General features: G+C 36.2%; 4 protein-coding genes across 11 annotated transcripts; 1 reads left to right on the forward strand and 3 right to left on the reverse strand.

Annotated features, from left to right (window-relative positions):
* Nucleotides 1-7821: 7821 nt before the first annotated feature.
* Nucleotides 7822-32983, reverse strand: LOC139700071 (transmembrane protein 209). Of its 5 annotated transcripts, none has more exons than XM_071598557.1 (10): nucleotides 32847-32983; nucleotides 32390-32530; nucleotides 29151-29326; nucleotides 24528-24704; nucleotides 22115-22396; nucleotides 18667-18849; nucleotides 18082-18299; nucleotides 15816-16080; nucleotides 13559-14037; nucleotides 7822-9322 (listed from the first exon to the last, which is right to left on the reverse strand). In XM_071598557.1, the coding sequence occupies exons 1-10, from the start codon at nucleotides 32849-32851 to the stop codon at nucleotides 9191-9193; spliced, it is 2058 nt and encodes a 685-aa protein (XP_071454658.1). In that variant the 5' UTR covers nucleotides 32852-32983; the 3' UTR covers nucleotides 7822-9190. The 5 variants fall into 5 exon arrangements, with proteins under 5 accessions (XP_071454658.1, XP_071454657.1, XP_071454656.1 ...); XM_071598556.1 differs by having other exon boundaries at nucleotides 7823-9322; nucleotides 24528-24719; nucleotides 32390-32527; nucleotides 32847-32982; XM_071598555.1 differs by having other exon boundaries at nucleotides 7823-9322; nucleotides 24528-24719; nucleotides 32847-32982.
* A 1076-nt stretch (nucleotides 32984-34059) lies between these two features.
* LOC139700313 (uncharacterized) lies at nucleotides 34060-50665 on the forward strand. Its single transcript, XM_071598953.1, has 10 exons — nucleotides 34060-34082; nucleotides 34185-34428; nucleotides 34530-34757; nucleotides 34839-35002; nucleotides 36904-37229; nucleotides 43355-43491; nucleotides 47442-47548; nucleotides 47673-47871; nucleotides 48110-48232; nucleotides 49578-50665. The coding sequence occupies exons 1-10, from the start codon at nucleotides 34060-34062 to the stop codon at nucleotides 50520-50522; spliced, it is 2496 nt and encodes an 831-aa protein (XP_071455054.1). The 3' UTR covers nucleotides 50523-50665.
* A 3651-nt stretch (nucleotides 50666-54316) lies between these two features.
* Nucleotides 54317-63152, reverse strand: grp (serine/threonine-protein kinase grp). 2 transcript variants are annotated; one of them, XM_071598560.1, is made up of 10 exons: nucleotides 63044-63152; nucleotides 62417-62537; nucleotides 62116-62339; nucleotides 61957-62021; nucleotides 61694-61819; nucleotides 61439-61568; nucleotides 61145-61351; nucleotides 56833-57098; nucleotides 54736-54867; nucleotides 54317-54658 (listed from the first exon to the last, which is right to left on the reverse strand). In XM_071598560.1, exons 2-10 carry the CDS (start codon nucleotides 62479-62481, stop codon nucleotides 54440-54442), a joined length of 1434 nt encoding a protein of 477 aa, XP_071454661.1. In that variant the 5' UTR covers nucleotides 62482-62537; nucleotides 63044-63152; the 3' UTR covers nucleotides 54317-54439. The 2 variants fall into 2 exon arrangements, with proteins under 2 accessions (XP_071454661.1, XP_071454662.1); XM_071598561.1 differs by lacking the exon at nucleotides 63044-63152 and adding an exon at nucleotides 62617-62733.
* Nucleotides 63153-73297: 10145 nt separating this feature from the next.
* Nucleotides 73298-97953, reverse strand: LOC139700074 (splicing regulator RBM11). Of its 3 annotated transcripts, XM_071598562.1 has the most exons (5): nucleotides 97848-97953; nucleotides 97629-97727; nucleotides 97007-97172; nucleotides 75078-75183; nucleotides 73298-73414 (listed from the first exon to the last, which is right to left on the reverse strand). In XM_071598562.1, exons 2-4 carry the CDS (start codon nucleotides 97710-97712, stop codon nucleotides 75080-75082), a joined length of 354 nt encoding a protein of 117 aa, XP_071454663.1. In that variant the 5' UTR covers nucleotides 97713-97727; nucleotides 97848-97953; the 3' UTR covers nucleotides 73298-73414; nucleotides 75078-75079. The 3 variants fall into 3 exon arrangements, with proteins under 3 accessions (XP_071454663.1, XP_071454664.1, XP_071454665.1); XM_071598563.1 differs by lacking the exon at nucleotides 73298-73414 and having other exon boundaries at nucleotides 75013-75183; XM_071598564.1 differs by lacking the exons at nucleotides 73298-73414; nucleotides 75078-75183 and adding an exon at nucleotides 86958-89302.
* Nucleotides 97954-144179: the final 46226 nt, after the last annotated feature.

Raw genomic sequence — 144179 nt, forward strand, 5'->3', positions numbered from 1 at the left:
CCAACGTGAGCCACGACCCTCAGCCTCGAGTTATCCGTGCCCACCTGACCTACGGGACGCAGCTTCAATTCCTTGGAAAGGAACTGCAAGGCTCCATTTCGACGCTTCATTTCATTAATAGTCCAACAGCCCGTGTACTAAGAAACGCTCGCCCAATGGTTGCAGTATAATCGTCTCAAATCTGAGGTTGAACCTGACCACTCAGCATATGATGATTGCTCCATCCCTCGGACACATTCATCATCTTCAACGATCAACATTTCCAACGAACGTTAGTACTCATGCAGCAGTCAGGGGGTCTCTCGCAACCAGTCAAGAGGAAAACATTGGTCACGAACACCCACGTCCTGCTCACAACCGTGTCACCTAAGAATTTTCTACAGCAGCCCATTTCATGACGACTGGGAGACATCGAAACTAACCGAAGGCCAGATGACGTCTGATATCGGGTTAGATAAAAGCAGACCTGGAGGCAGTCAGATGTACACGCATCAAGCTAGTAGAAATACTACAAGTACACACTCCGATTGGACTACTATTTTAATTCATTAGCCTATCCGGGCTTGAGTCAACATCATTGTCAAATGAGCGGTGAGGATACGACCATTGAATTTCAACTGTTAAAATCGGCCAATAAAATCTTGAATGGGAAATCCTAGTGCGAGCGTCAAAGTGCTACTGCTTCACGGGCTTGAAAGGACTTCGACTGATTATATACCCGCAGGTCCTGAGCATTGATAAGAATACCACAGCAAGTCCGTGCTGCCTGTCATTACGTACACTGCGACGTTTTGATTGGGAGTGCTGAGGTCTATCTTTGCCCATTCATGTGGCACAGAATGTTGCCTTGATGTGCATCCTTGGAAGTTGCCGTAACCACCGTGTTTCCGAGATGCACTGCGCCGGGAAAATGAAACCGCCAGACGGGCTCCCAGGCGTCGCAGTGTTGCAGGGGTTGGTCACTCGCCCTCTGTAGCATCTAATGCTACATGTAACTTAAGTGAACAAAGGGAGCCAAACATCACTTGAACGGGTTGAACACTTGGCCCTATATGTTACAAGTGAGGAGGAGAAGAAATAGCAGCTGCAGAATTTGGTGGAATTGCATGACGGCTTGCTGCAGGAATTGAGCGATTTTATTAGAGTAAAGACTTATGTCAATAAGGCCATCCACAGTAAGGTGGCGAGTCTGACATCCAGTTGACATCGGATGGCGGAGCTCGGCGGAACAACAAAGGCTGTCGGACAGAAGGCTATAAGGTTGGTAGCAGGAGCACGTACCACTTCTACGCAGACGAAGGCTGTGGAACAGAAGGCTACAAGGTTGGTCACAGTTACATGTACCACATCTACGCCGACCCGGCGCGAAGAACAAGGTGCGCAGGAGAACAGCACAGGGACTATGGAGACAAAGGGATCTGAAAAAAGTCGGCGCGTAGTTACGGCAAAGAGCAGGAAAACTCAGCAGATGCCGCAGTCGGCGGATCAAGTGGAAAAATCAGCTACAGGAGTATCCGCAGCTTGTAGCACCGAAGGAAAGAGAAGGTGAATGGCAGGTACAGAGGAAGAAGGGGAGGCCTCAAAAGAAGGCCGAGCTAAAAAATGCAGCGGCCTACCAAAAAGCGTAGAAGTCATGCCGAATGCCCTCATTGTTGAGGCGAAAGCCGACATGAGCTACGCGGTTATGCTGTCACATTAAGAAATACCAGGCGCTGAATGATGTGAGCACCTCAGTGCATAGGATTCGCAGGACGAAGGGCGGCGGTTTGCTCTTTGTTCTTACGAAGGTGAGCACCAAAAAGGCGCCCGAACTGTATTCTGTCATGGAGAAGGCTCTAGGTGAGAATGCCACCAAGTGCAAGGTGCAAGAGCTTGAAGTTGAAATTAAAGACATGGACGAAGTCACGACTAAGAAAGAAGTTGTGGAGGCCATCCAGCGTGGCCTTGGCGAAGACAGCGGCATAACGCTGTCATCGATTAAGTTCCAGAGGTTCACGTATGACAGAACCCACACGTCGTAAGACTGACAGCACTGGTGGCCAAGAAGCTCTTGGGGCGTGAGCACATCCGCATTGGATGGACCTTTTGACGTATAAGAGAGATCGTGAGGCCCCTGAAGTGCTTAAAATTCTGGGGCTTTGGCCACCTGTCAAGGAACTGTAAAAGTGAAGTAGACAGGTTAAGGTGTTGCATCAAATGCGGCGAAGGTCACAAAATCGCGCAGTGCAAGGCGGATGCGCACTGTGCACTATGTGATGGCAAATGTGACAAGGAGCTTGCTAGCCATATAGCAGGCAGTAGTCGATGCCCGGTGTATTTGCGGGCACTCCAGGTGGCCGTTAAGCTCAGAAAATTAGGTTACTACACCTCAACCTCCAACATTATAGGGCAGCACAGGATCTGCAATGCAGACGGTGCGGGAGCTTAAGCCGGACCTGACCATCCTCTCGGAACCCTAAAGACATCTCGATACGCAACCTTGGGTGTTCGATGGAAGTTGGAAGGGGATGATCTGGTCCTGCGGGAGGTCTCCATTTCACGATACTGCCTGCCATACGGATCAGATTTTGTGAGAATAAAGGTCCAGCGTGTACATTTTTACAGCTGCTATGCACCACCCAGTTTGACTCTGGACAAGTTACCGTATTTCCTCACCATGCTTGTTTCAGATGCGAAGGAACGTTTCCAAGTAGCCATTGCCGGCGATTTCAACGCATGGGCGGTGGACTGCGGTAGCAGGACGAATGCGAGGGGGCAAGCCCTGCTTGAGGCTGATTCCGCACTAGATTTGGTCCTGCTCAGCACAGATAGCGAGCCTACCTTCGTCAAGGGAGAGTCCTCATTCATTTTGGACTTCACCTTTGTGAGTAGCAGTCTAGTGAGGGGAGACCGTTCCTCGTGGAACTGGATGCAGGACATTTACACCCAGTGATCATCAGGCCATACCGTGGGAGATAAATGAGGACACGCAGCGAGGGGCCAAACCACCTAATTGAGCTCGAGGTGCTTGAGGGCCAAGCTGTTCGCAGCTGATTTCTTTTGCGAGGCATTGGACACTCGTCCTGTTGACTATAGAGATGCGACGGAAAAAGTGGAGGTCATTCGAAAGGTAACTGAAGCATGTGATGTCACTATGCCGCAGAAGAAGAATAATGACCGTCGACCTCCGGTACACTGGTGGAGCGAAGGGATTACAAGTCTTTGAAGTAAGTGTCAGCGGGCCCGTAGACTAGCTCAACGGGCCCGAGGAGAGCCCACATTCTCCCTAATGGAGGACAAGTTCAAGGATGCTAGAAGGGAACTTATAAAAGTCCACCAAGGAAGCTAAAACCGAAAGTTGGAAACAGCTTCTCAGTAAGGTCGACAGTAACCAGTGGGGCAGGTCGTATAAGGTTGTCATGATTCGGCTGAAGAGCCAGCCCATGCCATCGCCTACCTGTCCAGAGCTGCTCCAGAGAACTCTATCAACTCTCTTCCCTGAACAGAAAGAGGAGAGTTATGGTATCGAGAAGGCAGACGAGGATATTCCAGCTATCACGGAAGAGATGCTCACTTCAACAAGGGTGAGAAACAACAAAGCTCCCGGCGTTGATGGAATCCCGAACGTGGCCTTGAAGACAGCTATCAAGGCTGCACTGGCAATGTTCCAAGAAATGTATAACACATGTCTCGAGGAAGGGACATTCCCGGATAAATGGAAATAGCAGAGATGTTCTGCAACCTAAAGGGAAAAAGCCTCCGAAAAACCATCCTATCGTCCACTCTGTGTTGGACACAGCTGGAAGTCTTCGAACAGATCATCTATAACAGGATCAAGGAGGTTGTGGATCCTTTGCTGGCAGAAACTATGGTTTCAGAAAATTGCGCTCTATGTTGGGTGCGATAAGCAAGTTGGTCAATATAGCAAAAAGAAGCAATGTCAGGAAAAAGATATACAAGAGGCTCCAAGCAGTACTGCTTGATCGCCACTCTCGATATCAAAAATGCCTTCAATTCGACAAAAGGGAAGTGTATCCTGGAGGCTCTAAAGGTGTTTAATGTCCCATGCTGTCTTAGGAGGATGGTGGCGAGTTACCTCCGTGACAGGTTTTTCGTGTACAACACGGAAGACGGACCGAACACGTATGGAGTGACTGGAGGGGTTCCTCAGGGCTCAGTACTGGGGCCACTCCTGTGGAACATCCTCCACAATTTGTTACTGCTGCAATAGGTGCACCTCGTGGCATTTGCAGATGACTTCATGGTGGTTACCTCTATTGCCTCTAAACTTGTGGAGCAAGTCATCACCATATTCGGGGAGGTTTTATTTGAGATCAAGAAATGGATGTCCTTTGTCGGACTGCAATTGGCAGAACATAAAAAGTGCTTTTTGTTTCCAACAGAAAACGGACTGAGAAAGTACACTCTATGCAGGTGATACCAAGATCACATCACAGCCGTTCATTTGGTATCTTGGTGTGACCCTGGACGCCAGGCTAAATTTCAAGGAGCAGGTGGGGCAAGTCACCGGCACAGCCTCTGTAGTGGCGACCACACTGCAACAGCTTATGCCGAATGTTGGCGGCCCCAAGCAGTAAAGAAGACAACTGCTGGCATCAGTTACTACCACAGTGCTCACCTATGGTATGCCCATATGGACTGATTCACAGCTGAGGAAGTGGTATCACAGGAAGGAAGCAGCGCCCTACGGGATTAGTGCCTTGTGGGTGGCAAGCGCTTTCCAGACAGTTCCCAAGGACACCATTAATGGTATGGTACCAGTGGAGCTCCTGGCAAAGGGGCAAGAAGTGGTATCAGGAGAATTCGGGTGAGGCCAGGAAAGAAGTGAGAGAAGACAGTGTTAAGGAGTGGCAGAGATTGTGGGACACGTCAACAAAGGGAAGATGGACTAATCTCAAACGTGGTGAAATGGGTAAACCCGTCCCACGGGGAGCTCAGCCATTATATCATGCAAGTGCTATCGGGTCATGGGTGTTTTCGGGCGTATATGCATAAATACAAACATGAGGATTCCCTGTACTGCCCAACATGCCCAGGAGTTGAGAAGAATGCTGAACACGTGATTTTTGAGTGCCCACAATTCAGTGCTTCACGTGACGCCCTTGTATTAACGGTATACACTCAACTGACACCAGAGAACCAGGCAGAGAACATGCTGTCATTGGAGGCAACCTGGAGCGTGATTTGAGGCTTCATTACTGCCATCATGAAGGAGCTGCGCCGAGCAGAGCACGCAAGGAGCACAACAATGGAAGCGGAAGTATAGGCATAGAGGAAAAGATACGGCTAACGGTCTTTCCCGCGAAGTAATAAGCCACCAGCAGTACCACGGGAGAAAATCAAGACCATAGGGGAAGAGATGAGGGGATTTAGTCAATGGGAGTCCAACACGAGGGACAGGAAACCTGAGGGTTTCCTGTCTGTCAGTACATAATGCATTTCCCCTGAACTCTTCTAAAAAAAACCACTCCCCAAACACTAAGGTTAGGTCTACTTAACCTTCACCACTTTCACGAATAAAATGCTTCGACCCTAGCTTGGTATTTGTTAGCTGCTGGAATAAGCAGTGTACCATTTTCGAGCTTGCTAACCTACAAGGAATCCTGAGGTTCTACTGCTGGGAGTACTTAACAAATGAAGACAAGATCCAACAGAATACGCCTATTTTCTGATGGCACTTCATTATTAAATACCGCTTTCCTTCAGCAGTTTCTCCACCAGACATTCTGGATGTCATTAGGCTGACAGTGCTTTCCTCCTCACAATTAGTGAACTCATGCCAATGCACACCTCTAATGTTCTCACCAAGATTAAGAAAACAATAGCAGCCAATTGACTAAGATTGGTCCCCACTCGCATGAAAATCAAAGCCAAAAATACCGTTCCCTGATGCACATCAGGTATTGAACACCCAACTGGGAGCCAGAGCACCCCATCTAGCATCACCCTTTAATCCTAACAGTTACCTAGGTAAACCAAACACCTGGCTAGGATGCAAGCCAGATGGTGTATTTACAGCTGATCACCAAGCCTCCAGAAACTACTCAGGTTGAAACTTGGAATGTTAGCAGGTCTCCACACTTTTCATTGCCTCCAACAAGCAGGGACAATGCAAAGTATTCTGCATGTCCCTATCCAGAGGGGTTACAAGTCAAAATTCTGTTATTTTTCATTGTATTTATGATTAGCATCTGCCAATTACTTTTGTTAGAATAAACTAAGAAAAAAACAGGATGACAAAGACTTTAGGAACAATAATTGGCCCTCTAATTGTCACACTAAACCACTCATCAGAGAACAAAGAGGTAGTGAATGTTCCCATACCCAGACATATTTTAAGGCATGGATCTGAACAGAACCAATGGTTTGTTTTCAGGGTTTTCTACCAGCCCTTTTAGTCGCCTCTTACGACAAGCAGGGTTACTGTGGGAGTATTCAACATCCCCCTACCCACAGGGGTTAGCAGAGCTCAACCAGGGTAAGTTCAAATTATTGGTTTGATAAAGGTAGCATGCAACCAAACACTTCCTTATTCGTCATGTCAGAAGGGTATGAGAATGTTCCGTTATTTTAGCCTTTTGACTCATCAAACCACTTTTTTTATCTCGTGTTATCTAAAATTTCAATTTTCTAAGAACATTTTAACACAAACAAATTTCTAGATTAAGTTTCACAAGACAAACATATCTTATTGTACATTTGAACCTGTATTACTGATTGCACTCATTTCAAAATCTCTACTCTAAGAAAGATAGTTGATAAATTTTTCACTAAATATTCCCATTCCATGCCATATTATACCACTATACCATCAACCATATTATCACCACCAGATAAGACTGGGTTTCCAGGTGCAATGCATCTACCAGTGAACTATTGCCATGGATTCTGATGCTGAGATTGATAAGTGTAAACTATAGAGAATAGGTCCCAGGAAATCATGACAAGCTAGTACTGGCTCTTTAGGTCTCAAGATACAAAAGACCACCTGATTTTAAAAAGGACAATGCGATTTCCAGTTAGCCAACACACCGGTTGATTACAAATACTCGGAAAATCAAGCGTTAAGTCATTACAATGGATAAAAACTTAACAAAACAATCATGTTTCAACTGAGATCCAGCACTTTTCCCTATTGCTTGTCAAATCCATCAGTCATTCTGGTCCACCCCTCAACCCATTTGGCATACTATCCTTCTTGCCACCTATAGTGATAGGTGGTGAGAAGTTCCCCAGGTCCACTCTGCATCCCTTCTGGAACCACCTACTTCCACTAGACTAACCCCATAATCGCATCAGTATTACTTGTCCCCTAAGTTGATTGATGAAATCAGCAACTGAGTTTCAGGTGAAACACACAAGGGATGCATCCCCTGTTAAGGGCTATCATACAGAAAATGTTTTTCCTGTTTTTCCCAGTGCTTGGGTTAATACCCATTGTTTTGACAAGGCTGAAAAGCACTACCAGAGGGTTAATAGCAATAACGTATTCATGTACTCTACTATGAGCATTCAAACAATGCTTCAAAAAGTCACCACAAAATAGGTTGTGGGTGGCATGAATATGCTATAGCATCGGGCAAGATTGATTTGATGATACATTCCTCAATTGGTATTCACCAGCATTGCTCCAGAAAATATCCAAACCAGCAGTATTAGATTTTACTCAAGGGTCCCATAAGCAAGTAGAAATGTCTTCAATTTAAGAAGTAGTATTTGAATCACATTTAAGATACATCAACAGCCATGATCATTGAGCACCTTCACTTCATAAAGGAAAAACAACAACCAACAGCAGCATACTAAGTAGAAATAAAAAAGTTAAATTTTATGATACATTTCAAGCACAAATTGCCTTTGAATTAGGAAGTAAAACCATTGGTATTCATAACTCAACATAATATCGCTCAAAGAGAATGTCATAGCTACAAAAATATTAACCTCACCAAATTTACTTAAATAAAATACATAAAACAATCAACTAGAGTATTACTTTATTTAAGATTTAATTTCTTGTTTCTACCCAATTTTTTGTTTATTCTTTTGAAATATTCAAGAGAATACGCAAAACTGGGCAGAGAAGAAATATTAGCAGGATTTCGAATAAAGAGCAGGGTATGTGAAGCAGGCATGAAGAATATAGCAGAAATATAAATTTTTTCCATTGAAAGCATAATAGTCTACTATCCACTGTTTTTTGCAACAAAAAGTGACAACACAAAAAAAGTAAATTAAAAGGTAATTTACATAGATAACTTGGACCAGAATCGATAATGCTTAAGTGTCAATTCATAGCCATAATACAACAGGGACAATTGATTGTAAATCAGTTTAAAGCACTTAAAATGGGAACTATTATTTGTTAATTTCAACACAAATTTTGGAGAGGTGTAATTAGCCCATGTTTTCTTAATACATCAATAAATGCCATTATAACATGTAGAGCTTGAAATGAATACAGCCAACATACTGATCCCATCTAATAGTAATACAGAATTAAAGTTTGGCTGTGTTGACATCTTACATCATGCTGCAATATCCACCCCTTACTAGGGAGTCAACTTAACTGGGTCTTTTTTGACGGAATCAGGTCCTCAAATGGAACCATCATCATTGAAGTCGTCATCTAACAAGTCAGTTGGACCTGGTTAATTAAAGGTCAATTAACCAAGGATTGTAGTTTTAAATTACAGACTTTCACATGAAACATTCACATTGACTTCAAAATTATATGTTAAACAATCTTAAAATGAACTTGACTTTTTCACTCTGAAGAGATTTGAAATTTCAATTCTATTCACGTCATTTTATAGAAGCCTCATTTTCAAACAATAAGAGTATCAATAAAGATATGTTTCCAATTAAAAATATTATTCATTTGAAAAATTTAGTTTTGAGATACCTTTAATAAGATCAGTAATAAAAACTCCTGTGCCAAATGAATAGATGATTGTGCTGATTAGTTCATTTTTTAATCAAATTTTTCTTTAAATTATAGTATCAAATGTAGCATAGCCCTAAAACGTTTTAAAATAAAGGATTTCTTTGTCACTCTACTAGAAATCAATTTCCTCAAAGTACTTTGCACACTAATTTCTTTGAGTAAAACCGATTTCACACAATGTCGGTCACTGAAAAAACCACAAAAATGAATCACAGTCAGTATACAAGCAATTGTATCAAAATGTCTTCATTCGCCATCAATAATCCACAGCATGCTGATTCCGGATTTCCCAAGACTGACTCCTCCAAGCATACCATGCTCTCTTGTTTTTATTAGATGAAGGAAGAGTAAAATGGTGTGAAATAAATTATTTCGCCCCTACAATGAAAGTAATCACAATATAAGTTAAAGAATTTAGAAGAATAGAAATGTATCATGACTCTATTAGAGTACTTTTTCCAGTTTTGTTTTTCAGCTCCACAACATACTATAGTTAACAGAACAGTTCTCTCCTGCTATAAAGAACCTAATAACAAAAATACAATCAACAACCAATTCAATTTCTAATCCAGCAGTTTTCCTCAGAGGTGAAATAATCAAAGTCACCATTAACTTGTTTTAGCATTAATCAATATGCCATTCTTCTATTTTTTTTTTTATGAATACTATTGATTACTTAATGATTAACAGTTGGGATGACTAGGCTCAACCTCTTAATCAAATAATTTACAGCCTACAGCAATCATCATAATCATTGATTTCATGGCCTTGACAGAATATTTGGAATGTGGTTTTGGCTGTAAGTCATTTTTCCATTACGGATGTGTTGGTCTTACGGAATCAGTGGCGAATTCCATAGCCAACAACTCGCAATTACTCTATCGATGTGAAAAGTGTTTGTTTGGTCCATGTGACGCAATTAAAAAAATTGAGTGTAAACAAGACGAAGTCCTACATATTGTGACAGATCTACAGGTCAAGCTCAAGGACTGTTTGAAATTAATAAATGACCAGTCAAAGGAAATCGCCATTCTAAAAACGAGTCCACTGAAAACGCATGAGAAACCGAGGGAAATACCGGGTGACGTCAAGATATCGATCACCAACTCATTGGAAAGTGAGCGATCGCAACTTCCCGTGAAAACTGTGAAAGAGAAGAAAAGTAACATGGAACGGTTTAATTATTCTCAAGTCGGAGCTACTGATAATAATACTAATAATAAAGAGCGTGCTCCTAAGGTGACGCTGCCGTACTCTTCCGTTGCTCGCAAAGGAAATGTACAGCCACCACCTGTGGAACCGCATACCACTGCATGCAACATGAGGAAAGAAGACGACGAGGGCTACACCATGGTCTCATATAAACGGAAACCTCGGCCAAAGCCAATTGTGGGGACGTCAAACTTGGACAGTGATTTAGTCGGGCTGCCGAAAATGGTCCACATACACGCTTGGCGATTCAAAGAAGACACGTCAATCGAAGCAGTTAAAAAGTATGTATCAAGTAAAATACCTGGCAAGTGCTTTGAGATCGAGCAGTTAAAGGTATCTAGAGGCACCTATACCTCTTTTCGTGTATCGGTCGGTGAAGACTTAAAAGATGTCGTGGAAAGTCCCGACTTTTGGCCGAAACATGTTTGTGTCAGTAGGTTTTTTTTTCTGAAGGCCCGCCTGACCTCCGCAAAGGGTTAGTCAAAGTTAGACAGCCATTAACAATCGCGCAAGTAAATATTCAGTGCCTTAGGAACAAAGTAAACCTGCTTGAAGTGGCTATGAACAAGTGTGAACCAGACTTTTTGTGTATTACAGAGCATTGGTTAAAATACGAAGAACTTAAGGTTATTTCACTCTCAAATTACTCCCTAGTGTCGTCATTCTGCCGGGCCACGTATAAAAATGGAGGTGTGGCCATTTTCGTGCATAGCAGAATAAAGGGGACTATTAACTCAGTTCACGTGCCTGTGAAGGAAGAAAAAACCTTTGAATGTGCAGTGTGTTTCCATGAAACTCCAGTGGGATTGCTTGTGCTCATCTCCATCTATAGATCACCAACTGGTGATTTTCATTCATTCATTAAAAAACTGGACCAACTCATTTGCTCCTTATATGCAAGCAACAGAATACTCGTGCTGAACGGCGATCTCAACTGTAATCTCTTAGTTGACTCCCCTCACAGATCAGAATTGTTGAATCTGTTCAAAACTTATGGCATGGAATGTTTTGACAATAATCCTATGAAATCCTTTGAAATGTGTTTCCCAGTAACACATCATAAAATATTTCATAGAACTAAATGTAAGCCATGGCTAACTGATGAGATCCGTTATTACTCAACTATCCTTAAAAAACTTGCTATCTCCAGTAAAAGTTCAAACAATCATGAACAAAGGTTACTCTATAAGGAATTTCAAAAGTATTACCGTAAACTGATTTCTACCACGAAAAGAACCTATAATGATAATAAGTTACTTAATTCCAATAACAAGTCCAAAACTGCATGGGAAATAATTAATGACTGTAGAGGTAAGAAAAATCCACAACTCACTCTCCCAAAACTTTGTAACCCTGAAAATAACACTGCCATTAGCTATTCATCTCTAGCTAATAAATTTAACAAATACTACGTATCAGCTCCTTGCCTAACTACTTCTCCAGCCAATGTGCTTTTAGCAAATGCACCATCGTCAATGTTTGCCAAGCCCTGTTCTGAAACCAATCTAAAAACTATTGTCTCCTCACTCAGAAACAAATCCAGTACTGGCCCAGATGAAATTCCTGGTAAAGTTGTTCATCATTGTTTTGAAGCCATAAAAGCACCCCTTTTATTTTTAATTAATGAATCTTTGATACAAGGGATTTTCCCATCCCAATTAAAAGAATCAAAAGTAGTGCCCATTTATAAAAACCATGGCTGTGTAAATGATTTGAATAACTACAGACCAATAGCCGTCCAAAATACATTTGCTAAAATATTCGAAAAAGCCATGTATATGCAAATAGCATCTTATCTCGAAAAAAACTTCCTACTTTCTAATTCTCAGCATGGATTTAGATCGGAAAGGTCTACCACAACTGCCATATGTCAGGCAATCGACAGCATACTTAATTCATTAGATGCTAAACGCAAAACTCTTGGAATGTTTTTTGACTTGTCAAAGGCTTTTGATAATGTAAACCACAATAGACTACTAATTAAACTCAATAGAATAGGAATTAGAGGAAGTCCTTTAAACTGGTTGAAGTCCTTTATTCATAATCGCACTCAAAAAGTAGTGTTATCAGTTGATGGGTCAAAATATTCATCCGAAGCATACCAAGTTAACAAAGGTGTTCCACAAGGCTCAACCCTTGGGCCACTCCTCTTTCTGATTTACATCAATGACCTACCTAACTGCTTACCAAATAATGATGGAATAATACCAGTGTTGTACGCTGACGACACTAATATAATAATATCAACACAAACATATCCCAGCCTTGTGGAAAAAGCTAAGTCTGTCACACTTGCTATAAACAAGTGGTGTACAGACAACCTTCTAGACTTAAATGTAAATAAAAGTAAAATAGTAAACTTTACACACAATAAGAACATATCAGATGATCTGCTGGTAAAAATCAATGACCTATCAATTGAGCGTGTGACAGAATGCAAATTTCTAGGTATTTCTCTATGTGCAAATATTTCTTGGGATACTCATGTAAAAGCCCTCCAACACAAGCTCAGTTCAACTTGCTACTTATTAAGACACCTGTATGAAACTACAAGTAAAACTGTACTACTCAATTTGTACTATGGGGAAATTTACTCAAATATAACCTACAGTATAATATTATGGGGATCAGCTGCTATTTCTCAAACCATCTTTAAAATGCAAAAGAAAGCTATTAGAATCATCGCCAGGAAACCTTACAATGCTCCATCAAGGCCTATTTTCCATGAATTAAATTTGCTACCTCTCCCATGCATCTACATTATGTTTTTAATTCTATATATAAAAAATAACATCGGCAACTATTCTCTTAACTCTGCCTATCATCATCATTACACCAGAGGCAGGAATGACTTCCATTATGGGAATATAAGAACTAAAGCATTGAAATTAGGACCCAATGAAATGGGCATCAGATTATTTAACAAACTACCCAAAAGTATCAAGGATACACAGGGAACTGCCGTATTCAGGCATAAACTAAAAAGATATCTACAACGCAATATGTTTTACTCGGTTGATGAATATCTCAACAATATTCCCGACCAGTAAGTTCATACTTTTAGTTTCTAGCAATGGTAATGGTCTGATTCATGTTTGTGATCAATGATTTTTCTGAATTTGATATTGTATGTGCATGTTACAGCCGATGTTCATGGGTTTGTACCAAACACTTATGTAACTATGAGCATCTATTCTTTTATGTATCTTAACTGAGCCTGTGTCTTTGCTCCTCATTGACGTGCCTTATATCATGTACATACTTCACCCACCTGGTATTTTTGTATTGTGATCTCTGGGCAAATAAAAAGTAATAATAATAATAATAATAATAATAATTCTACATTATCTTAATGATTAAGTGTTTATCATCAAACAATTTTTCAATTGAACAATTGCTTACCTTCCCTATATCCAAAACTTCTTCTGGAGTGACCAGCTGGAAGTGAGGAGGACACTGCCTGGCTTGATAGATGATCATATGCCCTCCACCCTCCTCTGCTCCCTTCCTCTTCCTTGCCAGCTCTTCGGGGATGCGAGCAAAGTGACGAATGGAGAATGGCCTTGACTCGGGACTTTCAAGAGGCAGAGGGATATATGTCGCCTGGGGACCGGGGGAGATGGCACCAGGGGAGGACGACTGTGAAGGTATTGAAGAAAGTACAGATGCAGGTGTCTTTAACGTCTCTTGGCTAAGGAAAACAGCAGAAGGGGGGAGTGAGGGCATCTGTGTGTCCAGGTAAGTGGCAAATAAATGGGCCAATATGAAGGCATCAGTCGGACACTGTGACACATCTGATGCTTGACGACCTCCAGACACTCCTTCACCAGCATTCTCTCCACTCCAATTGAATGAGCTCATGCAACCACCTTCGGCCAGCTCTGAGAGAAAAAAATGACAATAGAGATCATGTACCACCTTTACTCACACAATACTCAAAATATTTATCAAAATCTAAATTACTCATCAATTTGATGTATATTCAAAGCATTAGCTTTATTAAGCTGAAAATTATGAAAATATAAAGCTTCAAATGTTCACTCAAAAGCAGCACATTGTGTAGCAGTGAAAAAAACCATACCAAACCACTTTAAGCCTTCAGTAAAATACGGGAGACACAACATGAACATACAACTGATAAACTCGTACAACCCTTTTTAAATGGGTATGAAGAATCGAGAAGACTAGACTGCATCAGGGAGGATCCAACAGCAAAGACCAAAAAGGTCATTACAAACACCTACAAATGATGAACCAACCAAATCACAGTAATCAAATTATGGAATTCTTGAACCATTCTATATTAATGTTACATCAAAAAAGCAACATTCAAGCACAAAGATGCACCAAAACTTAAAATTCAGAAGTGTCACTGCTTCAAAAATAAAAACTGCTTATTGCTAAACAAGAAAAGCTGGAAAAGTTGGAAAGTGAATTACACACATCATCATTGTGATCTTGGGTTGTTCTGCAGTACGGCAAGTTCTCTTATAGTTGAACTCCAAGTAAAAATGTCCTCAGCCATTCTTTTCATTTCTTCATATTCCCACCTATCTTAATAATGTCAACGCCATACACTTCTTCCTCCCATGTCCTCACTTCCCTGCTATCATTCCCTCTAACACAGTCTCCAACAAGTATTCCTTCCTCATACAAAGCCCATTTTAACTAACCTTTCTTTTCTTGATTACCTTTACCAATTTTCTTTCCTCTCCAATCCTTTGTAGCACCTCTTCATTTTTTACTCTATCCTCCCATTCTCCTCCAGATCCATATTACGAAGACCTTTATTCTTTTCACTTCATCCTTCCACAAAATCCATGACTAAGCTCTGTAGAACATTACACACCAGGTGTAACATTTTACCAATCTTTTTCTCAGTTCCTTTTTCTAAGATCCACAGTGGTTTCTTCTTACATTTAATCCCCTTTGACCAAACCTATTCCTGATTTTTATTACACACATTATGTTGATACACATCAAACAGGAGCCAAATATATAATTTATGAAATGTTTCCTCATATCCTACATGGAATGCTGGAGATGTAATATTGCCATTTTGGTCTGGATGACCAGTGATAATATGGAATAATCTTGTTTTTTTGCAACATGTTATTGTTCTTTGTTGCACCGTTTGGAAGCATGTTGAATAAAATAAAGATAAACTTGAGAGATAACAATACAATGTCACTCTTTTCGTGGACACTGCCCCTCTCTCCCACACTTCCTTTATTACATATCCTAAACCCTTTCACACACCTGCAAGTCAATATTGTCCATTTCAAATGACTTATTTGACTCAAATTTGACTTTTAATTCATTCAAAATTTAGGTTCTTCACATACAATGCCAAACATTTATAATTGAATAGGTCCTCACTAGAGGAGAAATAATTCAGTCCTTCACCCACTTTTCTACTATAAACAAGGCGTGTTGAGGATAATATCAATTCCAAAATACACAGAAATAATTACATGTAATACTAAAGAAAAGCAAGTGAAATCATTAAGGGAAAATGATATTAAAAACGTCAATAATGTGTATTTCTGTATTTCTGCATTCATTTTTACTACTTTTAATCCTTCTATTTCATGCTCAATGATCCTGAAGAAGAGGCAAATAAAAAATACATACGATTCATGAAAACTGGTAAACTCACTTCGTATACGTGCCACCAGGTACTTCTGATTTGGGGTCACCTCCAAAAACGGGATAAGAAGAGATAAGTTAGGAGCAGCTGTGATTACATGAGGCACAAGAGCAGCACTCCGTAGCCTATCCAACCCAACATTGCCAATGCCTTGCTCTTCTGTTCCTCCTTCCTTGCTTCCAGCAACACCTCCAATGGAATTATTCCAGCCAAGGGCCTCATTTATGGAGTCAATTTCTTGCACAACACGCTCAACCACTGTTTGGGATAGCCACTGCAAAAAAAATATGCAAGGTAAATGGATCCCTTACTGGATATTTTTCAAGAATTATCTGGTATCAGAAAGCTACAGTTTGGGTTAAGTTATTGATACCCTGAGGCATCACCTGGAATTGAACAGATCCTTTCAGTCAGAGTGCCGACCAGGATTGATCTACCCACTCTACTACCATTTCCCCATTTATATTTTACACTTTCAGGCTTTACTTAGTAGAATTTTTTGATGTCCACATTAAAAGAGTTCGTAATTTTCCACAGACTTTATTCCACAGTACATTGTCTTGAAAGAGCAGAATGTTTTTGCCAAATGATATTAGTTCTTAATTTCTTCGCTCAAATAAGGCAAAATTGATGCATAATACTCTACATTTATTGTTTGTCCTTATTGCAAGCAATCAATGAGAATGATTCAGAGTGCTGTAAAAGCACCTAACCAGCCTTAGAACTAACCACACAATTGTTTATTCTCTACTCAAAGCAAATAAAGCACCCATCGGGCCGAGATTTTTTTCGCATCCAATTTTTTGTGCCACAATTAAAATACTACGCACCTTGAGATATGCCTGTACCAACAGCTATTTCACGAATTTTAATTTGTTAATCACTCAAAAACTCACTTTCACTGGACGTCTTAAACAATGGTCATCATTTGTGGATGTTTTGAAACATTTTAACTCATTTACTCCATTTTACACGGTCACAAACACTCAAACAGATGTGCCATGAACTTCATCCAACTCGGCTTTGATCTCTTATGGTGTTAAACTTTTTAAATAAAAGTGTTTAAACATGAATAATGTTAAAATAAAACTATAAATCCACATATATAAAAAGTCAGACCTGATGATGCTTCACCGCAGTGAAACATGGGTCGCATTAAAGTTTATTTTATGCTTGTGGATTTACAAAGTTTTATTTTGACATTATTCAACATGGAACAATTCCAAAAAACTATGCCTGAAACATTGAACTATGTGTTTAACATGTTTTAAAGTTATCTTAAATTTTGATAAAAGAAGTGTGCAGAAGTATTTTGCTTCAATCGATTATGAAAATGAAACTACATGATGAATATAGTGGAAACTTCAATGGCAGCAGGAAGAGTAAGACTTACTAAAAGCAAACTTTTGCCAATGCCATAAGCTTCAACTCTTGGATTTTCTAAGAAATTATTGAAGGACTAATGTACAGGGTTCGTCCGGAAAATAAGTGTACTGACTCCTGGGTTGGGCGCTCCAGGCGCACCCAGCACCGCTCTGACGGGCTGCGATTGGAGGGGGGTATGTTGGCAAGCGACGCTGAAAAAGGCAGTCGGCTCTGAGCTGTGGTGTAGTGAGGAGCTCTGTTAACGCGAACCTCCACGCTCGACCCACGTCACGGAACGCGATGCCGAAGTTTTTGGAGCAGCATTATTCCATCAAATTTGCGATAAAGCTTGGGAAATCATCTACCGAAACTGTTGGTATGATTAACCAGGTTTACGGGGAGTCAGCCATGACCAGAAACATGATCTTTCGGTGGCACAAGATGTTCGTGGAGGGCAGAGAAGAGGTCGACGACGAGTCTTCGAGAGGTTCCAGATGATGCCTTCGCGGGAGCGTTCCAGGAATGGGAACGCCGCTGGAACAAGTGTATCGACTCACAAGGGTCCTATTTTGAGGAATATTAGCTTAAGATATGTAAAAGTGTAATAAATTTTTTTTCCTGAGCTCAGTACACTTATTTTCCGGACAAACCCTGTATAATTAGATACTATAGGTAACTCATTCATGAAAAATTAGTCACATACTTTGGTTTCTTCATTCAATTAACAATAAAAAAATAATAAAACGGCAGTCTTCTTCGGAGTAAGTTGACTTTAAAAATAAGATTAGCATGGGCCCAAGATGCATTAATCTGAAACATGGTAAATTAACAAAACACCCAAAAAGTGACTGCATAGCCATTGGAACATTGATATCATTTCCCCAAAAAATAAATCATATCCTTGCCGTACCACTCTCAAATTCATGGTCCAACGTTCAAGATTAGCAACATTAACTCCAGCACATTGCCACGTATCGCTCCCATGAGAGAGGGATGATCCAGTGCCAGGTGAAGACGTTGATGGTGATGAAGATGACCCGGAGGAAAGGGGAGATGAGTGGGCCAGCCCTGTCCAGCTATCACTATCTCTTTTTTTGCTATCACCCCTACCTCTCCCTGGCATAATAGCTGAAATTGGAACAAAAAAATAAATCTTTATACAATTGGGATATATACAAAAGGAAATAATTTAATAATAATACTGGCATGGCCAAGATAGAACAAATTATTTAAATGCAGTTAACTCTCGACTATCCTTTTAGTGATGTAACCAGGCTACAGCTCTTCCCAGCCATATATTAATAAAATTAACATCATAAAGATAATTAAATGCTTAGAAACTCAATTAAATTTGTAAAAAATATAAGTTCTGAATGAAAAAGATCCACTATAATATTTATTTTAAGGCATTTTATGTTCATCTTTCCCATTCAATACAGGGAAATCAGCCAAACCTTCGGTGTTTTAAAATTTATCAATATAAAGTACAACAAACCAGAAACAAGAGGAGCCAGCTGATATGTGCATCTGTATAGGAATGATGATTGAGTTTGATTTCCATTCTGTGATAAAGTCATAGGTGAAATAGCAGGTGATGCTGGACTGAACGGTGATACACTGCTTGTATTAACTGGTGTCACTGAAACTCCAGGTGACTGCTGAATATCACTCATGAAACCTGAAAGTAAAATTACAAAGTATAAGTGGTTTGTATTGTGTTCTCACACTTTATGAGTATGCCTCGTTTCATAGAAACTTCCAAAAATATACATATGACTGTAAATTCAACCAGTTTCCATTAACCCTATCCAGCAGCACCCAGAGTGAACTGGTGCGACTGCATCTCTCAGTAAATATGGTGGTCAAGATTTATGAATGGTAATAAAAGGCAATGACTAGAAGATAAACAGAAAAAAGCTGGGTGAAGGGGACCACAACTTAAAAATCAATACTGCATTGTAAAAATCATATTCTTTTTACACTAAAAGTACTTCCTCAAAGAAAAATGACACCCCTTCTAGCCACTAGATAAATCTACCCCTTTTGCAATTCTATGAATCCATAATAGAGGTATCACAGTCTATCAGCATTTAGCAATAATTTTTTATATACTTCAATATAAGAAAAATGACACCAATTCTAGCCACTAGATAAATCTACCCCTTTTGCAATTCTATGAATCCATAATAGAGGGTTCACAGCCTATCAGCATTTAGCAATAATTTTTTCCATACTTTAATATTGCCAGGTAAATTAATAATAATATATGTAAATCAAATTTATGGGCCCTGAATTTACATAATCCTGGAATAAATGTAATATTTAAGAGACCAATGAGCAGCTCTCCATACAAATTAATGCAATCAAAAACTCAACCAATGTTCATGAAACTTGAATTTATGTAAAATCTCACCACCCCACAGATTTTGCAAAACAATTACGTCTCATTTTTCCCAGATGTCATTCATAACTGTAAATGTTTAGGCTGATGCTATGTATATTGGTTCTCTGAAATTAGTTTTTTCTAATTAACTGGTATTGAGAAGAGCATGTTAATCAATTTTTAAATGATCTTCATAATGTTGCAACTGGCATGGTAACCTGAACAGTGCAAAATGTTATGCTTTTGTTTTTCTGGTGGAGTCGGTTTTTTATTACTAAATAAAATCATCACTGTGAACTGATCTTAGTTGATAACTAATTTACTCTAACTTAGATTAACATTGCTCTAAAAATATTGAAAGAAATACAGATGATGAAAATAGAGTAAAAGATGGACATTTTGAATGAATTACAGTGAACTCTCGATTATCCATCAGTGGATTACCCAATTTGCAAATTTTCAATGCTATTCTCCTCCCAGAAACTAAAAATTTTAATAAAATTACAATCGAAAAGATAACTAAACTCTCTGAAAGTTCAGCATACTTTTTTAAAAAATAATAGTTTGAAAAACCTGGGATTTATTAATATTTTTTAATTTTACAAAATCATAAGTTGACAATAGTCTTGAAATCTAGTTTAATTCAAACATTTCTTTAATATCCATACTGTGCCATTATCGATTACCTCACATTCTTAGCCCCGACAATTACATATTCTCCTTTTAGGCAAGCAAATAGATAAGGTCTACTAGGCAAAAAATAAGTCATTAACTAACTACACTGCATTATTTTAATTGGCATCATACAACTAATAAGAATCCATAACAGCGATCCTTTCTCAAAACTCGCCCTTTGACATTCACTTTTTTTTCCATGGCTACGAGATTGGGTTATCTTTCAGATGAAAATACATTCTCCTTTTCACTTCATGATAGCTCTGCTTTTTTCAAAAACTATAACTCCATCTTTTTAAAAATTGCTGAAAAATGGAAAAATATTTACCTCCTATTGCTGAATAAATGCAAATTAATAACAGGGACTGAAAAAGGAGTCTCTCCATATATGTATCAGTTTTTTCTCGACAAAACTGAACATTGAATGGAACAGTCAACCTGCAGAACTATTCAAGTCCTTCCCAACCAATGTAAATAGATTTTTTTTAAATTATAACTGCATGCATGTGAAATTTTATGAATAAATATAATATATGTAAATTTCAAGTAAAATTTTAAGCATAACTGTACATTGATGTACGAGGGTCATCCGGAAAGTAGTACCCGTTCGTGCCGCATGAAGTGCTGACGACGCGAGTAGCCGCTGGACGAGGTCAGATAGCTTCAGTGGCTTGTCTGCCTTCTCTGAGCCAAGTTGCGTGACGCTAGCATTGCCTGTGTTGTTTCTGTGATTGTTTACAATGTTTAAAAAAATTGAGAACGCCGCCAGTTGTGAAGTGAGGGCAGTGATTAAATTCCTCAATGCAAGAAACGTTCGCCCATGTGATATTCATCGCCAATTAAAGGAGGTGTATGGAGACAATGTAATGGACGAGTCGTCTGTTCGGCGGTGGTGTCGCAACTTCAACATGGGGAGGGGGAACACACACGACGATGAGCGTTCGGAGAGACCGTCTGTCATTACAGACCAACTGGTGAGCTCAGTTGACGAATTCGTGAGGAACGATCGGCGCGTCACAATTGATGACATCTGTGAGCATTTTCCCAATGTTTCTCGAACAATTGTTCATGAAATTGTTAAACACCATCTGCATTATGCAAAAATTTGTGCAAGATGGGTCCCTCGCCTATCTCAATGAGCTGGCGGCGAAGGACTATGCAGCAGGAATACAGAAACTTGTCACACGTTATGACAAATGCCTTAATTTGCTTGGAGATTATGTTGAGAAGTAGTTTAAAGTATCCTCTTTCAAATAAAATTTTTTATGTTTGTTAATATTTACTTTTGTGTCTTTATTTCACGAACGGGTACTACTTTCCGGATGACCCTCGTATGTTACCACCTGGAAAACCACCAAATTTTAACACTTTCTTAAAAATATATAAATTAATATCACAACCATTTTTCCTGTTTGTTTCATTTATCTGTGTTTTACAATTATCCATGTTTCATTGAGCATCCATTAGCACAGAAAACCCAGATTTTGCCATACATGTGAATACATGAATCTTATGATGCATAGGAAATCCTCCTAAATGAGGAACCTCACTTCAAAACGTTTTCAGCATTAGGTCTTTTTACTTCATTGAATCACATTGAATAAATAAATAACTGTTAATTATACTAAAATATATTAAATGTCTGTATGATATTTCAATTATAAAGCTTGAAAATACACTTTTTAAGTACTTATCCCTCCAAAACTCTTTTTCAAACAAAATTTATCACTCATTCCTTCAAAAACATTTGAGATTTCACAGGAATTATTGATAATTTGTTGGCATAATAACTCCATAATTTGCATACATTAATCTCGTAATGTAAAAATAATACAATACAAAAACATGCATGCACTCACATAAGTTTCATAAAATAATGACTAACTTGGTTCAAAGGATGTCTTTGGATTTGAATTCATTCTTCCCATCTCACTCGAAGTGAACAGTGATGACGAGTAAGCATGGCTTGGGCTATGACTAGTCAGAGGACTGGCCATAAAAGATGATGATAGAGGATATGGAGACAGGGATGGCAGCGTACTACTTGGTGAATATGGAGATGATCCCACAGCTGAACTGAGTTTAGGCATTGCAGGACTTGACTGATGAAATACCCATGAAGGACTGGACATGGAATAATTTGGACTAGAGAGGATGCTAGCACTACCTAAAACAAAAGTCATGAAGAAAATCATTAGATAATCTAATGGCATGTATAACTACACTTTTATGAATAAGGCAAACTCTTAGGCTACTCACAATATGCATTGTGAATGAGCATAACAAGATCATTCTGCCCTTCAAAAAAAATTGCAGCTATTCAATCATGGAAACATTTATTATTCACCTCTAACTTCAATGATGCTACTGGAATCAAATGTACTAGAAATCACGAATCAAATTTTGAATCGCATAAAATTCACAAAACAGTAAAGAAAGTCATGAAATGAGCAACTTTAACCAGGCTCATTTTGTTTCACATATGCCCAATGGAGGGCCACTGAAGAGCTCTTACATCGGAAATCAAGCATCCATCCTGTAAAAACATTTCTCAAAATGCTTATTGTCCATAGCAAGGGTTGCATTTCCTCTGGCATTAATTCACATATTGGTAGCGACTAATGTACAAAAATGACAAGGAAAAGCAACAATAATTACCCTTTGATGCTGGCAGTCATGACAAAAAACAAGATGTTTCTACGGCACAGATAATTGGCATAATAAGGAGAAAAAGGTCAAAGAGTGCAAAATTCCAGAAATTGACAATTAGATAACATTAATTGAAAATGATGTCGCTAAAAGTGACATGTTTTGAGCCCTAAATATGGAGTATGACTTTGATACATTCAGGGTAAAGGAAACAATTCCTGTCCCTATGCCATGCTAGCATCTGTACAAGTTCTAATAAGCTCCTAAATATTACATGAGTAGCTTGTATTCAGCAAGGAGTACCCTATGGTATTACAAAACTACGAACCCTGGTGACTTCAATTAGTAACTAAATACTCTCTTCAGAAGGCTATAACAACACCAAACATAATTTAAGTATTTATGCCAACTTGCTTGCCATGCATCCTGCAAAAAATATTTTTACAACATTAAATCAAAACACATGTAATCTCATGAAAAAATACGAAGAATCTTCCTAGATAAAACACCAAGATCAATACCTAAACAATGTAGTTTTATACAGCACCTTACTAAATTAGCATCTGGAATTTCAGTAAACTATTAAAATAATTTCAACTTATTGTTAAGTGAACAACAACATTCACCTTAATTTTTTTTATTTTCTACGCCAATGTTTAATCTCCAGGAAGACTTGATATTCCTGGACTTTTCCAAGATTTTTTCAAGCCAAAAAATACTCTTCACTAGATAGGTGATCCAACCATTCATTAAATTTAGGTATGCACAAACATACCCAGAGACAATTAAATCAAGAGGAGACTTTTAAAATCTGGATTGGCAAGATTTTGCATGGTTTACAGAACTGGCAAGTGTTTGTAGTGTGACCATTTACCCATTTACTATTATACAATTAAATTTCATTAGTTACCAATTAAAAATGCCTGAAGTAGAGTAGCGATGCTAATCCCTGTATTCAATGATGAGGGATGCAAGGTGCCCCAATGAATCTGAATTTTGTCCAAAGTTATTAAGTTCAATTTTTTGCATTTTTCCAAGGCAATGTTTTGCACTAATGTAGTTGATTTTGTATTGAATTACCCAAAGTAAATGCAAATTTCACTGTCACTGTCAGCTGCTAGTCACATTATGACATGTTCATTAAGGAGAAACTAATGAAACCCAGTAATATTTCTTCTGCCCGAGGGTGATGATTGAAATCGGCCTCAATAATTGGAGGAAGTTTGACTAATGTGACAAGCTTTGTGCAAGCCTCCACTCCCACACCCCGGCTTGACTTATCTGCCAGAGTAGTTGTTCTGTGTATTACACACAACACTGTAGTGAGTAATGGAGTTGAGTTCAATCATCCACTGAGCGACTGAATATTATCCAAAAATGTGCAGGAGTGGAAAGGAAACTCACCTTAACCTCATCAGCCTAAATATCATTTATCCAGGTTTTTACCCAATAATACTAAAATTCCCCAATATTTTGAAGAGTATTTTGTTTTTCAGCAAAGCAAAATACTCTTTCCAAGTTTTCCACTGGACGCCCTGTAATAATGAGATATGGCTAATAATCAGAGCCTAGTCTCCACACTTATGGCTTCAATGCTTTTGACAATAAATATGTTCTGATTTTAATTTTTTTAAAACAAAAAATCTTACTGTTGCCTATTGCTGATGAGTTAAGAGAAGATGGACTGCAGAGAGAAGTATTTGTAGATACATTAGATGATGCAGAGGGAGATGAAAACAGCTTCTTTGGTGTGTGACGAACAGGCGAAGGAGATCTCTGTTTTTCTGGAGAGCATCCACTTTTAGGTGTCATTGATTCAGGTGACCCTTTGAAATGAGGATCTGTTAAAATGAATGTGAAATGTGAATATACAAACTACACATTTAAACTACCAGCACACTTAATTGAGAGAAAATATTCAATTTTTATGAATTAAAAAACATTTAGCATTAACATAAATACAACACTGACATGACTTAATTACAATTTATTGTTAAAAAGCTAATAGGTGTTAATTACAAATTTTACTGCTACTAGAAGAAGGCTGACATAGAAAAACCATTAACCTTTCATTACTCTGTCAAATTCAATGAAAAAAAAACAAATTTTTCGCTTAATCAAATTTTAAGTGGTTTAAAGGTGCTTCAAACTGTAGTATAGCTGAACTTTTTAAGGGTGGTTTATTTGAAAACTAGTGTTAACCATGCAGATAGACACATAGGAAATGGCATCAGGCCATGGCTTGAATAATGATCCAAAAAGGCTAGATTACCAGTAAATGTCTTTGGCACACTAGTTTTCGGTATTCATTATTTTTAATAACTATTATTTTACTAAGAAATAATGGTATATATTGGATAATTAAAAAATAGGAAAGAGCTGGCAAAACATTAATACAATTTGATAATGAACATTTGCAACGCCACCTCAATGAAAAGAATTGCTTTTGGAATTGGCATGAAGATTGCATTACATTGTAATCAACTTTTAAAATAAAAGTTCATGGGCAAGTGTTGCACTAGTATAATTTGTTGCACAGGAAGCTATTAGTGGTAATTCACTAGTATTTTATGGAGTACTTATATTAAAATAGATCTTCCACTGACCCCCCTCCTTCCCTACTTTCTGCCTACTTATGAATTTATTACAGCCCATTACATAATTAAGTAACCTTCAAGAAATATAATTCATTCGAATCAAGAAGTCAGACACATTCAAGAAATACACACACACCAATAAGAAAATTTTTTAGAAATTATTTATAGAGCTATCATTAATATATGTTAAGACTCTTTATGAGAGAAACTAACACAGCTGTAACAACAGAAGAAATCATGATCAACATGAAAAGCTACTAAATTAAAAGTCAACATTTCAGTACAAATTTAGTTTGTAAAGTCTACGCAAAATCAGGGAGATGGCATCAATGGTGCATATCGAAGTTATTTCCAGTTAGTATGAACACACACCCTGTTTTAGTTAGATCCATCTATTGTTCTTTTATTTAGCATTCAGTTGAATTGAGCAAATTGAGTGATTTCCAAAAAATGGAAAGAGGTAATGTGCTGATCAAACATTATTATTTTATGAAAGGCAGATCACCTCAGAAGAGTTTTAGAGAAACTTGATAAGTTCAACCTACACCTTCAATTAGAATGTTTTAGGAATGGTTTCAACATTTTCAATGTGGCCACATGAGCAAAATTAGCACTGCACATTTTGGATACTCTGATGAGGTCACTACTTCAGGAATCATTTATAAAATTCATGATGTGGAGACGAATGATAGAAGCGCAGGTGAATGGGATTGCTAATGCAGCAGGTATTTCAAGTGAATAAGTCCATGATATTTTGATCATCATTCAAAATTGAGAACGCTATCTACAAGCTTGGTTCCAAGATCGGTCAAAGTTTAACAAAAATGAAATCATGCGACATGTTCCAAGGAGAGTTCGTAGCTGTTTCAGAAAAATCTACCAGACTTTAGGCATCATTTCTACATCTACAGCAATACCCTGCAAGCCACCAAAATGGTGTGTGGCAGGGGGTAATTTAGTCACAGTGGGCAAAACATGGACCCACAACAGCTGACCTGAAACCAAGGAACAGTCCAAGCAATAGGCTGACAGTATAGAGTCTGCACCAAAGAAGGCAAAGATGACATTGTAACCTTCAGTAGTCAAGGTTCAAACTGTTTTTTTGGATTCTTAAGGAATAAAGGAATAATCTTCAGTAGGTATTTGTAAAAGATTCAACCTATTACAGGTGCATACTATGCATCATAATTAAAACATCTGAAAACAAAGATGCAAGAAATACATCCATACTTGACTCACAAAAAAATTCCTTTACATCATGGCAATGGATCAGCGAACTCATCAGCTATTTTGACTCCACAATTGACGGAGTTATGATTCCAACTCATTCCACATTCCCTCTACTCTCCAGATTTGGCTACTTAGGACAATTGCCATTTCTTCAATGAATATAATTGGCAAGTTGTAAATTCTAAACAACATTTGTTCAATACTTTGATGCTAATTTCTAATGAGTTTTAAGTATACAACATTCAAAGTGACTGACTTTCTTGGGATTAATATTGATAACTTTGCACCACAATGTAATAAAATCAGCAAACAAGGAAGGTTGTTAAATTACAGATCACATAGAAGTACACACTCATTACTAAATATTGAGACTTTTTCAAGGATGTTCATCTGTTATCACAAATATACATTAGTTCCCCCAAAGTTAATACATAGGTAGTTGAATCTATTGTCTTTTGCTCGGAATTCTGAAAAATGTACTTCCAGTTCTTAGTACATGAATTTTACCCACACTGAAAGACCCACATATTTGCAACCCACTAGCTTTTTTTGATTGCAGTCTCCCTCATGGGTTTTATTAATCAATTTACACCTTTCTCAATTAAGTACAGACTTCTTTTCATAAAAACTAATGCAAGATGGAAAAAAGATCTTATTCAAATATCTTCCATACAAGAAAATATTTAAAAAGATTATTTTAATTGGATGCAATTCCTTATGGGGAAATTGCTGGGACTAGCATTGCATTCATTTACATGCCTTACAAATTGATTATTGAATCTATGCTGATACAATAAACAAAAAAGATGGGAGCATTTTCAGTTAAATACGATGGCTGTCAAAAAAGTAACACGTTTCAGCCTAGTGTGGCAGTGAGTAGGGCTAGAGCCACCATTTTGGAGTCTAAATGTCCCTACACTCAGTAAGCATCCTACTTTGATAACTTGAAGACTGTGGTTCCTTTACTTTGCTCACTGCAAACTGTTAAAATGTGCGGGGCAATAGAAAATCCTGTGAGATGTGAAGAGCTATCTTGGGTTTCTACTGGCAAAAGAAACCATAAGCCAGTTGAAATCCATAGGCAACTTTGTGTAATAAACGGAGACAGATTAATGAGTGAAGGTGGAGTGAGACAGTGGTGCATTCAGTTTAAAAATGGCTGCACCAATGTTCACGATGCGAACCGCAGCAGTCAGCCTGCCTTGTGACAGATGAATCGACAAATGGCCAGTTCATAGACATCACGGACATTTGGCCATTCACTCTTGAACTAACAATGCCACTGCCGCACAACACTGCCACTCATTACTTTGTTGGTGCACGGCACAAAATTCCTGATGAATGTCAGCAGATTTGGAGTTTATTGCCAGTAAAAACCTTATCACTAATAGATTTTTACATTTTGCAGGATTTCCAATTTTATTGCTCATTTTGACTCACTACTGTAAACAAATAACAAGGGAGTGGTCTTCCAAACACTGAAGCCTGAGATATACCGTCCTAGTGTGTGTGTCAATACAGCAAACATTTGGCTCCCACATTACTTCACTTGCTACACTCAAACATAAGTTACTTAGTGGACAGCCCTCGTATCTTTCACTTGAAGTGGAATGAAGGAATATTCTTAAAACTGCATCATTATAAATTGAATAAGATAGAATTTTTATAACTCAGGAAGTGACAGACAAACTTCCTTAAATTACATATGTTAAACCAACAACATTACTATTATGCTTCACCATACCAACAAAAAATATTTGTTTTAGATTTCTAAAAATGATTCAATGATATTCTCATTCTTACCTGCATATGTACTACCCAAATCCTCTGCTCCCATCATTGTGATATGACCAACTCCACACCGCACTATCACAGTGCAGGTCCAAATTAACCCTTATCTAAAAAAGTGGTTTGTGCACCACACTATGGTATGGTTTATGGTACATGTATTTGAATGAGTGTTGGATGAAGGGATTTTTGCATGAGTGTGTGCGCTACTGTGGGTGTAGTTTTCCACGTTGTTGATTTTGCAAGTGGTATTGTTCCTATTAATGGGTGGTGACCTAACATCCTCCACCACACACCCTTGCAGGGCATTATGTTGATGCAGATGTATTTAGAGTAATCCCAAACCCAAAACAATTTCAAGAATGACACAGCATTGGAAAAACTAACCAAATAACATGCAGAAAAAATAATGGGAATGCACTGATGGTTCAGAAATTACGGCAAAAGATATTGAGCCAGAACTATCAAACTAGCAAAAAATAAAGCTATTTACAAGGCCCTATACCCTATGAACCATAAAAAAATGGAATAAAATAAAATTCAATAATATTAAAACTGGAAAAAGACAACATCAAAGCCCAGAATGTCTTGCAGTTACTAGATATATAAGATTCTTACAAGTCATAATGAGGAACCTCAAAATATTAAAACACTCACCTAGTTTGCTCACCCCCATTAGTCGCCTCTGTTGAGGGGTTAGAATGACAGGTTTAAGGCACCAGTTGACATACACATAACGAGTTATGTGAAAGGCTGTGCTCAATGCTAAAATTACAGCAAGAGCTACTTCTCCATAATAAACAGCTAGACTGTATGCTGGACATTTGTACAATCTGTCAAAATAAACAATTAAATCTTGTTCATTTTTTATGAATTGATGTGTCTAGTTAAATCATTTTATTGAAACCAACAGCAGCATGAGAGATGAGTACTTTGAAGGGGACAAAATAGATGCAGACTAAATTATGCAAAATAAAGTTTTTATGGCCTCAGTTCACATATTTATTGGTCAGAGTAGTATATAATCACCCAAAGTAGGTAATAGTGGGTAATCTTGAAAGGAAACACTCAATAATGATGAGGGATGGGAACGTAAATAGAGGAAAATAGATTTTGGCTTAGAACTTTTTCTTTAGTTCCTGAGAAAATGAGAGGATGCAAACTAAATCACTTTAAGTACTAAGATAATTTCTAGGGTTCCTAAAAATCTAAGGGGTACCTATTTGCCTGTTCAAATGAAATCAAAGAAACTAGTTGTAGCCCAAGATGTCAGGTTAAGAGAACAATGCTTCACTGCATGCACTAGGGACAGGCAAATTTGAACTGAACACCCATCATAACACACCGTCTGGTAGAAGCTAGCATTTTACCTATCGATACTGACATTGCTATGACAGGAGAATTGCATACTGACAACTCAGGCACATGCAGTTGTTGGGTTATGTCAATGTTTGTGCACGGACTGGTTGTTGTTGCAGGTGCTCGGTTTCCTTTGGACCGCCCCGCATAAAATTGGTGGAGCAAAGAAATATGAATTGGATGACATTACTTATGTGCCTATAAATTTAAACGATTTTTCACGGTGATAACTGTCTATCAATGATTGCAGCGTGCATCAATTTTATATCAACTATGTAAAATATATAATAACTAATTGTACATATATCTATACAAATGGCATGGAAATGGGAGACCCATTGAACCAAGGGAGGAGGTATCATATTGGACCAAGAAAATTATATGAAAGAATTGCTAAAGACTTAGGCATGCTAGAGACTAAGGGGGTAAAGTACATTGCCAGGAATGAACATAGATCAGATTGGTGATTAATGTGAGGGAAATCTCTTATGATGAAAGGGTAAACAGAAAGGTAGTTGGAATGTCTTTTGCATTTGGCAAGGACTCATCCGATGCCTTTCGTTCTGGGCATACCTGGTTAGTATAAGTTGAAGGCAATCACTGGCAGAATTTGGAATATGAAATGCTAATGCAAACTTTCAACAAGTCACTAATAATATATGAGGGAGAGAGGAGAAACATTCAAGTGATAGCAGATACTGGTGGGGATTGGGATGGTGCAGTGGCTAATGCCCAGGCTTACCACCAAGAGGGCCCAGGTTCAAATCATGGAAACTACAAACATTTTTCAGCGATATCCTGATCCCTACTTGAGGTGTTCTGTGGAAAGCACTTTGAGTGAGTACGACATCCATCGGATGGGACGTTGAACTGCGGACCCCTTGGTGCCTTTCGACATGAGTTAGCTAATGCCGATGGTAGGTTTCTTCCCGCCCTACCTTTCCCAACCATCCCTAATGGCACAAATGACCTCAGCGGTCACCTCCTGTAAAATAACTTTAAGGTGCTGGTGGGGCAAATGAGAGCAACTCTTTGGGGAATATTGTAGCCAGGCATTCATTAAATTGAAGTTTATAAACAAAGCTTCAAAAGAATGGTAAACAACAAACTTAATGGCCAAAATAACTTTCATACGAACTTCAATGCAACAATCATACGAACTTGTTTAGATATTGATTACAATCATCTCATGCCCAAATCGGTAAAATGTTTTCATTTCCTCATTTTCATTTTGTATTTATACATGAAAGAGATGCTTTCCTAATGACATCTGTAAATATTGGAAATTTAACTTCAACATTAGAGTCCAGTGATTCTTTGAGTTGGTGTTGAGGGTCAAATATTCTTCAGGGTAGCAGTTTTTTTAAAACTATCCCAATATTTCACAATGCGAGAGATATGCTTGATGGCAGCATTGTACCTACTACAATTAGTTAAAATAAAAATCCTCAAACTGGAGTAACACTTTTAGGTTTATATCCCTGAAATATTTTAAGTCTTTAATAGTGCCAGAATTTAATGACAATTTTTATGGTTTACAAAGTGATCTCTGTGACCAACAGTCTGAATAGAAGTTAGCGATTTAGAAGTGTGCAATTATATTTACTTAAAGGAAAAATTGGCAGAGAGAGCAGTTTTCAGCACCTTATGATTATATTGAGCGTAATTCAGCAAACCAGACATTGAGTGGCAAAGCTTGTTTCCCACAGAGCAGCAGTGGAATATGAGACAAGCCCTACTTAACAAAACAATGCCTGGGATCTGGTAAGAAAACCTGATCGAAACAAACGCGTTTGAACTAAATATAATGTTGAAGGAATTGTAAATTAGTTGAAAACAAACCTTAGAATAAACGTATGGTGTTACGGCATCGACTGTTTTGATAGTGTTCACCAGGGACAAGACTTGATAACCCTGAGAATATTTGTTAAAAATTCGTAATTGAAGACTTGCATGCCCATCTGCTGGAATTACTTTAATTATGTTGAAATACTAATTTTCACCTATGTCATTCCATCTCACGTCTTCTTTATTCCTTAATTTTCACCCAAAAATCAAATCGGTACTACATTTATAACACCACACACAACTTCGTAATTATCATTAGAATAGTTCCTAAGTATTTACATATCACTTTCAGTAATCGAATATATACACACTTACTACTAGCATCTTTAATAAACCAACCATCACCGTCATATTTTTCCGGCAGTTAAGTCATAGTAGTTATCAGAACTCTAAACCTTCGATTGCAGACAGCTTAAGAGGGGACTTTAAGAAGGGACCATTTGGTCTCAATTTCGCCCAAATAAAGACCACTATCTATCTAAGAGGGGGAGGTTCGGTGCAATTAATTCGGGGCGTCAGAAGGCCCGAGCCACCAAGACCCGACAATATAACTACTAATTCCACAACTCTACATTAAGTTACATTGAAAGTTAAAAGAACATTTTTTAGTAAAAAATCATAATGAATTTAATTACTGTGATTTTGTGCTTCGAAATAATTTTGTTTGAAAAAATAAAGAAAGTACTTACATGTCATACAACACCACCGAAAGAAAGGAGATGTTTACTGCTCCCCATACAAGGCTTTGGTTAGCTTTTTTCACAGCTGAGATCATATCCAAGGTTTCTTCCACAACAGCAGACCTCGAAACACATCTTGGTGATCGGCTGCTGAAAATAATTCAAAACTTAAGATATTTTTAATATATTTTGTTTAATTTAAATTTTACGTTTATTTCTACCCAATTAAACATGCAGAAACCCGGTTTCCCATTGACTGACCCATTCCCGCTTGAATCATGCGGAGTATCACTGTTATCAGAATAATCGCGCAAGCACAATAGTTACTCCATCGGAAACAAAATGTTTCGGCGTATTTCCACTAGCATGACTTTGCCGAGTAAAATTTTAACGAATAAGAACAAGAATATATATGAGTTCTGTCAAATCACAATCAACTACTGTCTTCATGCCACTATTTCATTACCTCATGGTCCTCACGAAATTTGGGTTAGCACTAAACTTTCAACCACTGGATTTAAAATACGATGAAGATACGAGAATACAATTCGTCGTTTACATACTTAATAAACCATAATTTAACCAAAATCTACTCCATACTGTCATGAACATTTTAACGACCAAATTGACGACGCCGTTTCCGCGCTTTTCCCTATAAAACAAATGAAGCTACATAATGTGTCAAATCGAATCCGAAAAGTTGAGTGTTGAATTTCGTGTACTGCTTTGTAGACTGCCCATATGCCGCATGATTCAATGTACTGAATCCAGTCAATTGGATCGCCTCACCTGAACGACTCGTTCACTTGAGTGATTCCTTTGAGTCCCTCAATTCTCCGAGTCATTTCGGAACCATGGGAAGACATCTCTATAGTCAGCAATCCCAATCGCCAAACGTTATCTAAAGACTCGTTGATCTAATTCCTAATGACTGCGGTCGTCACATTCACTTGAGTGACTCATTCAATTGAACGATTCATGACTGATCGTCTCAAGTCTGTCGGTGGTTATTAAATTCGCGTTTTGTATGCTCAGTTTCTAATTGGAGTGATCAGAATAGTTTATGCCAATCATGAGTGACATCTTTCCCTCCCGTGATTTTTCACGGAAACCAAACATTTATCTTCAGTTAATCTCATGGTATAAATTGTCCATGGGTTTGCATTTGTGTTAGCGATGCGACACAATATCGTCTCTATGATTACATTTTGGATATTCGTTAATGGTCAAAACTACTAAGTCTTTCCCACCATCCTTTGTTCTTATATTGAATTTCTCTACTAGTACTTGCCGTAATTAAACTCTAGTACCGAAACAAAACTACACATATATTTACGTTTACCGGACTCGAAATCAAGTTGTAAATTGAGAATAAAGAAAGCTGCAAATCAAGCCCGGTTCGTGTTCGAGCTATAATTACCAAGTATTCTTTGCAAATGTGTAATCCTTCAGGAGGTAGTAAGACCAAGGCACTCCATTCTACGTATGTTTTTACCTCAAAAAAGGTTATTTCAATTGCATTGAAAGTATCCCCCTAAACAACTTTCCTACCAGCCACATAGAACTGCATGCTGTCGATCGGGTTTGTATTGAAGACATGGCATCATAGTTACCGGTCTCGTTTCCATGGTACCAGTAATGCCTAACAATAAGATTGTCAGTCTGTGAATTTGCGAGATATGTCAGGATCTAGGATTCAAAGGTCTGATTGTTGAAATAGAAAGTTATTTAAACTTCTTTATTTCATTAGTAGTTGCTTATATTTATTCATAATTAAATCAACATTTTCCCCTTAATTTTTTAGCCCTACTTTGCATAAACCAGATAAACAATTGATTGCCACTCTCAAAATTAAAGACAGGAAATATAAAAAATGGAGCAAATATCGTGCCATCGGGATTTCAATAAGGAGATCAAAAACGCAGACGACACTAAATGACTTAGGCGATGTTAAAGATGAGGAATCAGACCTTTCTGACGACTCTGAAGGAGCCATAGGCAAAGGTTATCAAATTATACCGAGTACTACCTTGGAGGCTCGAAGAAATGTAAGTAAGGAGGAGTAAGGTCAGTTTTCCTAGGTCCTAAATTATGCATTGGTATCGCTTGTTAAGCACATACGATGTGTGCAAATCTTCTTCCATAATAGGCTCGAGTCAGAGATCAGCAGCACCCGTTGCATAAAAGACTCACTCATCGCACACGGATTAGTTGTAGACTTTCAGAAAGAATCAAGGTTCAAGTTCCTGGTATCATAGTTCCAGCCAAAACTGATATTGATCCAGGATTTTTCAGCACGATTCAAGGCAGGCCCATCGTAAGACAGTATAAACGCAGGGAATTTCTCAAAAGAGAAATAGAACTATTCTTTACAAGGGTGAGTTTCTGCTTTTTATGTTAGAGCTTGATCACTGTCAATGAGTCAACCAGTCAGAAAACCAAATCCATGAACTTATAGGCTAACATACTTGAAGTACATGAGAATATAAATGACCTACGAAGACAGTTACTTGGGAAACAAAAAAGGCTCAGCCAGGCAGAAAAAAGCTTTCCATTTCATGAGAAGCAATCTTGGAACTCCATATACAAAGACTTTAAAATAACAGCTGAAGTGCATGAGAGGTGAGTAGTGATATTTCAAGCACGTTGAATGGTTAAGTCAAAAGCATAATTGTGGTCAACTATATTGCCAACAATAAGTATATAGCCATATATAAACTCAGCTTCAACCCTGCTAAAAATCTCTCTTGAGGTTTCATTGTAAGATATTAACATATAAAATAATGAAGAGAAACATTTCATTTTGAAAGGGATGGTAACTTCAGTTTTTATGCCTCTTACTCTTGAATGGGAAGTAAGAGCATACGAATTGCTTTCGTATAGCTCCAAACCCAAATAATTAGTGCATGGCGGTACCTGTCTAACATATTGGCTGAAGCTAAATATTTGATATCGCATTTAGATATATATTATAAATGTTACTGACGCATCATTTACTTTGGTATTTTTTGGTAACAGCTTGAAGTAAGTTGACTTATCGTCCAAAGACTGACAGGTTGATAATTAATTTCTTTCCTCCCTTGTTGCCAAAAATTATTTAATTTCACATTGAACTGCAGTCTCAGTCAGCATTTCATCATTGATGCCTGTTGAAAATATGATTGTCTCACAGGCAACCAATTCTTCTGACTCTTGAGAGCTAATCATTTCCAATGACTATTTCCCCTGTAATCAGACAAACATCAAAAACATTCCTCTATAACATTGAAATGAAATAAGTAACTTTGTAATTCCATGCACTCTTTCTTTAGAACACGTCCTAGGTTTTAACATTGGACATCATCATCGTCGGGACCTGATCTTGATAGGACCTGATGATGACATCCAACGTCAAAACCTAGGTCATATTCTAAATAAAGTGTGTGGAATTACAAAGTCAACAATTTCATTTCAATAATTAAAGAATATGTTTGGATACCTTCACTCGTATTCACCCTATTTCTTAATTCCTAGAACCACTCTCACAACCATTAGAAAGGATTTTCCCCAAACCTCCTTTCTTTTGTCTAATATCTATAAGCCATATCAATATTACACACTCTAATGCAACAATTTCAGAGTTTAAAAATCATTTGCCTTGACTGGGATTTGAACCCAGATCCCTCAATATCCAGTCAAGTGCTTTAGCCAGTTAAGCTACCGAGGCGTCCTCTTGAACTCTGAAATTTTGGGGCTTTTAAAGGAACAAGATGTGACGAAATACCGTACATACAATGTCACAGGCATTCATAGTCATGCGCGACGCGCCACAGTCCACGAGGTTAAAGCCAACTTTAAACACTTATGGTGTTTATACTTTGACAAATTTTGAAGGAAACTGCGGGAGACGCCGCAACAGTAACTTTTAACGGAGTCATCCGCTAATGTGCATTTCAATGCAACAATTTCAGAGTGTAAAAATCATTCGCCTTCCATCCCAGTCAAGGCGAATGATTTTTAAACTCTGAAATTGTTGCATTGAAATGCACATTAGCGGATGACTCCGTTAAAAGTTACTGTTGCGGCATCTCCCGCAGTTTCTTTGGAATTACACAATCTCTTGACCCCTCTACTTCATTTAAATCCCACCCTTGCTACATTCTGTTGCTAAGAAGAATGAACTCCAATGTGTTGGTAAGGTAAAAATGGCTCAAACTCATTCTCCTTCCCTTCTCTCTCTTGTCTCTTCCCCCCTCCTACCTTTCATTTGCAATCCATCCCTTGCCCTTCACTAACTATATAAACCGTATCCATTTTCGTAACCTAGCAAATCAATACAAAGAAGAATTGTTTATGGTAAACATTCAGGTGAGTCAAGATTTTGCAAATATTAAAAGAGTTTGCCATTTTTTAGGCTAATAAGTATGTAGGTACTTTTTGGCATGGGCCAATGTCATTCACTTTCTTAAATTTTCTACTCGCATAAATAGGTACAGAATAAATAAAAGATTAATCAATTTTAAAATCTTCTCCTTCATTATTAGGCAAAAGGAAACGAGAAAAAAATTATTAACTGCTCACCAGAGAAGGAAAAAGTTACAAGATAAGGTCCAAATTGTTTGCTGTAATTTATATAATTTAGAAGATCAATGGAGATCATTAAAAACCTATCAAGGATTCTTATATCGAATAAGTCCATTGCCATGGAGAAAAAAATATGACCGAATTCATGTTGATGAAAACATATTAATATTAGCTCAGCTGCCAACTGTTTGTGATCGCTATCACATCAGCTCCATTGACCCAGCTCAGCCTCTGGATGAATTGGTGCAATTTTTTTATGATGTCACAGCAGAAGAAGAGCCTCCTGGTATATACCCTTTCTAAGTTAACCTTTATGTATATATAATGATATTTCCCATGTAGTCAATAACCAACCTGAAAAAAAATTTGTTGAAAAACAACAGGTTTTTTGATATCAGGATAATTATCCTTTTTTACTCAAGCAATACAACTCTTTGTACTTTTACATGCTACTATTATTTTATTGCATGTTTCAAATGGCAACATGGTAGCCTATTGGTAGAGCACAGAATCTGGAACCCAGGTTCAAATCCCAGGTAATGCTTTTTGACAACCCACTCCAATATTTATTTTTAATAAAAATTATAAGTTATTCTAGTCACTAGAACTTTGTAAAAACCAAATAGTGGCATTGGAAAAGGAATTGACCCAAATGTATGATTTTTGCCAGCCCAAGGCTTAGTTTTGGGTGACCTCTACCCTCACCTGTCAAAACCAATCTTTAGGTTGATTACTTTCAAGCCTCCCATTAATGTATGATATAGAACCCTTCCTCCTCTCCCATCTAAATTGATCGATCCATCAAACTGCCCCAATCTACTCCCAACTCCATCCCCAATAAGCATGTAGGTTTCCTTTCAAATATTTCTGGGAATCTAGCTAATACCTTCCTTCATTAATTTATTCATATAGTCATTTATTTATTTATGGACATTTGTCTACTAGGACACAGTTTGTCATGAAGCGCATTTCAATGTACCACTAATAAATAAAAATATCAATGAAAAGATATATTGAAACAATACCATACATATGAATTTAGTTGAACATTCGGAATTTAGAGATCATCATTATTAGAAAAATTGCTTTGAAATATTGAGAAATCAATATTCTCCAAAGACTTAGCCGTACTATAATTTCTACGTACATATTGGGTATGGTAAGTACAGGTCTGGCCTAGGAAAGGAATGCCAAAAAATGTTATCTTTTCACAGACTGAAATTTGGTACATGGGCATTTATTCTGTCCAAGAAATCAGGAGAATTGATTTTGTCAATAATATTGATGAAAGTAGAAATGTTAGAACTAATAAGGTTTAAATAGAATTTCTATGGAAGAATTATAAGATTGAAGAGGCAAAATGTAAACGTCATGCCTTACTTTAATAATTCTGAGAATGGGAGAGAGTATTTTTATTTTTTCCTTGATGGTAAGATTTAAAAAACCTTTGCAACTGGATTGGCAAGTTGAGATGGAGAGCTGACTGCATGTGGAAAACTTAAGCAGTTATTTCATGATGTGACTAAACTGGAGAGATAGTTAAGGAGTGAGTCAGTACTTTTCAGTCCTCTTTGTTTGCATTATTTGGTTGAAGAAAATCAAACTACCACATTGCAATCTGAAGGTATTTGTTCACCTTAAATTTTCAGAACAGACCCTTTCCCATTCATTGAAGTTGAAATTTCTAGTACTGACACTATTCCACCTATATTTTATTTTTAAAATTCCGATTCAAGACATAAACATCAACTGCCTGGTTGGGGCCTCAAACAGAACTCTCAGAGGTGGTTACTTCAATATGTATTTTACTATTTTGCATTAGCAATATCTTGCAAGTAATAATAATAATAATAATAATTATTGGACATTAAACAAAATAGTTTTGCAATAGTCTTCGTCATAGAGATACATAGTTTAGAGATTATGGTTACATAAACACATATTACAAATCAAATATTACATATTACAGTCAAAATACATTTGGTGAGACAAATGATTGTATGTCTATCATGGACCACACAATTTTTGAATCAAAAAACTCATTTACTGAGTAGAATGCTTTTTTAGTCAGCCAGTTCCGGATAACTTTCTTAAACTTGGGCACACTCACAACTTTAGCCTCAGAGGGCAATCTATTAAACAAACGAATTTTTAGAATATTGAAAGAATTGCTGTTCTTGGCTAATCTGCAATAGGGAATGTCTAGTGTATCGCTGTTCCTTGTATTATGAGAATGGAAGTTAGACCTTTTCTCGAAAGAGCTAAGGTTTTCCTTGACATTACATAGGCATTTATAGATATACAGACTATGCAGAGTCATGATGCCCAAATTACAGAACAGAGGTTTACAATGTTCTCTTGGGGGTGAAAAGGAAATAATTCTGACTGCCTTTTTTTGCATCTTAAATAACATATTTGTGGAAGGTGAGTGGCCCCAAAGTACAATACCATAGTCAATGTGGCAATGAAATAAAGCATAGTATACCTGAATAAGGAACTCTTTTGGAATAATATATTTGAGTTTACGTAACATATACACAGCCTTTGACAATTTTCCAAGTGTGCCCAGTATGTGAGGCTCCCAAGTCAATTTTTGGTCGAGTTCGAAACCAAGTAATTTAATGGTACTCGGGGGATTAGATATGGTACTTAGTGAGAAGACCAGGGACTGAGTTTTATCATTATTTAGAACCAGACCGTTTGCAGAAAACCAGTTTGATGCTTCTGATAAACACCAATTGGTTATAGTACTAGAATTAACATTCTTAGACTCGTGAACAAAAGTGGTATCATCAGCATAGAGTATGGACTTGCAGGAGACATTTGACGGTAGGTCATTAATTAAAATAAGGAATAAAAGAGGGCCAAGGACTGATCCTTGAGGAACTCCATAGACTAATTTCAGGGGTGAGGAAAGATTGTTATTAGTGCAAACACATTGGGATCGATCAGTGAGATAGGACTCAAAAAATTGTAATTCAAGATCATTGAAACCATAATAATGAAGTTTTTCCAGAAGAATTGGATGAGCAACACAGTCAAATGCTTTAGAAAGGTCACATGCAGTTATAACAATGGAGGATTTACTTAGAAAAGCATTTAGAATTTGATTAATTGCGGACTCGACAGCTGAAGTAGTGGAGTAGCCTTTACGAAAGCCAAATTGCGAAGGAGAGAATAAATTGTTAACTTGAAAGTGCTCATAAACCTGAACCTTAATAGCCTTTTCAAAAATTTTTCCAAATACCGGTATTAAAGAAATAGGCCTATAGTTGGACGGTAACGTTTTGTCTCCTTTTTTATGAATAGGTATCGTTTTTGATATTTTCAAAGCATCAGGAAAGATGCCCGATTGAAAGCAAGAATTTAGAATTAGCGCCAGGGGTACCTCTATGAAACCCACAAGATCTTTAATTAAGTTGACCGATAGCCCATAGACATCAGTACATCTAGAGTATTTTAAGGTTTTGATAATTTGACGGATTTCGTCTTCCGTAATCCATTTCCATTTGAAGGGAGATAATGTTGCTGGTGAATTATTAAGAAGAGGCAAGGCAGTGCTTGGAGTTGAATCAAAATTTGACACAAGGTCAGCAATTGATTCTATGAAAAACTTATTCAGGTCATCAGGCTTAAATGGAAGGTCCAGGTCGCCCCTCGAATGACCAATCTCCTTATTTATGACCTGCCAGGCTGCTTTTAAATGGTTAGTAGCATTACCTATATGACCGGAGTTAAAGCTACGTTTAGAATGTATTATTTGATTGTTATAAAAGGATTTAAGTTGTCTCCATGTCCTTTTATCCTCATCATTGCCAGTGCGAGTGTACTTTTGACGCAGCTGGATTACATGCAATCGTAATTCAGAAAGCTCGGGAGTGAACCATTTCAGGGACTTTTTGAAACTATATGAATGATTCACAAGTCTCTTGGGGAAGCACTGTTGGAAGAAGGACAAAAAAATTTCAAAAAAGCAAGCAAAGTTGTCATTGCCATTTGCAAAGGTGAGCAGAGAATACCAGGTTATGTTTGATAGGAGTGATTTCAATTCACCAATCCCATGAAAGGTAATTGGATGGCAGAAGGTATGGGTAGTCCTACCTGTTGTGTTACTTTGGCACTTTTTGTTTGAGAATTGGAAATTAAGAGCTAGATGGTCGGATAAACCAGGGTCGATGACCCTGATACAGTACTGTTCAGTGTTTAGGCAAGTAATAACATTGTCCAGACAGGAGTCAAGTCTTGTTGGTTCCCTATTTGCACAATGTAAGTTAAATGATTGTATCAGAGAAGTGAGAGCAATAGAAGCACTGGATGAATGACGTATATCTACGTTGAAATCACCACATAAAATGATTTCGAGACCCAGCCTAGAGAACCACATAAGACTCTGCTCCAATTTATCACAGAAAATATTAATATCACCTGATGGGGATCGATATACGCACACAATAATAACATTATACTCCTTTATGGTAACAGCACATAATTCACAATTAACTTCACTAGAAAACTGATTTACTTCAAGCTTCTTGCACAGTAAGTTTTTCTTCACATAAATGACAGTTCCACCATTTTTAGCCACAGTTCTAGAATAGGATGTTACCAGATTAAAGTTTTCAATGTTGAACAGAGGAATTTCCTCACTGCAAGTATGTACTCAAAAACCTCATATTTAATTTTAATGTGTTATCTTACACTTCTGGGCACTTCATAATCTGAATTCACCATAGTACTACTAAGATCAGCACATTTTTAATTCAGTAATGATTGTATAAATAGTAGCATTGAGTAAATGAAAAACTCCAATAGCCTTCAACAGTTCATTTTTAAAAGCAAAGCACAAATGAGATTAGCTGGCTAACACCACAAGTCAAAGGATGGAGTAAAAGGTAAAAAAGGAAAGGGAACCCTTTTTCTTCCCTTGGGGCAGGGGGTTACCATAGATGCTTTCCAGGAATCATGTCACGACTGACTGAGGCCCTGGTATTGATTCACAAGGGTTCTATGTATTCTAAAGAATTTTTTTAAGCTTTACATAAATCTACAATGAATTTTTTCTCGGAATATTTCTTCTTATTTTTGGTGCAGACCATGTACAATCAATTAGAGGAAATAATTATGGGAGTTCCTGGAAGGAAATATTTGCTACTGATGGGGGTTTTATATGTGACAGTGGGCAAATAGAAAGATGGTGGGGGGCTATGATTCAGGCAAAAGAAATGACCATAGGGTTAAACTAATAGTTTTGCAGGAGAAATAGTTTGACTATAGCAAACTCTTGGTTTAAATACCAAAATACATGATGTAGGTATATATGGAAAATTGAGAATAAAAAATTATAACATTGAGCAATCAGAGATATTAAAAGCAGCTGGCTGCTAGTAAGTATAATGAGAGATATTTATTGAACCAAAATATGTAATTGTTGGACTAAAACGCAGAAAATTCTTTGCATCATTTTGACAGGTTGTCAAGATACATTTTTTTCCAATTCCCATCCTAATTGAAAACAAAGTTTAATGTTTTGTCAAAATGGGAATCATTGAGAATGGCAAGACTACCATGCAATAAATGGTAAGAGATTTAGGACATGGGGTTTTTACTTCAAGGATCTCTAAACAAAATGATAGGTTGCCCTTCTGGTATTAAAGTTATCATATATTGTGCTCTTAATTTCCATCTAGACATAAAGCGAGTCCCCCAGAGCATATATTGAGCCCCCCACTAAACACCTCAAATAAGATAGATGAGATTGGGAGCATAGCAAAACACAATATTCTGTTAAACCTCCTCTTACCACTGTCAACATTTTTTAATATAGTCTTCCCTGCTAATCAGTGTATAAACAATTGAATATAGGGGATGAAATAGAGATATAAATATAGTTCATGTGCTTAAAGAAATATTGATGCTTTTCACTTTTTCCTGGGCTTCTTTTATCTTTCCCATCTTACGCAAACCAGCATCGTAATGGAATATCCATTTACCCCAACAATTTGGAGAGGGATTTACTAGGATCTTGGGGAATTTATTAGTTTTTTTCACAACTGCCCAGGAGAGTATCTGAGAGCAGAAATGACAGCCCATGGGCATGGGAAATCACAATAATTATTCCTTGGAGAGGAAATGCATATTGATTTGTAAAAAAGTATGGAAATGGCTGGGAGCACAGCTTTCTTTTGGTGGCCTCACACAAGGACAAGATTGGTTTTAATCATCTATATCTTCTGTTTTAATCATTAAGAGTGATGTATCTTGCTTCTAATTTTGGATGTTCATGGTTAGTTTCACTCAGTGTGATGTAATTGGCACAATAACTTTACCCTGCTTGTTGAAATACTGTACATATTTTATGGATAAAAGGATTCTGTCCTATCTTAAGTTGAATCATTTTCTTTTCATTTGCAGAATTGTTCTTTTCTGACCCAAAACAGTTGAAAGACTACTTTAACTATTTGGTGGAATTAAATTCAAATATTCTTTCTAATGCCATGATGTTACAAGAGGAGAACAAAGTACTTAATAAGTTCTTTAAAGATTTAAAGGTATGTGATCCTTTTCTTGCATTAAATTGTATGTTTTAGGCTTGAATAAACCTTTTTTTTTGATTAAAATGTTTATACATTATCCTATAGGGCTGTCTAAATTTTCAAAATATTCATGAATCATAATGCAGCTTGGATAATTCATTAATTGAGAAATCACTTCAATGGTATCAATCCCTAGCTTATAAAAATGCATCTTGATGAAGAAGAAAAACAACTAGATTTCACCAAACTTTATTATGGTATGACTGGTTTATATGTATGTGTGTATATATGTGTATATACGAGGGTCATCCGGAAAGTAGTACCCGTTCGTGAAATAAAGACACAAAAGTAAATATTAACAAACATAAAAAATTTTATTTGAAAGAGGATACTTTAAACTACTTCTCAACATAATCTCCAAGCAAATTAAGGCATTTGTCATAACGTGTGACAAGTTTCTGTATTCCTGCTGCATAGTCCTTCGCCGCCAGCTCATTGAGATACGCGAGGGACCCATCTTGCACAAATTTTTGCATAATGCAGATGGTGTTTAACAATTTCATGAACAATTGTTCGAGAAACATTGGGAAAATGCTCAAAGATGTCATCAATTGTGACGCGCCGATCGTTCCTCACGAATTCGTCAACTGAGCTCACCAGTTGGTCTGTAATGACAGACGGTCTCTCCGAACGCTCATCGTCGTGTGTGTTCCCCCTCCCCATGTTGAAGTTGCGACACCACCGCCGAACAGACGACTCGTCCATTACATTGTCTCCATACACCTCCTTTAATTGGCGATGAATATCACATGGGCGAACGTTTCTTGCATTGAGGAATTTAATCACTGCCCTCACTTCACAACTGGCGGCGTTCTCAATTTTTTTAAACATTGTAAACAATCACAGAAACAACACAGGCAATGCTAGCGTCACGCAACTTGGCTCAGAGAAGGCAGACAAGCCACTGAAGCTATCTGACCTCGTCCAGCGGCTACTCGCGTCGTCAGCACTTCATGCGGCACGAACGGGTACTACTTTCCGGATGACCCTCGTATATATATATATCTGTGTTTGTGTATATATAAATACATGGACACACACATAACCCACAAAAATTCATTCGCGGGTTACGTGATTCTTCTGATAATGGTATGTTTAGCATCCACTTTTAAAGGAAATGGAGAGCTGATAGTTTCTGTGAAATGTGATGGTATGAGTTGAGTGAATTGCATGACGTGTAGTGGAGATTTTTCTGAAATCACAAACTCAAATCTATTTCTGTCTGGGGAAACAATGACATCCAGAAAATGCATACAATTGTTTGTTCCCTTTTGTAGATGAAATTTATGCCTTTGTACAAATGATGAAAGAATTCAGGATGGTATCTAAGATGTTTTCAATTGATACTGAAAATCTATCATCAACATGAAACACATAATAGACATTATTGTGTGTGGTGTTCACTGAACTTGAATTGAATTGAATATCTTTTCCACCAAATTGCCCATTGCCCCAAGGTTTGTGAAGAATAGTAACAAAGGGGACCCCATTGCTAAGCATCCCATATCCTAGAAACAGTCTCTGTTAAAAATGAATTGGTTCTCCATGCACACTTTCAGGAGAGCCATCAACTCATTCAGGAGTGTATTTTAGCAAATACACTTATCACCATTTAAGCCAGATTGGAATACTGGTGAATAAATTGGTGAAGTCGAAGGACTTTAGGGTGTGTTTTCAAGTGGCAGGTACCTTTACAGAGTCTGTTGCAAAATTCTCATGGATTGTGGACTCTGTGTTTGGGTTTGAAACTAGTGAATTCTCTGAAAATGGTATGGCTGTGAGCCTCCTTGTTGATCCCTACACACTTTACACCACAGGTGATGTAGAGACACTTTCTGAATTTTTGGTAGTTTGTAAAACCTAGGGGCTTGTTAATTCATAGCTACTTTGTACACCTCCTTGTAGTTTACTATGCTGGAAAACAAGTTTAGAGAATTTATCGCTTATTTTTGGAGCCTTTTGGTGGGATCACTTAAGAGTTTCATCATTTGGTTATCTCCAATGAAGTGAAAGGCAGGGGAGTAAAACAGGTTACCTGTTGACACTGGCATTTTTCAATTTATATGCTGAAAAAAATTTTAAGGGTAGAATCGAATGGCCTGAAATGGTAAAAATATGGGTAACAAGATGATTAAATCAGTTAGATTTGCAGATGACCAAGCAGAGTTAGTTGGAATGGCTAGAGATAGCAGTTACTATGGAGTTCTTGACAGGAACAATGCAAGAGATATGGGATGAGGACTAATCACGAAAAAACAAAAATAATGAGATTCTCGAGAAGTAGGAAAAATAGGTTAAGTTCTATAGTTGGAGGGAATATTCTAGAACAGGCAGAGCAGTCAATCTATTTGGGCATTATTTTAGATGAAAATGACCATATTAATGGGGATATTAGGAGAAGTGCGGTAGTGTAAAGCATTTACCAGAAGAGAATTGATGATAATTCTGCTAAGTAAAGATGTAATGGATAGATTAGTGAGGACTAATGGAGATTAGTGCTTTTTGGATATGAAACCTGGATATGGAGGGAAGAGGATGAGCCGAGACTGGAAGCTTTTGAAATGTGGGCATGTTGAAGAAAGGAGGAAATTAAGTTGGATGGAAGCTAAGGAAAATGCAGAGGTTAGGGTGGGCGAGGAGAGAAAACTGGAGCGGTAAAGGCTGTGATAGAAGGTAGAATGTTGGCCGTGTGGGGTAGATGAGGGAAGAGAATATACTTTTTTGACAGCATTAAAGGAAGCTAAAGTTATGGAGAAATGAAGAAAGAAATAATTGAGGGAAAACAAAAGTAAACTCTTGTGATAAGGAGAAATAATTTGTCACTTAGGTTAGCCAAAACTTGTAGGCAATATCTTTGGTAGGTAAAAAAATCTATAGTAGGTAGAATAACTTTGATGTTTGTATAATAGTGGTTTTGAGTCTTTAATTCATTCGTGCATTAGCCAGTTGAAATGAATTCATGGAAGATGATATAAAATGAAACTGAGTTTGTAATAGCAGTCAGAATTTTGAAGTATGGCCAAGTATCAGGCATAGATTTTATATTTACCGAAGCATTGAAGTGCCGGGGAAAAAGTTAATTATAACTCATTTCAAAATGTATAAACTATTTTGGAAAACTTAAGTTATGGCGAATGATTGGAAGAATTCGAAATGTGTGCCGTTACATTAAGGGAGGGAGAGTTGGATGGAATGTTGAAATTACAGAGTGTTTAGTCTTTTGGGCATACCAGGAAAGTGTTCACTAAGTTATTGATTGAAAGAGGAGGAAAGACAGTATCAATGATCAAAATCAGGGAAGGGCAATTTGGTTTCATACCAGGTGTGAATTGCAAGGACCATCAGTTTGCAATTCAGTGAGAACTAGAGAAATTTGTGGGCATGAGAAAAAGTGAATTGTGTGTGTGCCCATTTCAAAAAGGCTGGGTCAATCATGTAAATGCAAGGAAGATTTCATGAGAATATGGAGTGAATGAAGTTATAAAATGCTACAAAAGTAATGTAATAAAGTAGTATGGCAAGTATTAGACTAAACAAGACCTTGACTTGTGAAATACAGCATGTTGCAAAACAAGGTGTATTGCCATGTTTGCTGTTCACTGTCTCTGTATCTTTATTGATAAATGTGTGATGGTTGCCTGATATAATAATTGAAGATGTAAGTGCATCCATACTTTGATAAGTCTTTTATAACATAAATTATGAAAACACTAATCCTTTGATAACGTTCTGTTTCTATTACCCTTATCACTACTGGACACATTTTGGAGCCAGTATGAAAGTAGACAGACCGTGGTTTGGTAATTTATTGTCTTATAACAGATTAATTGACATCAATGATTACCAGCATAAATGTGACATGAATAAAAAATGAAAATATGAAAACTAATTTCACAATTTTTCAGCAAATATGCCAACAGGAAATGCAGAAACTGAAGAGTGAATACAACAGTTTTGTGGAGGATTTTTCTTGGCTTGAAAAGAGAAAAAATGAACTGCATGATTTAGCAATGTAGGTAATATATAGTGCCAATGAGACATGACTTATAATTTTGGAGTAGCCAAATGAATAAGAGTAAGTACCTAGTTTATTAAGATTAAATCATCATAAAATGTATGCTCTTATTTTGGAGTAGGAAAGAAAAGAATAACGTGACTGACATTATACTGAGTGATCCTCACATTGAAGCAAGAGCTCTTATTGAAGGGGCTTACAACATGTTATTAAATCCAACCAAACTTAATGTTGGATTGTCATCCATTCTAAACCACCTTTCAAATGATGTTTCCTCAGTATTATGGGAAATAAGCAACTTACCTCCACCACTGATAAAGGTAGTTTCATGGAAGTAATATTATGGTTGTCAATTGGCACCAAAGATCAGTACACTTGAAATCTTGAATTTGAGCTATTGAAAGGAGATGTTATACATTAGTTTTTTCCTTAATAGTTGAATTACATGCACAATATAAAGAAACTGAGTGTTTATGAAAGTCACAGAATCTTTTTGGCATACATCATAACTGAAATACCTTAGTGCAGTATTAACTAACATGAATTAATTTATTTCAGAGATTAATTTTGAAGAAAGAAGAAGAATTATATAAATCTGAGGTGGCTGATAATTATTATAGAAAGATAAAAAGATATGAGAAACAAGTAAAAGATATTTTCTTCCGAAGAATAATCCCCAAGGTAGGCAATGCATTTTGTCACCTAGTTCATGAAGAAACGTACTAGACCAATCTGAAGTTTTGTCTTACCTCTTAGCATAATAAAACCGAAAATGAAATTAAATTCATCCTTATAAAATCACTAATTCTGTAGATTATGGAAAATAATCTGAGCTTTCAATAAAACAGAGACAGTATGAATAAAAAGAAAATATGAGAGTAGGTACCTATATTGAGGGAAGGGTAATACAGTTTCTTCCTATGGCCCCCTTCCTATTTAATCATGTGTGCAAATACATTCATTAGAAAGAGAAATTCATATTTTTCATTCAGAGATGCAATAATTGAATTGACTCAAATGGAAACAGAGTAAAGGTGAACATGTGGCTTTAGAGGGATTTACAATATTTATACCCTTCAAGTTATTCTCTTTCAAGGCAGATACATTCAAGAAAATCCTCATTTTAGGTTGCTGAAGGAAATTTACTCCATTACCTATTTATTGCATACAGCCCAATCCTCACACAATCTATTTCCTCCATCACATTCACAAACTATTTCATATATACTCATCTGCTCCTGAGACTTCAAATAATCCTTCCGTAGATAGTCTCTTCAACCAAATGCAATTCTGACATTCTTCCGAGGCCCCTTTCTCTGAAACCATTACTATATTCTCATTTATCCATTTGATGGTTCAATTCCAATTCATATTTTCAAAGGCTAAAGTACCATAGTACTTCTTACATGCTTGTCCATAAGTACCTGATCATTGATGATCTACATTCTTTGCACCCTATCTCTCTTATTTTCATTGCAAACACTCCCAAGTACTACCACATTTAGTTGATTTTTCCTTACATGGGTGTCCTGGGTTACCTATGTATCATTTCTATGTGATAATTAATGGCGAGGACCTAATTTTTATACATTGCCCTTTTTGCTTACCGACACTAATTTTTTATTTTGCAAATCATTGGTACCAAATGATGAATTTGAGTCTCTCTAATATACATCACAGTCAAGTAAACCCTAAAAATACTCTCTCTTGCAGTTTAAACTCCAAATTCACACCAAACAATAACAATTTTCTCATTCTTTAATGAAATTATATCTTACTTTGCCCTTTTTGCATGGATATGGGGGTTTAATTTTATGTCTATGATCCTTCTTGACTACATAGCTTGGAATTTTAATGCCTTAGGCATTATAATAACTTACTCCCTTTTGATGACAAATGCAGTTATGTATGTCATGAGAATTTTATCACATCAAAAAACTCACACTCATATTCACTTTTGAAAATAAATTTCACCATGTCACTAACAATACTTTTTTTAATTTAAAGTTCAAATTTTCCTCTGTAGCATCGCAAGGGATTAAGACCACGATCGCAACCACCAACTGAACTTGCAAAAGAAGAGGAAAAATTGGAGGTAAAATTAGAAACAAATTTATACACAGAAGACATATTTACTTTGCCTTTAGTAAAAAAAGATATAGGCGAGGACATAACTGAAGAGCATGAAATTCAGCTTTTGGAATCTGAGCCTAGTTTAAGAGAAACTGTGGAGGAATTAGAAGAAAGTGATGAAATGTCAAAAATGTCAGAGACTACTTATTTGAAGCAACCTAGTACACCCAAGTCACAGGAAAGCATACAATCTTCCATGGGTTTGGACGATGAAATGAAGTATAGCAAAGATGGTTTAGGCAGCTTAATACCAAATAAAACTGTAGATTTGCCTCCAATCGAGCCCAAGTTTCATCCCGCTAAATATCATTCATGGCCAATTAAAAAACCTAGTCTTGTGGTAACTGACATGACTAAACGAAAAATCTCTCTCCTAACCAACTACGACAAATCTTTTAGTGCAGCTGAGACTGACATTGATGCAAAAGAAATGACTTTTGTTGATGTGGTGAAAACAACTAAAATTAGAGATAATTTAATGAGATGGAAGAGTATTTTTCCAACAGAAAAGGAAAAAATTTCTAAATCCAGCTTATTTCATGTGGGAAAAACTACTTCACCAGATCCATATCTATGTTCAGTGCAACAGAAAATAAAGCATACATCCCGGACACGATTTGATTTGAAGTCAGATGTCATTGGAGTGTCCCCTTTGATTCACTCCTCGTATATACCATCTCTCCCAACAATAACAGAATCTGAGACTTCTGATAAACCTATACCCAACCCAATTGATTCCATTATTCCGATGCTTGATTCCAAACTTCGTGAATGCAAAATGAGGTACTATTACCATAAGGTATCTAGAGAAGATAAGCAAATGAAAAAATTTCAATGATTATCTCCATCAGTACTTTTCAAAAGAAATGTTAAAATTCTTCAAGATTAGCTTTATTATTGAAATAACCATTTCAATTAGAAGTCTTTAAATGACCAAATCACCAATAGATATATTACACTTTGAATCATGCCACCCTTCAAAATAACAAACTCTTAAGTGCTTAAGAATAAGGAGACTAGAGGAATGAGCAATATTCTCATTAAGACTTAACTAATGCACAAAACTAGGTTTTAGTAGAAAAGTAAAATTCTGATTTTTTTAAATCCAGAAGTTTACTTAACTTGCAACTCTGCAAGATATATGCAGTCAAAATGTGGGAGTGGAGATGTGCAGTTTGCCGGTCTCTGTAATGATGCCCTCACCTACTATTCCAGAGGTTACATTTTTGATTATCACATATGTAGATTTTCCTTCACCTAGAGCTTGTGTTTGTCCTTGTTATGAGATAAGCTTATCTTTATGGATTTGGCACAAATGTCAACTTGACTTACTGAAGGGTTAGCTTCTAAAATAAAATATAAAACTTACACCAAATCTTGTAGCATTTTGTGGCTGATTGAAGAGGTAATTACAGAGATTAGTAAATAACCAATCTCTTTTTCAGAGGTTTAAGTTTGAATTATACCTGAAGATACCTTGAAAATACATACATATGATTTGTGTGATAATAGTATTTGGAAAGTTCGTGACTAGATAAAGGAAGTCCAGTGTAAGGGATTTTTTTAGCAGGTTCTGCAGTCACAATTATTATCCATATGAAGAGGCATACTTAAATAGATTACAATAGTTGATTGCTTATTCTGGATATTCAATTTTTTGTATTGTATTATACATGTGAACTTCATTTAACTTCTATGAGAATATTCATGTGAAAATTCTCATTCAAAAGAAAATTGTTTTTCTTACTATTTGGATGATAACGTTCATCATAAGCTTTTGGAGTTGCTAAGTGCTTTTGAACTGGAACAAATTCATTGTTAAGTTTATGATTGGTATTGGAACTATCACAATCTAATGGAAACCCACTCATATCTTTACAACTGAATACTTGTCACACTCTAATTTTTGCTCAGGATGGTCTCCAAATTTGCTATGTATTGCTTGAGCATCTGCAAAACTGATATTTAAACAAATGTTTGTTTATTGTATTTACAGTACATTATGACCAATAAATACATGATATACTTGTACCTCACCATGTTGACTTCCTTTGTGTTCACAATATACCAATACAGATAGTAAAAATTGCAGCTCACAAAATACTGTCTTTGGATTATCATGTACGATTGAAATCAATTTTGTGGTAAGTTTTTACGCATTTGAAATATCATTTTGAACCTTCTGAAACAATTACAAGAAAATGGATGCGAGTACTCATTTGGTCTGGATTACCGACTACAAGCACATGTTTTAATTAAAGCTGGTTTGCCAAATAATAATACTGTACATCATTATTCAATTAAGGCATACTCTCAACTGTAGTAGGTGTTATCAATCAATACAAACAGCAAAAAAAATCATTATGAATGATCATATTGAAAGGGGGTTCATAGCAAGGATACACAGAAAGGTAGACATTAAAAATATCTGGCTCAGATTCATCTTTAGTATTTTCCTACTCCAGTCACTTGGTACAGAATCAATTCACTCATTGTCATCATGTCCTACCAACCTTTCCGACTTAAAATCCAGTAAGCATGTTTAAATCCCTAACAACAAAATCCACATCTTCATGCCATTGAGCAAAATTCCAAACCTACTCCCTCCCACCCACTTATCAACTCTTTACCATTCCACCCCTCCTCCAGTTGTGCTTCCAAAAATGCTGTCTGCTAGGATTACTAGGCGGGAATCAGACGCCTAGCATTATGGTCTCCTACAGCCCCATCAAATGCTCTTTCTTACGAGACAAATCGACATGCATACATATGGTTCAACCTTTTTTCTTCCCTTCTGGCCACAGGTCTGTTCTTTACTTTTACTCAAGAAAGTCTGCCAAAATATAATTAATCAGCTACAAGAATGTCACAGCTATGCACATTATCTGTTGTAATTTCTAGCATCTGTATTAAAAAAGGATACAGAAATGCTTAACTTGTCCCATATTAAATTGCTTAAGAATAATTTGAATCAATAGCAGACTTCATCAAGTGTAGTTGAACCACACTATACATTTCCCACTCGCAACACAATAGAGGGGTAATTTGTAGTGATCAAGGCACTTAGCAAGGGAATTTCACACATGCAAGTTCAATTCCAGTATTTTCTCAGCTGCTTGTTATAAAAACTATAAGTTAATTCATCAAATTGTTCCCAGATTGGAATTCTAAAGGGTATTTACTGTTTCAGGCAAACTATAATTTGAAGTTACTCCCATGATTAGCCATCACATTGCTTACGATGAGCAATTTGCAAGCCATTGAAATGATTTGCAACTGTGTTAGGTGGGCACGTAAAAAATTGAATATTACACGGATACCAAAGACCTGAGTGACATGGTGTCATGATTTTGTATGGACTTGAAAATTTTTCCAACTTAAGTGGTGCCTGCTCCCTCAACTTTTTTGCTTGAAACATTTTTTCAAACGATCATACTTCAACCTGTGTGCCTCCAGTGTCAAGTCTCTATGAAGTAACACAGGGCTTCCCCAGATTAGTTCATCTAATTTCAGAAACAAACCAGCATAGCACCTTGCCCCCAACTTTGTGATTGCCCCTTAATTCCAAATTATTAGAGTGGCAGCAGTTATGCACTCGCATCATTTCATACTGAAGCGTACTTCCACATAATTACATGAAATTAATTATGAGCAGCAAGTTTGCGACCAAAACAGATCACAAGGATATTTGCGATCAAGACAATGCCAATCAAGCTTCAAATGAATAATTTCTGCATCCAGAAATTAGAAAAGCTTAAGAGATAAATTACAAATATGTAAGAGCTCACATTTTCTCATATTGTAAGGGTAAAACATATTGAGAAAGTATTATACCCACACCAATCATGAATATTAAGAACAAATGAAGTAAAAATAGTTTTAACAATTATTCTTCAGATAAAAGTTCACCACAAACCAAAGTCATCCTTGAGATCCGTTAATATTTACAGCACATTTAAGAACTCCATAAATCAAATTTTGAAAAATGTCACACCAACAGAAAATTTGAAAGCAAAATGGCATTATTGCCCATTCCAATGTAAATCAAAAGAGAACTTATTACTAAGACCGATGTAAAATTAACTTCAGTACGATTTACAGTTTACAACATTGCCTGTTCTTACTAGAGCAAGTAAAAATTACAAATGCATTATACTGTGACAACTAGGACCAAAATGACAATTCAAACCAATAATGAACCAAGATGGGACAAATAATTTCATCAAGTCCATCAGTGACAACATACCAATAATTACCATGAGATTAAAAGGGTGAGAATAAAATACCGTAACACAGCTTTAAGACAATAATTACATGCAATTTAAGTTTTATCCCCCGTAACATTAATTCATCTGACATTCCTTTTTAAAATATTCTTAAGTATAGCGATAATGAAATACAAACAGTAAACTGAACAATTTTCAGATCCCCTCCAAGATTTATTTACCTGCCGACAGAAACAACTCTGCCTTCTTCATTCTATGGACACAAACTACAAAATGTTCTCATAGATAAAGCAGCAGGAAATGAAGTCTAAATTGCTTACTTCTACGACCATAATAATAAAGGAACATATCTACTCCAAAATCATACTCAGTACAACAAAGGTAACAGCAATTCAAAATTCTCCAAAAATATATTTATTTTCACTAATAGTTTTCAATTCTAAAATCACTGTACAAAAAAGGCAACTTGCAACATAAAATTTATAATAATCACAATGGAGCACAGACAGTTCACTTTTCTGTCATCACACTAAGGAACAGAGTTTGTAGCAATAGCTATAGGCCACATAATTGGACCCTTGACTATTATTGAATCAAGGGATCCTTTGAGCTTCACAAACAGTTTCTTGAATTCCAGACCACATCCTTTGGATAGCCTAAAATCAAGGAGAAAATGTTCTCCCATTTCCAGCAAGTTAGCTTTGAACACCAACTTCATTTTTCTCTTGTCAACTGTACCAATAGTCAACTGAAATAAATAAGAAATATTTCTAGTAACCAAATAACTTGAAGCAAACAGCATGTAACACTCAGTTTGACACTTACCACTCCAGCAACATTCATTTTCCATGAAAATCCAAACTTTTCCAGAACGCCACAAAGTTCTTTTAGTGTTTCCTCATGGTTTGTTTTCACAAAAAATCTGGTCATTCGTCTTACAAGCTTCTGATAAGTACTCTGAAATCATAGGAATGGCATTATAAATAGCAGCTTCACATTAAAATACAGAATGACATCATTTGCAAGACTAAATGCAATTATCTTAGTGAACCACTAATTTCTTCCAAGTCTGATTTTACAATTCTAGGTCGCAAATGTTAGTTTTGGTTATTTCTAGGTCTTACACCACGAATATTTTACTTTGGTAGAATATAATAATTGATGTCATTACATTTTTTTAGTATAAGGGCTATGCTAATTTGTCCTTACCATAATTAATATATACAATCCAAGAATTGAAGACACTACCACTTATGCCAAGTACAAACTGACATTAAGGTCAATTAACAAGCTTTAAATTGATTTACAGGTGAAATAAAAGGGTGAAAAGTTGGGCTGATCAGTGTTATGAGGGTAGGTGAAACCAATTACAATAATTAAATCACGGGACCATTAAGAGTCCACAATCACCACTACCTTTCTGCATTTAAGAGGACAAAATGATTGTAGAAGCTTGGGAAGAATAGAAAATAAAAATGGGAGTTGATCGCGAGTTCAAAAAATAAGGCTGGCAGCTGATCTAACTTGAGTAAGCCACTGGCATAAGCCAGTGCCATGGGTATGGGAGACAATGATAACACAACAAAAGTTACCCAATATCCAAGCAAGACGCAAGCTAAAATAAATATTAAAATAGGAGTTCATAAACTGGAGCAGTTGGAAGTTCACTATCTTGGCAGTATTTTAAGATGAAATTCATCAGGCTAAGGTACATTCACTAAGAGAGAGGAATTGATGACATGGGTGACAAATAAGGGTGCTAAGGTGAGGCTTATTACAACTTATGGGATAGTGTGAGAAGACTGTTGGGAGAAATACAAAGGAAGCAGGAAAGATTGATAACTTTTTAATTGGTAATGAAATATTGAGGATCAATGGAAGACAGCTAGGCAAGCCAGGTTATAGAGTGAAAAGAAATAGGATGTACAATACTTTGAAGGGAGAGAGAGAATGTATACTGGAGATCATGAATACATCTTACCTTGACCTAACTTATGAGGTTCACTTTTCATCTAAATGATCAGCTGGCACACTACACTTAGCATTAAAATTATACTTAGGGCATAAAAACCTAAATTGAAAATGTTGTTACCCTCAACAGAGGGCCATATCATGTAATACACACTGTTAGGGGAGATCCTAGCATTTTTTTTATAAAAATTAAATCAGTCACTAAAATTGGTCAACTATGTGTAATATTCAATCTCTACTTTAAATGAAGAAATAAAAAATTCCTCCAGGCTAACATCACTTGACTGATGGGACCCTGGACTTGACTTAACAAGACAATGAATTTTTCTCAAGCTTCTCTTTCTTTTCAACCATTGAAGGTTTTACTGGTTAACATTTTCCTATGTAGACTAATAAACATTTCTTAACTCCCACATTGAACACTAATTCACTATCCACCAAGTGATGGTGATTACAATTCTAACATACTAGATGAACCATAGAATACCAGCAAAAATCTGTGCTAACTTTCAAAAAATAATGCAAATCAGCCTTAAATGTTAACATTATTTCATGAAAGAGGAAAAAACTGCTACAAGATCCAGTATGCTGCCACCCTGGTGAATTCATATAGGGTGACCTTAGCCAGTCTAAAAAGTGAATGTAACTCTACAATGCTATTCCCTCAAATTAGGCACTTACTAAATAAATCAAATTTTTAAAGGGAACATTTGAGTAGCACCATAGATTTTTTTTAAGTCATTGAATATCCTACTTCTCACATTTAATAGTTTGATAAAAATTAAGCGAGAGGGAACATTAACACAGATTATACACACTATCATTTGATGCTAGAATAATGCCCATGAAAATTAACCTCCCACTGAGACAGTAAGCCAAAAAATACCATTACAAGAAAGGTAGTAAATCAGAACATTGACCAAGGCATACCAAACCTTCAAATGCACAAACCTGAGAGCTTGATGTCTGTTGCTGAGTACAATGAAACTGTGAGTTCAAAATCAAGTCTTCTATATGGGCTGGTTGAGAAAATGAAAAGGATGGCACTTGCTCTTGCTTTTCCATCACAATTGCTGTGCGTGGACATGGCTCGGGTTGTGATGAACATAACCTAGCAGCCATTGACATATCTTCTGGGTTACTCACTCCTTCAAGAGGAGACAAATCAAGACCTGAGCACTGTCTTTTTTTCACTGGTGTCAGCTCAGATGGTTTAGCTGAAAAGGAAAAACCAGATCAAATACTAGGGAAGGAAATATAAGAAAAACAGTATACATGTCTGTCTCTATATTTTAACAAAGTCACATTTACTTCCTCAAAGGCCACTTAAACAACTACGTACACGATAGCTACATAGAAAACATCACAGTAGTTATCAGTCATTCAATCAGTTTCCTATTTGTCTGTCAAACATATCTACACATCACTCATTAAGGTTGTTAGAATGATGAATGAGTATTTGGGACAAGCATTCTCTTAGTTACTTTGGACATTGCCTCTTACTCCTATGATGCACAATAAAGTACTATAAATTGTGAACAATGAACAAAAAGTGAAAATATAATATTTGTAGCCATGAACACACAACTTCTAAAATATATTTTAGCAGAAAATTCTTCAAATGCAAGATAGTGTGCACTAAGTGAGCAACAAGAGCAATTATACATGCAATTTGGAACTTTTGTCAAGGATTCCATTGGATGAGATGATAAAAAATTATTCCAATAAGTTACATGTCAGGAATAATTGTGAATTTCATATTAGGTGGCGTCTATATGATAACAAAATTCAGTTTATTTAATTGTTATTAAAAATCAATGAACTCATTGTGATATATACCAATGTAATATGCATTAAAAACTTGACAACATCCAAGGCAAATTAATTGAAAATGATGTTTCCTATCTAACACAAGATCCATCTTCTTTGGCATTTTGTAAAAACAATTAATTAACATGAACTCAATTATGTATATTTTGACTTTGAAGATTAATCTAAATAGCATTCCATGTATCAATTTGCAAAAACAGACATGGAATGCATCACTATCGCCTATATGTTAAAATTCTAAGATTTATGTCAAATTGCTTAGTGCGAAGTCAAACATCATTAACAATAGTTGACCTCTACCATCTTAACAGCAGAAAAGAAGAAACTGCAGGAGATGCTGCAACAATAACTTTTAATTGAGGCTCCTGCTAATTTGCATTACATTGCAAATTCATGGGTAAAAATCATTCACCTAGCCCAGGATTTGAACCCAGATCCCTTCATGTCTGGCCGAGTTCTTAATTCCGTTAAGAAACCAAGGCATCCTCTAACACAAAATTTTTGAAGCTTTGCGGAACAAGATGTTATAACGAAATTCTTTCTATACAATTCCTAGGTATTCAATCTTAAGTGCAGCACTACAGTTCACTAAGTAAACACCTAAATTTAAACACTAGGTCGTGTTCCACCTTTGACAAATTCAAAAATAAGCCTAAAAATAAAGAAATATAAGAAGGAATCATATATTAGGAGAATATAGTGAGAAGCCACACACTAGAGTAGACCAAAAGATAAACGAGGAAATGATAAAGTTTTACTACAAGAGAATGAAGATGATCAAATGAAATGATGACTTCCCCTGCATAGTGTGAAAGAAATAGCAAATGAGATTTAAAAAAAAAACTAACTTTTTGAATTGTAAAGGCATGATATTCAAATGAGAAGTGAAGGAAATAAACTACAGACTGATAGAATGGAACAAGTAAAAAAGGCTAGCAATCAATTATTTTCTGTGACACTATCTCAGTTGCAACAAAAACCGTGGTATCAAATGCAAGTATCTGCATTTTCACTACTGTATATAAGAATTTTAAAAAACCTTGAAATAGACATTCAAATAGCTTCTACTTCTACCATAGTCAGGCTGTGAAATCAATAATTAAGCTATGAAGGACTCTTCTGAATGATGTCCTACTGCCATTGCACTAACTTCGGTAATATAGCTTTATGAAATCAAATTCAATCATACAGCTAGATCACCAAAGATGGCACAACAACGCAATGTTACTCCAATGATGATGATCACCACGATGACTGATGCTCAAGCCAATGTTCTTTGCTTTGGTAATCAAGCTTTATAATCCTTTAACAGCAATCATACAGCTACATCACCAAAGAAAAGACAAAGGCACTACGCCTGCAGCGATGTGGTTAGCATGGTCTCAAGTCTTGTACAGCAAATGGTCCACCCTAAAAACTTATCATTAGTGGGGAGTACCACTTCATACAACCAACCATGTGAAAAAGTATTAGGTTTATAATTAATATACAGCACTACAAAAAACTTACCCATTGTATGAATATTAATTTTACAGCCAACAGCATTTTGTTATGAAACCCTTGCGAGTTATTTCTCAACTTTATGTTCGGGGCAAATTTTCTTTTTTGTGCTATCCGAGGAAAATACTTGAATATATTGACTTTTCCTTTCAATGAAATCTACAGGGACATTTCATAATTCTTCAATGATAACACATGACGGAGGACTTCAGCGAGCTACACTTGCCTATGTACTCCCAAAGCATTATATTTGGCCAATAAATCATGTTTTCTGCTCTCAATTATTCAAATACAGAAATTTCATGATCAAAACTCAGTGATTAAATCATTTACCACCAGTCATTTAAGAGATGGGGTCTGTGAGAATAACTTAAGGTTGAATGACAAATTAGTACACAGGTGAAGATGAAAAGGCAATTAAAACTGATCAAGGCATAGGAGAGCATGGAAGGCAGCTTTTCTAAATTGGCCTGAATTTAGAATCGAAAAATTCTTGGAGTGGGGAACCATATGAAGCTCATTTCAAGAATGGGTATTATCATACAGCCTGGGAAGACCTATTTGCCTACTGAATATTAACCACAAATCAAATTGTTTGGACTTAAAAGACATGATCTACTCAAAAAACACTAGTCTTGCGCCACCTTACTCATAATTGGCATCAAGTAATCTTTCAATGAAGATATTTTACTATTGTGATGGAGCCAGATGACAATATTCAGACTTCCACTAAATAAATAATATTTTCTATACCAATAGTGAAGACAAATCAATAGCTAGTCAAGAAGGAACAACACCCAAGAATGAATGTTATGCTATATCTAGAAACCTGTTTACTTCTACAATTTCATTTCACCTACTTAAATTAAGACAGAAATTGAGTAGAGCGTGAGATCCTTAAATTCATCAAAGATTGAACTGAGATAAATACTTCTTAACAGGCTGGGGGCCTGCTGATATGATCAACAATTAAGGCTTAATTACAGGCGAAACTATTATAAATTAATCAGACAAATTATTTCAATATTTGTGCTATAAATTATGACAGGTAGGAGTCAGCATATTTTGGTCTAATGTTTCTGTTCCATCAATTTCTTTGAAAAGAGGTTTCTTCATTTATGCGAGTCTATTATGTACACAAATCTTGGGTAGAGGACAATATGACTCAAAGTGAGAATGACTGCAAAGAATTTTTTACAGTTATGATTAACGCAGCACACATATATGAATTTCACAACTGATAAAATCAAATATTTCTAAATATCTGTTCTATTCTATTTTTTAATAGTATATTTCCAATTCAGTACAACACAAATCTTCTGTATGATGTTTAATACTTGGAAAAATATAGTTTCAGATATTGCACAGAGGCAATGGACAGGTGACTTCACACTTGCATCAGAAAAACTAACCCCTTTCATTGATTGGACATAAGGGAATAATAGGAATATACTAAATATGCACAATATTTAGTTATCCTAATTTAAATTTTGAAAGCAATCTGCACAAAAATTCCCATCGCTAACTCAAGCCAATGCCAGGTATCCTACTTTAGAAGACATTAGTAGATAACTGAATTGGAACTTACATTGCAATAACGCTATTAAAACCATTTCACTCTAAAGCTAACAATTGTTTAAGTCCAATGCTCTCTTACAAATGTAAGTATATCAAGCATATAAGAATCCTATTATTAAGGCAGGTAGCATTTCACATCACCTGTACAGATACCAAGTACACCTGAGATTCTAATGCAACTCAGAGTCACTCAGTACCTGAACTAGTTTTGCAATCAATTTCCAAGACTCGAACGCTCGGTAGAACACCCCCTAATATCAAAGCAGTCCTGAACCGTTAAACGAACTATACATGCGTACTCAAATGAAAACAATTTTAAAATTTTTAAAGCAATAACAAAATTTAGAAATCTTACCCAAAGATTTCACGAATCTCTTCTGATACCAACGATGGTTCTTGAGTTGTTGCAAAGTGGCACGACTAGAAGGAAGTGGCACAAGCATTTTCCTGATCAGTGTAAGGGCCATATTATCCAACTTACTCCACGGAGTTTGTATGTATTTACCTGCTTTCCAATCTCTGTACTCAGGGCAGTCGGGGGTGGGTTTATCCCAGGGTAATTCTACAAGTAATATAATAAAAACGCAGTCATTCTAAATTGCGAGGCAAAATGATCGTTATTTCCAAAACAATGGGCATCAACACTCACCACCAGCTAACATTGCTACTAATATAACTCCACAAGACCAAATATCGGCTGGCTCGGCATGGTACGGCCTGAGTAGAACTTCGGGAGCGACGTAAGGTAAAGTTCCACACCGTTTCTCCAAGGGTCGTTCCTGCGAAAAAAAGTCATATATAAAACGAAAAAAAGACGCGTATTCGCGAATGTGCGGCCGACTTGGCAAAACACAAAAAAGAGGTATTGCGTTTGACTATACTCTTCCACGTTAAGTTTTTTCACCTTTCCCTGCATTCGATATAACGTAGCCATTCCGAAATCGGTGATTTTCAAATTGTCATTTTCGTCCAACAGCAAATTCTCGGGTTTCAAATCTCTATGCGCGATTCCTCTTCCGTGCAAATATTCCTGTTGAATTAAATAACGACCATTGACATTACTTTTCAATTTTATTCATAACCTTGATGATTACATGCTTTTAAGCCAACTATAAAATTTATAACTATCATCATTGTAAAATTGGAAGTGTAGAAATATGTTCTTACCACTCCAGCCACGAGCTGCTTGAAGTATTTTTGAGCTTCCCATGCGGACATTCCCACATCGGGCTCTGTAAAGACGAAAATAAAGAAATTGTAATCAAATTGGGAATCGAGTAAATTCGTGGACTAATCATATACCGAACTCGGTTCAAAGTTATTCACCAATCCTGTCAAATAATTCTCCACCGGCAGCGTACTCCAAAAATATATATTCAAGATTTCCGTCCCGCCGCTGGCCATAAAATTTAATTATGTGCGGATCCGTTAGCATTCTAAGGATACAAGTTTCTTTGCGTATACTATTTTTTGCATCAGGGTGTTTCTCAAGATCTACAATCTTGACAGCCACTGCTTCGCCCGTGTGCCGATTTATAAGAAGTTTCACCCTGCCATGAAATTAATATAATAACATTAAGCAGTCTGTAAAAGAGATTCATTTGTCCTTATATATAGAAATACATACTCTCCAAATGCTCCTTCGCCCAATGTTTGGGCGATAGTCCATCCTTCAACGAACTCTGAAACCATATTGAGAACCCCACTTCATTTGGTGGATTCATAATTTAGTAAAAAACCTACGGCACCTGTAATAGATAATCATCGAATTGACCTCATACAGACAGTAACAATAAAAATAGGATCGCAATAATCAACCCTACTTACTTCACTGAGACTGCATTAGCACATATAACCAGCCACATTAAAAAGTACACGTTAACTTTCACATTACGCTCAGAGTAACGGTCCCTCAAGTTATCTCGTTTGGCCTTTTTCAGTGCAACGTCTTAAGGTCAATGCTTCCGTAATACCAAATGCCGCCGTAAAACTGAGTCATACCCCCGATCAATACCCGCCCCGGCGACATATAATACGAATTGCTATTAACTAAGATCGGTAATGGTCGAAAAGATAATGGCATCCAACACGTGGTTGACAAGCATATCTCTATATACAATTTTTATCCGACATACCTCGTACACCAGAGAAACTAACTTATTACTGACATGTACAAGACCCCTAATTTCAACTTTTCTAAACACATGATTCTCTTAGCAAAACATTGTGACAGTTTTCTTAAATTTCCACCTACCTTTTAGCCATCGGATTTCGACGAATGTGTGGCACCTCCTCATGGCGGTTCTCGGCTTGCCACCGTTTTCGCGCCGATGTATGGCAAATGGCGCCACCTATTGTGAAAGATTTTGTGTAAATGTTAGATTGGAAACACAAAATTTTGCGCTTTTAAATAAAACAATAAGCACACCTTCTATTAAATTTTTTATGTGAAGAAATGGTGTTTATCTTGAAATTAAATTTCACATAGGAAAAAAAGTTCACTTTAAATTCCAATCCAGCCTTTGAATTCCATTGTTGTCTGCTTTTGAAATGTGATGATGTGATTGCCTCGTCACTTATTAGTTGGAAGAGAAGCCAGATACCCTGCGATCAGTCGCCTTCATATAGATATTGTAAGAAAATTGCCTTCATTCTTTTAATTAGTTCCCTTCGAATCCATGGCTAAAATTTAATTTACATTACAGGGGAAACACTCTGACTTCTTTCAGTAAATACATCTATGACTCAATGGTTGCAAGTGGTAGGTAGTACAGTAGCTTGGACAGCTCTGTATTTCACGATTAAACACCTATGGAAATTTGAACCGGAACCCACGAGCAGAATTGTTGCTGGTGTTCATGGGCTTGTCGCCACAATTCTTTCTGGAGTTGCTCTTGCGACAGGACCATGGCCATTTACAGATCCAGGTTAGAAATAAGATAGTTTTAATGCACAGATGGCCTGGTGAAGATTTTATTGCTTTTTAACGACTGCATGAGCAGGCTTATTATGCATATAGCTCCGTCCTATTGACTTATTAAATTATTACTTCAAACTTATTGAGTTATTTTGCCTAATTATTATCATAGATCGTGTTTAGTGGCGCAGTTTAAATCAATTAGGTGCAGAAGTTCAGGAAAGTAATTGGTACGTAACCGCTTTTACCTTAAGGTGACTATATTTTACCTTCTAATTGCAATTACTACTTTGGACTGTTGCTGTAAAAATGATGGAACCTATGTACTGGATCCAAGAAAATAGGTAATTTGAAATGTATTCTGTTGTAAATGGGTCATTTGGAATGATCAGTCATCCAAGCGGTCTGATAAGTGTACGGAAAGAACCGCGCAGTCATAATATGGACTTACTTCGTGTTAAAGTTCATGACTTCATTTAATAAAAAGGCCAAGCCATAAGGTATTTCACGACAAAACCATTATATTTTTGGCATGCGTCATAAGTGCTTGATTGGCGAATGCTACGTTTGGTTGTTTTTTAGTTGTAGTGTTTTAGCCACAAGCTTTTTACTTTTTTAATGGTTTTTTAATTTTAAATCTGAAAAGCATGAGTATATTTAATGACCTATGTTGAATCTTTATGAAAGCCATTTGAAGTAATAAGCTAAGTGATGACACTGAAGATGACGTTGCTGTATCAAAATTTACAATTTTATGTATAGTATGTGTTTAGAATGAATGTATTTTAGATTGGAATTTTTATAGACAAGAGGTGGGACCCAAAAGTGACGGGAATTGGGCTGAAAAGGGAGGGGGGCGAGAGTGGGGGAAGCCTTTGTTCGGCCGGTCGTTCGGCCGGTCGTTCGTCAGGCTCACGCCACCTGCGTCAGAATGCGCAGCACCGTTGCTGTGACTGAATCGCCTTCAGTGACAGCTGTTTCAGTGGTACAGATGTTTTCATTTCGGCGATAAATGTGATGACGGATATTCCAGAGCAACGCGCTGCAGTGAAATTTTGTTTCTTGTTGGGGAAATCGGCCGCGGCAACTACTTTAATGCTCAGGACTGCTTATGGGGGAGCTGCTCTAAGCAAAACCAGGGTATACGCTTGGTTTACACGTTTTAAAAATGGTGAAATGTCAATTGAAGACCAACCCCGTTCAGGCCGCCCTTCAACATCAAGAACTGACGAAAACGTCGACAAAATCAATGCCCTCATTCGTGAAGACCGTCGCAGAACCATTGATCAACTCTGTGAAATGTCTGGAGTGTCATGGAGTTCAATTCAGAGGATTCTATCTGAAGATTTGAATATGAAAAGGGTTGCAGCCAAATTTGTCCCACGCCATATCACTAACGAGCTAAGGGAGTGTCGAGTTCAGGCATGTTTTGAGCTTCAAAAGCAGCTTGAAGAGGACCCTGATTTTTTTTCCAAGGTTATTACTGGTGATGAATCGTGGTGCTATGGAAATGATCCTGAAACGAAGCAGCAATCAAGCCAATGGAAGACAGCTGGCTCTCCTCGTCCAAAAAAAGCTCGCCAAGTGAAATCAAAAATCAAGACACTCCTCATTTGTTTCTTCGATTGCAGAGGTATTGTGCACTCGGAGTTCGTTCCCCCGGGCCAAACCGTCGACCAGAAGTTTTACCTGGAGGTTTTGAAGAGATTGAGGGAGAGTATCAAGAAGGAAAGAGCAGGTCTTCGTCACACAGGCGACTGGTTCTTCCATCATGACAACGCGCCGGCTCATACCGCCATCTCCGTGATGCAGTTTTTGACAAAAAACGGCATGACATCGATTGTCCACCCCCCCTACTCACCGGATTTAGCTCCCAGTGACTTCTTTTTGTTCCCCAGGCTCAAAAGGGACATGAAAGGAAAGCGCGTTGACACCGTGGAGGAGGTAAAACAAAAATCGCTAGAAGGCCTTAAGGAAATCCCGGTTAATGAATTTCAGAAATGTTTCGAACAATGGAAGCATCGTTTAGAGAAGTGCATTGTCGTCAATGGGGAATACTTTGAAGATGAACAAAATTTAATGTAAATATGTTGAGAACTAAAGACTCAACAAAAACTTTCCTGTTATTTTTGGGTCCCGCCTCTTAACTGGAGCTTCTGGGGCGAGTTGACTGACTTGTACACTTAGTTAAGTTTCCTATAAGAAATTGTAAAAAGGTATCTAATATTGAATGCATTTAGGCCTAAATATTGTCGAATCAAATCGAAATAACCTTGATGTATGTATAGGATGTTGATGGGATACCAGACCCTGCGTCCTGATACCATAATTGCGTACACATGAGCTTAACCTTTCCGATCCCTATTTGAGGTGCTTTGTGGAGGGCACTTAAGAGTGAGTACGCCATCCGTCGGATGGGACGTTAAGCTGCGGACCCCTAGGCGCCTTTCGTTAAGAGTTAGCTAATGCCGACGCCGGGTTTCTCTCCACCCTTCATCCTTCCCTGTCCATCCCCTATGGCGCAAATGACCTGAGCTGTCGGTCGCCTCCCATAAATACTACTACTACTACTATGAGCTTAACACAAAACAATCTCCAAGTGGCAAATTTTATCCATATTGTGGATTTCATGATTGTTGCTGTGGTCAGTGAAATGGCATTAATGAAAAGTATTGGATGGAGAAATGAAAGATTATCAAGTTTTTCTCTCAATAAAAAATGAAATAAAAGTTTTTGATGAATATTGAATATGAATTTTATAAGAGATAAAACTGATACAAATTTTGATCTAAAGCATTTAAAAATAGGCTACGCAAGTTGATGATCTGGTAAGAAAAGTAATTGGGGTTAAAAATGTTGAAGATGTTCTTAGAGGCAGGGCATCATCTGTACATCTTTATGCTGCCAATCCAATAAAAATTCTCTTTGTTAGGTGGCTTTGCTTTGCTGGAGTTGATCACATTTTTCATATCATATAAGTCCATTGGTTTATAATTGTCCACATTTCCAAAGGAAGGAAAGGTTAGCTGTTGGTCAGCATTTTTGATGTTGTATTTAGTTGGCTTTAATTTAAGCTTCATTATAACAGTTTGCCAAACTAGCATTGAATGAAGTAAGAAGTGGGCTATCTTCCCTTGATAACACCTTCCAAAGTGTTTTCTTGAGTCTCTGGACTGTATGTATATTGATTAAGTTAAGCTGTTTGATTATGTGGTCATTTTATTTCTTATTAAGATTAATATGCAGCATGGCCATCTCATTTGTCAATTTCTCTCTCTTAACCTAAATTGATTTGATGCTGAATGAAAATAACATGTCATCAAAGAGATGAAATGTAAATTTTTGGGTATTTTTTTTTCACATAGATATTTGGGCTTTTTAACCATCCCATTTTATTCATATGTTTTTACATCCTGAGAAGTATTTCAATCAATAAGTCAATTTGCTAATGAGTGTGAGGCATATTAATTTTGTGTGTGGTGTAAATGATGCCTCATGTTCATTTTCTGAAAATTTATTTCCTTATTAATGTTAAGAGATAATTTTTAAAATGTACATTAGGTCCATTATTTTTATATTATGAAATGAATTGTATAAGCAATAATTGTACTATTTGAACTAAAAATAAATCATGAAAAACATTTCCTTTTTATATTAATTTGAAATTTATGGTAGCTTGCTAAGAATAAACCAAAGGCCTCGTGAGAGTTTAACATCTCTATTTATTTCTGAAGATTATTTTTTGACAGTTTATTTTAATTTGTAAGGAACAGGAAGTACGTACGAGGAAATTTAATCATTGTGCAATAGGCCTATTACTTTCTATTCAGTTAAATTTTGTTTTTTTCTTCTGTCATGAATTATGATATTAAATGGCGAAGAGGTTAGGACTTAACATTATGGCATTGTTCCATTAAGAGTGAATAAATATCATCTAGGCCTAAAAATGAGTTTATTAGTTGAAATAGTTTCTTGACTCTGAATTGTATCCCCTACTCTCTGAGTACTTCATCCATCATAAAATTAATGCCAACTGTGATCAAGACATCTATTAAGGATGATTGGACACATGAGAAAGATTGATTTAATTGTACAGAATAATGGATATTACATGAGTCAAATATTTGGTATATTTAAGAGGAAATTTTTTATAGAAAAATCATTCGTTTGTAACTTGCTCCTGTCTCCAAATTGCCATCATTTTTCATATTAGATTGACATTCATTGGGATAAAATCACAATTGCATGCCCTTTACTGCATAAAGCTGTGCTTTTGTAGAGTGAATGACATAATTACGTTAAAATTCTGTACTCCTCTGACAAATTGTACAAAGCATCAGTTGTGACTTGCCATATATGGTGTAGTTAATAATATCTTGTAGTTGGGCAGTAAAGTAGTAGATTTATTTCTAACTTCTATTGCACCGACATCCTGAAGGTAGAAGCTAAATGGTGAACTCAGCATATCTCTTCGAGTATCACCTAAGATATCTAGGTTCAAACATTGGTGCAGTAAGATGCTACTTTCATAGTGGAATCTGGTTCATTTGCGTGTTGAGTTGCACTCATTCATTTTATCATTTCTGCTTGGCGTCAGTATTTCATTTGAAAATTTTTTGGGGCATATTTCATGTATTTTTCCTTTCACCAAAGCATTGTTTCCCTGAAGAGTGGTTTTTATCATTTTTATAAGTGACCGCACAGTCTCCTCTTATTATGCCTCTTTAATTTCTTTTTTTGGTTTTAATGCTATATATAAACTTACCTTTAAATTTTCCAAACTGATTTGCTGGAGAGAACTTCAAGAGAATGTCATGGGGTCCTATTTGAGAACACCTGTGGTACCATTGGAGCCCAGGGTCATATCTCTGAAAATTTTCAAAATTCTATCTAATAACCAATTGTCAAAATTTAGTCGTATTAGAAATGGTTACTTACATTTCCTAAGGTTGTGATAAATGCTGAAAAATTGTGTGCTATTGAAGCTTAAATGTACCATAAAGGTATCACCAAAGGGGTGAAACCATAGATATGGTTATTCAATGATACTATTATTAAGAATGAATGAGTGTAATGATAGTATTTTAGTTAATTAGCCTCTATATATATTTTATGAATATAAATAAGTTAGGAAATTTACTCTACATTGCATAACCTAATCTTTGAATTGTGATAGTATAAATCATTGGTCATTTTTTCAGAGCTCTAATTAGTAGGTGGCAATGATAGTACATGCTTGGTGGCAGCAGAGTAAGTATTTTCTCTTTTAAGAACCATTTGATAGGAGAGACAAAACATCTTTACCGATCACATCTGTAAGGTAAGTTCTCCCAGTGTTGCCAGTTGTTTATACTTAATTCCTCTTTTCCTACTGCAGCCCTCAGAAAGCCATACTATTTGCACGTAATTGTTTCACTGTAAGTATGTTATCTTAAGTAAAGTGTGTAATGTGCGTAGTATTAAAATAAAGAATTTTTTATGTAGAATCTTACTGTAAATGGGTTGGAATCTACCATTGGGTGGCATCCTGAATATCTTTCCTTTCCTATGTGTTGCCTCTGGAGCATTGCTTTCTTGCTTCTGAAGGAGAATGCTATTTCAGGGAAACGGTGAAATGGATAAGTATGAAACAGAGAAAAAGAATGAGGAGGAAGAAAATAGGTGGATCTGTGGCAGGAATTAGAAGATAGTGGGCCATTGCATGGGATTATATGGGCAGAACTGAGCATTTACATTATTAGCTATCTCCCCTGGGTTAGAGGTAGGATTGTTTTTAAAAGTGGTGATTTATTGGCTGCGTATTTTTTGCATCAGTGGTTGATGTCCCAGGAGGATTTTAGTGTGTTTGGAGATAACTGAGGCATAAGAGCCTCAGTTGTTTTTTTTTGTATTCAATAGCCCTTTTAAACTCAACAATTCTATTTTAATAAGTACCAAGAAGTGAAGGGTCTTTCAAGTAGAGTGGTAACAAAGCTCCCATAGATATTGTTATAGACTAATGGTTCATTGAAGTAAAAGTTTGAGTTTTCAGCATTAAGTCTGATTTTTTTAGGGAAACGAGAATTTAAATGCAAAACGAAAAATTTGTGAATAGTTTTTTGTTCTAGATAGCCTGAAGAATAAAGAAGAGTTTGAAGGAATGGAAAGAAGGACAGAGGATGGCATTCATCAAATGGGTATAGTGGGTTGGCAAGTAACCGGGTGTATACCCTATTCTTGAAATTTGGGATACAGTCCGATTTCAACTGAGTAGGCAGACAGTTAAATTGTCAAAAGTTAACATCATGAAATGAGTTGTGCGTTGAGGACAGTCTCAATAAGTAGTATTTAGATTCGCTTCACCCCTTATCGTATAGTTATGGAAGTGAGATGTTAATTGCTAAGTTTCTAGATTAACTTTCACATGAATCAGAGCCTTAACGATATTTAAACAAATACCGTCATTCAATTGTTCCCGGTTCAACCTTGTGGAAATTCATTTTAATTAAATGAAGAATACAATGTATCTTTCCACTGTCCTTTATTCACGTACAACCAGTTTCAACGCTCAAGCGTCATCATCAGGTACCTACCTTACCTGATGATGGCGGTTGAGCATTGAAATCAGTTGTATGTGAATAAAGGACAGTGGAAAGATAAATTGTACTCTTCATTTCATTAAATACAGTCATGATTTCATACCTAATAAAATAAGGTTTGTGGGAATCACGTAGTGGTGTATTTGCTAGGAAACGAATAGATCTCTTTTGTAGTAGCAAGAGTTGTTTAACATGTGGGGTATGACCCAATGGCTCAACACCATAACTCAAATGACATTCAAAGAAGGCATGGTAAAGTGTTAAACTATACTCATTTGAAATAAGAAAATTGAGCTTTCTTAACATATATAAAGCTTTACTCAGTTTATACAGAGGACTGATTTGGGTCTTCTAGTTAAGTTCTGTATCAATATAAATTCCTAGTATTTTAGGAGTTTCAATTTTAGTTGTTATTGATTTAAGACTGCATGAAACAAGCTAGTTTTTTTAGTTTTTGTTTATGATTAATATCGAACCATTTCTTAGCCTCTCTTTCTGTAGGGCTAGATCATGCCTTTGCATCTTCTAGATGTTGAAATTTTGGGTTGGTGTATTTTATATAGGTATACTAAAAATTACTATCAAATCTCTGTAATTATTCATACTTTTACTGTGACTTATTCAAAATAAAGAAACGCCTGTTCAGAGGTATCTTTGTTATGTTTTGCTTGGCCAGCGAATGTACCTGTAATGCTTTTTGGCTTCACATCTGCTTTGCTCTTTACTTCTCAGGGAATTTAACTATGCTTTTATTTCTGTAGGGTTTGTATTTGATAATGCCTTGTATAACTTTAATTTTAGTGAATGATCTTGGCAAAAAAGAACAAATATTAAGTAAGAATTCATGTAATATCAGGGAGTTGTTTCTTGCCTTGTGTTTATTTTTCTCTCTCACATTTGGAAGGACAACCAAACCTCGGTATCATAACTGTTTACTTGATTTCATGTACCTTAACAAGTAATGGATGCACTTCAACAGATGTGAAGATGTATAGGCATTTTCCGCGGAAGTTTAATGAAATCAGACATTCTATGGGCAAAATAATACTTGTTTAAATGTACTGTATTATTAATGAAGCTTTGAGTACTAGTAGGCATTTGATGTAGTTCTTACTGTCATAAGCTTGGTAAATGTTAATGTGTCTTTCAATTTTTATTCATTATGGCTATTCACTTTTTACACAGGAATTCCCAATAAAACTATGCTTAAAAGTATAATGCAGTAGAACATTAAGATGTGTCTGCGTGTGCTGTCTGGGGGCAAATACTAGATTTGGTTCTATGTAACCTAGAAAATTGTCTGAATAATTAATTCAATTATTAAGTTTATTACACTTTTAAAATGTTACTTTTTATTTTCATTGCATTCACTTAGCATGATCAAAATTTCCTAACAGCATGGAGTGATGCACATGTTGAATTTTAATGATAATTTCTGGGCTAAAATAAAATTTAATTTTGAACAATAATTGGAAAAATATTTGTGTTAAATGTATCGTTGTTGCAACAGTCTTTCTGTGGATATAGCAGAAATCTGGTCAATGAATATTGATAATTTAAGTATAACATGGCATGTATTCATAATGTGTCATTTAGATAGAATATTTATGCCCAGTCATGCCTAACCAAAATGTGTGATACGTTTTTATTCTATTGTATTAAGCATCTTGTTATCATTTTTAACAACTATCTGGGCACTATATGCTTCGCACTCAAATTTTCTTAATTCCTGATTCATGTAAAGTCATCAATAAAACTAAAAAGTTATGAAGTTTTGATTGCATACGTTGCATTGAATCCATGACTTGTATGCAAATTGCCCTGGTGTTGTTGATATATCTCATAGGCTTGGTGATCCCTGAAGATATCAAATAGAATTACTTGTTTATTTTTCAGATTTTTCTAAACTTGTTTTTTTAATTTTATGACTGAGTAAGGAACTTTTAAAATACTTAGAATTGAACCGAGGATGATTAATGCTAATTTTAAGTATGGCTGACCACGTCCTTGAAGCCTCTTGTCCTCTGTTCTTGAACCCCTGAATTGGTGATACCCTATACATATTAACCTTCTGATTCCAAAGCTTCAGTATGTATGTAGTCTTGCTCTTATAACATACCATTTTGTTTATATTTTTAATTCATATTCATTCCATAGTTTGATAAGGGAGAAGTTTTAAATAACGTGCCTATCCTTTCCCATTCCAAAATTTCCCAATTTCTTCCTATCCTACTCCCCTACTTACACTACCATCACTCATAATATCTCCTCTCAGGCAATTGGCTTGGAGAGTATGAGAAGAATGACATGCTAACTTGGACAAATCTTATCAGCGAACTACACATTTCCCCATTGTATTACATTCTTCTGCCTAGCATCCATTTCTACTTTACCATCTCACATTTTGCCATTTTCATCTCACTTTTGGCAAAAATACTCTTTCACTGAAATAACAATAAAAATAAATCTTAATCTTTTTGTTTACTCTATGGAAAAGGCTTTCGCCACATCACGAGTGTTTCTCCAAAAGGTTACACCACAGGGCACTTATGAATGGATTTTGGCAAATATAATAGTTTTGGGACATCGAAAGAGGTAGTGTTATCAAGTTAAGAATCATGACTGTTCCTATTGTCATTTTATTGATCGTATCCACAAATGTGAGGTTGTTAGTCATGAGTATTATTTAGTATAAGTCCCAATAATATTGTGGAACTAGATTGTTGCATTGATTGATTAATATCAGTTCTGAGAATAGGGGTAAAAAATATAGGACATATTTATGAATAATTAATTGAAATAATAGAAAGTTGCAGTATAATTTACTAATAAATGTGCTATTATTGTTTCATTATCTTCAGTCTTAAGATAAGGCAGTAAAATAGGTGCATAATTCAAGTTGAGAATTCATGTATCATTATGTAATGCTTAGTCAATTTTTTTTATTCCAAGCTCGCAAGTATTGCTTTAATACATGTAAAGATCTTTGAAGTTCATACATTTTTTCCCTAATTTTCCCTAATGATTCCCCATTTCAATGGGTCCTTCAGGTTGAGGTGCATAAAACATCCTTCATATCTCCATTAAGTATTGCAGTTGTTACATCCCAATCCTTGTTATTCCACTTTTTCTGAAATGACAAAGCAAACCAAATCCTTGAGTTGAACCTCGAACCATAGGAAAAATCCACTCCATTCTTTTAAGTAAATGCCGTAGCGATACATCTGATATTTATAACATGTACTGTTTTCATTTGTTTAAATATCAAGTTACAAGCAACAGTTTAGGAACTGGAGGTTTATCAGCTATTTCCCAGACATTATTACTATTATCGGTAATTTACCAGTTGATATAGGTTTTTGCATGGACACAAGCTGCCAAATGGTACAGTGACACTTCCGCTGTTTCTCTTAACAAAACATAACCTGGCATCCAACATTATAGGAGGTCCCTGTTTTCTTTTTATTGACTTAATCTTCCCATGCATTGCTTTTGCCATAGATATCCAATTAATCATATCTGAACATTGCCCTTAAGACTCATGAGCATCATCACAACTCAGGTTGATATGCAACATTATACTCTAACCTCTTGGGTAGATAACATTTTCTCCTGGATCTGTCAGCAACAGCCTTGCCTGTGGAATTGCTTGAGGTAATTCCTGAGGCTGATCAAGTGTGTCTGCTTTTTGGTCTGGGTTCTCTTCCTCTGGCATAATAGGCTCTAAAGCTCTGTGAATTTCATACTTGTCAATAACTAAACCAGGAAAATATCAAGGTGCTTTACTATCTGGTTCCCAGAGATTCTTTCAAATAGCTGTTATCAAGAAAAACAACGTAATTTACTTGGAAAATCCCTTTGGGGTTCTAAGGGTTGACAAGATGATTACCTTTTGTTTCCTCACAATAACACATCAAAACCTGTCATGAGTTTGGATCCCACTTTCTGCGTAGTCAAGGCCAAACAACCAAAAACCTTGAAATTGTCAATGTCCAACTTCTGCTGCATCCATTCTGTGATCACTCCAACTGTGTGATTGAATTCTTTATATAAGTAAAAGGGTAGCAAGCTTCATCCCAATGATATGTGAGCAACTCAGAGTCCATTAATATACACCTTTCTTTTTCAATGCAACAATTTCAGAGTGTAAAAATCTTTTACCCTCTGAAATTGTTGCATTGAAATGCACATTAGCGGATGACTCCGTTAAAAGTTACTGTTGCGGCATCTCCCGCAGTTTCTTTGGAACTTTTCTTTTTCACAAATTGTTCTCACTGCTGTCTCAGCTCTTCATTTTGCTCAGGTATGTTGGGGACTGTTTGTTGATTGAATGTTCGTCAATGCCTGTCTTGTTTAAAATAGTCCTCATGCATTCATTATGTACTCCTTTCCATTATCAGTAAACAAGGTTTTTATCCTGCATCATGTATCATCCCCTATTTTTACTTTACAAACTGGAAATTTCAGGTGTCATTAGGCAATTAAAGCATATGAAAATGATTTTTATAGTATAATCATCTAAAAAAATTGCCAAATACACAGCTGCTCCATGGTAAGTAGACATATGCCCACATGAGTCAGAGTACACCAATTCAAGCTTCTATAATGCTATTCTGTTGCATGCTTATAAGGTTGATGATGTTGCTTGCCTTTCAGAAATGGGACACAAGGTTCTGAGACATTGACTTTCAAAAAATTGATTCCTGTCATTATACCTTCTTTCATTTTGTCCATTCCCTTCATGTGCAGATGCCCTAAGTTCCTGTGCCACAACTGCTGGTCATCATACACACCTTCAAAATAAAAGGCAGAATCTAGTGGTACTGTTTCCTTGTCCTCCAACCCCACTGACTTCTGATTCAATTATGAGTGAATCATACTGGATCTGCACCAAAGGGCCTGAAACAATACATCCTGTTAGACCATATGCAACAATCAAACCTATCTTTCAACAAGCAAACTTCGCATATTCTCAGTTTTATCCTTTAGAATCGGATCTTACTTTTCATCATCATTAAATTATGGTTTGAGTTTGCATCTCCTCCAGAAAAACTGCAAATTAATCTCAGTGTTCCTAAATCTATGCCCAACCATGATACACAAGGTCTGTCCAAAAAAAAGATGAGATTGTTTGAATTACTACTTGATTTGATTAGTTACCCTTTAATTATGTTTATCACCTTCAAAATACAGCCCTTGGCTACTAATACAACGCTCCCAACATTTTTCCAGCTTTCAGATGCCAACTGGAACACTTCTTTCGGGATAACCGTAAAATATGCAGTGCAATTTCATTGGTTATCTTTAATAGTTTCAAATTTGCATCATTTCAAGGTGGATCTCAACTTAAAAAATACGAAAACGTCCACTGGAGCAAGATCTGTAGAGTACAGTGGCTGATGGATCACCAGAATGCTCTTTTTGGCCAAAAACCCATTAACAACCAATGATATAGGTGCCGGTACATTGTCGTGATGAAACCACCATGACTTGTTTTTCCATATTTGTAGCCTCTTTTGCAAACATCGAACATCCTAACCTTCTCATAACCTCTATGTAGTGCTGCCCATTCAATCTTTATCCTTTGGGTATGTATTCATAATGAATAATTCCTTCCCAATTGAAGAAAACGATCAACATCACCTTCTTGTTCGATCGCCACATCCAAGATTTTTTGAGTGATAGGGAAGATGGCTGCTTCTACTGTGAAGACTGGTCTTAAGTTTCTATATCAAAACCATCAACCAAGGTTCTGTTCTCCTTCATTCTCACCGACACAAGAATTTTTACAGCAAGCATTTTTGAGGTCAGACAAAAATTGCTGTTGCGCAGAGAAAAGTCGAGATAAGTCCACAGGCAAGGTGGTGTTTTACTTCTCATCGACTCCACTCCACTTCATCGAAGGTGACCATTCACTGTGACCCATCAAGCAGTTCATGCACAGAAAGACCAGTCTCTACTTTTATTTACAGACCTTGTATAGTGTAACTGATACCTTTTGGAATCAATCCCTAGGCATTTTCCATACATAACTGCAACTGTTGTGGTTTTTAAACCAAGTGTATGTTATGATAAAACCCTGTCTCCTGCAGGACCCTTTTCTTTTTCCCTGTGGTCATTTATTTTTCCTCAGCCAATGTCCCATATATCAATGCCATCTCTTCTTTTGCTTACTGCCACATTACAATCCAGCCAGCATCAAATGTTTCCTTCAAGGAACACCCCCAATTATTTTTTCTAATGATTTTATACCCTGTCAGCTAATTTCTCCGTATGATTGCTTGGTGGCAAGTTCATTAGTTCAGCTTTTACCTCTAATAATATTCTATCACTTGCTTGCCCTTTCTTACTACACTTCTTCCTACCTTATGGTTCAATAATGTTACCACCCTGTGCTGGCTGTCTTCTCTTCTGCTATTTGTTACTCTACTTCCACTCCAGTGATGCTTGCTATCCTTCTATCCCACTTCGCTTAGGCCAGACTTTATTTCCTCTCTCCATCTCCCACCTTATATTTTGTATTTTCCCTATCCACAACATCGTCCTAACAGTCCAAGTTCCCTTTCTTTGTTTCATGAGCTGATGCTGTTGATTTCACTTTGCAAGGATTTTGTGAGATGAAGATGGTAGACTTTACTATCCCAATGCCAGGAATGGCACATAGCCCATTTGATGAAGTCCTATTGTTGCAAGGATGCATGCTCTGATCTTGTCTATCATTTTTCTGTAGAATTATTAATTGAGTTGGTTACCCATTGCCTTCCTCAATATTTTTCATGTGACACCGTCAATCAAATGACCACCCCCTGTGATCAGTTGTCTTTGCAGTGACCTTACTGACAAACAGTTGTTGGGTGGACCACCTTTTGTCTAGTTCCTACCCTTCCACTTATCTGATGTAGGTTCCCATACCAGGAGCAATTATCATGCTTCCCTTAGCACAGCTGTAGGGGTTACCAGAACAAACTAATTCATGGTTGTAGCCCAAGGAGAGGACTAACAGAAAATCCTGAGGCTCTATTCACTTTGTGATCTCAAGCATATGAAAAACAAAAGGAAAAAAATCAGTCACATCAACCAGTTATTAGATTGTAAATTGTTAGTTAGTTAATGAAAAATATTCCAATAATAAGAAGACACATGTCATCTTGGAGCATAAATATATGTTTGCCAATAAAATTCTTGGGCTTGGAAAACACTGACTCATCAGTCATGAAAGTATAGATTGTGAAATGCCAGCTGATGCTTATTAATATGGTTCCTAATGAAATCTTTTAAATACATAAGAAAATGTCATTTGTGCTAAATATGACATTTTTTTATCATTTAATAAACACTTACTTCTCTTAGATAGACTGCTTTTATCTCATCATAAAGTACTGAGTGAGAAAGCACATAACATTAAAAAACGTGATATGCCAAAAACAATGTTGAGCCCAGGCTGCTTGTAAGAACAATTAGCTATGTAATTTTTAAAAAAAGAATCCATAAAGTGCCATTTTTGAAAAATGTATTGCATTCTATGAATCACACAGTAGTACAAGAGATGTTCAATAAAGAGTGATTTAAATTTATTAGTATAAATTATTTTTTATTCACACAATTTTGACCAAATTTAATTTGATATTGTTATCTTAATGTGTAATGTGTGTGTACATGTCGTTGATCTGACTCCAGTATTGCCTCAGCAGCAATTGTTTCAATTTCAAGTGTACAAATGACCTACTTGTGCTTCTGATGATGAAAAATGCTCTCCACCAAGATGTCTTCACATTTAGGGAATAATGAAATGTCATACATAGGGAAGATGAGGGACACACTTCATTTGGTTTTTCATGAGATAATTGTGATTTCATCGAACCCACCCTGTACAAATATCTTGTGTGCAATTTTCTGTTCCCAATAGGTGGGTGGCACTCATTGAAATTTTCATTATGTTTCATGTTCTCTTAATGTATTTAATGATTTTTTCTCACATTGGGACCAGGGGTGTAAATGTTGACTTCCACAAGAACAGTGACTGTAACTCTGGATCCATCTTCCTTTTGAAATTTTCTCCCCTCTTTAAGCATTCAAACCATCTTCTAGATCTATATGAAGGGAGCTAACTCTCTGTAAGCCTCCTGAAACCCTGCTTATGCCTTGTCTGATGTGAAAGAAAAATTTCAATGCCATATATTATTTGTTTTGTGCTACCTTCATTTTTATCACAGGTGAACTGAATATGTTTAAATTGCAATAGCTGCCACTCCTGCATTACTGAATAACATCACTATAACTTGTACCACATATATATTATACATTAAGCTAAGTTAACAATATAACAAAATAAAAATTTTGCACAATAAAATATTAGGGGAGGGTAGTAGAAGCTGAGACCTTGAGCATAATTCACGTTTTGGGCTATTCTGCAGGTATAAGATTTTTAGGATGCATACAAGCGAAGGGTGGAAAGAAAAATTGCATTACAAGCACGACAAAATACACATATTAACAATATAAAGGCACAATCAGGGTTGATTAGTGCTTGTTGCTCTATTCTGAGAAAATTCCTCTCTTCATAATAAAAAAGAATTATAATTGTAACGCTTGTAAACAAGTAGGATATGCTGTAAACCATGGCATGTTTATAACCTTTACATAATGAATATAAAAATTTCATTTTGAGGATAAAATAAGTTGTACCACTTAGCTTCTATGCTCTTACAAACTCTGATGTTCAGTGTGATGTTTGATTCTTATGATCTTACTTCAAATGCCCATTTTGAGACATTAAACCATTGACCAAGTCAATGATACCAAGATCTAGTCAGGCCCTTGTTAGTTCTAAAGCTGTAGTACAAATTGGGGATTTGGTGACCATAAGATAGGTGTGTTTCTAACAGACTTGGAAATGCTTGGGGAGGGGGTGCCTTTTGCAAGTGGGAGAAGGTTACAGCAAAATGCAACAGACAATGTTCCTGATATCTAAGCAGTTCTGCTGAGTCGCTTAAGATAGGGTGTTACTAATATCATGTTGAGCTTAGCTTACTGATCCTGTATGCTGATGGCATGTTGCCTGATCATTGAAAGGACCAGGTTGGTTTAAGTATCACTTATTTTAAGAGGCCCACTTCACTCATGGCAGAGGGCAAGGGACAAATACTGATGGGAGGAAATTAGCTCCATTTATTCTCAGTACACACCTGTAGTAAGATCTTCATAGTGAGAGGTCCTTAGCTGTAGATTATTTAACTTTTATGTAAATCTGGATGGTAATATTTTCAGCAAGTGTAGTTCCCATCATTGTTTATTGCCCACATCATCACACCACTTGCAAAGATTTTTTCTCAAGTTAAAATTAATCATCCAATGACATTTGTAATTCTGTAACATAATAGGTAAGCAGTGCATGACCTATTGAGTAGATCATTCCGCCAGTAGATGGAAGGTCCTGGGTTCAAATATAGATGACATTTTGGGAAACCTCTATTCAAATTGGAACTGTGTAATTTTGTAGCTACTAACACTCCCTGGGAGCACAAAAACGCCTTCTTTATAAGTGAATGTTGTTGATCGTAGTGCAATGTATATTCTAATTCCACCAATCTGTCTTGAAAGTTAGTCTAACCTTGTCAATCTGGCTTGAAGACTGGTTTGGTGAAATCATTCTGGGTGCATTTCTGTTGAATTTTAGCTTATTACATTCAGAACTTGGTAACTGGAATGATTAAACTAAGGTTTAACATACATCTTTTCGAAGTTTTACTGTCCTTTGAAAAGTGGGTCCATTATAACTTTTAAGATGATTTCATTCACTTTCTACTTAATCATTTAACTTTCCAGGTGGTCCCAACACACCGCAACAAGTTACCACCCTGAGTGTGTGCCTAGGATACTTCTTATATGACTTGGCATGGTGCATTTGTCATCAAACTGAAGGATTCACAATGATTGCCCATCATATTACTAGTATTGTTGCAATAGCTCGAATAATCATGAAGGGTTGTTCAGGTGCAGAGGCATCTGCAGGTGCTGGTGGTTTGGAATGTACTAACCCTTTGTTACAATTAAGGTGGTTCATTCGTAGTGCAGGTTATAAAGATCATCTCATATATAAGATTGTGGAGTTAACTTTTATGTCTTTGTTTGTTTTTATGAGGATAATTGCTGGGAGCTATCTTTTATTTTCAGTTTTAACCAGTAATAACACTGACTTTGAAGCTAGATGCCTAGCTATTGCCTTGTATGCTATATCTTGGGTTTTCATGGTTTCTATTGCTAATCATTTTTATAAACATTACATTAAGCATTCAAAGGTAGTAGTTGATTAGCATTTTACTAGCCCAAAAGGACATTTTTACATAGAACTTCATGCAGGAGTTAGCTTTTAAAGCTCAAACTTTTGTATTTTGTTGTTGGAAGTAGTTATTGAAATAATAGAGTATTAATTTAAATGTTATCATTTTTCTCAATTTAGACATTACTACACATGCACATTGTAGTTGCTCATGTATTTCAATTTGATGTATTTTTTGTGCGCTGCCCTTGGTCATCATCTGAAAACAAATATTTTTTATGTTGGAGAATAGAATAGTCTATGAAGTCCTTCCAATGTATGTTTGGTTTTGTATTAACTGCTTTCTGCAGCATAAAAGTGAGAATAATGTATGTACTTATTGAAGCATGTGAAAAGAAAGTATATATTTTTATGATATTATGCCGACATCTTCTATAGTTAAATGCTGATCAAGCTAAGAAGGCAAAAATTGGTTCGGGTGTGTGATCCTGTGCATGTTTCATCTGTGTAAAATATTGCTTATGAAAGGAGGGAAAATTTGTATAATATTTTATTTATGAGCATTTTGTACTGCTATTGTACAGGAGATTTTTCATGTGGTGAATCAAAAATGGCCAAAATTTGTGATTAACATAAAAGGCATGTGCCTCTCTCAGCAGCTCAGTAGCAAAAATGCTGGAAGGAATACGTACCCCACTAACTGCTATTTTATATCAGTGCTTAATCTAGTCACCTTGGGATATACATATAGGCAAGGCCATGTTTTATTGCATGTGCATCAATTTAATAAAAAATAACAACATGATTGTAACTAATTATTTATGATACATAATACTGTTCTTGGGTAGATGGAAGGATAGTTTTATAGAAATTGTATTGTCCTTGGGAATGGGTTGCATGAAGAACTGGAAATATGTACATATTTACAAAGGGTTGTGAGTTGTCTTCTTGCTTTTATAATTTCACTTGAAAAGCCATTTTTATAGGTGGAGCACTTAAAAATATGTACATACTTCAGTGGTACGATTTTGTATCTTTGCCCTGTGTTGTAATGCTTGATTCAAAAGTAAATTAAAGCAAAGCATTTGCTGTCATCATTTGTAGGAGATTTTGCATAGCTGCTGAAAAGAGTGGAGAGTTAGTTTAAGAGCCAAAAATCCCCATTAATCATGCTACTAACTTAACTGATAAATAAAAAAATCTCTTTTCATGATATACACTGAAATCATCTGTGACATTGGAAAAAAAATTATGTAGTTTCTAGGATAAGAGAATTGAAATGTTATAACTAACAGTGAAATTACAAATAATATGACAGTGAGTCAGCAAAATTTGATTTCTCACATGTTATGGAGAAGTTTGTGTTGTACAAGAAAAGTTAGATAAACATTTTGAAGTCGGCCACAGAAAGATTATTACATAAATGACAGATAGTGACTCAATTGGTTATAGCTAATGCATAGATAAGTGTTGTTTTAGATGACTACAAATGATGACCTATCAGATGAACAAATGTAAATGACAATAGTAGAGAATGGATATTTACATTTGCTGAGCCTTTTTCAATTCTGCGGTATATTTTTTGTCTGCAATTTATTATCTCATTTAGGTATTATTTTCAGAAATGAGTAATGTGTTCATCAAACAGCAGCAGCTAAACACTGATTTTATCCATTCCCCCTCTCACTAATTTCCTTCAGACACATTTCTCATTCCATTTAATTGTATGTCATTGGTGATGGTAAATTATAATGGCCTTCTGGTTCTACAGCAAAACTTAAGGGGAAGGGATACAGTACTCAATGGTGGTGATCAATATGTTTAAGGAATATCTTTTGTGCGCAAAAGTTAAAAGCCACTGGAATTATTGCAAAGTTAATGTTAGAATTGCATCTCTTAACAGGTTGGACTGTGCACAGAAAAACCTTCCTGTAAGAAATATCAGTTTAAGTATATTTCATTGAAGAGAAATCACTAGTTCAACCTTTTATATATTTTCTACATTCTACCTTATATATTAACAAGTGGCTTGCAAAAGCTGCTACCTAGTGTCATCATTAAAATTATGTATTAATCTTAGGGACTAATTTGTGAGGTTTTGGTCTCAAAATATTCACGTATTATTTTTCACGTGTTGTGTGGGATGGAAAAACAAACATTTATCTCCAATTTCAAGACTGAATTTCAATCAAAATGTTTTAACTGATTTACAAAACAAGGATTTTTATTATTACAGTTGTGCTGAGAACTGCAGGTTTTTTGTGGCATAAATGGTGATGATTGGTGAACTTTTAGGATCACTTAGTTAGCAATGCATAACTAGAAATAACCTCCAACCAACATGAAGGAAATTCCACAAAAGAGAGAATATTTAAGTGATATTTGACATGACTTATTAAATATTGCAGGTTTTTATCCTCTTCAGGTTTGTGTATGTATTTATACACCCACACTCACCTTTATTTTACCGTGATTCTTTCTAAAATGAATTCCAATTTGATTTTCCTTTTATCATGGGATAATTATAATTTCATGAACATCTGAAAAGTTTTTCTTATATCCATTTATAGATGACTTCATTCAGGGAGGGAAGTTTTCAGGCAGCTCAAAGGGACATTTAAGGCTACGAATAATTTTCTTTTGGTCGGTACATGTACAAACAATTGCAAGTTTTGAGTTGTTTCTCAGCTTATGAAAATCATAATTAGGTAAGAAAACTTGCATAAGCCAAATAGTAAAGGGAAAAATGCCTAATGATGCATCACTGAATCTAAAAACTACCGAATACATTATGTATGTAATCTCCTTTTGGTGTACTTTGAAAAATGCATGACAAAGCATAAAAGAGAAAGCCATAAATATATTCCAAATACAAGTTATTTAATAAGAAATATATGTAAATAGCTCAAATATTTTTTTTTCTCTTTTGGAGAAATTCCTTCGCAGATATTTGGAAGACTATCATTCACTAAAGAAACTTGTCTTCCATGGGTTGCAATTGTGTTTTCTTTACACCAGTAATTCCTAAAATTCAAATTTTTAGTTCTTAATTACATTTGTCATTTGCTTTTATATGAGATTACTTGCTTTTAATTGTGTATTTCTATTCACTTATGATCTGCATAAAGATGAACCTTAATTATTAGCCATTGGGTTCATCATAAGTTTGTATTTAATTTGAGACTGAAAACTTTTCAGGTAAAGGAGATAAGCTTTATGGTATGAATAAGAGTACAGATATTGACACATCAACATGGCAGCTTACATAATTAGAACATTAAGTCTTGTCTTAAATAATTACAATTTTTCTATCAGTAAGGGTGCTCATCTAACCAATGAGAGAAGAAGTGAACATTTAAAAAACTTGGGCAATAGATATAATTGAGGTAACTTCCAGTGTGAAATGATGCAAGCCAAGCACACAATGTCATCTCATGCTCTGTTGATCAGCAGTTTTTAAAATAATTTGTTATTTTAAAAGGTAAATCACTGATAGAAATATTATAAATATAAGGCAACATCTCATAGCCGTGTTCATGCTCTCACACAAATGGGTGAAATTAAGTTCACACAACCATTGACAAAACAAATTTCAAATAGCTCTTATTTAATTTGCTGTTCTCTATGGTCATCACTACTTACAAATATTTCAATATTTAATCTCAAAATTCAATTTGTTTTGACTTATCAAATGCATTAATAGTAGAGACAATAAGCAATATTTATTGCATAAAACTGCTGGAGAAAACTAAACCTACGCTTTTAACCCTTTTTTATACTAGCTCACATTAATTTGTTTAAATAGCTTTGTTTAGTTTTCCCATTATAAATTATAAGCAAAATTATCACAGGCTTGCATGTACTGTATGGAATAATCGTCTTAACAAGCTTAAAGAAAATCAATAGCCATAATAAAATTTACAGCCATAGAAAATTTTTTTGAACTTGTTATTTTGCGAGGCCGTTGAGTTGTTTACCAGAGTTTAATCACCTTATTAAAATGGGGGAAACTCGTTATTTTGTGGGAATTATCCATTAGGAGAAAATGAAAAAACTTCGTTAACTATTCTTAATGATTTATTAATAAAACTCAGGTTAATTTCATGTTGTTTATTTACTTTTTTCAGTGTTATGCATTACCAAGTCTCAAAAATGGAATTCCCATTTTAGGGCTCCCTAAAAAAAATGAAATGAATGCTTAAATTTGGACCATATTAAGCTTGAAAAATGACTAAATAATGAGCTTAGAAAAAAACAATATTCTCAAAACATCAAAAAGTTATTGAAGAATGTGTTTTGGTGTAAAAAACTGACATTTAATGATAACAAATGCTTGTTGCATCAATTAAATTTTATGTTAAAGTTCAGTCAATGCATAGTGTCCTGATATGATGCAAATGTAAATATATATCCAAGTAAACTTGGAAACAATATGGGGTTAAAAACTTGTGTCCAGATGATGTTGGTATTTAAAAAAAAACCAGATCTTCCTCCTTAAAGCCCTAGAATCAAGAAAGCTAAATAACTATCAGCAGTTACATACCCTATGAATGAAACAGAACACACCATGCAATACTATTGAATTTAACCTTTAAAAATCACATATTTCCAGCATATGAAGTACTCCAGCTCCCAGCCTAGTGAAATTGTGATTCATATTAAAGGTTGTAGAATATGTTCATAGATTAGTGCTTTTTTTAGTATTCTGAGTTGACAATGAATATGAACCAAATGGTGCTAAGAAATTTCAAGTAATTACCTTCCATTTTTACTTGAATGGGAAATTCTCTGCCTAAAGATTTTCATCTTCCAAGAAACTGTGCAAGATGCCGCAACAGTAACATTTAACAGAGTCATCCGCTAATATCCATTTCAATGCGACAATTTCAGTCTAAAAATCATTTGCATTGAGCCTGATCCCGGTCAAGGCAAATGATTTTTACCCTCTGAAATTGTTGCATTTTCATCTTATTCCTTTGAAAACAATGGAATAAGTGAAGGAAAAAGTATTTGTTCCGGTAGGGTTCTCTATAAAATTGATTAAAATATTAGCTTCTGATCTACATATCTGGATGCTTGCCGGTCAGCATTGGATATATGTGCATTAAAAAAGTATTCACAAACCCATGGGGCTAGGTGTTTTGTGATGTGAGAGGAGTGTTCGGTATTCCAACCTAAATTCAAATTTCATGTAGCTAAGAGCATTTGCCAATAAGTTTCTGTAAGATCCCAGAGGACATAATGATCAATGGCAAACTAATGTTGATTCTTCAGCAATAACATGTAGAAGGACATAGGAGTATTGGGAAAAGATTAACATTTTGTGGCACAAAGTTTAACTGGTTGAGGAGGAATCAGAAAAGCTCAATAAATGTGATATCGATGTGAAGCAATCCTATGAAATAATACTTATAAATGTCTCAAATAAGACAAGGACAAGAAGTTTTATACCGTCAGAAAATTAATGTTAGTTTTCAGTATTTTAGATCATTTAAAATAACATAGGAGATGAATTTTCCAATTAACAGAAAAAGTAAGTGAAGCTATTAAAGTAGAAGCAATTGGGAGATAGTGTGACAATGTATTACATCCTTGGTCCATCTCAACAAAGACATAAAGTGAGTTGAGGGCCCATGGTATTGTCATATCAGTACTACTGAAAGTGTTGAGAATGCCATAGCAATTTCAGAGCAAGAGATGGGCATGAATGCATTTTACACCCATTAATCTTTCAATCAATTCCTTCAAAAACCTTGTCATTCTCTAGGTCAAAAAAACCAACGATTTTCCATCTTATTAGACTGTAAGACAATCTGACAGGTTGATGGCATAGGGTCTTAAGGAGGTTAAAAAAGGTAGATGATGTAAGCATCAATAGGGGAACCCAAATGAGGGAAAATGCCTAGCATAGAACACTAATTAATGCTGCTAATAGTTAAATCTTGTAGGAGTTAAGAGTGAGTTGCTGTCAAACATTTCACCAATAACCCCCTAATAGCTGGTCAGGACACCAAGAAGATTTCACGAAGAAAATTTCCAATCTTCTTTTAAAACTGAACCAAGAGGTTGGATGTGCTCTGATACAAGTTGCCAATATCTTTGAATCTTTTATCTTTGATTTCTACTAAGCATGGGAGTGGCTTACTACCGTTAAAGAATTCTATATCCTGAAATATGCATAGAACAGAAATATTTTAAAGCATCATAGAATTTGATGTAATCAATATTGGCTGTATTAAATATATTCAGTGATGTCAATGACTTTTGAGAAATAGTCTCTCTACATAGCATCTATCCTACAGGAAACTTAAGTTTACTTCACCATTCATGGAAATTGATGTTGATATAATAATGTGATCTTTATGAGGCAAAGCTAGAGTATGAGAATTATATTGTTATTAACATTTGACAATGTTTTTGCTTTATTAAGTAAAATTGGTTCCTACTGTACAGTGAAATATAAATAAATATGGATAACATAAATTACATGACAACTGCTACATAATTTACACATGCCCAACCATTAAATATAAATGATTTATCATTTAATTGAGAACACAATTGTATCACAAGAACCCTTTTATATCACCTAAACATGGCATCCACACAAAATTGGTCAATGAGCTATCCACCGAGTGACTGACCCACTGGATAAACTAGTTTGGAGTTGTGAATAAAAAATGATAATTTCTGTATCAGAACAAATACATACGCAAAAACAGATTTGATTTCTTTGGGCTGAACTTATTGCATAATGGAAATTGGAAACATTGGCCCATGCCAATTTGGCATTTCACTATATTTTGGTGCCATCTTATTTCAGCAAACCGTTTTTAATTATTTTATAATAGGTAGATAGAATATCTTGCTTGCTCATCATTATCATTCTGACAGAATTAATAATGATATGAAATAACTCTGTCCAATTCCCACACTTTAGGTATTAAATTAACACAAAAATTATTTTTGATTGATGAAATCTTTAAAACGTGCATCAGGTCAAAAAAAATATCGTCCGACATTAATGAATCCAGTGGTAGAGACAATGACACTCATATTTCAACATTCAGGAAACAGCCAAACATGTCAATGGAACAGTTCAGGCCAGAGACTTTTCCATTTCTATAAACACAAGCCCGTTCTACTCACACCATACAAAGTACATTTCCCTCAATTGTAAATGCCCTAATTTCTACAATTTATCAACTGTGCAACCCTTCATTCAATAGCCTCACCTGGCACTCAAATTTTGCTGTATTCCCAGGTGAGTGCTAATTAAAATGTGGAATTTCCTGAAAACATTTCTATATGCAATTCCTATCTACCAGAACCATTCATCCTAAATAATTTACCAAATAACTCAAAATATTCAAACATATTAATCAGTGATCTCCAAATAATTTTTGAAACAGGCTTTACTACATGCCAATTATTACTCTGATATACCATCTGTTTATTTAAGAATACCTTGATTTTTACTCATGAAGGCAGATTACTAAAATTAGAGCATCAATTATATCACTATATATTCGGCATGATCCCAAATATTAGTCAAATCATCAATAAATCAAAAACATTAGCATGTTTTTTTACCATTTTTTAATTCAAAGATAATTCTCTCCAAATGTGCAACTCTTAAAAAGGTATAACCCCAATATCATCCTTCTAAGGCCAGAATAGGTAAGTGCCTAAGAATAAAAACCAAGAGTCCTATTACTTTCAACATGTCAACATAATTCAACCATTTACCTTTAAATACTAATTAAAACCTCTGGTTGACTCATTTAACCTCCAAGACACTTACAGGCATGAAGTTCCTACTTTCCATTGCATGATATAGCCACAGCAAGCACCTTCCTTTACATCCCTGTCATTCATAGATCTTGACACCCTCTGACACTCAACTGTTGATCAGCCCTCATGTTTCCTCATTTCCATTTATAATCCTCTTCTTTCTGCTATTTTCTTTAAAAATAGACTCAAGGAAAAAGTCCTCATTCCATGCAAATTACCACTAACTAAAATCACAGATCAACAGAATGTCTAACCTATAATCAAACTTGTTTCTGGACTCCTTGGAAAAGAAGCCTCCAACATCTCACCCAAGTTATGAACTCACATGTTACACTCTTAAAAGAGGTAAACCTCAATGCATAACAAAGCGACATCCCTTTCAATTCCTTTCCCTCTTTCATATACATGTTAACTTGCCTCCCAGCTAGACCCTCTTCTTATTGATACTCCTCCTTTCCTCATTCGTAACAGTTATTTTTTTCTGTATCCTTTACTAAGTAATTTGCCGGCAACTGTTGGTTTAAGCATTTGTAATACATATTATGAATATTTCTGTAAAGGATCTTCTAGCATTTCTGGCAAGCAAATTGGTTGAAATCCTCAAAAATTGTGACTTTTTTTAGTTATCACAGCATAGAAGTAAGGCTGATTGTAAGAGTGTCCTGGTAAGAAAGATATACTAAGTGGGGCAACCTAATTCAGATCCCTGGTGGAAGGCAGCAGTAACCACCAGTAATGACAGGAAGCGGAAGGCAATTGATGATTCTTGATCTGACAGCTACAGGCGTGGTCAGGAAGACTAATGCATGTAGTACATACTGCAGTGTGGAAAGCAATAGGGAACTACCATTTTGTTGTTCCCTTGAATAATTTTGTTGGCAAGGATGAATTCTTCTGAAGCAAAATATTCCAAGGTAAACTAGTCCCCCATTTGGATCTCCAAGACTGTTTTGGAAGGAAACATCAGTCGTGAGAAAACTTTAACAGGGACTATAAGGTGAAGACATTGAGGAGGGTAAGGATACCAGCTTTTAAAGAAGAAATGTCAAGGAAGAGGGTAGATATTGTAAGAATAATGGATTGAGAAGGCAAAATCTATTTTGTTGCAGTTGAGCATGCTTTGTTGTAGTCAGAGGATTTTACATCATTGTTTAAGCGGAGGGGTTTGTTTTCATAGATGCAGACCTAAAATCAGGCCAGTGAATAATAGGGTGACTACAGTAAAACTGAGATCAGAAGTATAGACACACTTCTAATTCAAGTTTACATCCCAACCACAACACCATGATTGAAGAGTAAAGGAAAAACTCTAAAGAAATAAATCAAGATAAGATGAAACTCTTAAGATAAAAAGCCATGGTAGAGGTAACCAAATAGTAAGGAGAAATTTCAACAACACTATGGGTGGAGATGGTGAAAGGAACATAACAGCATAATTTTGCAATACTACCCGTGTTAACAATGCATGAAAAAATTATTAAATCTGACCACAGCTTTAAAGAGAATTGGAAACTTAGGACAGTAAATATTTTTACCAACATAGTTTGGTAGTAAAACTAAAGGAATTTTAGAAAATCCAGAAGAAAGTCGAATAACATTAATGAAAACAAAAATATAAGTTTTGCCAGCTTGTTTAAATGATAATTGACTGGAATCAACACACTAAAATTAGGGAAGCAACTATAAAGGCCATGGGAAATAGTACTAAGTTGAAGGAATAACAGAATAAAAAGCAAAAAATTTAAGAATACAGAAAAAATAAACTTAATGAAGTCTGTGGGAAAAGATATAGGAAACAATTGGGAAGATGTCAAAGGAACTGAATATCAATTTCTGCATAATTACATTCAAAAATTATATAAAAACACCACAGGAGAGGATTGTGTATTGCAGTTGTTTGAAAGCAATGTTATAAAATGTCAACATAATTCATAAGATGAGTGGTAGAGAGAATTGGAAATGAGATTCCATTAAAAAAGGTTAAGATGCAACCTATGTAGGTTATGGAAAGATCAGATTAAATTAAATAGTATGCCAACAGATACGACAAATAGTAATATTAAACCAGTCTAGCTTAAAGTTGAGGTTGGAATAATTATAGACATGGGAATTGAAAATAATGAATTTCCTCAGTGAACATTTGAATGCTGGGAAAATTTTGATCTACTGGTCATCAGATACTAATTTACATTTTTAGGAAAGTCCACATAGATTTGTAGCACGGGCATTTGACATTATACATACTTGGCTTTAAAACAAATGGCAAAGCTAAGGCATAAACAAAAAACTATTTAGAACAAATGCACAGGTAATGACAAAGCCTAAGGCCAGTATTACTATTACCAATTTTAAATGACATATTACCGTATTTTCTCATCGATAACGCGCGCGTTATCTTTACCAAAATGTTCAGATGATCGAAAAAATGACGATGCACGTTGTGTTATGAAAATTGAAAAAATCAAATCTTAGATGAATTTTTAAACATACATCCGACATAGAGGTATTTTCCTATATAATTTATACGCGCATATACACATGTAAATACAGATGCGCGGCATCTATACGAATTCGCGACGACTTAGTTCTGTGTGCGCGTTACCGATGGGAAAATACGGTAAATGTAAACCATCACGATCGTTGGAAAACCTGTTATTTTTTTAGTCAAATGAACCAGTTAAATGCGAAGAAGACAAATTAATATTAGGGAAAGACAAAATAGATATTGCTCAAGTTTATTAAACGATGAAATGGAATAAGAATGAAGGAAAAGCAATATTAATGAGGTTGCCTAAGCAAGACTACATTAAAAATGAGTTAGTCTTTGCCAGAGGAAGTTAATGCTTTGGAATATTCATACAGGAGCTATCATGAGTCAGGAGTACTAAAGAAATTATGGGAATAGCATTGGCCAAGGTTTCATTTGATAGGCAGAGCATTGTGGCTAGTAAAAGTAATTCTGAAATAAGGAAGACTTATAAAACAATGTGGCAATCATGAGTGCAAACAATGAGGATGATGTTGAAGCTAGGCTATGTATTTGGAGAGATGTGGTCATGGAAGGGAAAGAAAAACTTATACCTACTTACACAGATCAGAATAATGATATGCTGCAAAATAAAAAAGGAAAATCCAGGACATCATTGCAAGCTTAAGGCATGCTGGATAAGGACCATTGAGAAGGAATTCTACACTGAAGGATAGAAAAATAATAAGAGGGTGAAAAAAGAATCCTACACCAGTTAACTTGAAGGTAGGTTACGAGTATAGTACACTGCAGGAATGGAAGGAGTAAATAGAAAGACATTTGTCATAGGATACACACAGATAGGTCACCATACAAATAATGGTAAACATATAAATGAAATCAATGTTAAAAATTAATTCTTTAGTAGTAAAAATGACTTTTATATATAACATGAGTAGATGAAATGTTACACACACAAGAAATCTGAAAATTGTTCAATTGATACATTTCTAGCAACAACAAAGTTGTACATACTGATTGAATCTTTGTTTGACCTAATATTTTGAAATAGGTAGCAACAACTTTGCCCTTGTTTTGCATTCCAAATAAAACCAGTTTTCCAGAAAATATTCAATTTAATCAAACCATCAACCCTTAGAATTGCATGATGATTATAAACATTAGCAAAATAATTGTGTAGACCTACCTACTGCTGGTTCCAGAGGTGTCGCAGAGGAACAAAATGAGTAAGCTCCTCTTAGGGTGGGAAAATGTGCACGAAAGTCAAGGAAGGGCTTATCTTTGAGCCCTGTTTTGACTTTCAACTCACAAACATTAGCCTGGATCCACCACTGCATACCCACTGGTTATAGTAACATAAACAACTAAATTTACTTTGTTTGTATGATCCTTTATTTATATTCTTTATCACAGCTGGCCAGTTTTAAGGTTAGCAACGTAACCACTAAAGACAAACTGCCTAGAGATGATTCAATTTTGTAATACTGCTTGTTTAGCTGGCCCCAAGAAATTTAAACTCTTTCTTGATCTTGGAGGTATTTATTTTGGCAAAAATCATTTGTCAGACTGTTTTAACCTACCTCCCTTCAACAAACCCAGTGCCGACCAAGTTTACGGTCTCGGCTATTTTGTTTTCCATTGGTTTATGACCGTAGGTACATTCATTTTTAGTTCCCACCATAACGGAACGGCTTCAAATGCACAGATAAGGAAATATAACATGTTACTAGTAAGCATACTTATTTCCCAATCATCTAATGTAAGAACTTTGAGAGTATGTGAAAAAAGTACTTTTACCTTTAATCACTTTAACTGTATTAAGTGATAAACAGCCATTGGAAGAATTAAAAGGAAGAGTGAAAAACTGCAATTCAAGAGCTCAACCAACAACCTGAAAATGTTTCCCCTTGAGTTACCATTAGATATTTTTTTCACCAATATCTAAGCACCTTATATTCAAACACATATAAGCCATTCTCACTCTACCAACTGAAATTAAGCAACTTTTTTTTGAGTAAATAAATTAATTCATAACAAATTTTAAACCCTCTTCAAATCTCTAGACACAGATGATAAATTTATTAAAACTGAATGTGTACTGCATTTCAAAATAATTAGAAGTTGAAAACTACCAAGTTTCATTTAGTAACATGGATCTAACAATAATTAAAATGATTTCACTGAGTTTATTCAGCTTGAATGGCAAATTAAAGAAAATAGACAAAGTAAAGCCAAAAACATTTGATTCATAAATACCTCAAATGATTTCCCTTACATGCAATTACTTTACAAAGCAAGTGACTACATTAGCAGATCATTACACTTTTATAGGTAATAATTACAAGCAAAAACCTTGAGATATTAATAATATTATACGGTCAAAAAGAGACATTGCAAAAGCATCAAAAAATCAATTTTTATTCACTGCTTGAAAGGTAGTAGCAGACACACTACTGCCATCAGATAAGAAAAATTAAAAGTAATTTTCTCTCATAACTGAATAAGATGGTAGTTTATGCTAAACACATTGCATAGCGTTCATTAATTGAAAATACAAAATGCAAGTCAAAAATGCGTAATTAGACAAAATAAAACATCCTCTAAGCTACTGAATTCCTTGCAATCAAGGGAGAGGGCCCAAGTCAGCCATACATTCTAATTTGAATGGAACTCTACAGATATAACTTCTAGTCACACATTTTTTAGAATATTTCTTCTTTATCCAACAGCAATTGGCATTAAGGGACAAATTATCTCACTAAATTGAACTTATAAGCATTAACATGAGTGTTTAATTTGATATACATTTTTTTCTAGATTCACAAACTCAAAATATGAACACATTTCTCAAAATTTTGAGTTTCCAAATTCACTATCTAGATAAGCTGCTGTGAAAACAAAAATTATTTAAAAAAATTAAAGTATTTGAACTCTGGATTTGACTATGGATGACCTTATATTTGAACATAAAATGAATAAGAAGATCTCAAGAAATCTATAATGTACAGAGGCAACAAAAAGGTGAATTGTATGGACAAATTAATGTCAACTGTGACAACCACTAACACCAAGAGGTTGGAGACTTTAAACTCATACTGATGAAGCAAATGGCAAGCCAAAAGAGAATGAGTTTTTGTTTAAACTTACAAAATGTGGAGAAAATTCAGTTAGGTAAAAGTAAAATTCAATTTTTTTTATCAAATACAATTACATTTCAAAAATGTGAATTTCACCATCTCTACTGCATGCTGAATAAATGAAAATTTATTTCATCACAAATCTAAAAGAACAAGTAAGACATTAGTTCAATTCGATCCGACCAAGCTTCAATAATTTCAAATAGGCAAAAGAAATTCTGCATTTGCATTGAACTGAGAGGAAGGAAAAACGAAAATTTATAAAAGCCTTATAAAGCATTTGCCCAATAATTCTGACAAATTCTCCAGTTTGTCAAAGGCACCACCAAAGTAAAATTACAAACCAGCACAACAAGCCACAAGGTTAAAACAGGAAATGATTAGACTCTGTAATCAAAGAATTAACACTAAGAAGTTGTATGCTCAGCTATTCTGATTGTGCTCTCTCTTTTAGCTCCTCTTTTTGTAGACTTTAAATTTAAAGTTCAGTAAAAACTATACTTACCAATCTCTGAAATAAATCATTTAATATGCAATACTTGAGACTCATATCACAAGAAAATTTACTTGAATGTCGGTAATGATTAATTAATTGCCATTCCAAAATTACATAACTATAATTTTAATCATAATACAATTAAATACTAAAATCTCTAAGCACTGATATCCTTCACCTCACCACTGGGCGTAGTCATGTTGCTTTGCAGTAATATTTTATTTTAAGTTATGTTTTTTTACAAGTACTGCAAGTATTAAAGGCAAAATAACATTTCATTCATTTATAATTTTGGAAACATCCCCATGTAACTGGATCTTGCCTTTTTGCAAGATCTTGCAATTTAAGCAATGTCTCTGACAAAGGACATCACATAATCCTTACTAATACATATAAATTCTTGTACATATTTAATGCTTGTTTATCCACTCTTAAGGCAAACCTAATGCAGAGATTGAATTGAAATTGGCTACAGCCTTACAGGGTAATTTCCTCAATTTAGCAATTGAATTTCTGATTCCATAGTCTCGGTTTGAACTCATTAATGTGTATATTTTTCAATGATATTTAATACGAAAAACAAAAATTTTCCAGAAGCACGGCAGATTTTCGTTCCCTCATGAAAATGTCAAATAATTAATGTAAAAGCATGAGTCTGTAATGAAAATGTAGCTAGTGCAAAACATTTGCTATTCACTTAATTCTTTTGCATTCCTTGATTGAATTTTAGATAGAATTTCTTAGGACCAATTACAATTTTCATTCACTTCATTAAGATTGGTCTCTTCAACATGCAATGTTTCCAATAGAGTTTCAGCCCATAGTGAAACTGGAAGAAAATCATGAACTTAATTCTTTGCCATCAAGGGTTAGCAGACCAAGTACAATGGCTTATGAAAGTATATATCTTCCCATTTCAAATTTAAAAAGTTGCATAACTATGGCATGATTTTATAGAATTGAGAGATAGGCACCTTTGATGAACAATTCAGTTTCAATTAACACTTAATGTCCAACATCACATATGAGAGTAATGTTTTAAATAGTTTTTCACAGTAGCAAATTTCATCCTAGGATGGCAATGCCTTAAATTAAACTCAAAAGTGCTGCACTTTTCCCTAAAGGATTTATGAATGCACTGATTTAATTCTGTATTTCTCATTATTGTGAGTCCTTCTATGTTGGAGGAAGAGTTGATTTCCCATTAATCCAATATTTTAGAGAGCAATTACTTAATGAAGCATATGCGTATAGAGTCGCACGAAGGAACGACCTATAGCTTCCTCAAGAATATACAAATACCCAAGCCTAATGCGCCAGTAATTTTTGTAACAATCTCCCGATTTTAGCCATTCAGATAGGTGAACTATGAAAATGGTTTTGTTTAGCAGAAAAAAACTAAAATATTGAAAAAGATATCAGAGAGTTATTAATATATGTACAAAAAAATCACCTTAATGCAGTGAGTAGATCAAGAATTTTTACAGTATGATTTTCCATACCACCATATAGAAGTACGAGAAGTTATCGCAATAAACTTCCTGCACTGCTTTTTTCAATCATACCGCAATTTTCATTGATGGTTTTAAGGTTCCTCGGGCTAAAAACAAATGAAATTCATTAAAGGATGATGAACATTTCAAATTAATTACAGAAGTACATACATGAGCAGATACCTCTTACATGCATGAATCATTTTAATGACTCCTGTTAACACAGATGCAAGTTAAGAGCCTGAACGTTCCTTCACATTTAGTTCGAAGAGTGATAACTTTCATTTACAGATAGAATTTGATATAAATTCATCTAAAGAAACCCATGTTCAGCTCCATTTGCATTATCTGCAAAGGTGTACAATGTTTGGGCATGTGAAAAGATTCAATTAATGCTGCTGCAATGAGTTAAGTATAACAAACTCAAGAACTGCAGGCCTCCATATTCTAGACATTCCTATGCCAGATATAATGCTTCACTAGGACACAGACGTACTTAGTGCATTTACATACATTGTTAAATTTGTCAATTCATTTATATACATAATTACATAAAAAATGATAAAGCAAAGGAAAAGAACATGTGTATCACTCGTGCCTAGTGGTAATCTCTTCGATGATGATACTTCTTTGAATTGTGGTCACTTCTTTTATGTGAATCATGTTCTCCTCTGTGGTACTTTCTATGGTAATTGGGCTCCATTCTGTCATAATCCGAATTTCTATGCCTGTCCTGACCTCTTTCCATTCTGGATGAACTATTATAAGGATGATTCCTATTCCAAGTACCCATTAGACTACTTTTGGAAAGGGAATCTACATTTGCACCTGCTGATAGTGAATTGGGAATGCCCATCAACGGGCTTTGGCATATATTCAACAAGTTCCGAATTCCATTTACATGTGGAGACGCTCCCATAAGTCCAGCTCGGGAAGTCAGCGGCGACATGTTAACAGGCCCACTTAAATTAACAGGGCACGACAATGCACGCTGATGGATAGCTACATTAGAAGACTGGGGAGTATCATCATCACCTGATTGTTTGTACTGCAGATTTAATTTCCTTCGATATAAAGCCGTCCCTTGAAACAATGCAGCAGCATATGGCACAGAACAAGGATGCTTGTATACAATAAAACCAAATCTTCTTGGATTGCCATCTCTGTCTTTTGGAATGAGCACTTTTTCTAACGGACCACCCTGAAAGAAAATACGACACAAGGAACCAAATCAAACCCAGCCAAAATGCCACACGAAATGCTTTATATACAAATTGAAATAACATTCAAATTAAATTTAGTAATTATCTACTGGTTAAAATGCTTAACCAAGATTCTACGTGAAATATTTCTATCAAATTCTAGTACATTATTCGACCATCTACAAAATCAAACTTCTCTTTTTAAGAGTTACATGGTTTAACAAACAGTTTCGATGTTACAGTAATAGATATATTATCGGTTCATTCGAAAGACATTTCCACAACAGTAAAATATTGGAATAGTATGGTGTCAACAAACGTCACATAATTCCGTAGAATTTGCTTTCAACAATTTAAAGATATGAACGTCTTTTGAACTCAAAATACTTCAGAGATAACACTTACTACATGCTATTACGTTTTCTGGATGTTTACGGAATAAATAAAAAACATACCTGAAGGAACAGCTCGTAGAGAATGGCTTCAGTAACTTTCTCGGAAAGATTACCGCACCATAAGGTTCTCCCCTTCTCATCCATTTTCTCTGCTTATTCCTAAGCAAATAAATTGATGAATCCAGTACGTCAATTACCTGCTACTAAATACAACTAGCCTGAATTTATCACATAAAATAACAAATTTTCCCATTATCAAGTTCTTTCAAAATAACATACGTCTAAAAGTTAATGAATATTATGCTTTGAGATGACATACAACCAAATATAACACCAGGCAAAACAATCACACTCCGTACTACGACACCATCCAACTACCAGCTATAATGACAGAAAACAAATGCAAACGCAAGTAATGGCCGGAGAGCCTATCAGCGTTAAACGTTGAAGTGGTTGAAACTTGAAGTAACTGAACAGCCTATCACTTTTCGTTCCGTTTCTACTTCTGTCGTATTGGCGGATTAGTGTTTCAATGGTTACCGCTTACTTCAAAGATGTTACAAAGCATACTTAAAATCAGAGATTGTCGATGCTATTGCTTGAAGCCAGCCTGATTATTAAACGGTTTAGTAGCAGTTTGTTTGTTAACTTCTATTTACGGTTAATTTTTCGGAACATTTTATATGTGGTATCATAATATCTTCTCACAGAAAACGTCCATGAGGCTCAGAAAAATGGTAGACGTACGCACTGGTGGATTTCGAGGCTGTGGATAACTTCACCGCTTGAATTTCGATGTATAGCATCTATAAACTCGAGGTAGATGTTACATATATTCACGGTTGCGTTGAAATTACTTCAATGTGGTTATTGTTTAAGTAATTTCATCCTGTTTAATGACCAACAGTATCTCACGCTAAGATTTAACAAAGATAATCATTATAATTGTGTGTATATGTATACACACACACACACACACACACACATATATATATATATATATATATATATATATATATATATAAATATATATATATATATATATATATATATATATATATATATATATATATATATATGTATATATTAGCTTATTTCAACTATAATTTAGATAATTTTAAATACTATACAAGGAAAACATTTGATCATTATGTAAACCCATTACCAGCTTAAGTCTCACTATCAAGATTTTTTCATGTTGGATGTTCTTATTTTATTAGGTTTACGGTATTATTTCTTTCTTTCTGTACTACTGTAATCAACTATTAGATTTTATGTAGTGTTTACATTAAAATGCCTATAAATATGTAACCACATTCTTGGTTCCCGGTGCTGACCAAAGCTCTTAGTATTGGTGTAGTAGTCTTGTTTTTGGAGAGAGAACCCAAGTCCCTTAAGAGATGAATATGAGTGGGGGTGATTATATCTTGCCTATCTTATCTATATAAAAGTCTCAGCCATGCCATGAACTTCAAAGTACATGCAAATATGATGCTACACCAGGTGGGCTCTATATTCACTCTCTATGTGTATGTTATTATTATGCATTGATATTGAGAGTGAAGAAAAGAAGAAGTATTAATTACTTTAGTTGAACTCTCGACCACCTGCATTTTCTCTTTTCTAATGGCCTTCTTGCTAACCTTTCCTTTCCAACCTTTCCTTGCTAACCCACTTTCTTCATTCCCTTTCACATTTCAAGGTCACGGCCTTGGATTTTGTCTATATATTTTAATTCCTAGACTGCATTATTATTCACTTCAAATTAATCATCACAGTAACTTTCCAAAATTAAGTAATGACTTTTGTAAACATCTAATATCCACAGTGATGGTTGCGGACAATGAACAGGACAAAGAGAACAGAACTTGATTATAAAAATTGTGGGTTTCCAATGGTCGGAATTAGAATTATATTACAATATCTACAGCCAATGGTTGAGTTCATTGCAATCCAAGTGCATGTTTAATGATCTTTTAAAATTGAGAGAACTGCCATATTTGGCTTTGTGCCATTCTTAGATATCATTCAGGGACCATTTTTTATGTATTGCGGGTGCATTTAAATGTGTCATAAGTCTGTAAATTTAAAATATGCTAGCAAATTTGACATTATTCATTTCATGTTGCCCTAAAATAAATAAAATATTTGATTATCACTAAGAGCACAATGGCTTAAAACACACTCACTTCCATTTTTTACTGAATTAAAAAAACATTTTTTATAAGCTCCATGTTCTGCAAAAAACCTTTCTGCGGCATTCACCCACCTTTTAATTAATACATCTACCCCAAACAAATGGTAATGGACCCCTTGGGTCAAACAAATTGAAATTGAAAAGATTTCTTGAAGACGGTCCAAAATCCATCCTCAAACTTTGCCCAAAAAGATGGATTTTATGTAGGTATCATATCCTCAGTAAGACATATTTGCCAAGGTTGAAAAAAGGTTTTTATGATGTCTTTTAGATGGTCATAATCTGCCTTTCCAATAACCTAAAGTTATATTTTATGCACTGTATTGTCACTCATGTTAGATATCTTTACTAAAGTTAAAAAAAACATCGTTTAGATGGCCAGAATTTTACATAATTGAAATCTTTAAGTTTGTTGGTAACAGAAAATGGTGACTAAAGTGTAAGCAGGTAATCCATTCGTCTGTTCATGGTATGCTATGTTGTGTGACCTTTGTATGTCAATAGACCACACAGCAGATGCCTATCTTTTGAAATTTCAGGCTGTGTTGTGAGCGTTTTATCATATAACTTTTGATAAAACTTCATGCATTTGATTATAATGCCTTCTTTATTGCATTTATTAGTAGGTCCATAATGTAATTTCAAAAGGAAATTTAACAACAAAATAAGGCTTTTAATAATTCAATGAAAAAAGGAAATAATAATGAAATATTTCAAATATTGTTTTAAAATGTCAGCATCAGTGATCATAGACCACAGTTTTTGCACTACCGCCCTTTAGGCATTAAACTGTATTGCATTCATCAGGTTTTGTCCAACATGATCTGCTATAATCAATAAGCATTTTACAAAACACTCTCCCTGGTGTACCCAGGAGATATTTTTTTGATACAAGTAAAATTTGCAGCAATTATTAAATTGATTCACACTAATGAGTCAAAAATAATGTACACCCATTCTTCAAATTTTTGCTTGATAAGGCATCTATGTTTACAGATTTATTTATTTTTAATTCTTACTGCTGTTGCATTTTCATTTTGGCTTAAAATAGTTTCTTTGGAATCATTTTTACCATGTGATGCATGTATTTGCTTCACTTTAGTTATCTACACCACTGTCATTCAAAGCCTTAAAGCACTCCCTCTAACACCCTCTAACTCAAGATTTATTTGAGACAGTATCAGATCTCTTATTCCATATTGCATTCATTCTTTAGTCCTCTCCTTTCTTTGCCTTTTTTTAGTTCCTTCAAAATGATTCTGCTTCTGCCATTCATATTTCTTCCTGACTTTTACCTCAATATTTTTGCATTCATTCTCTTTCACTTTTTAAATATCATTACTGATTATAAATACCAGACTAATTTATACTATTAGCTAAAACTGTCCACCATCTTATATCCCTCTTTCTGGGCCCAGTAAGCATAATATTTTCTTCTTCTCACCACACAGACATTTTTAGCATTTTCTTACTCCTTCCACCATTCTCGCTTTGCGGTACAATAATTTACCTCATTAAAAATAATCTACCTTTCAAAGGAAGAGTTTAGATGATGGTCCCTAATCAGAATGTTATGCTCGATGTGTTGCATGAACTTCCTTTTGTTCCTTGTGCATAATTTCCTTCTTCATAGCTGGTAGCAGCCTTCATGCCACCCAAGAAATCTTTTCTCTCCTCTACCCTGTTTACTTCACATTTTACCTTCTATCATGACCTTAAATATCCCTCTACCTCTCAATATTTTCTTCATTCAATTTTTCTACCTTCTCCAGGTTTCACCTTGCAGTTGATTCTTTTCCCTACCATACTGTAAACCATTGTCACCAATCTCTCTACCCAGCTTAGTGTCTCTACACTTATCCATTCCTGCCTCTCAAAAGCCTCCAATTCATAATTATTCTCCTGCTCTGAAGACTAGTTTTGAAACCTATATGTACAGTGTTCAGATTCATGTTAAAACCTACTTAATCTTTTCTTTATTTATTTACTCAGCGTACATTACATCAAATAACTCCTTTCTAATGTTGTAAATGCTTGTATGTACATTGTAAATGTCTCTTTTGCCCAGCTATTCTTTCCATATTGTCTCCACTTCTAACCCATTTTTCTCCAAAATACTATGCAAGCTGGTATACGAATTTCTCCGCCTGATCTAGTTTATTTCCTAGTGCTATAATGTTTAATTTAGCCTCCCTTATTTTTAAGAATCCCATAACTTTTGTTTTCTTCTGGGTAATCTTCATCGCATAGCACTCATAATTTTTCAAATCCCTCAACAATAAATGCTATTCTGTTGTCTGATTGGCTGTTGCTTGATTATTTGCCAATCTAACTGGTTCATTTAATGTATCAGACACTTTTCATTTTGAGCTCAAGACCTTTAGATGCCACACTTAACATTTCCTCAGTATATACTAGAGATCACTGGTGATAACAGAACCTCAAATCCCAGAACCAAAACCCCCCTTAAATCTACTGTTATATTCTTGAATACCACCACCAATTTTGTCCACTCTGTCCTACATTCTATAATACCACCACTAATTTCGTTGAATACCTCCACAAAATCCAAAAAGACATCCTGCTTGTGCAGTACATTGCTTTCTACTAAGGTTCTCATTGTTGCATTCACACTATATGTTCCCCTTCATTTCTAAGGCCAAAATAAACTTCAACAAAATGTTTGTTTTTTGTATTCACTAATCTTCTGTTAATTATTTTTTAAACTTTCTTTGTTGCATGTAAAGTTAAACTAACTGCCTTGTAGTCCTCACATATTGTCCATTAACTCTTTTTTGGAATGAGATCAAAATTGAAATAAAATGAAATGAAACCTCATGAAACCTCATGGCCAAACATCTTCATTATTGATGCCATGTGTGAGTCTGCAAAATCTCTTCCTTCCATTGTTTTCCAAAACTCTGTCGTGATTCTTTGGAAATATTACCCACACCATTTGACTTTATTTTTCTTCACTTTTTCCATCCTTCTATCTAGTACATACTCCTAAACCAAAGCTATCCCTTTTGGTCAAGTTTTTTTATATTTATAAGCTTACTGATTCAATCTCTTCTCACTTAAACTCTTGATTATGTTCTTTCCGCCCTCCCTGAAGCTCTTCTGGTTCCATTAATAACTCTCCTCTTATAATTCATATGATCAGTATTTTTTTTCCTTTCGCCATCCTCACAATTATCTTACTTTCTTATGTAGCACTTCAACTTTGCCCTATCTTTGAAATTTCTCCTCACTTTTCCAGTACTCTTTCCATAAAATTTCCTTGTTTTTGTTCATTTTTTGACTAATTTCATTAATTAGCAATCTGAACATTCTACTCCCTATCTCAGCATTAATATTCTTCCATTTCCTTATCTCACTTTCCTTATCTTACATCTTAATCATTTCTCCTGTAGTCCATGACAGCTTAATTCTGTTGTTTTTTCACTTTCTGTGGTTTAGCCTATCAGAATTAAAATGTGTTCATGTCAGAGTGAAGTTAAAAATGGAGGTTCTTGCATCTATGTTAAACATGTATTAACTTGAAATCTGTTGAATTTTCAAACATTGCTGTGATTGAAAAACATTTGAATTTTCAATTGCTCAAATATTTAAGTATATATTGACTCTTGTGTGTCTGTAGAGATCCCCTGATGAAAATTTTGATACTTTCATAGAGAATTTAATCATTATGATGGAGACCATTTATCATACTATCAGTTGCATTGTATTATGTGGTGACTCTAATGCAAACTTCTTAACTTTATGCAGTGAAAAAGTCAAATTCAGTCAGTAATGGACTCCTTTAATGTCCATGCAAGAATAACCTATTGTAGGAGAAACTGGTGTAACAACTACTAGCAGAACATTAATTGATCAGATCATGACAAACTTAGATATTTATTATATTAATACCATAGTCTCTGGCTTCTCAGACCAAGGAGGGATTTTGCTTGCTGTTACAGTCAGCAAATATAAAAACTGTAACTCGCATTATGTTTATAAGAAGACTTTTCTTGAGGACTAACTGTAGATTTTAAGTTTTGGTAAAAAAAATAAATCTTGGGATGATTTTTATATTAAAGATACTTTTCAAGACAAAATGGATGCATTTCTTGACAAATGCAAAATTTACTTTGAAACAAATTTTCCAGTTAAGAAATGCTAAGTCACAAATATATGTTACAAAAAGCATACCTGGCTAACAAATAAATAATCAACCATAGCAAGAAAAAAAGGGATTTATAATTGCTTGCCAAAACAACTGAAACTGAAACCCTTAACAAGAATAAAAACAATGAAGTAAATTCCTTAAGGATATTGTTGCAAAACCAAAACAATCTTAAAATGATATTTTGATTGCACATTCAAAAAATAAAATGGACACATATCGGCAAATTATTCATAGGAAAACAAAAGATATTAGGCCTCCCAGAAACTGTGAACTCATCACAGTTGGTGGTGTGCAATCAAATCTTACTGACAGTGCAAATACTTTTAATGATTTTTTACTGAGACTCCAGAAAAATTGTTTCTAATTTCATGAATCTAACTTCTATTTATAAATATGTCACCCATCCACAAACAGTTCCACATTCCATATATTTATATCCTGTGACCAATGAAGAAATTATCAGCATAGGCCATACTCTTAGCAATCAGCTTTGTTCAAGGATATAAACTATACCAGACAAAGTAATTAGGTTTTCTATCCCTTACTATTATTTTTGCTCAAATTACTAAACCCCTTGTGTATCTCAGCTAGCTCTCTCTGTTTGATTGAATTTTTAAATCAAACAGAGAGAGAATCACACCTGAAGTTGAGCAAAAATATATCAATTCACAATAAGGGTTATCTGAACAATGAAGGAAACTACAGACCAATAAGTTAAATCTCTGGTTTACCTAACATTTTTGAAAAGGTTATGTCAAAACGTATTGTAAACTTCCTAGAAAAATACTTTTTGTCAAACCAACAAAATGACTTTAGAAATGGTAAATCAACATTTACTGCACTCAATGAATTCATTACAAATGTACTACATGCTGCGGATAATAATAATCTGCCCCTCAGGATATGCCTTGATCTTACTAAGGCTTTTGACACTGTAAATCATGAGATTTTATTGAGGACATTAAGCAAATGTGGTATTTTAGGCATCTTTAATAAATAGTTCAGATCATATCTTCAGGGAAGACATGAAGTAGTTGAAATATCCCATCTTAATGAATCTTGAAATCACAAAGCAAACTATCAATCAGTTGAAAAAGAAGTTAGTTCCTCAGGGCTCTATCCTGGGCCCTTTATTACTTCTACTATATATAAATGATATGATTGTATCTTCAATACCAAATTCATTCTTTTTGCTGATGATATTACCATTCTAATACATGTCAAAACCAGTTCTGAGCTACCATAAAAAGTAGACTCCATACTGCAATATGCCTTCAAAATTGGTTTCAAAACAATTTAAGGTCAATAAATGTACAAAATAAATATGCATACATTTTGGCAAAATTCCTTCACTCTCGGTTAAACTCTATGATAAGGACAAATTTTGCTGAAAGCATAAATTTCTTGGGTGTTTAGATTTAATCAGCCCTAAAATTTTCCAAATATATTGGCAACTCAAAATTTAAACCTAATCAAACTTTTGCAGCTAAGATATTTGTTTTTTAGTTCTAGCTTAAATATCCTAAAATGTATTTATCATTTAAATATTCAATCTTAATTATCATATGGCATTATATTCTGGGGTGGCTCTAGCCATAGCCAAAAGATTTTTAAAGTATAGAAACAGGCCATAAGAACTATCTTAAACTTACCTTTCAGACACTCCTTCAGACTTCATTGTCGTGAATTACTAGTTATGTCACTGGCTGCTCTTTATATATACAATATCATCTTATTTGTTAAGAATAAAATGCATGTACACAAACAAAGCCTAAATATCCATCATCATGATACATATACTAAACTTGACATACACATTGAGGCAAGATCATCTAATTTGAGTAGTGAGGGACCAGATCACCTTGGAGCTAATTGTTCTAACATGCTTCCACTAGATTTGTAATCATCTCCTTCAAATAATTTAAAATGTAATCTTAAAGCATACTTGCTTACGAAACCTTTTTTACTCTGTGGATGAATTTCGTGCCCAATTAAAGGAAAAGTCTAAAACTTTTTATGTAAAATATCCCTATGTAATGTAAAGGTACTTTTTTTCCATGTGATTTATACTAACAAAATTCATTTACAATTTTTTGCTTTATGACAAAACCATGCTGAACCAGCTTATGGTGAATAAAGCAATGAATAAAAATAGAAATCTTTTGCTAGATTGTTTCAATCATAGAAGTGTCTTTAGAAGGGGTCCTCCCTGAAAATATTTTTAATCATGATGAAAGTAATTTTGTTGATGATCTAGAAAAAACCAGTCATCACTAAAAGGGGCACACAGCACCCAGAAGTTGTGAAAGACATTTCAACAGTGAGCACACCAGTCCTGATGACTGCTTCTGTAAGTGGTGTATTATCCCCCATACACTGCATATAAGGTGGTGTATCGCCACCACCTTACTTGGACTGAAGGAGAAATTTCTCATGCTTGCTACAGCAGAAATACATCTGGGTGGTTTGAAAAAGCAATTTTGAGGATTTGTTTGTCAATAGATATTCACCTCTAATGAAACAACTTCCTAGTCCCAAAGTATTGCTTAGAGACAGTTTTGAAAGCTATTTGTCGGCAGAAGTTCTAAAATTTAGGGAAGAGTTTGATATTCAGTTGGTATTATTTCCCCAAACGCATTTTTGCCTGTCGTTAGATGTGACATTTTGCAGACCACTTTGGGCATCTTTGAGAAAATAGCTTGACAGCTGTAAGAAATGCAATGTTGGAATTCTGCTGAAATATGAATACTCAGGAATTCTGAAATCAGCCCTGGAGGCCATTGGCCATTCGCTTAAGAACAATATTGGCACCAGTTTAAAGCTACAGGAATAGTGCCTTTCAATCTAAGAAAAACCCTTGACAAAATTCCAATTGTTGAGTAGTCTACTGAGAGCCAAGAATCTGATCAAATTTGGACAAATGCATTTGTTCAAATTATGGAAGGTGCTAGGCTAATGAATATCTCTGAAAAAAAGAATTTTGAAAGAAGAATACCCAAAGCAAGAGGAAAAAAATGTCTTTGTGCTAGATATTGGACAAAACTTTGATGAAGATAGTGGAGATACAGGATCAAATGCAATAGATCATGTGGTGTATGTAAATTTTAAGTTGCCTTCAACATCTGGCACTAAATGGAACTCTGGATGCTGGTGTTTGTTTTAGTGTGGTTTGATCCCAGTAAAGAACATAAACACTTAGAAAAACTTAAAGAACATTCATTTTGCCTTTTATAAATCAAGTATACTGCTGTTTTACCACTTAATCCACTTGGTCATAAAAGTATACCTTAATAATGAAGATAATGGCCAAAATATTTTCTTAAAGCAATATTTTCTTTGTACACATGAGGATATTTCAAAAAAAGGTCCTACATAAAAAATTGTTTGAAGTAGATGAAGCTAATGAAAAATTGTTTTTTTTATGTAATATAAAAGTGGAAGTGAATATAAGTGTTTCAAGCTATTTGTGCTCAAATTGATAATCAAACTTCATCCTTTTTAGGGGTACATAAAATCGACAATGTCTAATGTGCCAGTGTATTATAAATAAGCATGTATCTCAAAATAATTATACATTGAAATGCACTCATAATACAAATAAATGGTCTTTGAAAGATATCTAGGAATAGCACAAAGCCAAATATGACAGTTCTCTCAATTTTGAAAGATCAGTAAACATACTGGTGGAACTGAACTCAAACATTGACTGTGGATATAGCCATTAAATTCTAGTTTATGCCATTGGAAACCCACACCTGTTACAATCAAGTTCTGTTTTCCTTTGTCCTTTACAAGGTTCACTACCACAGCTATGGATATTAGATGTTTTTCCTTGATCCCTTTTTATGTTTCCATCTTCCTTCTACTTTCCTCCTTATCATCCCTCAGCATTTATCAACTGCTTCCCAGTACTCCTTCCTTTTCTGCCCAGTTAAGTCTTTTACATTCCCTTTTCTAATAATTCTTCCTTTTATCATTTTTACAATTTAGCATTACTCATCATGAACAGTGAATTGTGATTTGAATCCATATCTGCTTTAGGAAAACTGAATGAGTTGATCTTACTATTCCTAAATATATTCCAAGCCATGGTATAATCCAACTGATATCTCCCTGTATTTCCAGGAATTTTCCGCCTGTACTTGGGTCTACTTCGGTGTTTAAGCTAGGCATTCGTTACAATTAATCTATTTCTCCTGCAGAACTATACTATTTTCCTTCCTGCATTCATTCAATTCTTCTAAATTGTACTCTTATACCTTACTCCCATCTCTCTGACATAAACATTTTGCTTTTGTCAAACTGGTCATAAAAAGTTTCTTGTCAGCATGTAAATCTGTATTACCACTAAATTTATCAGGTCTACTCTTGATTCTATTATTAATATTCTGTCATTCCCCTGTTCCCCCCTCCATCTCCCCAATTTTCTAATCAGAAGTATGTTTAACCTACATTGTCTCTTTGCCCCTTTGCTATATGTTACTCTGTAACTATGACTCCATTTGTTCCTGCTATGTTTTCATCCCACCTTGTTCAGACCTAGTATGCCTATATTTCCTCTATCCATCTCTTGCATAATGTTTCCCAACCTCCCTCCTCCTGTGCTCAAATTGTCTCTAACATTCCCATTCTCCATCCTCACTGCCGCATTCTTTTTGTCTTCTCTTCTGCTGTCAAATCCCTGGCTGTGTAAGGATTTCACGTGATGGTGACTGTGGAGTCCTTGCCTCCACTTCTTGGTTGAAGCACGACCCAATGGGCCTGGTCCTGTAGTTGGCAGGACTGAGTAAATAGTCCTTTCTTGGGATACATAATTGAGGTGGTTTCCTGTTGTGTTTTAAACATGATACTTTAACTCTAGATGGCCACCTTACTGGGGTCAGATGTCCTTGCAGCTGCCTTACTGAAGTAACCTATTCAACCTATCTAGCATGGATGATTATATTAGAAGGAGTTACCTTTGCTCTCGTTGGCACAGCCCTATGGGTCATAGGAACATGCATGCCCTGCCACCACAACAGCGTTGTAGCATATGGTGATTGACTATTGTTGGCATGTAGTGATGATTCATCATGAATACCCTTTTTATCAAGGCTTTACTTAAAGACTTGGAAGAAAGGACTTGATTGTACTTCGATTCGCTAGAGTTGTATAGACGCTTGAAATAAATACATTTGAGGATCAACATGCAAGTTATATTGAATAATTAGAATTAAATATAACATTAATGTTTGGCGTGAATATTCTATATCAGCCCAATATCTACCGTAAAAGAAATATATTGGTCCGATGCAAATGTTAATTGGGGTTCCACGTACATGAGCAATCTAGGAGATGCGAAAAACCATTGTCTTTCGCGGTCCATATGGACCACATTTCCCACCAAGCTGATAGAATTAGTAATTACAGCAGCCGCTGGCGCCGCCAGTGTAGACCATTTCCTTGTTGGAAGTTCACTATTTAGCGATCTTGCGGTATACCGACTAACTTCGTGATAAAAGGGAATTGTGGCTGGGCCAAGAAAGTTTTTCCACATCCGACCAATACGCCGTGCTTCTTTTACTCCACGAAAATATTCGGACGTGTGGAAGCTGGTACAGACGTTTTTAAATTTGCGCGAAATTTATTTGGTGGATATTTTTAAAGTTAACTAGGTCTGAGGTCAGGTCATTGATTCAGATAGACAATCAGTGCGTCGTCATAAACAACAAATTTATATCGCACTTTTCATGTAATTGCTTGCTTTTCATGTGAGTTTCTCGGGAAGTTCTGCGTATAGTCCTTATCTATTGAAAGTAATGGTTGGAAGGGCGAGGCTTGGATTTAGGTTTTCTGAAACGAGACCCCACTGCATATATTTTCCATTCCTTTTATTTTATACCTACTGTTGCTTTTCCCTTTCTGCAAAATAGTCCACAATAGTGAGTTTGTGCCGGGTAAATAGATATGCTTTATCTTCATATGTTAATATTTTAATAATTAAATCTGCCCGCTGCCTATTCGTATGAAGGGGATGGCGTACACGATCCTATGGAACCCTTCCTCCGGCATTCCTCTAGGGGCACTGTTGATATCGTTGATATATAAAACGATGCCGAATCTCAAATATTGTGGGTTTCTGAAGATGACCACAGAATTCAGGCATCGAATTCAATGAAATGACATTTAATGTTAATAACAATTATCTTAATCTTATTAGGTATGCGTTTTCGCTACCATATATCTCCAGATGATCGCTTAAGGAAAAAGGGCTGTGTTGTGCAACTCTCGTGTCTCCAGAAGATATGTGATCTAGGAGATTCGAGTCGCGGATATCGACTATTGAAACAATTCAGGATAAATGTAAAAATAGAATGAGGAAAAGTTTAATTTAATTGTGTGGCACATAAATTCTATTAAATAACTGTTTCTGAATCCCCTAGTGCTCCCAACGTGCGTGAAATGATATATTCCAAAATCCGTCATGATGAATATTCTTTCAAATCAGATTAGAACTGAATTTTTACCTAACAATACGAGTAGGTATATTGATGGATTGCCACACTGCAGAGGCGTTGAGGAGAAAGGCGGGTGTATGGGGTGGTAAGCGTTCTGAATGTACATATATACGTTATTTACCTAGAGTCAACCCCCATGGGATCACCCTTCCATTAAATCAAGTTGTTTTCAGTGTTTCATCCCCCCATTAGTAAGGATCCGTAAGATAATAACCACTTCTCTCCCATGTTGCGTCATTATCAGGGCTATCATTAATAATAAAGCACGCCTTTTTCTAAAAAAGAAAATAGCGCAATTTAGTCTGAAAGCGTTTTCCACTGCCATTATCATGTATAGTACAGTTACATGTCTGACCTGAAAAAAGTACAATACCATGAAAACTTTTTTAATTTTAGTGGCACATAAGGTGAAAGTAAACAAGCATTTCAAAACTTTTAACAGGTTAATAAATGCCCACGTAATTTTGAAGTGGCTTTTTCATCTGTGAGCATTGGTGTTCTTTGGTGATTAAGGATTATTAAAATTATATCTTCACAAATAGTGACTGAAATAATGAAGTACAACACCTTACGTAAGATTTTCTCCGAAGTCCCTGCCCTACGTAAGGAAACATGATATTATGGCACCCCCTCCTCCCACTCAAAAGCCTTAACTTGGTAATTTGAGAACGACCCCCATACGGGCATATGTAACATCTATCTACACGCATGCTTTTTAACTGAGGCAAGAAGCAACTTTTGATTCTGATGTAACGATTTTACTCCCCACTATTATCCTCTTCCTAATATCTTTATTTCTTCCATCCCTGAGTTAAATCATCTAGATGGCTTCCATTATTACGTGAAATTCGCCTTTCGCTCTTATTAGTTGCACTTATTGTGAAACAAGCATGATCCTCATGATCTCCGAAACTACCATACACTAGTCAGATTTGAAATTTATTGCTTTAATTATTGATGCAAATAAACATACTATTGTCGAGCTCTCTAAATCGGGGCATAAATATATATTTAAAAACAAACATACCATAAGTAATACGTTTTACATCTGATATGAATGTCGTCGGTATAAAATTTAGGGCATTTGATGGGAGCTGTCAACATTCTATCTACGTAAGATTCATTAGTTGCATATAGACATTAGTTACTTATGATACTTTAGATACATCAGTTACTTAGTCCTGGTCAAGAGGATTAGGTAACTAAAAATACATATCGATATCTTGTGGATTCTTTTGAACACCTTGCTAATGCAAGACGCCCAGTGGAATGCAATATGTTTGAGTGGTGAATACATATCTGGGATTTAACGGATGAGAGGGGAATAAAGACAGAAAACTATTGCAATGGTGTGGTTGAATTCATTCGTTAAAGTAATTTGACTCTGTGGGAAAGTAACTTTCAAATTATTTTGTTAGTAACGATACCTAAGGGTTAGATTAGCTTAGTTTGTTATTTAAGTTACTTTATTGTAGCTTAGTTTTACTCTTCAAATTACAAATGGTAGATCTCCAAATTTTCAGTAAAGATAACAAAGAACTAGGCTGAGGTATGTATGTATTTTTAGCTGTGGTAGGTTTAGCCCATAGTAATTTAGTTTTGGTATCGATATAAATATCGTCAAAAATGCTATCATCTTACAGATGAGGGGCATTACAAATTGTTACATTTGTTTGTCGGCTGTTATTTTTGACTGGTATCTTCATTATTCAGAACTTTCCAGGCTTAAAGCTTCCATCCATATAACGTTATTTCGGGGTCAGTAAACTCTTCTTTCTGTAGCTGAATGCAAAATTGAAAATGTATTATTTGAATGCCACTTATGTAGGCAGTAAATTAGTGATAGAATTGCGGAAAGAAGACAGCTATCAGAAATATTTTGGATTTAAAAACAGTTCATAAAATGCATTTAAAATCTAAATTGGGTGGTTTGTAATTTGTTGTTCTTAATCCGAATCTTTCGGCAACTTATGGGAACTCTTTATATAACACATAAGCATACATTAATTTGCAAACGTATTTTTGTCACCGGTGTGTGATTTTTGAAAAAATTCCCCTATTCACTGATGCTTCAGCTTGGTGTTTCAGGATCTACACGCTGTGGCCGTCTCGTTTCCTCAATTGTTCACCTTGCTTTTCCGGTCCTTTTCCATGATCATCTAATATGTTTGTTTGATTTCCCTCCCTCCTCTCATTTTTTCTTAGCTTGTTCTTCCTCTTCTGTCACACTCCCTCCCTACCCGAAAAGGTTTGCCACGCTAACTACCCTTGGTTCATAGGTGTAGCCGCTGCGCAGTTTTTGGCTTGCACAAAAGCCAGGGGTGGTTTTTGTTCAGCCACTGGTCCTTTAAACCTCTGCGCACAATCTTCCACTATCAGATTTCTAGGCACCGACGCTGCTCTTAGATGGCAAAAGATATATCACCTGTGACTCCATTCGCCTTTCACGACCATCGGAATTGTGATCAGTCCGCACATATAAAAGTAACTTTTCAGTATTACTCATAGAATATATTCAAAGCTAATTTGTTCTGTTTTCTCTGCTGCAGTCAGCAAAATTTTTTGTCCAGTCGAAGAGTAAGGCATGACAGTCATAAGTAAAGGAGGCTTGTCTTGGTTAGAGATAGTCTTTTGGATCTGGCAAATGAACTTCGATGTTTTGAAATGCTCGCCGTGACCTCTAAAATATGTGCTTGAATGAAATAGAGGATGATTTTTCAGTGACTAATTCAAATGCGATGGAAGAAATAAAGAGGAAGGCCAAGATTTTTTTAGAGACGCCAAGAGATGAAATATTTCTGAAAGTCATGAATTTACGGAAATATTCGTAGGAAATAGTAGCTTGACTTCCACAAACTAACTCTCAAATTGTTAGCCTGTGATATGAGTCTCTTAATTCGTAATGAATTTGTTTGCCAAAGAATGTTTTTCGAAAGAGTCGGCCCGGTGGATAATCTAATCGCTATGCAATTCAAAATTAGTGGATTCGAATCTCTCGCGATTAACGGATGACTTTTTGCCTTACTGTGGTTCCTCTACACAGAATAGGCACGTCAGTTATATAGTTAGCATTTGTGCCGCCCGAAGCAGTCTCTGAATGAACAGCATCCTACCCTTAACGAATTCCCTATCTATACATGTATACATATTGTACTAATCCGACTAGGTTATAGCGGATAGCCGGCCGAAGTGTAGCATAAGGAGGCAGAATGGTCTTGTACCGACGATCGTTCGGATTCTGTTCAGAGTGGACGTACTTGATTCTCCTTTTCACTGTGTGTGACATGTCCTTAATTCATTTGATAAATATAATTACTATACCGGGATCTTGAAATATCAGGACCCAACCCTAATGGAGAGAAGCCAACGCAGACATGTTATCCATGTAATGTTTTATTGATGCGTACTCGTATTTGGGCGCCACCGCCACTGCATGCGGAAGTGCCAGAGGTGGCGTCTGCAAGGTATACTTGTATATCCATTTCGTTGATGAACCCCAAATCATAATTTGAAGTTCTGAGCTCACCCATGCTATTACACTACCCACGAGGTTTTCATTTTTACTCTATTTGGGGTGGCATAATTTAGTTCCCAGGCCACTTCAGAAAACCAATGCGCGCAAATGATACAGCTAGTCTAATAAATATTTCCGCCAACGGAATTGTAGGTATTCACTTTGATGTGTCTCAACAAAGGAATTAGCCAATCTTCACTATAATTATAAAGAGTTTAATCATTAATCTTTCAAAGCAAACATTAATTTCAGATAATAATAATGAATTTTTTTCCAAATAGATTTATAAGTCTTCATTTATGCCTGAAAGACTGGTCAAATCGGAGTTCGACGATCGACGAGGATAACCTTTTCTGCCCGTAGTCAGAGCGTCCGAGGGTCCTGTGCCACCCACGAAAGTCTGCTTACACGTAAGTGACCTATATTTTCAATTAGTTCACTCTTCACGTTATCTCGTTCTGAACTTTCAAATGATCAATACTGTAGTTTCCATGCCTGCATTTCGATTAGCCCGAGTTTGTTTTCAAAATCTATTTCCTAAGGACTTCACTTTCATTGCTCTAGCAACCAGCGTCTAACTTTTTCCGAAATATTATTTAAACTTTTAGAAAGAGATATAATTTAGGTCTATTGTGTATATATCAATAAAGTTAAACGCTGATGTAGACGCTACTTTAATATGATCAAATTCTGCATTTGTAACTACATTCCACTCTGTTGGCTCTTTTCGCCACTATCACGATTAGTTAATCTGATTTCAATCAATAGTAGGTTGCTACATAAAAACCTCGGCTATTATTCCACGTCTGCACAATAACCCTCAATCTGCTGCAAGGGAGTGAAATGGGTAGTGTTAAGACTTGTTTTCATGCATCCATTTTTGAGGCGTAGCAGACAGTGCAGCCAATCAGGACGCAGATTGTCGCCGCGGGTTGCGACGCCGTAAATAATCGCACATCCCTCAATTTTGGCGGCTCCGCAGTCGCCCTAACGAATTTCTACTGAATTTTGCGACCTTTAACGCTGAAAAAATACCCCGAAATGAGTAGTAATTGGTAGTAAGTTATAATTCCTGATCGAGAGTAGATTACCATATAAGCAAGATTTTCGCCGGTCGTCGTTTTGTACCTTGAAATGCGACACGTTGCATAGAATCGGAATTACTGTACACCAGGTCGGCTCTTTGGCTATTGCAGCAATTGGTAGGCTTGCAACCTAGGACCTTCCTCACATCACGGTACCCTAAGTGGCGCAAGGTGGGTGATTCATTTCACTCAAAAATCGATTATTTTTATCGTCGATGTTTGCGTTTGAACTTAATAACACAGCAATAGTTCGAGGTATGTTCAAAAAGTATCGCGAATTTTGAATTTTCGTGGGTTACGTATATTTGATTTTCGATTTTTTTGTGGCGATATGTTGGTACTTACGTCTCTCACTTATGCCGAAAAGTTCGGCCATTTTGAATGTTCAGTCATTTGTTGACAGCTGTTTTGGCTTGTCCTCGATTTCGCCTGTTCCAAAAAATGTATCAAATTCTGTGTGAAAGACGAAATTAAGTTCGCAGGCGCATTCCGAATGTTGACTGTGGCATATAGAGAAGCTACAGGGTTCGTCCGGAAAATAAGTGTACTGAGCTCAGGAAAAAAAATTTATTACACTTTTACATATCTTAAGCTAATATTCCTCAAAATAACCTTCCTTGTGAGTCGATACACTTGTTCCAGCGGCGTTCCCATTCCTGGAACGCTCCCGCGAAGGCATCATCGGGAACCTCTCGAAGACTCGTCGTCGACCTCTTCTCTGCCCTCCACGAACATCTTGTGCCACCGAAAGATCATGTTTCTGGACATGGCTGACTCCCCGTAAGCCTGGTTAATCATACCGACAGTTTCGGTAGACGATTTCCCAAGCTTTACCGCAAATTTGATGGAATAACGCTGCTTCGGCATCACGTTCCGTGACGTGGGTCGAGCGTGGAGGTTCGCGTTAACAGAGCTCCTCACTACACCACAGCTCAGAGCCGACTGCCTTTTTCAGCGTCGCTTGCCAACATACCCCCCTCCAATCGCTGCCCGTCAGAGCGGTGCTGGGCGCGCCTGGAGCGGCGCGCCCAGCCCAGGAGTCAGTACACTTATTTTCCGGACGAACCCTGTACCTTGGACCAAAGCAACGTTTATCGGTGGTGCAAAATGTTCTCAGAGGGCCGAGAAGATGTGAACAACGAAGAGCATGCCGGACGCCCGTGTCAACAATTGACGAAAACATTTATGAAGCGAAGATAACAGTTTTGGTCAATCGTCGAATCACCGTTAGAGAAGTTGCTGAGGACCTAAACACATCGATTGGCTTGTGCCAATCAATCTTCGACGTCTAGCAATGATTTGGGCTTGACACGGGTCGCCGCGAAATTCGTAGCAAAATTGCTCAATTTCGACCAGAAACAGGAACGCATTAAAATTGCTAATTAGGTCTTGGACTCTGTCCGTGACGACCCAAATTTGCTCCAGGGGTCATAACTGGTGACGAATCATGGGTTTATGGTTATGACGTGGAAACTCCCAATCATCCGAATGAAAGCTGCAGCACGAGCCAAGACCGAAAAAAGCGCGCCAAGTTCGGTCGAATGTGCAAGTTTTGCTTACAGTTTTCTTCGATTGCAGGGGCGTGGTGCATCATGAGTTCTTGCCACAGGATGGAGCGGTAAATAAGGAATACGAGTACTTTCAAGTTATGCGCAATTTGCGCGAAGCAATCCGCTACACACGCCCGGAGTTGTGGAAGAATAAAAAATGGCTTTTGCACCATGGCAACGCTCCTGCTCACACATCGTTACTTGTGCACGAATCCCTGGCGAAAAACAACGTACTAATGATGCTGCAGCCACTGTATTCCCCAGATCTGGCCCCCAGTGACTTTTTCTTGTTCCCAAAACTGAAGAGGCCCATGAAAAGATGACGCTACGCTACGATTGACGAGATAAAGACTCCATCGAAGGAGGAGCTGAACAAGATCACAAAAAAATGATTTTTTGAAGTGATTCGAGGATTGGAAAATACGTTGGCACAAGTTTATTATATCTAATGGGTATTACTTTGAAGGGGACAGAATAGATATTCTTGAATAATTAAATAATTTTTGAAAATACAGAAAAGTCGCGATACTTTTTGAACAGACCTCGTATACGACTCGGATAACCCGAAATGCTTCAGTGAGAATTTCCCACCCCCAATTCGCCCTTGCGGTTGAGCGTCCGTTGACTGTTCTGAATTCTTTTTCGGATGAAAAAGAGTCCAATTTAGAAGAAGGTAATGCAAAATCATTAAACTATTCGACCAAATCACCAAATTTTTACTACAATAATTTATCGTGCGAATATTTATTTTTTTATTGCTTAATTTATTTGAAATGTATGTGTGGTGCCAAGTTTTATTCATTTTACTCCAGAATTGCGTCAGCGGCATCCGTTGTAATTTGAAAAATATCCAGTTTGCATACACTTTGATGATGGAGAACGTTTCCCGCGAAGGTGATTCTTCACATTGGGGAAGGAGAAAAGTCACGTTAAGCTAGGTCTGATCAATGGGGAATTATTTATCATCCACAGCAACGTAGGTGAACTAAGTATTTTCAACTTGCAACGGCTGCTGCTTACCCAATTCTGCTGTCGAACTAATTAAATCTGTATCTTCCATGCGAGAAATATTCGAAAGGAAGGGCCGTTTTCGTATATTTCAATAATGATCACTCAGAACAAAATTTCACGCGCGCAGCACCATCTATTGATTATTTATTTAAGCCACTAAAGGTATTGTTTTAATTCATTTGTCGTTTGCCTGTCTGTGAATGCAGATTACAATGTTCGCGAAAATCGTTGCTGCCAATAGGTGCGAAGTGCCTCCTGTGATTCGAATTTTGTGTGGAAAAGGTTCATCAGCTGTCCAAATTCATCGTAAGTTGAGCCTGGTCTATAGATCTACGGTAATGAGTGAAGGAAAGGTTAGAGAGTGGTGTCGAGGCTTAAAAATGGCTGTACCGATGTGCACCATGAAATCGCTCAACCAGTGGGCCAAGAACTGCGATCGGATCGTCGATTGACGATTAGAGCTGGCTGATAAATTTCCTCTTGTTGGGCGCACTAATATTTGCCCGATTGTTCCGGAAAGGCTCGGATATCATTAAGTATGCGGTAGTTGGATACTGGAAATGCTCACCTAGATAAAGTGCAAAGAATGTTGAGTGGACGAGTGCTTTTGGCTATCGACACTCCCCACCGTACACCTAGCGATTTTTGCCTCTTCTTGCGCTTGAAACAGTGGCTTGGTGGGCAGTGATTTGAAGGCGACGAGGGACTTAAGATCGCCGTTGTTAAATGGCTCAATTCCTAGGCGGCGAACTTCTATGTTGAGGGCTTAAAGAAGCTCGTGCAGGCTTACGAAAAGTGCCTTAGAAGTGAACGGCGATTAAGTAGAAAAGTATAGTAGGTTTGTAGGAAACTAAAACCGTCAATAAAAACTTATTCTAACGAAAATATATTTTTTTAATGACTTACCGCCCCATACTTTTCGAATTACTTCATGCAATACAAATTATTATAGCAAGATAACAAAAATAAAATTTTGCACAATAAAGTATCCGAATAAAATTTGCATTATCACTTTTTACGAAACAGCCCTCATATGATGAAAGTCAGCGGTCCCTTCTCTGTATTATAGGCGGCCTATTAATGGGCGGCTGCCACTGGTCAAATCACTGCAAATTCATAGGATTCAGTTGTATTTTTTGGAAAATTTCCTCCAAATTGGCACCCTGCTTGCTTGGAATCCTGCTGTCAAAGATCCACTATTTTTTTATTCATTATGAGCACACTTGATTATGTTGTAAATGATATCTACATCTGGAGGTTTTCCCATAATCTGCATTCAAGTGGGCGCACTCGGTAACATTAAGTAAACCAAGCAGCATTGACTATGTTCTGGTGATTGAACCAGTATTGGCTGAATAATGGCCATGCTATTTGATGCCAATAATGCCATTATCCTAAAATTGATGACAGTGGGTTGACATGTGAAATCAATGCTGTTATGGAATTAGGAAGTTATATTCACCTTCAACTCATCAGGGTTTTCTGAAGTCATTCACATATTTCTGCGATTATATCAAATAAGAAATATAGATAAATGGAACTGAAAAATGGATATGTCATAGCAAGCATTTGATTTATTTATGAAGTTAAAAGGAGTTTATATTTTCCACATTTTACCTTTATGCGCATGTGCTTCAATGTTATCAGACATCATCATTAGGTGCAATTACAAATTGACAATTTGGAATGGAGTCTTAAGTATATAGCTGAAGGGATAGAGGGAAAATGACAGAGTTGAGGAAGTGATTCAGATAAGGGAAAAGAATTATTAGTCAATTCTGCTATCTGGAATTAGAAGAAGTATAGAAACGTAATGCCGATGGTGAAAGAGTATCACCATTGATTTGGTGGTGACATCAGAACAATAAGATAGGGATATCCTCTTTGAAATTTAAACTTAATGGTATCCGACATAAATTTATGGAATATCCATAATTTCAAAATAGCTTAAAAATAAAGTATGTATATGTATGTATGTATGTATGTATGTATGTATATATATAGTATATATATATATATATATATATATAATAAAAATAACTGCTTTTGGTGCATGGCACTCATGTGTATACATGCTCTTAGTCAGTGAAAAAGGGGTAATAGCAGTGTAGGTGAAATATTCGTGGGAGCTGAAATATTGGTGATTTCCTCATACTCTGTCGGTAATGAACATGCTACAGAGCAGTGAGAGTCTCTGTGGAACATGCCAAGGAGAGTGTAAAGAGTACAAGGTTATTTTTAACTATGGATATTTTGGAAACTAGTTTTGATGGTGAATTTCAAAGATAAAGTGGATCTTTAAAGTGATAAAAGAAGAAGCTTATTTGATCCTAGAAGTGTGAAAGGCAGTGTAACTCTACAATATATGGTAACTCTTTCGAGATAGTTTGGGCACTGCTTAAGACCTGTAAATTTATTTGGAACAAAAAGTAGTGGAAAACGTAAGGAGCATCCACAGGAAATGGAAGAACTTTGTAAGTCATATAATGAGAGGTAAGAGATAACGAGCTTGTAAAGCTTCAGGGAACCAACACTGGATATAGATAACCAGGAAAATTGAGTCAAGCAAACTGAGGATTGAAGAACTAGCGAATAAGATTCATATTAATCCAAGATACACAGGAGCATAAACTGTTGGGGCACAGGGGATTTACTAACTTGGATGAACAGGAATGACTAAGGGTGAAGTATAAATATTATTCACTACACATTACACTATTATTATTTATTATGCTTTTATTACCGTCTTTTTATATTTCAAAATTTTCTACCAGTCTCAATTAAAAATAAGTTATTACAATAACTGAATATTGCTCAATCATTATTGTCTGCAATTGGGCATTTACTTTGCTTTTGTATCACATGGTAGTCATCTTTTTTCACTGTACTGCTGTATGCCTCCCGAAAAGATAATACTTGAGTGGGGGCCCTAATGTGTGGCTTGTGGTGATGTGAGCGTGAGAATGTGTGACCAATAATAAATTATTCTAAATCATAAAAAAGGACCAGTGGTTTGCTTTTGTGCTGCCTGATCAGGATAATACATTAGTTATGCTGTCTTTTTACAACAACCTATTGGATATTGGAGAGATATTATAAGAAAATATGTACGGGAGAGTTTAGAAGGAAAAAGTAAATGGATCGTAATATAGGAAAGAAGAACCAGATGATCTGGGCACATCAAACCTATTTGTAAGGATAAGGAAAATAATGAAATGAAACGTTGAAGTGAAAGTGCTACAGGGAAGTCAAAGAGACAAGTAATTAGGCCAAAAGAAGGATGTTAGGAAGAAGATCTATCAGTGAGTAAGTGCGTTAATAGAGGAGGAAACGAAAGGGTGGAAGGGTGCAGACAAGTAATTTTCAATTTAATACTGATGGCAATGATGATTGATATTTACATATTTGGGTTTTTTCTAAAAATATTATAGCTTAGTTATGTACATAATTGGAGGTCTTTTTTGCTCCAGCTTATGTGCCCTTAGCTGGTTCTTACTCTTTTGGGGTTACTCTCTTGATTTCCTTTTTCTTGTAAAAACTAAATGGGAAAGCATTCAGATTGTGATTCCATCCTTATAGTCCCACAGTTTTGCTGTTATTGCCACATGAATCTAAATGATAGTTAAAAGAACATATATCCACAGGAAAATATTATTTCAGGTAGGCCAAAATAAATACAAATAGCATGAGATATGCGGGCTAAAAGACTGAATTAATGTATATAAATACTTATGAAATAGTAATGACCATGTGATAACACTTTTCCAGTAGATAAGATTTATGATGTGACCAGTTTCATGGTATTACATCATTTTCAGGTCAGACCTGAAGACCGAAATCATTTTTTTTATTTCTCCCTCTATTCCCAAAAATAATTTTTACTTAATATTTATGGCCTACAAGGAACCCCTCCGTAAAACATTGCTGTTAGCATTAATGAACAATCTGTTGGTATACTTCATTGTTGTTTGCTCTTCATTTAATCCACCATAGTCTTAGATTCTATATACTTAATATACTTTGATCATTCTAAGCTTTCAATGAGTTTGCAATATGGATTACACTTTGCTTTTATATGAGATTCAGTTTTAAAAGAAATATTTTGTGTTCCTCTGTCAAGGGTAGACCTATGCAAAAATTATAAGTAATAACAAGTTGAGCTGTCAGGAATATGTATCAAATGTCATGTTCAATGATCCCAATAGTAGTATAAAACTTGGGTATTATCCGGCTCTATGAAAACCTAAGTAAAACTCAAAGTTTTTAGAACTTTCAAACTATATACATGAAAAATTTTAGCAATTTTATTATTTGGCATTTTTTATAATTTGTCAGTATTTGTCAAAAAGAGTTTCTGTCTTTGATACCAAACAGTATAAAGGGAATGAAAATATGTCACTCCCTGTAATATTAAACATGTTATCATACACACTAAGGCATATTTAGCAGGGAAACAATTACCCTAGTTGCAACACAGAGCATATGCCTGTAAGCAATTCTTGATCCCTGAATTTGCTTATAATGCAAACCATCCAAGAAATAAAGTATACTTTGATATTTGTCTTGGGTGGAAATTAGGTTATATTCATAATAAGTTAGATTGAGGCTTAGTAGGCCAGTGAATAGAGTATTCACCCACTGGACTGAGGATTCTGGGCACAAATATGGCCTCCAGAGACTCCCTAAACATAGGAGGGAGTCAATGGATACCACAACTTCCTGGGCAGCCATAGGTAGTATGGGGTAAGAACATAGAATATATCTGGAATAGGAAGTCTTGATGGAGTGTAGTGGCGGCTGACCTCTGCTATCACTTGTCATGCCTGTCTTTAATTGAATGTTTGTTTTTTTAGTAATTTTAGGACTGTTCTCATAACAAGTACATGAATAATACCTGCTTGATATTGAACCTCCTGCAATCCAATAGGGAAGCATGGCAACATTTTAAGGATGATACCTTGAAAGTCTTATATTTTACCCTTCATGAGTAACTCACATAATATTAGCAAAATAAATTTTGAAATTCATCCGAATGAGTTTTGGAGACAAAGGGAATAAGGTGATCTCAACTAGGTTTTTCACTTAGGTAAGGATATTTTAGCTTAGTGACCACTGGAAATGTGTTTTTAATATCCTTTGATGACTGGGATAAAAAAATATATGTTTCAGATAGAGGTTCACAGACTTTAATGCTAGTCACTGCCAAGTAAAGTTTTACATTTATTTAAATAACTGCATGAAGAATCTAAATGTTGTTGTCCTCAGTTATAAAAAACCAATGTAATCAACACAAAGGTTAGTTTTATTGGTAAAGCTCACCTAGTACAAAAGCCAAATGCATGTGAAATTCAAACAGCAGGATAGGGGGGCCAATTCCTATTCCTGTGCCACCTTGGTTTCTGAGTAGGTGGTAGGTGTATAAGGCACTCTAAAAATTGTACTGCTTGAATTAAGCTGAGGGTGCCCAGAGGCATCACCGTGAATCAAATCTGGACCCTCATTTCAGCAGCCTAGTACTCTACCGATTGGACTAGCATGCCTGATGCAGAGCAACTACATTTTTTCTAGCAGTAGGGTAAATATACTGCAGTATCCACCACACACCAGTATTAGCCAACAATGAATCCAGAAGAACCAATCGACTTTTCATTACTTTTTTATTTATGTTGAAGGGTAATGTGATGAGAGGTTCCTAATGGACACATTAATATTACTTAAGATTTTGAAATCTCTTATCATCATTTTATTAATGAGATCACTTGTAGAGAACGAAATTGACAGGCCTTATTATTTCCACTACTGTACTTTTCAAATGAGCTATATCCATATTATTGGGCATAAGGATTTCCCAACATCATTAACCTTATGAAATTCACACAATGGTTATTTTCTGCCCCACAATGAAGTCACTAAAAGTCTTTATCACTTTTTATTTACATCCTCCTCACTGTAGTGTTACCACTGAGGCTTTACAGTAGGTATCCATGACATTACTATTTATATATTTGGTCAAATTAACAAGGTATGCATTCTTTCAAGTAGCATTTTCATATTTTAATAGTGGCATCTCTATGACTTCTTGAAGATAATATGTACAAAATATTCAGTGTGAGTTAAGTTAATTCCTATAGCCAATTATAAGAAAATTTAGAAAGCTCCAATGATGTTATTTCGGTCAGCCGTTGGCCATCAACAAGGAGAGGTAAGGGCTTGACAGCAAGAAAACGTCAGTACTGTAGCACTGTTCCATGTTCAGTGAAAAAAAGTCAAAAGTATTAAGTGAATTTTTAAAATAAAATGGCAAGCATGACATGATGAACTTATCATGACAAAAGTAAGCCTTGCGATAAATGGGAGTGTGCTTCTGAACTTGGAGGCTGAGGACCCAATCAATAGGATCCATTTAACCTATAGAGCCAACCTAAGTTGAATTACTAACATTGTTTTGCAAATGCTTTGTAAACAGCCTATGATAAATAATTTAAAAAAATCAAATTGTAAAACCGTGAAACATGTTATACTATGACATTTCTGTGGAATACAGGTTGTACCTATTTCCATGAAGCGAAATCTTTAATCGTAAAATTTAGCCTGTGACAAGTTGTACAAGTCTTTTTATTAACATGCCAAAACTTACGGGTAGTGCGTCTCATTCCCTCATGATACAGAAAAATTTTCTGAATAATAGCGTTATGCCTACAGCATTCTGTGGAATAAAGAAGCTCCTCACAATTGAATAGTTAAGAAAGTGATATTAGTTGATACTATTACGCGTGCTAAAATTTACGGGTGTGGTCAATAGCTAACTTTTTCGGAAGATTCCGCCCGGATTATAAATATGATATTTCTATGTTCGTTTTTAAACTGCTGTATTCTATTTCCTTTGATGCCGTTGGGGTAGTTCCATTTTCCTTTACTTTACCATGATGTGGGCGAGAGTGAAAATCAATGTATCATATTATCGAACTTGACCGCCGTTCAATGAATAAGTGGTTTGTTGTTGCTTTCGCCTTGCTGCCGGTTGGCTCGATTGTGCTCCATGCAGAATTCCTGCGCAGAACACCTAAACAATTTTCTCAGATCTCAACGACGACGGCCGCCGCACTCACCACCCAACAGCGTTCCAATAATCCCATTCATCCAACCTCCCATCGCTTTAGCCATTACAGCTTCACTTCAGGCGTGTGCGTCACCGCTCATTCCGATATGAATCCCTTCTTCAATGGCATTGAGTCAATACCGCCCCCTTCGGACACAGCGGCATCTGAGCTCGGTTTCTTCGAATTGCACATTGATCTAAGTCGTTTGAATTCAACGGTTGTTCAGCTTTATTGTGTTTTAGATTTTTACGTCTCTTTTTGGAACTTGGTAAGTAAATTTGATTTTACTGTGACAGCTGGGCATGTTGTTGAAGACCGCACGGTAGAAGAGAGAATATTTGCAGAGTGATGTGAAAGAAAGGAGATACTGGGCTTTTCGGATAGCGCGAGGGCCAATTGGAGAAGGAAATAATTTAGGGGGAACAAGAGGAAGTTCATGCAGTACTTAATATGTTTTAGGCGGATACCGTCCAAAACCTACCGTGAATAGTTAGATTATCTATGGCGGCAATGAGATGTGAATATTTCGTCATTTTTTGTTTTACGTAAATGGGTATTACTAACATAACAATGACTGGTAAATTGAGGTTCAAGTGTGAAATATTACTAAAAATGCGGATACGTGAATATCAACAGCTAATGATGATTGGAGAAACACCCTCTAATCTAATAATTGGAAAGTGTTTAGAAACAAAATCTTATTAGTAAGGATCAGCTCCGGTAGTCCAATTGATCTCCAGCCTGTACTGTTAATGGTCGATTGGGACACGCAAAACACCTATGGCTCATGAAAACTGTGTAAACTTTTGAGGTAATAGGCAATAGGATAGCCTAGAGAGTTGTTGCTAACCTCACAAGACACGGGTCCATAACGCATTGACCTGTTAAAAGAAGTAAATTTGAATATTCTGCCATGATTTCCGGGACAATAACTTCTTATCTTGAATAATATTAATAAAACATTAAAGAGTCCAACAGTATTATTTAATTTCATGACACTGGAACAACATCTACGCTGGATATCCGCTCAAGACTTCGAATGAAAATTCGAAGAGTAAATTTTCTTCATTTTTAATTCTAATTATACGCGTACAAAGATGCCAGTAAAGAAATGAGACTATGTTTTTCATATCATTTCATGATCTCCCTGGTGTGATGTTGGTATCTCATTTTTCTGCGTAGGCAGGTTATATTTGAAAGTAAGCTTAGTTTTCAGTACTTGATATGTTTTACCACTTGTGGGGAGTTCTATATCACATTATTCAAGATGCATGCCTGCATGCCATTTCTGGGACTTTTTGCCAAGGCATCCATGAAATTTATCTTTAATGTGTCTATCAAAACCCCATGTGACAAGATAGGAATCTTCCTTGGAAGTAAAACAAAATATTTTATTCAGCAAAATTCAGCTTGCCTAACTTGGATCAGTGAGAGAATCGGTGTTGCAGTTGATTGAGTTCGTACAATTAGGTGCCCAACTGTTCCGGGCCGTTTTGCACCGTAATAAAATTCAAATTATCCACCACTTATTTTTCCACTTCTACTCTACATGGTACCCTGCAAGCCAAGGCTTTTAATCACAATAATATTGAAATACGGTTCCTTCGAGGTTTGCTGGATGGCTGAATTAATTCAGGCCATTTGTCTATGACCTAGTTTACCATCCACGGATGACTTATTAGTTGAATATTTGTGCACTGCCTTGACGAAAGAGAATTTTGTTCTTTCCCGAAATAAGACTTTTTCTCTTGATTTATTCGCTCAACTAGTGCTAACGACTCATTATGCTCTCCATTTATCGTTTGTCCTTTCTGCGAATAATCGAAGACGATGATTCCGTATGCATCCCAATAAACCGTGGCCATCACCTAGTCGGCCGGTTGCGCTGTCCTCGCTTTCTTCGGATTTGGATCGCCTTCCGAAACACACCGTCTCTGGAGTGTATAAGTGTATCTATATTTCGTCCAAAGGCACATATCGACGCAGAAACTCGTCAGAATTGTAAAGTTAAGGCGCCAAACCAGTCTTCGAATCGACCGCACGATTGCATTTATTCTCTACTGAGAGCAAACGCGGCACCCATCTTGCCGAGATTTTTTTCATGCTCAATATTTCGTACAAAACTGAAAGCAGTGTACCTTGTGATATGCCTGTAGCTTCCTCTATTTCGTAGACCATGATTTGTGGGTCTTGAATATCATATCGTGAAGTTTGTCAATCATTTCGGAGTAAGTTACCTCCACTGGACGTCGTGAACGATGTTCGTCATTTGTGGATGTACGGCCGCTACAAACTCATCTACCCAATTGTAAACAGTCGCAAACATAGGAGCAGATGGGCCATGAACTTCATCCAAGTCGACTTGGATCTCTCGGTGTTAAGCGTTTTGAATGGAAGGGTTTAATGTCCGCACGAAACTTATTTTTTTCATTTTCTAAATAAACAAAAGTTTTTTGCTTCAATCGGCCGTGAAAATAAGAGCACTTGATGGACATAGCTGAAAACTTAACAGCAGTCTAGTGAGAGATCAGGTGTATTAAAAGCAAACCTTTTTCAGTAATGTGAGCGCATTCTCATGGATTTTCTAAGGCATTATTGATCGACCCATATATTTGGATATTAAAGTTCTCATTACTTGCTTTGTATTTTTAAACAGTTTTGCCAATGCAAAGACGAAATATTAATCAAACTCAATTTTTGACCTTTCGTTTTTTCGAGCGCAGAATGATGCATGGAAAATATGATTTATTCATTCTCTTAACTTTTTCCGTAAATACTCTATTATTGGCCCTTTCTTGGCCTATCTTAACATCCTCTTAAAATGTGACATTTATGCATGGGTGGTCTGAAAAGTTTCCGATCTCAAAAATTTCATAAAATTTCGGAAAAAATATCTTGTATCTTTGTTAGGCAATTAACCCTCGCATTTGTAAAAAATAATTGTAGGCATTTCCTTGTTTTCGTATTACCAGCAATGATTTCGACAAGTTGTCTATCGACGGTACCATACTGTAGCTTTCCATTCTGTTACTCCCATTAACCTCAAATATACGGCATATGGTTCTTTTCAACGGTGTTTTCTTTTCTCATGACACTTGGTCAAGTGAAAACTCTCTCACCAGATGGGAGGGACCTGCGGCCGATGGAAGTAAACATACACCAACTTAATCTGATGCGTCATTCTAGTCCAAGTTTCAACGTAGGCTTGCTTTAGGAGTTGCAGCTGCTTGCACCAGAGAAGGTCCCGTTGCCCCACTTCTACACAATCTTTAAAAGCACCACGATAGAAAGATGAAACACTACTCCTCGAGGGACGGCCATAAGAGTCGCCAGCAGGAACGTTATGCTCCAACGGAACAATGCAAGGTATCTAGAACTATATCGTGTTTCAGGTCGGTGTAGTCATCGGTTTCATTCGAAGAATGCGTAGATACATCTTCGGGAAGTTCCAGGTGGATCGGGGAAAATATTGTAAATTTCTATATGCTGCCATGGCTTAACCCTTGTCTTTGTTGTGATTGATAGCTACTGTTAAGTTTTTCTTTTCGGTTACCAAATTTTCCGGCAAAAATGAACGTAAAAGCGTGAGATAATTTCATTAATTAGGTTCCTTGTGGCTAATCAAGCGTGTTATATAAGAAGCGTGTCAGTAATTTTTAGAACTATTTATTCCCTTCTGAATGTTCCGTTGAGGGCGGAGGCTGAAAAATGCAATGAGCCGGTCGAAAATATTGTCAGGATGGGCAAACCTGCACTCTCCCAAATTTCTGAAGCCCATCTAATAGCAAGAAAGGAATTGATAGATCGCGGTTGAAAGTTTCTGATATTCAGTTTACCCAAAAGAGGAGGTAGAATATCAGGTAAATGGATAGTATATATGATAAATAGTACATGCATTATACCACTTTACTGAAAGAAAATACTGATGGAAGCCGAAGCCGACGGAGAATACTGAGGAAGATGATTTATTGGAACATTTATTAGAAAACACAAGTCGTACCTCCTGGTGGAAAGGGCCGGAGCTTGCTAAGGTTGAGAGGTTGCAAAACATGACCTCTTTTTATCTTAAGATCCCAAAATTTTATACCAAAAGTGCGCCATTGGCACTTGTTTCTCGTTGGATGTTTAGAATTATTTGTAATTCAACTCAAATTATAAAGAATAATCATTAAAAAATTCCTTAAAGCATTGAAACTATTTTAATTTTCTCATGGTATCTAAACACTTGAAATTGTCATCTCCTTATGCTTTAAAGAAACTGCGGGAGATGCCGCAATAGTAACTTTTAACGTAGTCCTCCGCTAATATGCATTTCAATTCAGCAATTTCAATTTAAATTCAACAATCTTATGCTTTCGTTCTGTGTACACGTGGGAACCTCTTTTCCCAACGTTGACTAACGGGGAATATACCTTGAATTATGGAGTCGAAGTGGGTATCGATTAATTAAAATTGACAAATATACCGAATGATTCTCAGTGCGAGTGATAGCGAGGCTCAAAATTTGATTTCAATGACTCGGCATTGATTACAGAGTGGCTAATGTGGGAACCTAGTAAAATGATAGAAGTTCTAAGAAGTATGCATTAGCATATATGAATAACTGAATATCAAAGTATGTTTATCAATTCAAAATAAATTCACAACAAAGATGTACATGGCATAGTTTTATTAGATGTCAGCATAGATATTTCTGCTATCTCCCCAATTTATGAGGAAAAGCATTAGATGCAATGTAGGAAAGAGTTACATACGCGCTGATTTCGTTAACATGGGCCTAAAAAATGAATTTTCCTAGCTATTTAGGTATTCCACATCTTTTTCGTAATTCTTTGACGCTTGGAAGCTTTTAATCGAAAGAGGAAAACTATAAAAAGAGACGTTCAGGCGTGATATGGTGGAATATCATGATTAATTAAAAGTAGCAATTTTCCACAAAAATAAAATTTAATGCGACCGGTTTCAATGTTACTACATCATCATCAGGTGATGATGTAGTAACCTAGGAGATGTATTGACCTGATGATGATGTAGTAACATTGAAACCGGTCGCATTAAATTTTATTTTTGTGGAAAATTGCTACTTTTAATTAATGGAGGAAAACTATCTCTTTATTTTGTATTTTCAGCCTATAATAATGGTTGAGGTCTACTAACCGAATCCCCTCACTCCTGATTCCATAGAATTTCTACCATTTCCTATATGCCCTTGTGTTCGTGTGTTTATGTGTATTTAAGTGTGTGTGTGTGTCAGCGTGAGCTAGCTCTCACGTCAGCCCCTAAGGATGAACTCTTTGGTTTGATCCGCTCAAGAAGGCTTTTCGGGGACTTTAGTGTTTACCATGAGCGACGGAAGAGGAAGGAAAGGAATGGAGGGAGATAGGTACGTGGGCGGTGGGCTGTGAGAGGGTGGGTAAGAGTAGAGGATGTGTGTGTGTGTGTACAGGGAGAGAAAATGGGAGGTGGGTAGGGGAGGCGACGAGCCGTCTGGCAGATCTCCTTTGCTTGTGCTTATAGAAGTGACGTTATGTGTGCGCCACGGGTGTGTAGGGGTAGGAGGTGGTAACGCGGGGAGAGGGAGGATGGAGTTGATGATAGCGTATGAGGAGGGGGACAGGAGGTGGTAGGGCGAGGATGAAGAATGAAACGCTTGGTCTGGATGGTATCAGCAAAGGAGGGGGGAAAGCTAATGTGGTAAAGATCAAAACATTGGCGCAAGAGAGAAATGTTTTCGGGGAAACGCAAATCGAGTGGCATAACTTGTTTCCAGAGAATATACATGCAGTTTTTCCGAAAGCCCATCTCAACCTGTTTCTCTTTCGCACTACTCAAAATGTGGTCCAGCGTTGATAAAACCCCTTTGGAAAAAATTTGCGTTTTCAGTTCTACGAAGGCATTCCAATAAATCAAGTAAAGAGATTAGGCACAATGGTGCCTCATTGGTGTGGGGCTTGCTCAATGATAATGATACGATCTATAGCGAAAAAGATGAAAAATTTAATTGTCAGCTCTATCATAAACCCCAATAATCGACCCGAATGTTGATTAGATGTATATCATGAGGGTTAAAAAGAAACTTTACACTTTCCACTTCTACACCATGGTCGTGAAATATTAAATCTTTATTGTGGTAGTGTAATGTTTCTTTTTTACCCTCATCATGAAGGAATTCCACAAAGTTAAACCTGTTATGTTTAGACGTATAATGTTATAGCTGATCATTTACGAAGTCGTAAGGGGTGTGAAATAAACATATCAGTGTAAGGGGTTCGTTTTCTAATATGGCCTGTGGTTTCCCGAGAAGATATGATAGATCCCCAAAAAAGAATGACAAGTTTTACTTAAAGCTGAGGAGGCTCAATCACATCATGGATTGAACTTGGCCACTGCAGTCAGGAGTCGCTCAAGCTGCTGGACTTCCACATTCTATAATATTCAACGCTAGTTTGTCTATTCAATTTCGTTCTTCGATTTACGAAGTCCATTCAGTTTCCCTATGCTCAGAGCACCATGGCGAATCCTGCCATCAGTGACAAGGAAAGGATAAATTGAGCTTCTCACGGCCTCTTTTTAGACTGATTATATTGAATAATATTTCCTTAAGCCGTAAAAGATTTTTTACACCACTGAATGCAAAAAGGTGGTGAATTGAGATTGGTGTTTTGATTTACGGGGAAAGCTAGCCCCTCGTCAGTGATCAGGTACAAATTCAAAATATTAGAACGATCACGTTTATACGTGTGTATTTTCCGAATAGGTTTGCTAGGAAATTAATCCTACTGCCTGGGAACGTATTCGGGCACTTACAAATACACACGAAAGCACACTGGTCACCTCAAAGTGGTTAATGGGGAAGTTGTTCCTCGCCAGGAGCTCCTGGAGACCGAAATAGTTTGCGAAGAAATTAATCCTGACTCCAGTGACCTACTTCGGGGGAATAAAACACTCGCACACAAGCACTCACTCAATTAGGTACTTTCAGGAACATTCGCACAGTTTTCCGGGGTAGATAGTGATGGCTACATAGTGATGCTAATCGGCCGACAATATCAGGTATAAAAAGATGATGGCGATGAAGGTAGATTGTTCCAAGCATACTTATTTACGAGATAAAAAGCTTTATAAAAGAAATTAAATTGACAAGGCTGTGGTGAAAACTTTGTAGAACTTTAAGTGCTTAGAAAATTTTGCAAGAATGTGTATTTATGAACTCATTTGCAGCATTTAGTGGAGAGGAATTAGGCCATAGAACTTAGTTCAAGGAGCATATGAGGATTATAGGACAAAAAGTTTGATTTAGCTCACAGCTTAAGTGATACTTTCGACGATATAAAAAAGGACAAACAGAGAAAATAATTACTTATGTAATGCTAAATTTGGGTTAAGAAAGCGTAGAGATGCGCGTAGTCAGAGAAATAACAAGATCACTGATTGCCGAGACGAGTAGAGAATACGAGTGTTTTCTAACGTGTGCGGGGAGTTTATATTAAGATAGGAATATAAAAGGCTGGAGGGGAGAATGAAATAGGAGGGGAATCCATCAAATCAATTGGATTTGCGGATGACCCAGTTTTAGGGGGGATCTAGTCAGTCAGCGGAGGGATTGAAACCATTGATGAGGGTAACAAAGAACCATTGCATGTAGGTATTGAACAACAGAAATAATGAAACGAAGATAATGAGGTGAACCTAAAAAGTTGATGACCAAGACATAAAAATTGGAGGAAATAAATTGGAATAGGGAGACTGTTCTGGAGCGAGACTACACTACCTAGCTTGAAAGTATTTTAAAAACGCAGATGCGAATATTGGTAAGGACTTTGTAGAAAGACTGTGTGTTGGTTGGAAACTTGTACAGCTTTATAAAAAGAGGAGAAAGTTGATGACTGGGAACTTCAGCAAAAACATTAAGAAAAAAGATTTGTGCTGTTCGTTGACTATTGACTCAAGAGAATAGGTTTACATTTGGAGGCTCTTGGAATCTGGAGAAGGATGGACAAAGTGAAATAAGCGGAAAGAAAAACGATTGAGGTTCTCGAGATTGCAGGAGAGGGGAGTGGTTTGTTGCAGAAATTCAAAGAATGCAACAGATATGCATACTGCGTGGAAATGAATGTGGGAGACGGTGATAGAGGGAAAATGTTGGGTCAGCGGAATAAAGAGAGGAAAAGATAAGATTTGTTGAACGGTATTGAGGCAGAAAGTATGCGGGATTGATAAATAGTTTATTATAGTGGAGGATTTCACTGTTTTCATACTAGTGTATGTCCACACCTTTAAGGTTAGCGGTGATTGCTCCATTTTATAGATTTAAAAACGATTTCGCATTTTTATGTGCCACAATCCAACGGCAGCTGGGTTTAATTTAGTGCTATCTGGGGTCCAGCTCTCTATTTGTTGAAATATACCGATATAGCGAAAAGTGTTGACAAGAAACCCATAAAGGGTTCCTTGTCAACATTTTTCGGTATCTCCGTTATGTTAAATAGTAGAGAGATATCTATTTATGTCTAAGTAAGGATTAAAAAAATGTTAATATCAATTATTTTTGTTAATTACGAAAATGAAATACTCTTATTAATTTCATTTACACTGCTTGAGTGTTCTTTTATTTTAAGTCAAATCAATCCCTTTCGTGTTTTAATCCCTGTAAAATTATGTAAATTAGGAATATCAGAAACTGTCAAAAACATTAAATGAAGGTTGGAAAGTTGTCCAGGGATTGGAAATGACCAGCAATGATTAGAATAACCTAAAACGTTACCCGGCGGAGATTTGGACCCAAAGATAAAGTCATCAGCCCCAAACCTTTGCCATTAGAAATAAAGTGCCAGTATTTGCGTGAATACTCTTATGATTTGTGGGAACCCGCTTTCTGATGTAATATCCACGTTACCAGCCAAATTTTGGAATCATAACATCAATCCTTAGAGAAGGCATTTGTGCGTATGAAAACCATCGTATAAACCTATTTAAGTATCAAGGAAGGAGGAATAGCCTCGTAATGTCGATCAAACAATGGTAGCTTTTATCCGTCGATAAAAACATATAAATAGGGTATTTTATGTTTTTATTTTCTGATTTTTTTAATTCTCATTTGAGGACTACGAACTTTTTTAGCCAGGATGGAAAAAATTCCGATTCTTACTGAGTACGCTTACGAATTTTCAACTTTTTTGAAGATTGAAGCATTTTAATTTTGAGAAAATTTCATTCAGTATCTACTTTAAAAACAAAATATATTTAGTTTTTCCGCAGCATATGCTCATCGTTTTCCATTACCAGTTTATGGAGACTTTTTGACGTAGATTATGAAGAGCAATATAATTCTAAATTCATAGTAATTAGTATCTGAATATGTGAATTACTCTCAATGAATACGTGTTTTTATTTGAAAATTACATAAATAGAGCAGGAAGAAAAATATTGATGCGATATATACCATATTTAGCAGCAGAGCCAAAAGAGGGCGAGATATAGGGCGTTTACCAGTGGTTTCTAAATTTGGGAAAACCCAATGAGTTGTATCTGGAAAATCCTATGAAGGGAATTCCAGAGCAATGCTGTTTGTGAGAGGGTAAGGGGAAATGAGATATTTTCGGAGGGAAGTGGAGGCGGTTTCTAAGAAACAGCGAAAGACTGTGATTAGTAGCCGCTGGTTTTGCAAGGTATGCTATTGAAAATGCATAGTTTTCGGGATGCTTCGCTCCGCTCCGCTGGGTGATCATTCTTAAAGCGAAGTTTCGGAGGCATTGCGATTTCCGTCTTCACTTCTTCCGTGTTCCGACGTCTGACCTGAATTTCCAGAACAACGCTGCGAAAACCTCCCACAGAAATACGTGCTATTCGTGGCAGAGGGGAAAATGTGGCTACCGCTAAGGAATAGGCAGTTCGAAATAAGAGCATTTAATTGGCTTCCTTGAATACCAGCTCATGAGTATAAGAATTAGAGAATCTGTAGCTATTTAGCAAACAAATCCCAGAGAATTTGGGAGGCAATTTGCGATCGTAATTATTTCAAGTAGTATGATAGGAAAAATATATGAAAATATTATTTATATGCATTTCTTAATTAAAGCCGATTTATTGTGGTTGGGCATAATGCCGTAATAAATGGACTCATGTCAATAATATTTTGGTGAAGATGAGCATTCTCAGAAGTATCTTATTTGGTGCTCCTATGTTTTAAGTGCCTGTGGGGGTAGACTTGAGTCAGTTCTCGTCTCATGACTTCGAAAATTAAAGATTTTGGGCTTAATAGTCTCGAAATCGAAATTAAGGTGCAAATAAATTACTTAGCCGTTTTTTTCTTGGGTTTTTAATATCTGATCCTGTTATAATTTAATCATAAGGAGGATAGAAATATCTTAGCAGGGCGATCAGACGAGATAAAATTAGTGAAATACAGGTTGAAGGAAATATCAGTAAAATACAGGTTGAAGGAGATATTGGTTAAATAAAGGTGAAATGTTTGTTTCATTACTGATAGATTGAAATACTCTTTTTTCGGCGCACACTTTTTTATCGCTATGCCAAACAGTATAATGTACTGCAACAAATGTTATTGATATATTTAATTGTTACCCGCCCCTCCAATTACGAACACTTTACATATACCCACATTTACATACTGAAGGTGGTGTTCTATTTTATCATGTAAATGCTCAACGCCCTGTGCCATTCTCTCTTGAGGCGCTTGGAGGATATAACTTAGATTAAGATAAGTACGGGTAATAATTTAGAATTGTCTGGCTCGAGATAGGTATCTCAGCTAACAACTTTTCAAGATGTTCAGGGAAAGATGTAAATTGTCAGTTCCAAAGTACCTCAGCACGTGCAAAGTGATAAACTATTAATTGTGACCCATGAAAATGTGTTATCATTTCGGTGCATGAAATATTGTTGAAGACTCCCGGCGAATTAGGGAGTTTAGTGACGGCGAAATGGAAATTGAATGTGTTAATAATTCCAAAGTTTTCCTGTGAGAGCATTACGTACCAAAATTCATTAATGAAAATTTTACATAATGTCGAGTACGTATAAAAATATAATTTATAACTTTAACTTTTATTCGCACTTCAAATTATTCACTCGCGCGAGAGAAAATATTGCTCACAAGATTGAAAATATTTACTTTGAGCGAGTTTAGTTCGATTACCGCTTTCTGATTTTTCCCTATTTAATTGGCTTCTTTCCCTTCCATTTTTGTTACTTTTCGTTATTTATTATTAACTTTTCGCGTTTCAAATCTTCGACCTGCATAATTGAGTGGCAAAAATAATTCTAAGATATAAGTTTTAACCCTAAGTCATGCTGGATACTCCAGCTTTCCTTATTGGGCCACCAAAGACGGCTGGACAGCACCGTTTCTTTTCCAAGTCCCGTCCATACAATATGTAATAGAAATAATAGGATAATCCCTGGTAAAAAGAGACGTTTCAGGCGTGATGTGACGGAATATCATGATTAATTAAAAATTGGCAATTTTCCACAAAATAAAATTATATGCGACCGGTTTCAATGTAACTACATCTGACTGACCTGATGATGATGTAGTTACATTGAAACCGGTCGCATTAAATTAAATTTTGCGGAAAATTGCCAATTTTTAATTAATCATCACTGGTAGTCCACCATTTGGATTTTGGGATGTTTCTGTAAACAATTACACAAAGTTGTGGACTTTATCGCAGTGTGGTACTTAATATCGTTCAAAACGTATTCCTCGTTTACTCAGTGTTCCCTCGACTATCACAGCCTTCACTCTCTCACTGTCATTAATAATTTTTCGCATCCACTTTTTCTGCTGTTGTCGAATTTCGCTCTATTCCCTTGGATATTTCGTATTTCGATTGCTTTTAAATTTTCCTTCGCCACGTGCGAGACTGCGTTATTCTCCGTCCAATTTATATTTTCTATTTTTCTGTATTTCCACGTAAAACCTGTACGTTCATCGTATTTTTTCAACGGCAGGTTCGGGATCATGCTCTCGTATAGATTACAAAGGAAATATTTTCTTCAAAGGACATAAAGATGATAGGTATATTTCAGTAATACTTCTGTACTTGAACCTTAAAGTAATTTTATATATCGGTAGAGTTTATGTATTATAATTTTTGCCGAATATCTGAATAGATGAAAATTTCAATCATTCGTTAGTGCCACTGGTGGGATATCGGCTATTGTCAAAATGGAATTCAAATCGTGATCAAGCTATGTGTTGACTAATATTAGTTCGCGTGGCTGCGTACGTCTTGTTGTGGCATGCACTTCAGAATTACTGTTTAAACTAAGTGCAGTGCAGTCATTTTTCCAACATAAAAATATGCATTTCGGTATTCAGCGGCCATAAAATTGAGTTAATCGACTCAATGATTTCTTTAAATTTTAGTCTTTAGCGCTACCAAATAGTGGGCATCTCATTAACTGCATGAAAATGTCATAAATATTCTACGGATGGTGTTTCTTCGTAGCCACCTGTTTATTATCTTTGTTTACGGAGTGTGTACGGCGTAGCTGGTGACGCAGTATCTCTGCTGGCTTTCCCTTGCTCATAATTTACACCTCTCATTGAGTGACTGATTTATTTTCAAAGATGAGGGCTTGTCTTCTGTTTACCATTGCGCATTTGAGATTCACGTTGTAAAAATAAGTAAATAAAATGAAAAATACCATTGTTACACATTAGTATCGAAGAAATTGCTTAACCATCTCTTTTCGTGGGAAAAAATATAAATTTCGGTTGTTCACCCAACAAATATTTTGTAAATTTAAAATATGCATCATTTGCGTTTTATGCCTTATTTGGTAAGAAAAAAACTTCGGTTCTGATCCTCTCCGAAAAATTCGGAGACTCACATTGTTCCAATAATAACAAAGTTCATACATTTCCAAGGATGAAGCGAACAAAAAAGGTTAAATGCCAGGAAATTTTAATCATTACTATAGCAGAGAGGTATTCCAAGAAGCCGTAAAATGAATTAAAAATTGAATGACGTAGGAAATAAAGAGGATGAGAGAATGAACGATAGCGACCGTGGGCGTGAAGGTGACATGAATCAAAAGTGGGAGGAAATTAGAATACAATGTGAGCGCACATTAGAGGACTCATTTGTCATTTGTGCAGTTTTATAAGTGTTCTCGGCGTGTCCTAAAATAATACGATGACAAGGAGTCATCACCAGTCTATTATGCGTGAGTCTGGTCATTATGCCCCAGGAAACGAATGCTGCGTCTTAGTGAGTCCGTAAAACTCAACTTGTCCCATTATTTATATTGTTTTATCGCTTCGCTTTAGTTCTTGACAAGCTCTCAAAGAACGCACGGCCTCCTTAAGGCAATATTTTATACAGTCAAGGTAGGACTCTAAAGAAAAACATATATACCATATTTCCTTTTGTTCTAATTTTCACTCGTGAATGATTTTTTTGCCTTGCGTACGATATGATCGTATCACCACCTACTTCGTAAGTATAATAATATATGTATACGTATTAATAACATATATGTAATATATATACATAAATATATTCATATATAATATATATATGTATGCATAAATTATATATATATATATATATATATATATATATATATATATATATATAGTATATTACAAGTTTCGACGGCACGACCGTCGTCGCCGTCGAAACGTCAGAACTACAGATATGAGTTTCCTTTCTTTGTGTTTTAAAAATCTACATCTGTGTTATTATATATTTGTACGGCGCCGAATAGCATTCCATTTCGAAGATATATATATATATATATATATATATCACATATATATATATATATATATATATATATATATATATATATATATATATATATATATATATATATATATATATATGTGTGTGTGTGTGTGTGTGTGTGTGTACACACATACGCACACACACATGCTTGTGTGTATATATACATGCATTTGCACACATAACAGTTGGCTGACACACAAAAGTAAAAAAAACAAGAGAGAAACTCACAAGAAGGTTGAATTTTCAGTGGTTAACCATCTTTTCAGAGAAAGGCGAGAGAGGACTCCTGAAAGAATGATTAGTCCTTTCCCTCCTTCCCAAAATTTCAATTCTGGTGTGCGCTCCTTTATTTTCTGAATGCTCTGGGCTTGGTGTAGTGATCTGAGTCACGCTTTTGTTAGTCAACTGTTAATGGTCGCTTCGCAAGCTCTTTCATGTACACGCGCTCGAGCATATATTATAACGCGTATCATCGGTATTTTACCGTTTAACGTGGTTTTTGGACGGACACAGACTATGCAACGGTACAACGATCAGTTCTTCACCTCTCCTTGTTATATTGTCTGACCGCGGTAGGGTCATATTCGGGTGCAAATTAGTGTGGCGTGTATTCACCCCCTTCCACACACCCTAGCGGTGACTTGCAGGGTACTAAAAGTACTAAAGATTTCTCTACATAGTCACCATTCGGAGTTATAAATTTCTCCCGCGTTTCTTGGCCTTCCGAGATAGAACTCAGTTTGTTGAAAGTCGTTGTTCCACCTATTAAAATATGTCATTTGTGTTACCAAATGTCCGAGCTCGTAATGGTTTATTTGAGTTATAGAAATAAGAAAAAATCGTCCGGGGCGAGATCGGGAGAACACGGTGAATGTGGCGAAATTTCAAGCCCCAACTTTTTGATTGTCGGTCGTGCCGTGGTTGTGATTGCAGGTCACACCATGTTTGCTTCTTAAAAGGTGGTAGTAGTCGTGGAACCCAGCGTGCTGACACCATTGACGTGTGCAGTTCTTCGTGATCAATTCTCCACACACTGTCGTTAATAAGATCAGTTTAATTCATGATTATTTGGCTGGTTGCTCTTGTTTAATAGGAGAAATTCCTCCGCTTTCTTCACTGTGGCAGTATCGTCCGTGAGTGATGGTCTCCTACTTATTGGAGGGACACGTGGCCAGTTTGAAAATTCCTTTTCCTCCTCAAACTTTGTCATATGATGGGCTATCATTTCCATTAACTGCCCTCATTTCATAATGGATTTGCCGGGCAATGTAGCCTTTCAATTAATTAACTTACGCTGTGAGCCTCTATCTTCTCCGTACTGCGATGTTCTTCAGTATGCGGCTACCTGGCACAAAAAATCAGCATTAATAACACAATCATACAAAAAGGGATCAGTTAGAATAAATGGTATCCAGTTATCTCGATTATTTCTTATTAATAATTACTTACATGCGATACCCCACGAGTGTGTGTGCGCGCACACACACTCGTGGAGTATATTTATGCATATATTCATTCATTTATTTTAGGAAAGTATTAAAAGTTGGCAGTTTACGTGACGGTAACATACATTCAGTTTATATTTATGCATAACATTTCACATTTATGCAACTATCGCATAAAATTGTTGTATATTTTTTAAATATATATTTTAATTTGCATGGGAAGTTAGAAATTAGGATTTTTGAAGTCATCCCTTAATCCTTCCCAAGCTTTTTCTCCCTTAATAATATGGATTATTCCACTGTCTTCTTGTTTTCTCCTTGTATTTTAAGATTCCCAGTCCAGTATTTTGAGCATTTCTGTCACACTCTGCGTCCTTCTGGGCTTTCCCAACTCAAAGATGGCAGTCTGTCTCAGTAACTTTCCTAGTTTTGCAATAAGACATTTTTCACGTGGGTCCCATATTTGTGATGCGTACTCTAAAAAGGGTTTCACGAGGATTTTTCATCATACTGGATGAACCAGCGCGTTAGGAAACTCCAGGGAGATCCGTCCCCAGATAATAGGAGGTTTATCGAAGGAATAACATGGTACAAAAAACGTAGGCTATGACAAGAAATCCTTGCTTTGAAAAGACAAAACATATGCAGAATATAAACATGCAAAAAGGATAAAAGATAGTGTTTACACCTCGGAAAATACGAGGTGTAACACAATCGAAACACTATACAATACGAAACCGAAATGAAATGGCAATTGCAGTTGTAGCTGACAATATTCTAATAGAGTAAGTGAACATAGAAAACATGGAGAGAATGTATCGCCAAACTATTTCTAGCACCGAAACTTCTGGTAGTGAAATTCAGAATGACGATCTGAGATTAAGGCATTTAAAATGGATTGGACAGAGAAGTGAAAGAGCTGTAGAAAAACTAATCATCTGGAACGGAAAAGAACGGTGATACTTCAAGGCGCTCAAAGGTAATACTAAAAACAAGCCGCTTTCAATAATACAGGTAAAAGCGTCACCGGTAGCAGAACGTGATGATGGCCATTTTATTTGGGATTCGTGGACTTGAAGGAGAAATGCCACAATGTCGTGTAAAAAAATAAGTAGAAATTGTAGGAAAAACAGGTGATAGCATGCATCGTAAGAAAACTAAACTGTCTAGTCTCCTAGAAGCAATTCGACGCAGTGAATGAAATGTGTAAGCAAAATAAAATGACAGAGTCAGACAAGAATGTTACCGATCGTCGCCTCTGTTCAACTGATACTTGGAAAAAGCACAAAAGTATCCTTGAGGAATGTAAAGCTGAGAAGTTAAAAGTAAAAGGTAAAGATATTGATATGTTCAGTCACGCATTGCAGTTTTAGCATAGGATCGAGGAGGGCTGCAGACATTTTTTAACGACTTTATTGGGGCGAGGTTGAAACTTCATAGTCCCTTTTTCTACCCAATACCTATACATGCGTGCATGAAAGAAAATTACAAAACACCCAAGCCCTATGTGGAGGAAATCCTTCCTAAGCGTGGATCGTACCCGCGACCTCTGCGTTGGCAGGCAAGGACGTTAGAAGAAAAGAAAATACTTTGTTCTTCCTAATCAGGTGAAGAACAGAGGACACACAGCTTTATATACTAGATAGAGAAGAGGAAGGGGGAGGTGCTGGTATAGTGGTAGGAGGGGGAAAGAAGGGAAACTGGTGTGTGTATGGGTGGGAGGGGGAGAGGGCGGTTGGGCATGGCGTCAGGGGACATTAATTTCACAAAAAAAATCGGCACCTGGACATTTCCTATTCAGGAAAGATAATTGTACAGATCACATCATTCACTTCACGTCAAGACGACATTTCCCCCAAACATTAACGGCGTTCAACTCAATGGTCCACCGTTTGACTAGTATTCCCCTGTCCCCACAAAATACCCAAAAATAACTATGATTAATAAAAATGATAGCTGAAAAAACGGTTTCTGCTCCCAATTAGTTGAAAAATTGTACCAGGCAAAGTAGAAAGAATATCCCTCACATCAATTTTCAAATCCATCCCCAAGAAAGACATATCGAAATGGAAAAAAGTAGCAAAAATAGCCCTCACATCCATTTTCAATTCCATCCCCAAGAAAGACATATCGAAATGGAAGAGAATTCTATTTCTGGGGAATTTATCTCGGAAAGTGACCAGAACCTTTCCAGAGAACAGAATAAAACCTGTGTTATATGATAAACCCAACTTAGGGAACCTTATCTAACAGCTAGGACAAAATTTCTATAATGGAAAAGAGTAGAGTGTATAAATTGCGTTGTGAGTGCTCTGCTATTTACATTGGATAATCCGGGAGGAAATTCCGAAAACGCGTGAAAGATAATTCTACACACATCTACATCTAGTTAATACCCCGCAAGCCGCCGCAAGGGCTTGTCGCGGGGGGTGTGAGGGCACCACCCGTAATTAAGAAAAAACCGCATGCTAAAGCCGCAAATTTATACAATCCACAAAAAAAACATGGTATACATTCATGCAAAAACCCTTACAACCCACTCACATGCAAACACTCAAACTACCAATTAACATACACATGCAGCTTCAAATATACCTGGTGTCTTTGCAATGTTCGATTTTATTCTGATTTGGTAATTAAATATTTTTAAAGTTTCTAAAGTGACTTCGGTTTCTTATTATTATGATTCCTGATTTTTCGGGGAAAGAATGAATATTTGTATCTCTCTGTACTGGAATCTATATCCCTTATTTTATATTTGTGATCTGATATACCTAATTAGTGTGGGGCCATAATAAATTCCTTTAGAGACATTTTTAAACTCGTTTGTTCTGAATTTTTCTAAAAGTCTAAGTCTCGCTTGTTCTCTTCGTATCTCAATTGGCTTCCAGCCTAAATCCCCTAAGAGACTTGCCACACTTGTGTTCTTATTTTAACAATTGTCAACCAATTCGGCGGATTTTCTGTGGACTTAATTTAATTCTTTTTGCCAAATTTTCTCCCAAGGATCCAAAATATTCGCGGCATATTCCAAATGAGGTCTAACTAGAACAAAATAACACCTCTTTTTAACTTTCTCATTACATTACAACTGTTTCAAAAACAGAAATCCATACCATTTTTCCAAGCACCTAATAGACAATAACCACACAAGTGACTTTGCTCCTGAGATTTTACATTTGGAGAAGAAAGGTCTAAGATTACATAGATACCCAGTGTGCCTGAAGTGAGAAGCTGCGCTATTTTGGGTTAAATTAGACCGTTTAGAATTGTTGCCTTCCCTTCAGAAGGATACAGCAAAACTTTGGATGGAAGAAGTTGGACAAAAAGTGCAGATTAGCTCAAGCCAAGAAGACACATATCAAGGCAGTTTTAATACTCAGAGAAAATGAGTTTAAAATATAAGGAGTCATTATTTGAAAACATTTTATGCATGGCACTCTTAAATCAGACACGAGAGCTAATGAAAACCATTCCAGAGAAAAATAGGATACTTAGAAACATGCTAGCGGAAAGTGCTGATTGGTCAGATTAGGTATGAATCGAGTACCAATAGTAGAAGAGGAAAAGAAAAGAGGAGTTTCAAGCAGAAACTAAATATGGATTGGACTGAATTGAATGATACATTTCACTAATAGTTAGACATGCAGACAATGTTTAATAAAAGAGAAAATAGAGGGGAATCTTCCGGAGAAGTACCGGTGGATAAAAATAGACTAAATAAATAAGGGATACATATGAGTAAAAAAGGCGGTCTAGGCTTCGGAGAGTAACCATTGAAAAGGCTAGAATTGTGGGTTGCGGTCAATTGTTTAAGTACTCAATGCCCGGTTGAATAATACAATGAGCGAACAAGCGGTAGAGTTGAAGAAAGTGCAAAAGCGGGATGTAGGCAGGTTTTGTGTGTATGTGTGTGTGTGCTCCATTGCCGCGACATTGGATAGGCGTGAAGAGGTCATACAAGTGATCCGAGAGGATGAGCGTGTGTGTGTGCGCATGGATGTGTGTGGTGGTGGTGGCAGGGGAAGGGTGGGTGTCGTCTGCTAGGAGGGTGTAAAGGGTATGAAATGTGCGGAGGCGGTAGGGAGGTTTGGTGCCTTGGGTGAAAAAAGGGTGGTCGGAGAGTGCTGATTAACTCGGAGGAAGCCCTTTTCCCGCTTTGCCCAGGCTAATCGGAAGAGCTGTAACCCTTACCTCTTCCCTCTCTCTTCTTTCCCTCTTGCTACCGGCATTCATTTCCCACGTATGCCTTGGACATCCTCTTGCCTCCCACCCCCTTCAATA

This window comes from Hetaerina americana, unplaced genomic scaffold, assembly GCF_022747635.1.
Source record: "Hetaerina americana unplaced genomic scaffold, ioHetAmer1.1.p SCAF_10, whole genome shotgun sequence".
Taxonomy (NCBI): Eukaryota; Metazoa; Arthropoda; class Insecta; order Odonata; family Calopterygidae; genus Hetaerina; species Hetaerina americana.

What these genes read in the sequence shown, in the direction of transcription:
- LOC139700071 (XM_071598555.1), bottom strand. An exon ending in AATGGGGGTGAGCAAACTAG is followed by an intron (nt 24,720 to 29,150) that starts GTGAGTGTTTTA and finishes TCATTTTAACAG; the next exon opens with ATCCTCATTTCAAAGGGTCA. An exon ending in GGACCATGAATTTGAGAGTG is followed by an intron (nt 16,081 to 18,081) that starts GTACGGCAAGGA and finishes TTTTTTTTGCAG; the next exon opens with TGGCTATCCCAAACAGTGGT.
- LOC139700313 (XM_071598953.1), top strand. Translation starts at nt 34,060, where the DNA reads ATGTCAGGATCTAGGATTCAAAG. An exon ending in TAGAACTATTCTTTACAAGG is followed by an intron (nt 34,758 to 34,838) that starts GTGAGTTTCTGC and finishes ATGAACTTATAG; the next exon opens with GCTAACATACTTGAAGTACA. An exon ending in ACAGCTGAAGTGCATGAGAG is followed by an intron (nt 35,003 to 36,903) that starts GTGAGTAGTGAT and finishes CTTCATTATTAG; the next exon opens with GCAAAAGGAAACGAGAAAAA.
- grp (XM_071598560.1), bottom strand. Translation starts at nt 62,481, where the DNA reads ATGGTTTCAGAGTTCGTTGAAGGATGGACTATCGCCCAAACATTGGGC. An exon ending in AGAATTATTTGACAGGATTG is followed by an intron (nt 62,022 to 62,115) that starts GTGAATAACTTT and finishes TCGTCTTTACAG; the next exon opens with AGCCCGATGTGGGAATGTCC. An exon ending in AAATGAATGTTGCTGGAGTG is followed by an intron (nt 54,659 to 54,735) that starts GTAAGTGTCAAA and finishes TATTTATTTCAG; the next exon opens with TTGACTATTGGTACAGTTGA.
- LOC139700074 (XM_071598562.1), bottom strand. Translation starts at nt 97,712, where the DNA reads ATGGATGAGAAGGGGAGAACCTTATGGTGCGGTAATCTTTCCGAGAAA. An exon ending in TCTACGAGCTGTTCCTTCAG is followed by an intron (nt 97,173 to 97,628) that starts GTATGTTTTTTA and finishes ATTTTCTTTCAG; the next exon opens with GGTGGTCCGTTAGAAAAAGT. An exon ending in TCTGCAGTACAAACAATCAG is followed by an intron (nt 75,184 to 97,006) that starts GTGATGATGATA and finishes GTATTGTTTCAG; the next exon opens with GCCCTTTGGTGCAGATCCAG.